General features: G+C 44.8%; 1 protein-coding gene and 1 long non-coding RNA gene across 7 annotated transcripts; one reads left to right on the top strand and one right to left on the bottom strand.

Moving 5' to 3' along the window:
* Positions 1–31,914: 31,914 nt before the first annotated feature.
* On the bottom strand, positions 31,915–101,307 carry KANK4 (KN motif and ankyrin repeat domains 4). Of its 6 annotated transcripts, none has more exons than XM_043877793.1 (11): positions 101,031–101,307; positions 70,022–70,258; positions 64,275–64,362; positions 55,855–57,792; positions 54,501–54,612; positions 51,396–51,614; positions 49,386–49,473; positions 47,078–47,297; positions 42,544–42,686; positions 38,944–39,144; positions 31,915–34,027 (listed from the first exon to the last, which is right to left on the bottom strand). In XM_043877793.1, the coding sequence occupies exons 3-11, from the start codon at positions 64,288–64,290 to the stop codon at positions 33,923–33,925; spliced, it is 3,042 nt and encodes a 1,013-aa protein (XP_043733728.1). In that variant the 5' UTR covers positions 64,291–64,362; positions 70,022–70,258; positions 101,031–101,307; the 3' UTR covers positions 31,915–33,922. The 6 variants fall into 6 exon arrangements, with proteins under 6 accessions (XP_043733728.1, XP_043733733.1, XP_043733731.1 ...); XM_043877798.1 differs by having other exon boundaries at positions 57,687–57,792; XM_043877796.1 differs by lacking the exon at positions 101,031–101,307 and adding an exon at positions 100,108–100,176.
* A 28,019-nt stretch (positions 101,308–129,326) lies between these two features.
* On the top strand, positions 129,327–136,002 carry LOC122676505. Its single transcript, XR_006335596.1, has 3 exons — positions 129,327–129,377; positions 132,191–132,493; positions 135,579–136,002. It is a non-coding gene; the product is annotated as an uncharacterized LOC122676505 (long non-coding RNA).
* Positions 136,003–144,179: the final 8,177 nt, after the last annotated feature.

Below are 144,179 nucleotides of genomic sequence, written 5' to 3'. Positions count from 1 at the left end.
AGCCTAATCTTAATGAAGAGGTTTAGTAATAGGAGAGTATAATGAGAAAAAGACATAATGTTCATTTTTAATAACTGAATATTATATAATATACCAAGTTAAGTTCAGTTTTATTGAGTGCTGACTTGACCAGGCACTGTGTTAGACTTCATGAGTATGAAGTGAGCAGTAATCTAATTCATGACCTAGAGAATGACATAGGTATAAAAATAATTACAAAGTGATGCATACACTAGTAAAGCAATGCAAAGGTACAGATGTAGTAATAATAGTTAATTTTACTATACACCAAGCACAGCTACTTTTACATCTATATCAACTCATTTAATTGTTCTCTGTTATGTTATTCTGTGTTGTGTGTGCAAAGTCATTTCAGTTGTGTCCAACTCTTTGCAACCATAGGAACCATAGCCCCTGCCCCCACCCCCACCCCCAGGCTCCTCTGTATATGGATGGAAATCTCTAGCCAAGAATAATGCAGTGAGTTGCCGTGCCCTTCTCCAGAGGATCTTCCCTACCCAGGGATCGCACCTACATCTCTTAGATCTCCTGCACTGGCAGGCGAGTTCTTTACCACTAATACCTATGTTATCCTATAAGGTAGTTATTATTATCATCATCATCTTCCCAAATATACAGATGGAAACACTAGGCAGAGGAATTTGCTCAAAGATGTAAGAGCCTGGATGTTAATCTAAGTGTTCCTGCTCCAGAGTCCCTGCACATAACAACTACACAGCAATGTCGCTCTATAATATCAAGGATGGTGTAATGAGGGAAGGGTAATTTTGAATTCATACCAGATCTGCTTCTGTGAATTTATCCTTTATCTTGCCCCTTTTGTTATTGTAGGCACATATAATGGCCTGCTTCAGGGAGAGAGCCTGACCTTGCCCACCTGTGAAGGATCATAAGGAAGTGAAACACATTCTCCTGCCTGCCTGAGACTTGCCACTTTAGGAGATATTTGGAAGAATGAGATGGTCTTTTTACTTTGTTTCCTCACCTCAGATAGCTCTGAGGAGCTTCTCCAAAGAAGAAGGGGTAGAGGCCAGTATAAATATGGACTTCCGTAGTGACTCAGTCGGTAAAGAATCCACCTGCAATGCAGGAGACCCAGGTTCGATCCCTGGTTGTAAAGATCCTTTGGAGAAGGAAATGGAAACCTACTCCAGTATTCTTGCCTGGAGAATTCCATGGACAGAGGAGCCTGGTGGGCTACAGCCCATGGGGTCGCAAGAATCAGACATGACTTAGCCACTAAGCCAAGCCCACCACACTTGCAATCTATTAGGGGAGCCATACAGTAAACAAACAAAAACACTAAATAATACACAACTGCCTAAGTGTACTGAAGACAAAAAGGAGCTTCCCGGATAGCTCAGTGGTAAGCCTGCAACACCAGAGACACAGGAGACACGGGTTTGATCCCTGGGTCAGGAAGATCTCCTAGAGGAGGGCATGGCAATCAGCCCCAGTATTCTTGCCTGGAAAATCTCACGGACAGAGGAGCCTAGCAGGCCACAGTCCATAGTCAGACATGACTGAAGCAACTGAGTATGCATGCACTCAGTAATGACAAAGAGCCAAGGATTAATATAAAAATAATAATACCAGGATAAGGATGTTATGCTGGTGCTATGAATGATCCCACTGAAGAGACATGACATCTAGAGTTGAGGGAAGAAGAGAAGTTAGTCAGGCACAAAAGTGGGAAGAAGACCTTGAGTTCAGGTCCTGAGTCAGGAATTCTGGACAAGAGGAACTGAAAGAGCGGTTGCAACAGCAAGAGAAATGCTGGTGAGAACAGATCATTCGAGGCCACATTGAAAGAAACTGAATTTATCCTAAGGTCAATGAAGGGTTTGAAGCAGGGATGGGGAAGAAGTTACAAGAGCCTATGAACATTTGAAAAAGTTATTCAATTCAATGGAATATGAATTGAAGGTTGAGAGACTGAAAACTGAAAGAGCAATTAGAAATAGCTCCGGGCGGGAAATGATGGTGCCTTGGACTAGGCTGGTGGTTCTGGAGACAGAGCATTCCTGGGCTGAAGCAGGAATGTGGAAGCTGGGCTGGGCAGGGCCCACTCTGCACTGACATATCTCTCACTCAGAAATTTGTTCTAAAACTTCTACAATCCCAGGGGCTCACATATGCATGACTTTACCTACGAATTTCTTAAACATCTATTCTCTTATATACAAAGGAAAGACATCAAAGTTGAGCGAACCTCACACTGGCAACTCAAAACCTTGGTTTCTCAACTGACTCAGATACCACTTTGCTTGATGCCCCTTGGGTGAGTCATGGAACCTCCCTGGGCCCCAGTTTTATCATCTCTAAAAATGGAAACCATTATACGACCTATCTCCTGGGGGTGTTAGGTAAAGAACAGTCAATGGAAGTCTTGGAATCCAATTCGCAATCCATGAATACTGTCTACACAAATGGCACAGCAAATGTCAGTACAACTCTATGATTCGTAAGAGAGGCTCAAAGTTCCAGAGCAGGATACTGATAGGTGACAGTGTTGCTCAGAAAGAATGGGGCAAAGAATGATCTAAAATGCTTTAAATGGGTTCATTTTGATCTCAAAGTGCATTTTAAGAGCAGAACCCCACATTTATAATGTGCTGGTCCAGTGCTTCTAAAACTTCGATGTGCATATGAATCACCTGAAGATCTTGTTAGAGCTCGGTCAATCTGAAAGTGAAGGGGGCTGGACAGTCTCTGTTTCTAACCATTTTTCAGGAGAAGTTGGCCCTGCTAGGCCACAGCACGCTTGGAGAGCAAGACTCTGGCCTAACCTGATGATTTATGTAATAAAATGCTGCCTCTCAATCTTTTCTGCAAAAGTTTCTTTGCATTTCTGTGCTCTTGGTTCTTGGGAATTTGCAAGGTGGGTCCTATTTTCTGTTGTGGTTCTGAAGAGAGCAGTAGGGGGTTGTGTCCCACGCTGCCAAATTAGATTCTGTTTCTGCATACAGTCAGCAAAAACAAGACCGGAAGCTGACTGTGGCTCAGATCATGAACTTCTTCTTGCCAAATTCAGACTGAAATTGAAGAAAGTAGGGAAAACCACTAGATCATTCAGGTATGACCTAAATCAAATCTCTTATGAATATACAGTGGAAGTGAGAAATAGATTCAAGGGATTAGATTTGATAAACAGAGTGCCTGATGAACAATGGATGGAGGTTTGGGACATTGTACAGGAGACAGGGATCAAGACCATCTCCATGGAAAAGAAATGCAAAAAAGCAAAATGGCTGTCTGAGGAGGTCTTACAAATAACTGTGGGAAAAAGAGACACTAAAGGCAAAGGAGAAAATGAAAGATGTCCATTTGAATGCAGAGTTCCAAAGAACAGCAAGGAGAGATAGGAAAGCCTTCTTCAGTGATCAATGAAAAGAAATAGAGGAAAGCAATAGAATGAGAAAGACTAGAGATCACTTCAAGAAAATTAGAGATACCAAGGGAACATTTCATGCAAAGATGGGCACAATAAAGGACAGAAATGATATGGAACTAACAGAAGCAGAAGATATTAAGAAGAGGTGGTAAGAATACACAGAAAAACTACACAGAAAAGATCTTCATGACCTAGATAACCATGATGGTGTGATCACTCACCCAGAGCCATACATCCTAGGAAGTCAAGTGGGCCTTAAGAAGCATCACTATGAACAAAGTTAGTGGAGGTGATGGAATTCCAGCTGAGCTATTTCAAATCCTGAAAGATGATGCTGTGAAAGTGCTATACAAATGTGTCAGCAAATCTGGAAAACTCAACAGTGGCCAAAGGACTGGAAAAGGTCAGTTTTCATTCCAATCCCAAAGAAAGGCAATGCCAAAGAATGTTCATACCACCACACAATTGCACTCATCTCACATGCTAGCAAAGTAATGCTCAAAATCCTCCAAGCCAGGCTTCAACAGTATGTGAACCATGAACTTCCAGCTGTTCAAACTGGACTTGGAAAAGATAAAGGAACCAGAGACAAAATTACCAATGTCCGTTGGATCACTGAAAAAGCAAGAGAGTTCTAGAAAAACACCTGCTTCTGTTTTATTGACAACACAAAAGTCTGACTGTGTGACTCACAACTAACTGTGGAAAATTCTTCAAGAGATGGGAATACCAGACCACTTGACCTGCCTCCTGAGAAATCTGTATGCAGGTCAAGAAGCAACAGTTAGGAGTGGACATGAAAAAACAGTCTGGTTCCAAATCAGGAAAGAAGTACATCAAGGCTGTATCTTGTCACCCTGCTTATTTAACTTATATGCAGAGTACATCATGCAAAATGCCAGGCTGGATGAAGCACAAACTGGAATCAAGATTGCCGGGAGAAATATCAATAACCTCAGGTATGCAAATAACACCACCCTTATGGCAGAAAGTGAAGAAGAACTAAAGAATCTCCTGATGAAAATGAAAGAGGAGCATGGAAAAGTTGGCTTAAAACTCAACATTCAGAAAGCTAAGATCATGGCATCTGGTCCCATCACTTCATGCCAACTAGATGGGGAAACAATGGAAACAGTGAGAGACTTTATTTGGGGAGGGGGGGCTCAGAAATCACTGCAGATGGTTAGTGTAGCCATGAAATTAAAAGACACTTGCTCCTTGGAACAGAAGGTATGACCAACCTAGACAGCATATTCAAAATCAGAGACATTACTTTACCAACAAAGGTCCCTCTAGTCAAGGTTATGGTTTTTCTAGTAGTCATGTATGGATGTGAGAGTTCAGCTATAAAAAAGCTGAGCACTGAAGAACTGATGCTTTTGAACTGTGGTGTTGAAGAAGACTCCTGAGAGTCCCTTGGACTGCAAGAAGATCAACCAGTCCATCCTAAAGGAAATCAGTCCTGAATATTCATTGGAAGGATTGATGCTGAAGCTGAAGCTCCAATACTTTGGCCACCTGATGTGAAAAGCTGACTCAATGGAAAATACCCTGATGCTAGGAAGGACTGAGGGCGGGAGAAGGGGATGAAAGAGGATGAGACGATTGGATCGCATTGCCAACTTAATGGACGTGAGTTTGAGTAATGGACTTGGTGTTGGTGATGGAAAGGCAAGCCTGGCGTGCTGCAGTCCATATAATCACAGAGTCAGACGCAACTGAGTGACTGAACTAGAACTACTCTGCATCTCATTGGATGGTAACTTGTTTTTGGTCACATTGTTTTTAATTATCTCATTCGAGTCCAGCTATTAAATATAGGTTATTTACCATAGAAGGGAACTATTTTCCTAGAATGTGAAGCCATTGAGGAAGTATCAACCCTTTCCGAGATTTTAAATAAGTTTTCTTTTCATCTTGACTCTGGAACATAAATATATGATCTCAGCCCTTATAACCATGCCATTCCATTGGAATGTCTGAGCCTAGAACAAGGTGAGATGAACAAGAACAGCCTGCCTCTCTACATTGTCACTGCTCTAGAACTCACTCCACAAATAATTGTTGAGACTGTCCAAGTGCCTGACACTGTTTCCAGTACTGGCCTTTAGAAAGGAGCTGTGGTCCGCTGTAGAAAACCAGCGTCTAAGGTTACCATGATCTGAATTCCAGGCTAACTAGGACACTGGGTCAAGGTTCCACTGATTAAGACATGTGTCAAGTGCCTGACAGCTTCCAAGCAGCATAAATCTGGCTGCCTGGAGACAGGTATTAGGCTCAGGCCTGGGAGAGACTCACAGGTATTTCAATATCCCTCACTGCCTTCATGGAGCATGCAATCTGCTTTAAGATGACAAAACACACTTGCTAATAGTAAAGAGTTAAGACCTGATAATTACAGTTCTTTTCACAAATATTTTTAGGGTGCCCACTGTGTGCAGTTGCTGGGCTCAAATTACAGACATCACAGTGAAACAGTTCAGACAGCCACTTCGTGTACTAGGGGAAACAGAACAGTTAGCGGGAAGTCCAGAATACAATAGGGATATCAACAAAGTGCACCAGAGCTCATCATAGTCAAGGGAGCATACTAGAGAAAAGGGGGTCTAACTGAAAATGCAAAGATTAGTGGATGTTAGCCAGAAAAGGAAGAGGAGTGAGAGGTGAAGAGAAAAGGGAGTGTGGCAGTTACAGAGACCAGTGTTGCCAAGGCTGAAAGATTTGAGAGCCAGCATTTTGAGATCTTTATTCAATTTGATAGAACTGCCATGTAGAGTTTGAGAGGGACCCTGAGATCAAAAGGTAGATTTGGAAGAGATGAGACTGAAAATACATGTGAACCAGATCATTAAGGACCCTAGATCTGTGATGTCTTTGTTCTAAAGGCAATGTGACTTAACAAGAGGGAGTCAGAGAAACCTCCAGAGGGAGTGGCTTTTGAGTTAGGCCATAAAGATGCATAAGGGGCTTCCCAGGTGGCACTTGGTAAAGAACCCATTTGTCAATGCAGGAGACACGGGTTTGATCCCTGGGTTGGCATGCTCCCTGGAGAAAGGCATGACAACCCACTCCAGTATTCTTGGCTGAGAATCTCATGGTCAGAGGAGCCTGGTGGGCTACAGTCCATGGGGTTGCAGAGTCAGACACAACTAAAGTGACTTAGCACACACACACATAAGGATGCAAGCGCCTTAGCTGGTGGCTCAGGGGTAAAGAATACCTTCCTGCAATGCAGGAGGCATGGGTTCAATCCCTGGGTTGGGAAGATCCCCTGGAGGAGGGCATGGCAACTCACTCCAGTATTCTTGCCTGGAGAAGTCCATGGACAGAGGATACGGGCAGGCTGTAGCCCATAGGGTCACAAAGAGTCAGACACAATGGAAGTGACTGAGCACACATACACACACACACACACACACACACACACACATGCATGAGGATGCATTGCAGTTTGCCCAGGTATTCCAGTTAGAACAGCAGGCTTAAAGATGTGGCGTGTGAAAGAGCATGGCCCACTCTTTCAGAGTCATTTCAGGAGGTCTTGGGTTTCGGTTGCACAGGGCAAGTGACTGGAGAGGAGATTTAGGAAGAAGGTTGGTAGACACATTCTCACTTGTACATTTATTAGGGATTTGGACTTGAGCCTATAACTTGAGGGAGAATCACCGACCCCTTGAAGAATCTGAAGCTATTTTTGGACAAATGCACATGTGTGCCGAATATGCATATAATTTCAGGGATTCAGAAATCTGCAGTTAAAATCTCACTGCTCTGGGCAAAGGAGCCTTTGAAGAATATCCAAAGAGTGGAGCCACATGATCAGGTTTGCACAATAGAATGGCCACTGGGGGAGGGTGGAAAGAGACTGGAGGCAAAAAGATCTGCTAAAAGGTTTTCATAAGACAAGAGGTATGAAGCTGTAAGGGCTGTTCCATCATGGTGTCAGCAGGTACAAAGAAAAGGAAAGACATCAGGAGTGGGCATGGGCCAGGATGTGATGGCAAATGGATATGGAGAAGGATAAAAAATGGTGGTGCTACCACTCCCAATATCTGCTCTTCCCATCATTCTTAGTAATAGAATCCCCATCTTTTACCTGGACACATCACCACGCAGAACAGAGATGACTCCATCTCTCAGCCTCCCTCACAGCTTGACATGGCCATGTAACTAAGCTCCTGCTAATAAAATATGAGTGAAGTGATATATATGCATGTTAACCCTAGCTCCTGCATTTAAAGGAGAAGGAAAATGCATTTCTCCCTACCCACTGGCTGGGATGTGGTAGTAATGAATCTTGATCATGAAGATTAGGTCAACAGTCTAGGGATCATAGAATGACAAGTCAGATAGAGCTTAGACCCTCAACATTGTAAAGCCATTGATTCTGCTTCTGACTGTTTATTCCCATTTGATATGTGAACAAGAAATAATTCTTAAGCTTGTTTACTCCACTGCATGTTTGAGATCTCTGTTGCAGGAGGAACTGGAAAAATGCACTCAGCATCCCATGGCAGTCTCAACAGTCTAAAGTTGAGGTTATACCAAGTGGGAGAAAATATTTGCAAATGATGTGACCAACAAGGGCTTCATTTCCAAAATATACAAACAGTTCATACAAGTCAGCAACAAAAATCCCCAAATCCCTTTTGAAAAATGGGCAGAAGACCTAAATAGACATTTCTCCACAGAAGACATACAAGTGGCCAATAGGTACATGAACAAATGCTCATCATCACTAATCACTGGAGAAATGCAAATCAAAACTACAATGAAGTACCACCTCACACCGGTCAGAATGATCATCTTCAAAAAAATCTACAGATAATAAATGATGAAATGAGTATGGAGAAAGGGGAACTCTCCTATACTGTTGGTGGGACTATAACTTGGTACAGCCTCTATGGAGAACAGTATAGAGCAAAAGGTTCCTCAAAAAACTAAACATAGTGTTGGCATGCATTCATGCTAAGTCACTTCAGTCATCTCCAACCCAGTACAACCCTGTGTACTGTAGTCCACCAGGCTCCTCTGTCCATGGGATTCTCCAGGCAAGAATACTGGTGTGGGTTACCAAGCCCTCCTCCAGAGGACTGTAATGACCCAGGGATTGAACCCACATCTTACATCTCCCACACTGGCAGACAGATTCTTTACTGCTAGCACCACCTGAGAGTTTGCATATTAAGCAACTCCACTCCTGGGAGTATATCCAGACAAAACTATAATTTGAAAAGATACATCCACCTCTCGTTCATAGCAGCATTATTTACAAAAGATATGGAAACAATGACAGATGAATGGATAAAGAAAATGTGGCATATATATATATATATAATGTTACATATATAACATATAATATATATATATATATATATATATATATATATATATATATAATGTAACACTGCTCAGCCATAAGAATGAAATAATGTCATTTGTAGCAACATGGATGGAACTCGAGATTACCATATTAAGCAAGGAAAGTCAGAAAGAGAAAGACAAATATCATATGCTGTCACTTATATGTGGAATCTAAAACATGACACAAATGATCTTATCTACAAAACAGAAACACAATGCCATATGATATCACTTACATGTAGAATCTAAAATATGACACAATGAACTTATCTACAAAACAGGCTCACAGATATAGAGAACAGATATGTGGTTGCAAGGGAGTAGGGGAGGAAAAGACTGGGAGTTTGGGATTAGCAGATGCAATTATTTGTAGGATGGATAAACAACAAGGTCCTATGTGTAGAACAGGGAACTGTAGATCCAGAACAGGGTGGAAACAAAAGCCAGGCCATCTTCTCCTGTGTCTTCATATCGCCTCCTCTGTGCATGTCTATCTCTGTGTCCAAATGTTTGTTTTTTAAGGACGCCAGTCAAAACTGGACTGGGGCCCACCCTAAGTACCTTACTTTAACTGGACTACCTCTGTAAAGAACCTATTTTCAAAAAGGTCACATGGTGATGTACTAGTTGTTAGGACTTCAATGTATCTGTTTTGGGGAGAAGAAGGGACACAATTCATCATATAACACATATTTTTGTTCCTCTCTTCTAAAGATGCTCTTCCGTCTAGCTCTCACTCTTCCTCAGTTAATGCCTACCATTTCTTAAAATTGCACCTCAGTGTAACCTCCTCTTGGAAGCCTCCGTGACCTCTGCCCCCAGGACCACCACAGATACGCACAAATCTGGAGGGATGACCAGCAGCTCTCATAAGCTCCACATCAGTGCCACTCAGAATGTGGCTAGAAACTTCACAGTGATTTGACATTGTGCAGTCAGAATGCTTCTATTATGTTTGTTTTTAATTTCAGTTTCCTACGTATTCATGTTTATGGATGGTGTGGGCTGAATTGTTGTTCAGTCACTCAGTCGTGTCAGACTCTTTACAACCCCATGGACCGCAACATGCCAGAGTTCCCTGTCCTTCATCATCTCTGGAGCTTGTTCAAACTCATGTCCATTGAGTCAGTGATGCCATGCAACCATCTCATCCTCTGCCATCCCCTTTTCCTCCTACCTTCAATCTTTCTAACCAACAGGGTCTTTAAAAAATTACATGTGCTGATGAGACAGCTAAAACAATTGTAAAACTTAAGACAACAGAGACTTTAAAAGAGACTTCTTGGCCTCTTTCTTTCTTCCCTGTCCTTCTCCATCCAACTTTTTGCAGAAGCAAACAAAGTGGGGTGTGAGAGGGTAGTCACATCCCAGATCTCAGGCACATCTCTGGACACATCCCAAGTGTGTGTTCCTAGTATCATGTAGGAAAGAATTCAAGAATAAGCCATAGTAAAGCAAAAGAAGGTTTATTCAGGGAGATACACACCCCATAGACAGAGTGTGGGTCATCTCAGATGTAAGAGGTACCAGGGGGCAAAGTTGTCAGTTTTTTATAGGGATGATAAATTCATAGGTTAATGAGTGAGAGGAGTATTCCAGTTATTTTAGGAAGGGGCAGAGATTGCCATGAATTGGGGCCAGTGTCCACTCTTTGACCCTCATGGTCACCCTTGGAACTGTCATGGTGCCTGTGGGTATGTCATTTACCAGATGATGTATTACAGTGAGTGTATACTGTGGCTCAAGGTCCAGTGGAAGTTGACTTGTCCACCATTTTGGACCCAGCTGGTTCTAGCCAGTTTGTGTTGTGTCTTCAATGTCTAAGTCATTTTTTAAAAAGTTGTTCCCTGCCCACTTTCTGTCTCACAGCTTCTCAGAACCAGCAATTCTTTGAATGTGCTGTATTCTCTTTTCCTCTGCCTGGTCCATACATTATTTCTACTCCTGAAAACCTGTTCTCATCACCTGGAAATTAGTTCTATAAAGCAGTCAGCTTCACCTCCTCCAGGAAGCTATACCTGATATCTGAGGCCTAAGATCATAGGGCCCTTCCATTCTCTTTAAGCCTCAGGCTGGAAGCAAGTACTCAGGGTTGGGGTTCAGGGTGGGCCATCCCCAAATTTGTCACAATGGCATATTGATCATTTCTAATTGGACTTGCTTGAGAAGCAGATAATGCAAGTAGGAAGTTCTGACTGCTGTCTCCCTGAAAAGCAAGAAATGAATCTCTCCTGGGAAAGGTGCACTCCCTCCATCTGGAGGTAGGAGGAAACCCTTATCATCAGAGACAGGGAATTCATAGCTGAGAAGCCTGTGTAGACAAATCTTGTTACTTATTTGAATTTACTACCCCAAGCCCAAACTCTGCTCAGGCTTCCCAGGTGGCTCAGTGGTAAAGAATCTGCCTGACAATTCAGGATATGCTGGAGATATAGGTTCAATCCCTGAGCTGGAAAGGTCCCCTGGAGAAAGAAATGATAACCCTTTCCAATATTCTTGCCTGGGAAATCCCATGGACAGAGGAGCCTGGTGGGCTTCAGTCCATGGGGTTGCAAAGAGTTGGACACAACTAAGCAACTAAACAACAACAAAACAGAACTGTCCAGATTCATCATTATTACTAATTAAGCACCCAAAGCCTAAATTTCTTTGTACTAACATTCCTCACAAATTTATAATTTCTTTGGCTAAATATTGTGAAAGTTGCCTAATTTGGCCACTTCTTAGTTCTTATTTCCATGAGATTCCATTCATGTGAATTAAAATTTATTTCCTTCTCTCCTGTGAATATATGTTCTGTCAATTTTATTATTAGCCTAGCTGTTAAAAACTCAAGAAAAGAGAAAAGGGAATTTTTCCCCTTCCCTGGCATCAGTAACTGAAGGGCCATGGTAAGAGACCCGAAAGATTGAAGGTCCCTTATAGACAGCAGGGTCCTCAGCTGGAATTTCTTACTACTGTCTGAGGTCAGGATAGGCCCCAATCAGGCAAGTTGCTGAGATGGCAGGTGAGAGTCAGTTGGCCCCATCAGAAGCCTGCCAGCCAAGTAGGGTCTGATTAGTGACAAGCTATCAATTTCCTAGAGAAGCACTTTAAAAAAGTACTTCCTGAAAACTGAAAGCCCACACTCTCATCTGCACTCCCAATCTGATTTCTCTAATTTCCACAAGAAACACACACACACACACAATCAGAGGTGTTTTGGGGAGTGCTTAATTTTCTTGAGCAACGACTTTGTGCTGAACTGTGAGACTATGTAATCCCTTTGCAGCTTCTGTGTCTTTGCCCCTCTCTCCACACCTCCTGGCTTAGTGTTAATTCCATCTCACAGAACCAAAGCTAGAAACTAAAATCAGACTAGCACCTAGTAAAGCGTCAAAGTAGAGTCTGTGTACCCTTTGTGTGCCTGAGGAGGCAGTTGTAGAGAGGACACTGGTAACCTTTTCCAAACCTGCCACTTGTCTGGGAAACCAGCAGGACTGGCTAGGGTGAGTGCTAATGAATGCTGGAAAAATCAAGCTGGCCCAGCAGAACACATACCAAATCAGAGGGCACTGGACATCTTGGGCTCAGATGAAACCAATGAGACAATTTTATATCAAAAAGGACTGGATTCAATAAAACTGAAGTGAGGTAGGCTTTGCCAGCCATGGTTCCCAGGGACTGGAAAGTGCTGGGTCACTATGGGTCTGGTCTCAGCTTGCAGAGCTGAATCCTCGTGCCAGTCCTGGGAACAGAACTGTGGCTTCCTCAAGTCAGCAGATAACACCACGCCATTCTTCTTGATTTTGTAAGGCAGACTCAGCTTTTAGGCAGTACATTTACTGTTATATGAGCTTCCCTGGTGGCTCAGACAGGTTCAATCCCTGAGTCGGAAAGGTTCCCTGAAGAAGGTAATGGTGAACCCACTCCAGTATTCCTGCCTGGAAAATTCCGTGGACAAAGGAGCCTGGTACCCAGTACCCAGGTATCTAACCCACGTCTCCTGCATTGGCAGGTGGACTCTTTACCACTGAGCCACCAGGGAAGGAGTTGGGACCAGGCTTGTGAGTCCATGGGGATCTGGTTTAGAAAACTGTCAGAGAAGATGGCGGAGGAATAGGACGGGGAGACCACTTTCACCCCCTCAAATTCATCGAAAGATCATTTGAACGCTGAGCAAACTCCACAAAACAACTTCTGATCACTAGCAGAGGACATCAGACACCCAGAAAAGCAGCCCATTGTCTTTGAAAGGAGGTTGGACAAAATATAATAGAAAACTCTCAGAGAGAAAAGATTCTGGCAGTGCAAGTGACTAAAGGTGGAAGCCTTATTGGCTTGAGTCATGCTGGTAATGAAGGAGGAAACAGACAGAACAGGCTCCATCTTGAAAGCAGGACTCCATCTTGGGCCAGACTGTGGACTTTGAGCTATATGCCCAGTATCTATGGCAATGACATACCAACTGGAAAACCAGGCCCCCTGGATGGAAGAGCCCCAGGGCTTGTACCTAGACTCTCTGTTGCCTAAAAGAATACCCTAATTATCTGTGTAACTGTATAGAATCATACGTTCTATTATGCTTATTGAGGTATGACCACAGGCCTATTGATAATTGTCCACTGTTAACTACCTAGGCTTAAGGCATATGAATCACAGGTTAACTCTGATTGTATCTTTCTTTTCCTTTGTTCAGACTAGTTTCAGGGAATTTGGAGAGGTGGGTTTCGGCAGGTATACTTAAGGTATATAAGCTTTTCAGAAAAACTGGTCAGGGTCCTTGGCTAAGAGGAGACTCTGCCTTGGGCCCGCTGGTGTAATAAACTGCATTCCACTATCTGCATTGTCCTTCTGAGTGAGTTTGTTTCCCAGAATGTGTGACTACAACAGTAGAATCATGCTTATTTGCTCATTCCTGTCTGACTCTTTGCAATGTCATGGACTGTAGTCCACCAGGTTCCTCTGTCCATAGGGATTCTCCAGGCCAGAATACTGGAGTGGGTTGCTTTGCCCTCCTCCAGGGGATCTTTCCAACCCAGGGATCAAACCAGGTCTCCCGCATAACAGGCAGATTCTTTACCATCTGAGCTACCAGGGAAGCCCATGAATACTGAAACAGGTAGCCTATCACTTCTCTAGGGGATCTTCCTGACCCAGGGATCAAACTTCAGTCTTCTGCAGTGCAGGCGGATTCTTTACTAGTTGAGCTACCAGAACGTAGAACATTGCCTCCTATTTATGCTTAATGATGCTATTCTTTCTTTATCCTCACATCTCCTTTGTATTTATTTTAATTTCTCTTTTAGATTGTTCTAGTAGATTTACTTCTTCAGGAGTGTATAGACTGTACTTAAATGGCATTGGGTTTCCTCACAGGTATAATTCTTGCTCAAGGGATTTCTACTCATGTGACTTGGCTTGTAGGGAGGGTCTCCATTTGGGGAAGCTCCATTTGGTTGCCTCTGCTGAGGTACTATTTTGAGTCCCCTGATTCAGATAGGACCATTTTTTATGTTTGTAGATTGGCTTGGATTTTGCTACTTTGAGAATGTAGGTCCCACATGTATGTGGTACAGACCCAAGATTCCTATTATATGATTCCAGTCTTGAAGAACTAACTCTCTCTTCTTACTGAGAACCTAAGAGGGTGTAAGGACACTCAGATTCCTGTTTGTGGATGGCAGCTTGGTCCTGGCTCCAGCTCCAGGTCCTTATTAAATGCCAGACCTGTGGGCTTTTAAACATCAGCCTCTACAGCCCATCTCTGGTCCTCTTGAGGGCTACATAACCTCAGCTACTGCTCTATATCCAACAGCTAGAAAATCCCCTCTTCTTGCCTTTTTAAAAATTATTATTATTTCCTTACTTTTGGTCTCAGTAGCAGCACTCAAGATCTTGCATTGTGGCCCTTGGGCTTCTCTCTATTTGAGGGGAGCAGGCTTAGGGAAGAATGTGGGATCCTAGTTTCCTGACCAGGAATTAAACCCAGGTCCTCTGCACTGGAAGGCGACTTTTTTTTTTTCCCCAAACTTTAAACTTTTTATTTTGTTATGGGGTATAGCCAATTAACAGTGTTGTGGTAGTTTCAGGTGAATAGTGAAGGGACTCAGCCATACATATACATGTATCCATTCTTCCTCAAATCCCCCTCCCAACCAGGTTCACACATAACATTGAGTTCTATGTGCTGTACAGTAGGTCCTTGTTGAATTTACTCTTTTATTAAAGTCCAAAGTTAAAATGCCTCTTCTTTATGTGGCACCATTATTTTACCTTAAATAATACTTAAACATTCTCTAGGTGCCAATAACTAAAAACATTGGTATTTATCTATTTTTTATTTGTTGCATGTTTGACTTACTGGCTTCAACCAGCTTTTTGGTGCAATGGGCTGATAAACTCTAGACATTTGCTCAGGTGGTAATCCAAGGTGCTCCCCACCTCAATTTCCAGTAATAGACTCCATAGTAGATCATCATTCCATCTTGGGAAATGTTGTCTTTTTCCTTATGGGTAAAATTAAAATGTTTCATTATTTAAAATTAAGCACCACAAAGCTTGGCGCTTTTGAATCTTATCTATTCCTGCACTTGCTTATTCTACTTTGTTTTGTCTGCTCATGTAGACTTATTTCACCTTGCAGTTTCTAGGACCAAATTTGGCCCTATGCCAGGACCTTCTTTGAACTATGATTTTACTGCTTCCTAGCTGGGTTATCAGGACCATCACACACAGATAGGCACACAAGTCTAGGATTGTCAAGTATTGCACAGTTGCTCCAAGGTACTTGATGTTGTGGTCCCAAATTGTGGTTATCTGGAGTTGGTTCTTTTGTTTTTTTTTTTTTTCTTTCACATATGGTAATATATATGTTTCAATGCTATTCTCTCAAACCATCCCACCCTCACCTTCTCCCACAGAGTCCAAAAGTCTGTTCTTTACCTCTGTGTCTCTTGCTGCCTTGCATATAGGGTCATTGTTACCATCTTCCTAAATTCCATATATATGTGTTAATATACTGTATTGGTGTTTTTCTTTCTGACTTACTTCACTCTGTATAATAGCTCTAGTTTCATCTACCTCATTAGAACTGACTCAAATGTGTTCTTTTTAATGGCTGGGTAATAGTCCATTGTGTATATGTACCACAACTTTCTTATCCATTTGTCTGCCGTTGGACATCTAGGTTGCTTCCCTGTCCTAGATATTGTAAACAGTGCTGCGATGAACATTGGGGTACACTTTTCTCTTTCAATTCTGGTTTCCTTGGTGTGTATGCCCAGTAGTGGGATTGCTGGGTCATATGGCAGTTCTAGTTTCAGTTTTTTAAGGAATCCCCACACTGTTCTCCATAGTGGCTGTACTAGTTTGCATTCCCACCAACAGTGTAAGAGGGTTCCCTTTTCTCCGCATCCTCTCCAGCATTTATTGTTTGTAGACTTTTTCATGGCAGCCATTCTGACCAGCATGAGATGGTATCTCATTGTGGTTTTGATTTGCATTTCTCTGATAATGAGTGATGTTGAGCATCTTTTCATGTGTTAGTTAGCCATCTGTATGTCTTCTTTGGAGAAATGTTTGTTTATTCTTTGGCCCATTTTTTGATTGGGTCATTTACTTTTCTGGTACTGAGCTGCATGAGTTGCTTGTATATTTTGGAGATTGATTCTTCATCAGCTGCTTTGTTTACTATTATTTCCTCCCATTCTGAAGGCTGTCTTTTCACCTTGCTTACAGTTTCCTTCGTTGTGCAAAAGCTTTTAAGTTTAATTAGGTCCCACTTCTTTAGTTTTGTTTTTATTTCCATTACTCTGGGAGGTGGGTCATAGAGAATTTTCTTAATTTCTTCTATGTCATTAACTTTTTTAGGTTTTCCATGTCTTTCTAACCTAATTTTGGTAAGGGATATTTTCACAGAAGAGCATCAGATTTATTTGCATTTTCAAATATACTAATTGTATTAGTACATAATAGTCTCACATCTATCTATCCTTCCTCTGCATGCGGGCAAGGTTCTCTTTGTCATTATTTTGTGTTGCTGTGCTTTTCCCCTCCTGTTTCTTCTTTACAGATAGTACCACCATCCATATTTTTCAGCTATTCAAATTTTAGAGTTACAAAGTTATAGCTTTTACAGTTACATTTTCTTGTTTGTTTTCTTAATCATTAGTTTCTGATTTTACTTTACTGTCTCCTTATTCTACTTTCTTTGGAATTTATTTTACTTTTTCTAACTTCTTGAAATAGTGAGTCCTTTTATACTTTATTTTATTTCTTTGTTTTGGTCACAAAATGGGGTGTGCAAGACCTTAGTTCTCCAACCAGGTGTCGAACCCATGCTCCCTGTATTGGGAGTGCAGGGTCTTAACCACTGGACTGCCAGGAGAGGTCCCTTCATGTATTTTTTCTCTTTAATGACAATTAATATAACTGAGCTTTCCAGTGAAGTAGTGGATATGCATCTTCAGTTTAACTTCCAGGATATTACACTCACTGGAGATAGCTTTTGGAATTTATTGTGCATGTCTACTATATTTATTATAAGTACTTTCCAAGAGACTTTAAACACAAAGGACTAGATAAGAATGCTGGGTGAGATCTGAGCATGCAGAAATAGGACATGAAAGATTGTAATAACTGAGGGAAAATTGTAAGAAATTCTCAGATATAGGGAAAGATTAGGGATATTTTCTAGCTGGAATGTATGGCAATAGGGTAGTGGTAGACCTTTGGAGGGGCTCCCCAGGTGGCTTAGTGGTAAAGAACCCATCTGCAATGCAAATGCTGATGGAGAGGCAGGTTCCATCCCTGGGCCAGGAAGATCCCCTGGAGTAGGGCATGGCAACCCACTCCAGTATTTTCACCTGGAGAATCCCACAGACAGAGGAGCCTGGTGAGCCACAGTCCACAGAGTTGCAAAGAACTACATAGAACTGAAGCAACTTAGCACGCATGTAGACATTTGGAAGACAGACCAGCTGGATCTTGAATACAAGGCTAAAGTTGACTACAAGGCTAAAGAATTTCTGTAGTCTGAGGGAAGTACTTGATGGTAGGCTTTTTTAGTGTAGTATGCCACAAGCTCAGAAGGGGTTCTGGAGATGCTAGGACTAGGATGCCAGATGCAGTGGATGGGGCAAGATGCCAGGGACACCTGCATGATCAGAACTCAAGTCAGGTGAGATGAATGGGTGAACAGAGCTCGGAGGGTCAGGACAGAGAAGCAGGACTGAGGTGGTTTGCATGGAAGTAATCACAGGAGTCCTGATGTTCTAAGGGAGAGAAGGGAAGAGAGGAGGAGTTGAGGATGAAACTGTATATAAAGGGATTTTAACAGAGGAGCCCAAGAAAAGGATCTGGAGGAGGAGACCGTGAGAGCAGTCACAGAAGCCAAGGGCCAGAGCTGCATTGAGCTACAAGGAAGCAAGCCTGAACACTGGTGGAGGAGGGTGGGGTGGAGGTGAAGACACCCCTTTCTAGAGGATGCCCTCACTGCTAATACTAAACTAGTGAGGGTTAGAGAGCCAAATGGAAGCACTGATGGGAAGCAAATTCTGAAGAGAATGGACTCTTCACCCTTCAGATCTTTTCATTTTATTCACAATTAGCAAACAAAATATTAGAGAATCGTTGTTGCTATTATTGAGACTAGGAGGTCAAACTTCACCTTACCTATCTGGGTAGCATGTGTTCAGTGGAAGATATTAACTGATGTCTTTTGTCAAAGAGAAGTCAACTAGAAAAAAAAAAAAAAAACAAGCAGATGTTCTAATTTTAGAAAAGATTTGCTACAAATTTCTTTTAAACAGAGGTCTCTCAGCATACTAAAATATTATTTGATTTCAAAGATTGTGGATATGCTGAGTTTTCCATGATGTGATGTGTATAAAAATGGCTTGCAGGCCCTCAATCAATGTTAGTTATCTACAACTACCACCCACCCCCCACCCGCCCCACGTCCCACTCCCAATACAAATCTAGATAAATCAGGCCTGGTGTTTCTTCAGAGAGAGCTATTTTCTTCCTGCTTACAAATCAGATTAGATCTTCTTGTCTGGGGCCAGACACAGCATTTACCCCTTCTAGGCCTGCTCATTTTGCCTGATGTCTGCAGCAGGATAATCACATTGGAAGCTTCTGGGAAGATCTCCTGACCCTGGAGAGAGATGGAAAAGGTCACCCATACAGTCTTTTGTGACTTACCTACCAGCAAATGTTCACACTGGCCATGGTGGGCTCTGGGATAAAAAGGGGAAGCCTAACCAGATTTTAGACACCTATCTAGCCCCATAATTGAGTCAAAGCTACACCATGTTCAGGAGAGGGAAGGTGGAGGAGAGAGAACAAAGCGGTTCCACTGGGGTCAGTGATGAAAAGTCAATGCCAAGAGAACAGTGAGCATACATTCAAATTACATTATTGTGTTACATGGCTACGAGGACAAAGGTTTCCCATTGCAAGATTTTTTTTTAGCATCCTGATAAGCGGTTGATCATATCTGGGCCCTCCAGCTCTGAGCATCCCCCACCGTCTCCTCTCTCAGGTGGGTCACCTGATTCAAGAGAACTGAAACCATCTACAACCACCCAGAGACTATCTACAGTAACAGAATTTTCCTATTCTACTTTCTGCATCAACAAGAGTTGATTATTTCAGAGAACTCATGCCCAGAAGATGAAAGTTGAAACTATTGCTTGTTCCTGCAAGTTAAAAAAAAAAATAGATTTAAATGAACATTCAGTTATTCAACTTTTCAACAGAAAACATCAACTGACAATTTACTTTCCAAAATTCTTTGAATCTTTGCTGCTTCTCCTGCTGAGGCCATCAATCTTAAACTCTTATTTTGTGATTTTTACCCAATCCTAACCAAGCCCTTCCTTGAAAGAGCTTCTGAAACAGACTCCAGAACACTATAGACATCCTGCTTTTGCCTTCTCCTCCCCAAGATACTACTAAGATTCTGTCTCACTGAGAAAAGAATGAACTCAGGCTTGTCTTAACAACAGGTTGTCCTGGTGCTATTTGGGGGAAAGGCGGCGTTTGACAATCTCATTTGTCATCTCCACCTCCCCACAAGTTCTGGAAGCCATCCAGAATTCACTCAAAGGGGATATGGGTTAGAGGTGCTCTGTTCAAGCAGTACAAAGACCTTCGTCTTATCTTCAACATACATAGCCCAGGGTGATATGCCTGGCCCTACATGTGTGTTCAGTGTATTGCTGCTGATGTTACCGCTCAGTCGCTCAGTTATGTCTGACTCTTTGCAACACCAAGGACTATAACTCGCCATGCTACTCTGTCCATGGAACTTTCCAGGCAGGAATACTGGAGGGGGTTGCCACTTCCTATTCAGGGGATCTTCCTAACCCAGGGATCAAACCTGGGTCTCTTGTGTCTCCTGCATTGGCTGGTGGGATTTTTTTTTTTTACCAGAACCACCTGCGAAGTCCTAGTCAATGTATTATTGTCTGCTATTTGTCAGGTCAGAGGCTAGGCAATGGGACTTAAAAGCTGAAGTTACATGGAGTTTCCCTGTCTGCCTTCAGTCCACATCTTCTTAGCGAGAAAAGAGAAATTAAAACAAAGTACATTGTATTATGTGCAATGATATTATGAGAATAATGCTTCTTAAACAATGCGTATTTAAGAAGAAATCCCTCTCCACCTCCAAATCCATTGTGGATCAGTGCTATTATAAAATGCCATTGTGTTCATTATCTATGGCTGCTATAACACATTAGCACAAACTGTGTGGCTTAAATCAACAGAAATGCATTCTCTGGCAGTTCTAGAGACCAGACGTCTGAAACCAAGATGTTGGAAGGGCTATACTCCTTTGGAAGTTTTACGGGAGGATCAGTTCTTGCTCCTTCCAGCTTCTTGTGGCTCCAAGTTCTCATTGGCTTGTGGTCGTTGTTGTTTTTCAATCACTAAGTCGTGTCTGACTCTTTGGGACCCCATGTGCTGCAGCACGCCAGGCTCCCCTGTCCTTCTCTATATCCCAAAGTTTGCTCAAACTCATGTCCATTGAGTCAGTGATGTCATCCAACTATTTCATCCTCTGTCACCCCCTTGTCCTACTGCCCTCCATTTTTCCCACCATGAGGGTCTTTTCCAATGAGCTGGCTCCTTGCATTAGGTGGCCAAAGTATTGGAACTTCAGTTTCAGCATCATCTTGGCTTGTGGTTGCATCACTTTAACCTCTGCCTCCAATATGTGTAACTCTCTTAAGAACTCTCAACATTGCATTTAGGGCTCACCTGGAAAATTCAGGATGATCTCATCTTGCCATGCTTAATTTAATCACAACAGCAAGATTTTTTTCCAAAAAGTTCACATTCACAGGTTAGAAGAAACAGGACAAGAACACCCCTTTGAGGACTACCATTCAATCTGCACTATCCATAAACATGAATACATAGGAAAATGAAATTAAAGACAAACTCAATAGGAGCCCACAGAATGCACAATGTTAAATTGTTGTAAAGTTTCTAGCCACATTTTGAATGGCACTGATGTGGAGCTCACGAGAGGTGCACATCATCCCTCCAGATTTGTGAGTATCTATGGGGATCCAGCAGCCACCAGGAGGTCACAGAAGTTATTGAAGTTTCCCAGAGGAGGTTACACTGAGGCATAGATTTAAGAAATGGTAGGCATTAGCTGTGAGGAAAAGTGAGAGCTAAAGGAAGAGCATCTTCAGAAGAGAGGGGGAAAAGTACATGTTATATTTTGAACTGTGTCATCCCTTCCCCGCTCAAAACACATATGGAAGTCTTAACCCCTAGTACCTCACAATGTGACCTTATTGGAAATAGGTTCTTTACAGAGGTCAGTTCATTTCACTTCAGTCACTTAGTCATGTCCAACATTTTGCAACCCCATGGAATGCAGCATGGCAGGGTTTCCTGTCCATCATCAACTACTGAAGCATGCTCAAACTCATGTCAGTTGAGTCAGCAATGCCATCCAACCATCTCATCCTCTGTCTTCCTGCCTTCAATCTTTCCCAGCATCAGGGTCTTTTCTAATGAGTCAGTTCTTCGCATCAGGTGGCCAAAGTACTGGAGTTTCAGCTTCAACATCTGTACTTCCAACAAATATTCAGGACTGATTTCCTTTAGGATGGACTGGTAGGATCTCCTTGCAGTCCAAGGGACTTTCAAGAGTCTTCTCCAACACCCCAGTTCAAAAGCATCAATTCTTTGGTGCTCAGCTTTCTTTATAGTCCAACTTTCACATCCATACATGACTACTGAAAAAAACATTGCTTTGACTGGACAGAACTTTGTTGGCAAAGTAATGTCTCTGCTTTTTTATATGCTGTCTAGTTTGGTCATAGCTTATCTTCTAAGGAGCAAGCATCTTTTAATTTCATGGCTCTAGTCACCATCTGAAGTGATTTTGGAGCCCCCAAAAAAGTCCTCTCACTGTTTCCATTATTTACCCATCTGTCAACCATGAAGTGTTGGGACCGGAAGTCATGATCTTAGTTTTCTGAATGTTGAGTTTTAAGCCAACATCTTCACTCTCATCAAGAGGCTGTTTAGTTCTTCTTCACTTTCTGCCATAAGTGTGGTGTCATTTGCATATCTGAGGTTAATGATATTTCTCCTGGCAGTCTTGATTCCAGCTTGTGCTACATCCAGTCCAGCATTTTACATGATATACTCTGCATATAAGTTAAAGAAGCAGGGTAACAATATACTACCTTGTCGTACTCCTTTCCCTATGTGGAGCCACTCTGTTGTTCCAAGCCCAGTTCTGTTTCTTCTTGACCTGCATACAGATTTTTCAGAAGGCAGGTCAGGTGGTCTGCCTGACCTTCCCATCTCATGAAGAATTTTCCCCAGTTTGTGGCAACCCACACAGTCAAAGGCTTTGAGGTATTAAAGTAGGAGTTGTTTTTCTGGGACTCCCTTGCCTTTTCGATGATCCAACAGATCACTAATTAGATCTAGTTGCCAATTAGATCTTTGGTTCCTCTGCCTTTTCTAAATCCAGCTTGAACATCTGGAAGTTCACGGTTCTCGTACTGTTGAAGCCTGGCTTAGAGAATTTTGAGCATTACTTTGCTAGAGTGTGAGATGAATGAAATTGTGTGGTAGGTTGAACATTCTTTGACATTGCCCCTTACCACATGTCCAATGTCAGGAGTGGTGACTGTGCTTCACTGAGTGGCTGTGAGGAGATTCCCCATGTCCAAGGTCAGGAGCTGTGGCAGCACTTCGCTGGAGCAGCATGACGAGATACTCCATGTCCACGGTCAGAGAAACCCCAGCAAGATGGTAGGCGCTGGAGCGGTGGCTGCTCGGTGCTGGAGCGGCTGTAAGGAGATACCCCACTCCTAAAGGCAAGGGAGAAGCCCCAGCAAGACAGTAGGAGGGGCAAATTTGCATTTAGAATCAAACTCCATACCCACCAGAGACTCTCAGAGGGCTCAAACAAACCTTGTTTGACAGACCCAGGGACCCCACAGAGACTGAGACAGAACTGTGTTTGAGCACCTCCTGTGGAGGTACAGGTCAGCAGTGGACTGCCGCAGGGACAGGGGCTCTGGGTGCGGCAGACTTGGGTATGGCATAAGCCCTCTTGGAGAAGGTCACCATTAACCCCACCATAGAGTTGTCAGAACTTACACAGGACTGGGAAATAGACTCTTGGGCACAAACACAACTTTGTGTGCACCAGGACCCAGGAGAAAGGAGCAGTGACCCCACAAGAGACTGACCCAGACTTGCCCAGGAGGGGCCAGGAGTCTCCAGTGGAGGCGTGGGTCAGTGGTGGCCTGCTGCAGGGTTGAGGGCAGTGAGTGTGGCAGGGCATGCATGGGATCTGTTGAAGGAGGTAACCATTACCTTCATTACCTCCACCATAGTTTGGCCCCAGGTAAATAACAGGGAGGGAACACAGCTCCACTCATCAACAGAAAATTGGATTAAAGATTTACTGACCATAGCCCCGCCCACCAGAACAAGACCCAGTTTCCCCCTCAGTCAGTCTCTCCCATCAGGAAGCTTCCATAAGCCTCTTATCCTTCTCCATCAAAGAGCAGACAGAATGAAAACCACAATCACAGAAAACTAACCAATCTGATCACATGGACCACAGCCTTGTCTAACTCAATCAATGAAATGATGAGCCATGCTGTATAGGGCCACCCAAGATGGACAGGTCACGGTGGAGAGTTCTGACAAAATGTGATCCAAAATGTAGAGAAGGGAATGGCAAACCACTTCAGTATTCTTGCCTTGAGAACCCCATGAACAGTATGAAAAGGCAAAAAGATAGGACACTGAAAGATGAACTCCCCAAGTTGGTAGGTGCCCAATATGCTACTAGAGATCAGTGGAGAAATAACTCCAGAAAGAATGATGAAATGGAGCCAAAGTAAACACAACACCCAGTTTTGGATGTGACTGGTGATGGAAGCAAAGTCCAGTGCTGTAAAGAGCAATACTGCATAGGAACCAGGAATGTTAGGTCCACGAATCAAGGCAAATTGAAAGTGGTCAAACAGGAGATGGCAAGAGTGAATATCAACATTTTAGGAATCAGTGAACTAAAATGGACTGGAACAAGTGAATTTAACTCAGATGACCATTATATTTATGACTGTGGGCAAGAATCCCTTAGAAGAAATGGAGTAGCCATTATAGTCAACAAAAGAGTCTGAAATGCATTACTTGGGTGCAGTCTCAAAAACAACACAATGATCTCTGTTCATTTCCAAGGCAAACCATTCAATATCACAGTAATCCAAGTCTATGCCCTGACCAGTAATGCTGAAGAAGCTGAAGTTGAACAGTTCTATGAAGATCTACAAGACCTTCTAGAACTAACACCCCAAAAAGATGTCCTTTTCATTATAGGGGACTGGAATGCAAAAGTAGGAAGAGATACATGGAATAACAGGCAAAATTGGCCTTGGAGTACAGAATGAAGCAGGGCAAAAGTTAATAGAGTTTTGCCAAGAGAAAGTACTGGTCATAGCAAACACCCTTTTCCAGCAAAACAAGAGAAGACTCTACACTTGGACATCACCAGATGGTCAACAGTGAAATCAGATTGATTATATTCTTTGCAACCAAAGATGTAGAAGCTCTATAAAGTCAGCAAAAACTGGACTGGGAGCTGACTGTACAATTACACAGTGGACCATCTTGGGAATGGTCTTGATCACTGCCTGCTGTACAATGTCACTAAGCTCCGTCCATAGTTCTTCAGGCACTCCGTCTATCAGATCTAATCACTTGAATTTATTTGTCACTTCCACTGTATAATCGTAAGGGATTTGATTTAGGTCATACCTGAATGGTCTTGTGGTTTTCCCTACTTTTTTCAATTTAAGCCTAAATTTGGCAGTAAGGAGTTTGTAACCTGAACCACAGTCAGGTCCCAGTCCAGTTTTTGCTGACTGTATAGAGCTTCTGTATCTTTGGTTGTAAAGAATATAATCAATCTGATTTTGGTATTGACCATCTAGTGATGTCTATGTGTAGAGTCTTCTCTTGTGTTGCTGGAAGAGGATGTTTGCTATGACCAGTGTGTTCTCTTGGCAAAACTCTGTTAGCCTTTGCCCTGCTTCATTTTGTACACCAAAGCCAAATTTGTCTGTTGCTCCAGGTATCTCTTGACTTCCTACTTTTGCATTCCAATCCTGTATAATGAAAAGGACATCTTTTGGGGGTGTTAGTTCTAGAAGGATTGTAGGTCTTCATATAACAGTTCATTAAAATAAGGTATTGCGGGTGGGCCCTAATCCAATATGATTGGCATCCTTATAAAAAACAAAACAAAACAGACATTTGGACGCAGCGATAGACATGCACAGAAGGAAGATAATGAGATGACAGAGAGAAGGCAGCCCCATAAAGGAGGAGGCAGAGATTGGAGACATGCTGTCAGATGCCAAGAAGTGCCTGGGGCCCTCAGAACCTGGGAGAGAAGCCCTGGCTGACCTGATCCCTTGGGTCACATGTCTCTTCCTTGCTGGGCTGTTACTGCTTTTAAATCTAGATTGTGTTGACTGGGGGGTCGCACTCAGGTGGCTTTATAATTGTGCCAGCCTGAATTGTCACCCTCCTTGCTCCCTAACTGAACCCCCTTAGACCACTGACTCCCGCTTCCTGGGTCCTGGATGGGCTCCTGGTGTGCAAACATTGCCCTTTGGTAGGATTTTAATTACTTGTATCTCAGTCTGCAACCTGCCTGACCAGACCTCTGAACCCTGAGACCCAGACACCCCAAATTACCCACGAGTGAGGCTCTGCTCTGCTTTTCCCTGACTGAAAGCACCGTGATCCAGCCATCCAGGAAAACATTGTGCCATCTGTGAATGGTAGCTCCTGGCACACAGGGGCAGAAGGTGTTGGTTACTAGGAAACTGAGATGACACCCCCTGGAGTTGTGCAAGAGAAGTGACTAGTGTCACTGTAGGCTCAAACATCCTTTGAGTGTGGCAGTGCCTCCTTCAGACAAGATTCCTTCTCTGCTCCTGGACCCCTGCCCTTCTTTTCCACCCCACTTCACCAGCTGGATGAGACTGAACCCTTCCACAAGACCACTGTGCTGACCAGTGAGTGTGGGGTACGTGGGGGCAGGAGTTAGGGAAATGACTTGGAGATGAGACAGCAGAGATGTCAACTTCATTACTGATCACAGCTATAAAGAAGGACATAACTTAAATGTACACAGTGAGTACCTCACCCTTGAACCCAGAATCCCATGTTCACTCTGGTCACAGGCAGAGACCTCAATGTCTAGTGTTCCCATGATATTGTCCTTTATAATAGAAATATATATAGGACTTTGTCCCATTTCTGGCACAGAGCTCCTAAAACCATTGGAATCTCTTAAGTGATGAGAGCCATAAAGGGGTCTTCTGTATGCTAATGAACAACTTCTGGATGGCAGCTGAGGATGGGGACTGACTGCCAGGATAACCCACATTGTGATTAAAGGGTTGGAACTTTTCAGTCATACTCCTCTGACCTCCTGACTTCCGAGGAGATGAGAGGGGCTGAAGATTGAGATCAATCACCACTGGCCAATGATTCAATCAGTCATGCCTATGTTGAAACCTCCATAACAATCCAAGGCTCAGAGTTGGTAGAGCTCCCGGGTTTGTGAATTCATGGAGATACAAAGAGTAGCATACTTTGAGAGGATAAAGAAGCTCTATGCCCTTTTCCCCCTCCTTACCCTATGCATCTCTACCATCTGGTTGTTCCTGAGTCATATCCTTTAATGATAAACCTGTGATCTAGGAAGTAAATGTTTCTCTGAGTTCTGTGAGATCCTGTAACAAATTAATTGAACCCAAGAGGAGGTCATGAGAGCCTCTAAGCTACAACCGCTCAATCAAAAGCACAGGTGACAACCTGGGTTTGTGATTGGCATCTGAAAGGCAGGGCAGTCTTGTGGGACTGAGCCCTTAAATTTTGATATGTGGTTCCATTTCCAGGTACATAGTATCAGATAAGTTGAAAGGTAGGACACCCAGCTGGTGCCCAAGAATGGTTTGGATGAGGGGAACATCCCACGCACTGGAACTGGTTATCAGAAACTTAGTCCCTTAGTGAGGCATGGCTGGGCCTGTCCTGCTGAGCCAGCAGTGGATGGAAAGCAGACCTGCATGCATCCTCTCTATGGGAAGGCAGAGCAGAGACAGGTCCTGGCCTTTGCTCCCACCCTCTTCTGGATCTACAGTCCCCTATGCTACACATAGGACCTTGTTGTTTATCCATCCTACAAATAATAGTTTGCATCTGCTAATCCCAAAGTCCCAATCCTTTCCTCCCTTACCCCTTTGCAACCACATATCTGTTCTCTATGTCTGTGAGTCTGTTTCATAGACAAGCTCATTTGTGTCATATTTTAGATTCCACATGTAAGTGATATCATATGTGTTGTGTTTCTGTTTCATAGATAAATTCAGTTGTGTCATATTTTAGATTCCACAAATGTGATATCATAGAGTGTTGTGTTTCTGTTTTGTAGATAAGTTCATTTGTGTCATAATTTATATTCCACATACAAGTGATAAATGATATTTGTCTTTCTCTTTCTGACCTACTTTGTTTAGTATGATAATTTCTAAGTCCATCCATGTTGCTTTAAATGGCATTATTTCATTCTTTTTTTAGGCTGAGTGAGAGTTATTCCATTTTGTATATGTGTGTATATATATATATGTATATATATATATACACACTCATATATATTCTTTATCTCTCATTTGTCTTTATCCATTCATCTGTCAATGCTCATTTAGGTTGATTTCATTTTTTGGTTAGTGTAAATAGTGTTGTTATGAACATAGAGGTTCAGTATTTTTTAATTATAGTTTGGTCTGGATAGTGGGATTGCTTTATAACATGGCAAATCTATTTTCAGTTTTTTGAGGAACTTCCATACTGTTCTTCACAGTGACTGTACCAATTTATATAATTACCAAAAGGGCATAAAAGTTTCCTTTTCTCCACACACTCCAGCATTTGTTATTCGTAGACTTTTTTATGATGGCCTTTCTGACCTGTGTAAGGTGGTACCTCATTGTAGTTTTGATTTGGATTTCTCTAACAGTTAGTGATGATGAACGTTTCTTCACTTGCCTATTGGCCATCTGCATGTCTTCTTTGGGGAAATGTCTGTTTAAGTCTTCTGCCCATTTTTTATTTTTTTGTTATTGAGTTGTATACATGTGTGCTTAATAGCTTAGTAGTGTCTGACTCTTTGAGTAGTATGAGCTGTTTGTTGGAAATTAAGCCCTGGTTGATAGTATCACTTGCAAATATTTCTTCCCAGCCTGTCTCATTTTAGACCGTTTAGACTGCCCTGGGATGCTGAGTGTACTTGTCCTATTTCTCCTGAAACAGATTAGAAATGTGCAATGGTGTAAACAAGTTAGAGAATTATTTGTTACTCACATAGCAGATGGGGAAAAAATAGTCAGGAGCACATCCAATGGCTTTACAGTGCTGGGGGCCTAAGTTTTTTCTGACTTGTTATTCTATGATCCCTAGATTGTTGGCCTCACCTTCATGGATCAAGATATGTCGCTACCACCTTCCAGCCAGTGAGAAGGGAGAAATGCATTTCCACTCTTCTTTAAAGGCAGGAGTCAAAAAAATAAATAAATAAATGCAGAAGCCAGGGTTTGCAGGGGCTCCCTGGTAGCTCAGATGGTAAAGATCTTCCTGCAATGGAGGAAACCCCAGTTTGATTCCTGGGTCAGGAAGAACCCCTGGAGAAGAAAATGGCTACCCACTCCAGTATTCTTGTCTGGAAAAATCCGTGGACAGAGAAACCTGGCAGGCTACGATCCATGGCGTTGGAAAGAGTTGGACACGACTGAACAACTAACTGTTATGTGGTCACATCAAGCTGTGAGGATTACTGGGAGATGGAGTCTGTTCTGGGTAGTGATGTGTCCAGCTAAAAGTTGGGGATTCTACTACTAAGAATGATGGGAAGAATAGATATTGGGGACAGAGACACCAACATTTCCCTGTAATTCATTTTTGACCTTTCTCCACAATCCATTTGTCATCACATCCTGGCCCATGACCACTCCTGATGCCTTTCCCTACTCTTTATCCCTGCTGATACCACAATGGAATGGCCCTTACAGCTTTATAACTTTTGTCTTAAGAGAATTTTTTAGCAGATCTTTTTGCCTCCAGTCTTGTTCCACCCTCCTCCAGTGATCTTTCTAAAGTGAAAATCTGATTGTGCGGCTCCACTGGTGATAAGGTCTTCAAAGGCTCCACTGCTCAGAGAAGTGAGATTTTAACTGCAGATTTCTGAACCCCTGAAATTATATACATATTTGGCACACATGTGTATTTTTCCAAAGAAAGCTTCAGATTCAAGGAGTCCGTGATTCCCCCTCAGGTTATAGGCTCAAGTTTAAATCCCTCATCAATGAAAAAGTGAGATGTGTCCACCAACCTTCTTCTCACATCTCCTCTCTGGACACTTGTCCTGTGCAACCTAAACCCAAGACCTCCTGAAATGACTCTGAAAGAACAGATCATGCTCTTTCACACTCCACATCTTTGTGCCTACTATTCTAACTGGAATGCCTGGGCAAACTCCTACACATCTTTATGGCTTAACTTAAAAGTTGACCCCTCTGGAGTCTTCTCCACTCCCTCTGGTCTGGTCAAGTCAGTCACCCCAGCTGTATTTAGACTTCCATTATATTCATCCTAGTTGCGGTCAGCCTATGTCTTTCTCCTCCACCAAACCATGAACTCTGGAGCCTAGGACCCAGCATAAATAGTCCACAAATGTTTGTTGAGACAATGTCACTCATGCCCTCAAGCCTGGAATATTCTTTCTAAAATGTAAATCTGAGCACTGTGTATTATGTCCCTATTTCCTTCACGTCTTGTTATAGTGGCTTTCTCTCTGGTCTCATCTTGCGATCCCTCCTTTTTTCTACTCCAGGAACACTGGAGTTCTTCTAATGCCCCAAATGTGTTCTCCCTTGTCTTGAGTCTTTAATGCACGCTTCCTCAGCTCTTCTTTGCCAGACTAATGCCTAGTCATTCTTCAGAGTGCTTACACAGTCCTCACGAAGCCTTCCTTGATCCCCTCCTCACCTGCGGACTAGGCTGAGGGTCCCACCTGTGCCCCCATCACACCTTGTACTTTCCAAGTGTCAGCATGCCTCATTCTGGGCCAAAATGACTTGTCTCTCTTGCCTACTAACCTATAAGTTCCTGTGCCTAACGTGCCTACCAGCATGTCCCTAACCCCAAACACAGGCTTGGAAGAGAGTAAGTACCTGAGAAATCTGTGTCAAATGAAAGTTAGACAAATTAATTTCTCCATCATAAATCAATAGCTTTTCATTGCCTTTAGTACAAAAAAATCACAGCTTTAGGATCCTTTATGATCTGGTTACCATGTATTTTCCGTTTCATCTCTTTCAAATCCACCCTTTGGTCTCAGGGTCTCTCTCAAACTCTACACAGCAGTTCGATCAAATTGAATGAAGGTCCTCGATGCTGGCTTTCAAATCTTTCAGCCCTGGCAACCCTAGTCTAACTGCCAGGCTCAGTTTTCTCCTCACCTCTCACTCACTCCTTTTCCTTTTCTGACTAATATTCACTAATTTATTTTCAATTAGACTCCTCTTTCTCTAGCAGCCTCCTTTGACTTCCTAAGACCAGCTCTGGTGGGCTTCATGGGTACCCTGTAGTGTTCTGGGCTTCCTTCTCACCACTGTTTCCCCAAGTAGATGCAATGACCATCTGAATTGTGTCCCCGGTGTCTCTAATTTGAGCCCAGCTCCTGTCCACAGTAGGCACTCCAGAATTATTTGTGAAACGAACTATTAGCAAGTATGTCTTGTCTTTCAAAAGTAGACTGCAAGAATTTCCTGCATTGCAGTGAGGGAAGCCGAAGTACCTGTGGGTCTCTCCCTAGGCCGGAGGTTAATATCTGTCTCCAGATAAATCAGGCAGCCTGATTTATGCTGCTTGGAGGTTGTGCCATCAGATACTTGATAATTGTATTAATCAGTGGATCCATGGCTTAAAGTCCTCCAAAACCTGAGACTGGGATCATGGTAACCTTAGACACTGGTTTTCAAGAGGGGACCACAGCTGCTTTCTAACAGCCCATACTGGGAACAGATCAGGCACCTGGTCAGTCTCTGCAGATATTTGAGGAATGAATTTTAGAGTAGTGACAATGTAAAGAGGCAAGCTGTGCTTGTTCATCTCACCATGTTCTGGGCTCAGACATTTCAACGGAATGGCATGGTTATAAGGGCTGAGGTCATGTATTCACATTCCAGACCCAAGAGGAAAAGAAACATTTAAAATCTCAGAAAGGGTGGACAAGATCTTTTCGATAATGTTTCAGTGGCTTCAAACTAAGAAAACCAGTTTGCCTTCTCTGGTAAATAAGCTATACTTAATATAATAGCTGGACTCAAATGAGATAATTTTTTAAAATGTGACCAAATGCAAGTTGCCACGCAACATGAGATGCAGAAACAGACTCTAAATTGGCAACATGAGACATGGACCCCTCACTGTTCTCTGTAGAACCACAACAGAAGATAAGACTCACACTGCAAGTTCCCAAAGGCTGAGAGCAAAGAAATGCAAAGAAATTTTGAGACAAAAGATTGAGAGGCAGCATTTTAATATATAAACAGTCAGGATAGGCCAGAGTCTTGCTGTCCCAGGTGTGGTGTGGCCCAGCAGTGTCAGTGTCCCCTGAGAACTGGTTAGAAATGTAGACTCTCCAGCCCCCTTCCCTCCCAGACTGACTGAGCTCTAATAAGATCTCCAGGTGATTTGTACGCATATCAAAGTTTGAGAAGAACTGGGCTAGCACATTATTAATGTAGGGTTCTGCTCTTAAAATGCGCTTTGAGGTCAAAACAAACCCATTTAAAGCATTTTAGATCATACTTTGCTTCATTCTCTCTGAGCAACACTGTCACATATCAGAGTCCTGCTCTAGGACTTCTGAGCCTCTCTTTTGAATCACAAGTTGTACTGACGTTTGCTGTGCCATTTGTGTAGACAGTCTTCATGGATTACAAATTGGACTCTAAGACTTCCATCGGCTGTTCCTTGCCCAGCACCCCCAGGAGTTAGGTTGTATGATGTTGTATGATAACTTCCGTTTTTAGAGATGATGAAAGCGGGACCATGACTCACTCAAGGGGCATTAAGCAAATTTGTATCTGAATCAGATGAGAACTCAAGCTTTTGAGTTGCCAGTGTGAGGCTCACCCAACTATGATGTCTTTCCTTTTTATACAAGAGGGGTTTTTTTGCATGAGAGATTTTTTTAAAAAGAACAAATTTATAGATAAAGCCATGCACACGGTGGCCCCTGGGATTGTGGAAGTCTAAGAAGGAGCTTTTCAGAAGAGATCTATGTCTGTGCAGAACAGGCCCTACTGGGCCCAGCCTCCACATTCCTGCTGCAGCCCACGCTGGCAGGTTCTGCATCCAGGAGCCTTGGAAACCTCAGAACCTCATGAGGGCTCATAGTCTGCTCATAAAGGTGGAGTGGAAATGATCCAGGATTACTGTGAGGGCCATGGGTACTGCTGCTTCCCAGGTGGCTCAGTGGGTGAAGAATCTGCCTGTAATGCAGGAGACCTCGGTTCAATCTCTGGGTAAGGAAGATCCTTGGAGAAAGAAATGGCTACCCACGCCAGTATTCTTGCCTAGGAAAACCCATGGACCAACGACAGAGGAGCCTGGTGGGCTACAGCCCATGGGGTCACGAGTTGGACAGGACTTAGCAACTAAACCACCAAGGATACTACTATGAAGAAAAAGGTGGCTTCTAGATGACATGAACCTACCCTGAGAAGGATGCTCACTCTGATTCATTTGTTTCTTTCACAGATTTAGAAGAGCTTATGTAACTGGGCTCTGCCTAAATACACGTGATGTGCTTCATTAGTTTGGATAATTTTCTATTTAATTTCAATTTCCCTGGAGCAAAGTGGAGCCACCTGATGACTTGGAAATGGTCAAGACTGTGTATCTGGCACTGACACCAATGTGCTTCTTCCTACCTCATCTGAATTTAAGATTTCTCTGTCAACCCCAACTAAACAGAGGCCCCAGTGGGATTTGTTCAGTTTCACCGGCCTGCACAGTGATTCTCCTTAGGTCCTCCAGAGAATGACTGCCAGGGCAGCTGCTTAAATCCCACCCCTTCCCCACCCCTCTTCTCTAGACATGCAAGTCCAATGGGACATCTTCACATATAATTGATTAAAAAACAAAAAGACGGTGCACTTTAAAATTCCATGTAAAAAGTATTGCTTTGCTACTGTGCTCCTGCCTGCCTGCTCACTACACGGTGTGGCAAAGGGTAGAGTCATGAGGAATTCGAGGCTGAAGATGTTTGGGAATTTTTTTAGCCGACACCAATGCACCCTGCACCTTGCACCCCTCTACAGCCCAGAGTTTTGGGGCTTGGCCTAAGGCAAAAACTACAAAGCATCCTAATGAGCAAAATTATACAACAGGAATGTATGTGCATATTTGGCATTGTTTCTTCTTTTCAGGCGCAGCCCTCTGGCTATGACCCATGCCCTCTCCACGAGGGAAGAGTCCAAACAATGCTTCTTCTGTTGATAGCTGCCAGCTCTTCCACAGCCCCTATGGCCCCAGGGGCCTGCCCTGCTTCGAGTGGGCCCGAAGCAGCCCTGCAATTTCCACATGGGCGGGCGATTTCAGAGCGATGGACAAAGCCGTTCGGCCAGCCTACAAGAGAGAAAGAAAAGGAAAAACAAATTTTTATCCCATCTGCTTCCCACCGCAGAAAGGAAGGGTGAGTTGGGAACCAGAGATATATACAGGGCATGGAAGTCTGTTTCAAGCATTCTCAGAGGAGAGGAGGAGACTCCAATGACATGAGGGTCAGAGAAACGGGCTCCCTTCAGTGGAAACAGCATTCACTCCTCGGAAATCTGTTCCGATGAAAATAAAGAAGTGTCACTTGGTTTTTAACACTTTTTCTTTTAAAATTGGAAAACAGAGGGATGAAAACAACTCTTCCATTATTTCATTACACAGACCTAAATGAGAGTTAGCCTTTTGGTGAATTTCCCTCCAATCTTTTCTTCTGTGCAAATGTGTTGTTGGTTTTTATGTAGAGGAATGATCATGTGTATCAATTTTGAATGTTGCTTTTATTTTTAACTCACCATGATATGCTATGAGACTTTCCCTGCTCTTACACAGTCATCAGAACATATCGTTTTTCTTATCCACTGAATAATATTCCATTATTTACTGAACTATTTTCCTTCTACTGGAGATTTAGGTTGTTTCCAAGTCTTCACCATCATAAACTTAGTGCAGAAAGCATGCTCCCATTCCTAATTATTTCCTAAGGATCAATTCTTCGAAATGGGCTTGCAACTAGGAAGGGCACATTCATTTTTACCTCTTCATATTTAATACCATGCTAACTTTTCTCGTGACAGTTGCAGTGCAAGGAGCTGCATCCTGCTATCTAAAGAAGCTGCAGGCAGAGCAACTCTCAGTAGGCAGCACCAGCCCTTCTCTGCACAGAGATGAGGGGAAGGGCTGCCATGATGCAGTAGACGCTCAGCTCCATGAGGGCTCCAACCCATACCCAGAATTATGAAACCAAAACAGCTCCAAAACCCACTTTTTTGGCAACTCATTTGGAGGCAAAATCCAACCTAAGGTTATCTCTGGTCCTTACTTAGCCCATTTAAATGTGTGAATATTTTTACATATTGCGACAAAACATTAATAGGTTGACACATGGGGGCCACCCAAGACTTACTAGGGTGCTCTCTACTGCAGATGGGGGAAACTACTTCCTAAAATGTGGAAATTCCACAGGAGCAGGTAGGAAGTGTTCACACTCAGCTAAAACCCCTTCAGTCTCTTTTCTGAGCTTCAGGACGGAGTCTAGCTGACACCAAGGCCCCCCCCCCACACACACGTAAATAACTATAATGTATGGCCAGAGGTCAAACAAGCAGCAGAGAAGCAGAGTGAGCTCCAGAGAGGATGACCACCCTGTGTGTATGGGGGAAGGGTGGGGGACAGGCAGAGGAAGCAGCGTTTCAGCAAACAGGCTTCCCCAAACAGACAAAGATGAAGTTTTCCCTGAAAAGGCCTCGTGACTCTTATCAGTCTTTGCAGCTTGGTATTTGTGGAGTTATTCGACAAATCTCAGTCCCCATGAGGTCAGCCACTGGATCTGGCCTGTTCTGCTGGCCCAGCCCCTGGCCCCACGCCCACAGTCTGGTCGGTCCTAAATGCACTGTTGAAAGAGGGAATGCCAGTGACATTATAACAGAGTATTCAAGTTGATCAATAACTTGAGCCACCTGAATCCTAACGAATATGCTCCTAGACTGGACAAGTCTGGAAGAAAGCAAAGATGTTTCTCAGAGGCATCTTGTGAAAGCCCCACAGAGGCACCCGGGGTTTATTTAGGCCTGTCCCCTGCCGCACTTCATCAACACGGAGGCTCCACATAACAGAAACACAGTGTGATTAACCGGGCAAGAGTCACAGAGCCAGTCTCAGGGGACACGTGCAACTTTGACAGGGCCCACCTGGAGATGACAGCCTACATCTAGGAGCTCTTCAACTGCAGACATAGAAAGTGGAGGGCCACATTCAGTTCAGAAAGGGTGGCCAGAGAGACCACCTGGGGAGGGTGTGTCCCTGAGATGCCTCTGCCCAAGCACTGGGAACAAGTCCATGGCACGCAGCTCTGGTGGGAGTCAGGAACAGCAGGTCCCTGTTCAGCATCACTGCAGGCCCAGAGAGATGGCAGGGGCTCGGGCAGCCAGCACACCTCTGTGTGTGTGTGTGTGTGTGTGTGTGTGTGTGTCTGGTGGGGGGTTATCTTTCAATATGACAAGAACTCAACAAGAAGCCACTGCATATCAGGAAAAGATGAGCAAGGCATAGTCTCTGCCTTCTAGAAGCTCTCAATTTAATAAGTGTTTTGGAGGCATTGCCCAAACAAGCCCTTCCAAGGGTGAGCCTCGGGGTTGGGGGCAGGCCTCCACCCTCACCACCACCTCCGCATCCTTATCACTCTGGCTGCCCCAAGAGGCTGGGTGATCAATTTCTCCAATTACCTTCCAAACTTGGGAAAGACACCTTGCTGGCTGTTCTGGGGGTTCTGCATTCACAGCAACCTTTAAATGTTGGCAGGATGAGAGAATCCAATTTCAAGACATGATTTCTCTCACAGTTTTCCAACGGCGTACCTAAGTCTCCATAGGAAACTGAACATTGGAAGGAGATGGTGATCATGATAAGGGCTGGACACCACCCCTCCATGCACAGCAGGAGGCACAGGGCTTGGTGCTTGCTGGGTCCCCAGTCAGCTGTCCCTATCTCCCACTGACATTTCTCACCCAAGTCAATTTGGGAAACTCCTGCTGGGAAACCTCAGCAGGCAGTCGGTGATTGATTGGCCTCTGTGAGCTGGGGTCTAGAATCTTCTGTGGGCCTGCTGACTGACTGCCTGGGCAACCCTGTGCTCGCTGGGCATCACCTAACCCTCTCCACCCTCCCCTAAGATGGGTTTCCGTCACCATCTCTGGTTTAGCTGCCCCGTTGTTCCTACTTCCCCAGCTTCCAGCCCTCCCCCAAACTGCAGCCAGCCTGGTCCTCAACCCTGGTAAGGCTCTTCCCGATCCAGCACTTGACTTGGATGGCTTCTCATCCGAGAAGTTCAGTACTTCATTATTCACCTATACCAGAGTTTCTCAGCCTTGGCACCACTGACATGTTGGGCCAGATAATTTGTAATTCTTCACTGCTGCCATACATTGTAGGATGTCCAGCAACATCCCTGGCCTCTACCCACTAGATGCCAGGACTGACCCCTGCACATACTTAAAACAGATGAAAATGTCTTCAGACACTGTGGGATCTTCCCCGGAGGGAAAAATCACTCCTGAATGAGAACCATGTCTCCCTTTGAGGACCAGTCTTCTCTGATTGGCCCCTCCTAACTCCAGACCTTCACCCTCCCTATTCCCTCCAGACACGGCCCGCAAATGCCCTGGTCCCTACTCATTCATGCAGTGGCTGCTTTGTATTTGCTATCACGGTTCACCTATTCACAACAATAACAGTTGCCATTAACTAAATATTTCTTAGCTATCTAATAGGGGCTTTACAAATGTTACCATATTAAGGTCTGGTCTGTTACTATCCTCATTTATAGACAAGCATACTGAGGCTCAGAGTGGTTAGGTGACCTGCCCAAAGGCACAGTTACACAGTCCAGTTTCAAACTCATGGGTGTTTAAAATTCCATGCTTCTAACCATCACTCAATTTGTTGGAAGAACCATGGAGTCTTCCTGCCACGGCTCTTCCTCCACCTCCTGAAAGCAGCCACTGAGCTCTCTAGTCTGCGGCAGACTCCGCGAGATAGCCTCAGTCTCACTGCCTGGTGATGCCCGCTAACCAGGGACTTGCAAAGCTTCTGTCCCCCGTCCTGCAGGCCTGCCCTCTCAGGCCTCCTCCACTGCCGTGGTTACCCCATGAAAGGGCCCTGGGCCTGTTCCAGATTAAGAGGCCACCTCCTTCAGCCCCAGGCCAACCCTGCAGGGAGCTCATTGACACACAGCCTTAGTCTGACTGTATCCCATCTGGAAAAAGAGGATCTTATTTTCAGAGCCCGCCACTGTTCCCACAGGCATTTCAAGAGGGTCTGTGCTCTCCACTGATCACAGAAATGACTTCGGACAGAGCTGGGGTTCAGGGGACCTGAAGACAAGGGGCGGGTCTGCCTGCTGCCTGAGTGTGGTGGGAGGGACCTGGCAGCTTGAGTCACTGATGGAACAGTGGTGGGGAGTTCAGAGCCCCTTTCTTACTAGGGGGCGCTCTTTCCCTCCCCAGGCCTTTGTCCCTTTTGAACTGTGAGGTAATGCACAGAAAGAGTTAGTTTCTATGAGTGTTCTTAGGAGTCTGATGGAGCTGGTTCTACTAGCTAACTATGTGACCTTGCATATGTTACTTCACCACCTGGTGCCTCGGTTTCCTCATAAATGAATGGGTGGCATCAACAGAGTCAACCTCATAACGTTGTTATGGGATTTAAACAAGATGGTCTGAGGTAACTGCTTGGTATGGGTTAACTCTTCACCACTGTTATCTCATTACGGTCACCACCACCGTCATCACCATCCTCATCACTGCCATCACCATCGCCTTACAAGAAGACTGTGTCTGCCGATGCAGCTTCAGGCAGGCTGTCTCCATGAAACGGGCCCCTCTGTAAGGTGGGCCACTTCCAAGAGGGGACATGATTTGCACATGGTTCCTTCCTCCTGCCTTTTGGGAGCCCCGTGGACAGCAGAGCTTCCCTGCTCAAGCTGCTGCCTCAAAGGACACACACTGTTATTGCCGTGATCAGATGTGCTTCAGGGCTGAGAGCAGGCCTGGACATAACCCCTCAGAATGGTGTAAAAGGCTAGAGTTTTGGGTTTCCCAGCCCCAAGTCTCTCAGCATTTACATGGGTCATCTCATTTAAACCCAAGAACAGCCTTATGAGGTTAATTCTGTTGCTATTGCCATATGTTTCCTTGAATCCTGCTAGCTGGCAAGGTACTTTTCAGGAAGGAAAGCGAAAGACCCACTTGTTAATTGCCTATAAGTCTCACCTTGTCAGTCAGGCTGCTGTCGCAGGCTGGATGTGCCAGGAGCAGCCGTACCATGTCAGTGTTGCCATGGCGACAGGCCAGCATGAGGGCTGACGATCCATCATGGTCCTGTAGGTTGACATCTGCCTGGCAGCTCAGCAGCGCCTGGACCATGTCCTCCCTGTCGTGGCTGACTCCCAGCATCAGCGCCGTCTGGCCCCCCTGCACACAAACAGCAGGGGTGTGGTCAGGTTGTGGCTGATGGGAAGGACCCCCTCTATAGCCTACGTGCAAGCAGGAAAGATTTCTCTGGAAAATGATAGTTGATCTGAATCTCCGTGGTATGGGACGTATCTTCCTTAGCCTGGCAAACTTCTACTCCTCTTCTAAGACACTAGTCAAATGTACATCGTCTCTAAAGCCCTTGACTTACACTCCAAGCGCAGCTTTCATAACACAGCACTTACCATTTGGTTCTGCAACATGTCAACCTCTGTCTTTCTCATGGGCTGTGACATCTTTGATGGCAGGGACTAAGTCTTTTTCATCTCTCTCTCCAGCACCTAGTACCAAGTACGTGCTGATAAACGTTGAATGATGGAATAAACGGAGGGCTTAAAAGTCAGGAGCATAGCTTCTGACTGCCTGCCCCAGCCTAACTTCCTCTAGGAAGCCTGGGATTGCTCTGAATGCCTCTGATATTTTCAGCTGAATGATACCCAGAACGCTCTTTTCTCACCAAGCTCTCTGCGTGGTACTATGGTCATCGCTAGCCCACAGCCATTGACAACAATCTTTCACTTGCTTGTAATAATCAGTGCACATAGCAAGGGATCAGAGTCAGAGAGTGAGACAAAGCTCTGGTTCTGCTGTTTCCCAAAGTGTGACCCTGGCCACGTCACTTGGTGTCCCAGAATCTTGGTCAGTCTTGGTGAGAGTATTTGTGAAAGTCAAATGAAATAAAGGGTATAAATATAAAAATGTGTGGTAGCTATTTTTTCTGATAATAAATTGATCATCATTTCCCTTGGATTTTCCTGTATATACACAGTACTCTTATACAACTTGATTATATATTTTGCACTCATGATTCTCTCCGGGGTTCCAGGCAGGTCAGGCGGGTCTCTCTGACTGAATGTCAGGCTTTGTAAGGTTGTAGGAATGAGGTAAGGGCTCTGTTTTCTCTCCCTTCAGATCCCCTGTGGCTCTGAGCACAGCGTCTTACAAGTAAAACATGTTGGCTGATGTGTTCACTGATTAAGGCTCCAAAGTGCAGTCACTGATAGATTATGTTTCCCTGCCCAGAAGGCCGGGGCTTAGAGAAAAGTAAGGGGGCTGCAATCAGAAAAAGGCTGGCCCTGTCACATACTGCTTATGTGAGTCTGGATAAGTTAACCTCTTGGTGATTTTTGCTGGTCTGGTAAAACAGGAATGCTTAAGGATATTACCTACCCCCTGGGGCTGTTGTGGGACCTGCATGAGGCCCAAATGTTATGTGTGTGAAAGTGTTAGTCACACAGTTGTGTCCCACTCTTTGTAACTGTAGCCCAGCAGGCTCCTCTGTCATGGGATTTCCCAAGCAAAAATACTGAAGTGGGCAGCCATTCCCTTCTCTAAGAGATCATCCCAATCCAGGGATCAAACTCAGGTCTCCTGCATTGGAGACAGATTCTTTACCATCTGAGCCAGTAGAGAAGCCCAAATGTTGTATACATTTTAGCTATTATTGTCTTTATGAGTGTTAGAGATAATGTCTGACCACCATGGGAATGTATCGTCAGGTGTCCTGGTTCCCCATTTCTCTGGAAGGCAGATCTCTCCAGAGAAGACTCTTTGCTCTTTGGTTTGCTTATACCTAGTCCTGAGGTAATACCTGTTGAGTGTACTAACCAGACCACAGTTTCCCTCCAGGGCCCTCTCTCCGAGTGTTATGAAAGCCAGCTGTCACATACAGATGTCTTCCTGTCTGCCCACTGCCTGACTTGGGACCCTTTCCTTCCTCACCTCCCTCCTGGTCTGGTTCCATACAATTTAATTCAACAAACATTTACAGAATACTGTTATCAGCGCGGTGCAGTGCCAACCCTGGAGATACAGAGAGAAATAGGTAGCTTAGCCCAGGAGACTCCTGGCCTCCCAGCTCACTCCTATCTACCCTGATGCCTGTGGCTCCCTTAATACCTAAAACCCCCAGGGGGCGCTGAAGAGCACGGCTACGCCGTGTAATCCCTTCCTTCCCTTGGCAACGTGGGATGGGTCCCTTATTCTCCTACATCATCGGTTTCTCCTCTACAAGAAGGGCATATATTTTGATCATTAGTGAGCATTCTGCCTTCAAGAGGGCCGATTGAGAAAAAAAGATTTACTATGTTTATGGAAAATATTTGAAGTGAAAACAGCTTTACTGAGTCCTATGGTGTAAGCTATAGGTGAGTGAAAACACTTCAAAAACCAGAAAGTAAGCTATAAATGTCTGATTCTTGCCACCAATAGGATTGCTATTATGTGAAGTGGGCAAAATGACTTTGCCATCAGGTTTAGCTGCAATCACTTTGGGCTGGGGTGGATAGCAGAGTTAAATGGATTGTTGGGAGACCGTTTTCTATGGTATCTTGGTTTGCTGCAATCCGGTGAGTGAGGCACTATCTGGCCTTTTGTTTCACTGTCTTTTTAAGGAAGAACGTACAGTGAACAGCATTGGAAGACAGAGGTAGTGTCTCCTTCAGAACAGAGGGCAGTCATGCTTACTAACCAGTATGGAAGATTTAGGTCCCCCTAAGCTCAGGGTTTCTCTCTAGTAACACAGCCCCCTCTGTGCACAGGGGTCTGCTCCTCCTCACACCGCCCTGTAGCTATCGGGACTCCAGGAACAGGTATAAATAGCGATGCTCTGACTACTGTTACCACTGTGAATACCACACTGGCCTTTGGCATAGGAGTCCTGTGTCTTCTGCCAGCATCCATGACACTGTGGCAGCTAACTTGTTAGCTTTAAGGGAGAGTACAATCTCAGACCCTTCATAGTTCTTGAGAGTGGGGCTACACCCATGATCACTCTAGGGGGAAAGGAGAGTGGAATGCACTCCACTTATTCTCCTCTTGGTCAAAGATGGGCAAGTGGCCTTTTGAAGAGTTCCCACTGTTCCATATGGAGCTCCCTCTGACTCAAAGCCCTACTGGCTAAGGGTTACACCTTCGTTCCATATTCTCAAGGAGAAGGGCCCTGCAGCTGAACAGAGACAACCCAACCCTCTGAGCTGCTCTGTGATTCATGATCCCTCTATGTATCACCTCCAGGGGCTTTCTAGATCACAAATAGCAAATGCCTTGTCCAGATGCTATCTGTGGGAACTTTCAGTTCAAGGAGTCTGGCCCAGAAGGAATCTGCCCAGTTTCAGCCCAGAACATAGATTACAAGTTCACAACCTCTGTCTCAGCCTGTCTGGGCCTCAAGAGGCTCCAAGGAAACCAGAAGTCCAATCTTTGGATAGATGCCACTTGGAAGGCCCAGACTTCTCAAGCTAAAAACTGGATCTGCATGGAGTTCCTCACCCCACTGGCAGAACAAAACTAGGAGGAGCCTGCATTCATCAAAGAGGAGATCATGTTCACTCCTCCTACCTGAGTAGCTTGGATGTTCACATTCCCTTCTCTTAAGAGCTTCCAGACGACAGCCATGTCTTCATCGGTCTCAGCAGAAGCCAGGGGAGTGATCATCACAGCAGTGTAGCCGGCTTTGTTCTGATAGTCCACGTTGCAGACACCTGCAAGAGAAACACTGACGCTAGAAGAGCTCTTAAAATGCCGGGAGCCAGGCTTTAGCCTGTTCAACAGGAGGCTTCCTGCTGGCTAAACGGCCACAGAATAGAGCAATTCTTTCCCAGTGGTAGAATCTGTATTCTACATTTTTAGCAGCCTTTAACAGTGGCTACTTTTCTTTACAAGTTTTCTGAGGATACCTAGCAAAAAAGGCGCAGAGGAGAGTCAGAGATGACCAAGGCCTATGATCTTACTTTATTTCCTAAAGTGGGGCACTGTTATTCATATTTTATAGATGAGGACACTGAAGGTGAGTGAAACTATATCAGTGCCCCCGTGAAGGAGAATCGAGGGCAGGACTCACTCAGAGTGTCAGGTCTATCTGACGCTAGAGCCCGTCACTCACACAGCCTCATGTCACCCTCAGGTGTGCATGTCAGGTCTTGCTCTGTGTCTACATATAACTCATAAACTACTGGCTGTGGTTGTAGGTCCTTTCAAAGAACTAGTGATATCTTGTGAAATGGATCAGAGGACATGAAAAATGCCCCAGGATAAACCCAGAAATCTTCTGGGAATAACCAACTCATTTGAGAAGCACAATAGAAAAACACTTCACAAATGTTTATATTAAAGCAAGTAAGAATATACATTTCACAAGAGAATGAAAAACTGGCACATTTTTAAGATGAAGTATTACATGAGAACTCAAGGGAAATTTCTGCTTCATAACCCTGGGGATATGCATTCACATCCTTCCCCACCAAAGGAGATGGAGGAGATCATCAGCCTGTTGTCTGAAGGCTCCCACCTTTTAAGGGCAGTTGTTGTTGATTAGTTGCTTAGTCGTGTCCAACTCTTTTGTGACCCCATGGGCTATAGCCCACCAGGCCCCTATCCATGGAACTTTCCGCCAAAGACTACTGGAGTGGGTTGCCATTTCCTTTTCCAGAGGATCTTCCTGACCCAGGGTTCGAACTCACGTCTCCTGCATTGGCAGGCAGACTCTTTACCACTGAGTCACCAGGGAAACCCTTTAAGGGGTATACAGCTTGGAGAAGGAAATGACAATTCACTCCAGTATTCTTGCCTGGAGAATCCCATGGACAGAGGAGCCTGGTGGGCTTCAGTCCATGGGGTCACAAAGAGTCGGACACGACTAAGTGACTAACACACACACACAGCATGAAAAAACTAAATCTTCCCTGTACTACTGCTCAGGAGAAAAAACTATGTGTCTCTTTAAGCCAGTAATAAAACTATCTCAGTAGAAAAAGTCTGAGCCTTTCTTAGCATTTCTTCTGTAAAAGGGAGATAATAAAAGGACCTGTAGGTTATTGTGAAATTTAATGAGTTAATATATTAAGAGCACTTAGAACGGCAGCTAGCACATAATAAACACTCAATGAGCATTAACTGTTACTGCTATTATTGTCCAGAATGGTATTCTTATCGTCACATCCTTGCTACTTGCTCTTGAAGACTCAAATATTCATTAAAACAAATCTGGTTTATGACAAAATGTCAGTGAGATTTACTCATAAGTTCTGTGTAAGGGGAAAAAAATAATATTTGGCTGACAGTCCCTCCACCCCAAACAACTCTTCAGAAATGTGTCATAATGGACCGGGATGCCAATGGATACAGTTGTACTCATGAATCAGCAGTTTTCCTCACTGAAGCTTCTCTGACCACTGTCGTAACCAGCTGAGCTGTGAAAGGCAAATATCAGCTCCATTCAATACCTTATAACCCTGTTCTGATAAAGAAGGGAATAGCTATCTGCATTGCCTGGTTAATGACTTTAAAATTTTTACCCCATGACTATTTTATGCTTGCTTTTAAGATGTGTAAATGAGCCTCAGGTTACGACTCTCTATGCTCTCTTCAGAAATGTGACCTGTAACTCAGCAGAATGACTAATTCTTCCCCAGGGGCTCTGAAAAAGGACTGAGGACATCCCACTTTCAAAGCAATGCTTCTGAGCAGCTCCAGTGAGCAAACCAACCCTCCCCAGAGGTGAGGGGCAGACTCTTGACTGAACATTCTCTGAGTCAGCCAGCTTCTCCTCTGCAGAGGGGTCGTGGTAAAACAGAGCACAGTTCACAAAGGAGGTACACCCATGACTCTATTCTCGATAACGATGAGTCACTTCGGTGCAGCCTTTTACAGTTTGTAACGTGCTTTTCAGATTCTGCACAAATGGCTGGGAGGGGAGCCCAGTTGGGAGTGGGACAGATCTGTCCTCCTCAACACCCCTTCTACAGTGAGGGAAAGGAATGGGACTTTCAGACCGTCTTCCCAACCAACCCACCCCATTCTTTATGCTTGTGGCTGTTTAGCTATTTCAGCATGTTAAAGGGAAAAGCTTCCAAACCACTTTATGGTTGATGAGTATTGATTGGATCTCAGAAAACATCAGCAGAAATTTATAACAACCAAATCAAAGGTGATCTGTTCTTTGTGACCCCATGGACTGTAACCCACCAGGCTTCTCTGTCCATGGGATTTCCCAGGCAAGAATATTGGGAGTGGGTTGCCATTCCCTTCTCCAGGTGATCTTCCTGACCCAGGGATTGAACACGCGTCTCTTGAGTCTCCTGCATTGGCAAGAGGATTCTTTACCACTAGCACCACCCAGGAAGCCTTTTAAGCAGTAGTGTTGCTGTTATACATGTTCCATAATGAAAGGCCCTAAGACTGAACACACTAGATGGAACCCAGAGGCATAGGTGGGTGTCTTTCTCAACTGAGCTACCATTTTGATGGTATCCATGAATCCATGAAGAATGTTAGAAATGTAAATTTATCTTCCTCTGATGACATGGGATGCAGAAAGAACTTTAGGTTATCACTATATACACCACCTTTCCATACACATAAAGAGCCTCAAGGCTACTTAAGAGAATTTTGAAGAATGGGAAACTTACTGGAATTTAATCTAATTCCCAGGGGTCATCCATCCACTCTTTTCATCTAGCAAATATTTTCACTCAACAGCTACCATGAGCCAGGAAGTGGACCAAGCGCTGCTGATACTGAAAGGGATGAGCCAGGCAGAGCCTCTCCTGGGTTAGCTCAGTTCTATTAGAACTCAGATAGAAGTGACAAGCAGAGATCACCTAAAGAAAGAAACAGGATGTTCCACTAGAGAGAGATGGGACAGCCACTTTAGATGGATCACCTTCTGAGGTGACATCTGAACTGTGACTTGAACAGTGAGAAGGAACCAGTCATGAGAAGAGTTTCAGGTGAAAGGATCCGGATGGAAAGAAAATGCAGAAGTCCCAAGGAGGGAATGAGCATGGTGACTCTGAGGCCATGTGGCTAGAATGGAACGAAGGAGGGTACATGGTGGCTGCAGAGAAAGGAAAGGCATCTGGGATACCTGAAGGCCAGGCTGAGGAAGCCACCTTCTGTTCCAAGAGCACGGGGAAGCCATGGGAGGGATGTAAGCTGGTGGAGGGGTGAGGAGAACAAGATCCACATTGCAGGAAAGTTGTTGGATCTTCCTGATGCCTGTTTAAACTTCCCCTGTGGCCTCTAAATTAGGATTACACATCTAGCATGTGCTCTGATTCCTGGATTCCACAGTATGGACTTCAAACCCCAGCAGTGCACTTAGTAATTGCGTGATCTGGAGCAAATCTGTTGACTTTTCTGAGCGTCACTTTCATTGTCTATAAAAAAGGGGATAATCATTCTACTAACAGGATAGTTATGAAGACTAAATGAGATCTCAGGTGCCAGATGCTTAGTAGAGGGAGGGCCTAATCCATGGAGATCATCTGGGGTTTTATATCTCTTGTAGGCACATCCTAAATATCCTTCATACAGCTTTCCTAAACACAGATGACATTTGACTGGGACCCGTACACCTTCAATGAGTCCTCTCACCCTGCACTCATACCACTACTCCTAGACTGCTTGATATTGTCACACAATCTGTTGAAACTCCACTACAAGCCTTGTGGTGTCGTATCAGCAGACACAAAGGTCTTTATTTGACTCTTAACCGCCTTTTCCAGCTCCTTAGAGGGTCAAGGCCATTTGCAATGATTCTCCACCAGAGGGAACAGTCTTCCCTTTCTCCAAACCCTGAACAATTAAGAACCTAATGCTCACTTCCCTTTTCTCCTCCTCAATATCTCTCTGGACCTTCACCCACCTCACCTCCCTTCCTTTCGCTTCCATCTCAGAAAAAATAAATATCTCAGCAGCTTGCTAGGCTGATCTCATGAATACATGATATAATAAAAGGCAAAATGGTCTGGCCCAGCTCCTAGAGTACAGGAGGAATTCAGAACAGTAAAAAAGCTCCTTGCTGCAAAGAAGTGGTAACAAGAACTGCCCTTCACAGAGGGACCCAGTCAGCAGAGGTGCAAGTGTTCCTGACCTGTCTCCAACAGCAGCTTCACGATGGAGAAGTTAGAGTGGGACACGCTGTAGTGAAGAGCTGTGTTCCCATTGCCATCAGCCAGATTGACAAGCAGCTTTAGCAAGTGTGGGGAGTGAGGCTGGACCCCGCGGAGGTAGGCGGCCACTGCCGCAGGGCTGGATGACTTCCGGCTGGAGATGCGGAACCACTCTTGACTGATGGTGTTCAAGCTTTGCTTCTGAAATACCAACACATTCCAATTCCAGAAGGTTACCTACCGAGGTGCTCCAGCTGGAGTGTCAGTTTCCACTGGGAAAGGTCAGCTTAGGTTCCTTCCACATATATCCCTTTAATTCCCTCCAACTCTCGCTGCGATTTACTCCTGGAGGGCTCAGAGCTAGCAGGGTGTGGGGTACACAGCACCACTCTTTGAACCTGTGGGATTGGCTCCCCCATCATGTGAGGTAGACAGGAGGACTGGGAGAGCAGCCCAACAGCCAGTAACCTGACACTTCACTTGGGGACAGCTTGAGTCCACTGTTCATTTAGATCACATTCCCCATAAGCACAGAATAACCACGATCCCCTCTTTCACACATTTACACCAGCCTGTGTTGACTCTAGCCGAGACTCCACTGGGTCACCTGCATGTTTTTAACAGGCATAGTTGGAGAGTCACATTAATGGGGAAAATGCACACTGAAGCTAAGACAAACAACATGCCCAACATGTGCACGAAGTAAAATCCAAGCAGACGTGCTTGAAATAGTTTTGGCTTTGAAGCTTTGCTGGGACATTCAGAGAAAATGGTTAAACAGCCCATGGCAGGATCCCACTATCTGCAGTATTCCAGGTAAGGAGAATCCCAGAGCAAACGACACCAACTCTGCACGTGACATGACCTAAGTGCTTTAAATGGAATGTGATTAGATTATTTTCCTAAAGGGGAGGAGAAACAATGGGCCTGTGATTGTAAGAGATGCGTTCATATTCATTCCAGGAAGGGCACTGGATTAGGAGACACTAAACTTATAGGGCCAGGCTTAAGTCCTGGCTCAGCTGCAGGACCTTGGAAGTCCTAATACATTTTGAATCCTTCTCGTACTATCTATAAAATTAGGGTGAAAAAAGGGCTTGGTTTCCAACCTCTCAGGCTCTGCCAAATGAGGTCCCTGCACATGCTGCTTTGTCTCTAAGGTGCGGAGGGGTGTTCTCTGCTTTGATCCTAACATGTGTGTGATGTCAAGTTTGCATGTCCTCTAATTGCTTTTCTATGCAGAAACAGTGGACTCTTTTGTGACTGAAACAGTTTTTATGTATCAGAATATCTCCTTTACCTATGGGATTTTCAGGAGAATCTGGAGAAAGACCCTAATATTAAGGAACATAGTGGAAGATTTTAACTGAAGATCTAGGAAATTAACTTAGCTCTGTAATTCATTGAAGAATAAGTAGCAGGAGTTTTAATCAATATCCACATCACATATTGGTTCTTTAACAGTCTGGGAACAAGTTATTTGCCAAATCAGCGAAGATAAAATACAAATGAAAATGGACTAATCGATCATTTTTACTCCTAAGGCTTTTCTGCAAAGGAGAACAAAATGGGCTTTAAAAATGCTTACACACTGTTACATATTGGGGCTTATCTGTGGCTCTCATGACATGGGAAAATGCATCTGTATCAGTACCTCTTGATTCAAGCAGAAATTAATTCTTAAATGTTTAAATCTCTGTGGGCCATGATGGTGTTAAGGAGCAAACAGATGTATTTGCTTGCTTTTGGCCTCTTGACCCACAGGTGAACTTCAAGAAAAACAGTCAAGACTACAGAACAAAATGCCAGGGCCTGAGAAAGTGGAGACATGCAGTTCACCACCTTCATTTTATTAATGAGGAAACCAGAGCCCTGAGCACTGAACTGACTCACTCAGCATCTCACAGGTGGCAGTCCGGGGAATAGAACCCCGGTTTCCATTCCACCTGCTCTTTTCCTCTCTACCCACAGTTGTATCAAACTGTGAGGCAATTTTGAGCCTAAGCCACAAATGATTCCATGACATACTCAGGGTGGGATGCCTGATAACGTTTGGTAAATGCCTCTGAGCCCCAGCCCTGGTTCCCGTGCACATGCACGGGTTCCACTTTCTCAACACAATCCATCACCTTGGGCAGCAGAGTTTGGGCAAGTGAGACAGAACACAGCAAAGAGGGATCCCAAGCACACCCACAAAGCTGCCTCAGTTGCAGGACCCAAGTCGCTCGGGTGGCACTAACAGCTTAAACAGTACGGAAAGCTTTACATGACGGTGACAAATCAGAGTACCAAGAGCTGGTCAGTGGTCGTCCCAGTTTCTGGCAGATGTTGGCTCAATGCCCGGCATGCATTAAGGAATTCTTCTGAGGGTTTATATCTAAAGAAAAAAATTAATTCATATATATATTTATCAGTCTCCATCTTGATTAAAAAAAAAGTCCCCTACCTTGACTTTCACTCTCATTTTTTAATTCTCAGCAACACAGACATCCAAACTAGGCAACTTCTCAGGGTCAGGGGCATTCCTCAGAAACACTGAGTGAACACAGCCTCCTGTTGGACAGGGCTGACTTCTGAACTCTTCTGAAGAATGAGCCAAGCATATTTCCCTTTGGATCCTGCTGCTTTCAGGGGACAAGGTCAGATCACCAAAGCATTTTAGGGGGCCACGGGCCCCACTGTCATTCCTGACATGCTGGGAAAGGGAGGGTTATCTTCCTGAATTTGGAGCAAACATTTTCTGCCTGAGTGACTTGAAAAATCTAAAGGACCCACTCCACAGCAGCAAATTTCTTCAGGTTATTCTTCCATGAAGGATATAGTAGGCACTAATAGAGTCAATCAAGTGAAAATTGATAGCACCAGGGCTCTCTCAATGATACCCCCTATTGCTGCACTGGCAAAAGGGCAGGCTTGGCACTGAGAGGCCTAGGCTGGGAGTCAATGGCACTGGTCACCATGAAGCTCCCCTTTCATCAAGTCCTCACAGCGCTGCTATGATGGAGCAGCCCTGTGGCCCTGCTGGACAGTCAGCTGCCGTTCACTCCTGTCTCTTCTCCAGCAACCAGGCTGGGGATGGTGATAATGACAATTAATGGTACTTCCTACTCTCATTTCTCCCATTTACACGGAGTCTACTATGTGGCAGGCACTGCACTAGGCATGTTACATACTTTTTCTCAACCAGTCCTCAGACCAAATCTATCAGGTCGCTACTATCCACATTTTACAGATGGGGAAACTGAGGCGACCACAGCTTAAGTACCTTGTCTAAAGTAATACTCTGGCAGATGTAGGATTTGAAGCAAGTATATCCAACTCCAAAGACAGTACTCTTGTCATCATGCCAAATGACCTCCCATCACTTTAAAAGTTCAGGTTATGTCAGCATGGCCAATAAGAGAGGCAGAAAAACACGTGGGAGAATTATGAAAGACCTAAACTGAGGGACTTCCCTGGTGACGCAATGGTTGAGAATCTGCCTTCCAATGCAAGGGACTCAGGTTTGATCCCCGGTTAGGGAACGAAGATCTCATAAGCCATGGAGCAACTTATCCCATGCCATGTAACTACTGTAGAGCCTGTGCTCCACAACAGAAGAAGCCATAGCTAACCACAATTAGAGAAAATCCACATGCTGCAATAAAGACCCAGAGCAGCCCAAAAGAAAGAACCAAAGCTGAAACACTCACTCTGCTAGTTGTGTCACCTAACTTCTCTAAGCCTCTCTTTCTACATCTATAAAGTGGGTCTTCTAATAATTACTACCTTACAGGCTGTTAAAAAGATTACATCAAGAAAATGCATGTCAAGTCCTTTACATTTTCAGTGCTAGAACCATGTTAGCTTTATAGGCAGAGCTCTGTCTATGACAGTATAATCCATGAAGGCAGGAGTTAGATCTGTTTCATTCAACCAGTGCATAGTACCTGGTATAGACTTGAAACTCAAATAAATACTGTTGAATAGATGGAGAAAGTGAAAGTGAAAGTGTTAGTCGCTCAGTAGTGTCTGACTCTTTGCGACCCCATGGACTGTGGCCTACCGGGCTCTTCCATCCGTGGGATTTTCTGGGCAAGAATACTGGAGTGGGTTGCCATCTCCTTCTCCAGGAGATCTTCCCCACCCAGGGATCGAACCCGGGTCTCCCGCATTGTAGACAGACGATTCACCGTCTGAGCCACCAGGGAGATGGATAAAGGAGTTAACGAATAAACAAATGAGTGGATACAAAGGTGAATAAATATGCTTGCTCTTTCTCAAAGGATCATGTGCCCCACCGGTCCCCACCTAACTTACCTCTCAGTCTTGGGATGGGGGAGCTCTTCGCCAGGCCCAGTTTCCTGGTCTGTGTCACGGGTGGCCTCAGGGGTGCCCTGGCCCACCCTACAGCTGAGGTGGGCATCCTTGCCCAGCCTGGGTTCTGGGCCATCACATTTCTTCTCAGCCTCGCTATCAGACAAGTCTTCTGGGGAGCTGTCCTCACCACTGGTCTCCTCACTTGAGGTGGTCTCATAGCTGCGGAAGGAGACAGGGTCACTCATTCTGTGCTTCCTGCCCAGTGTTCGTGTCAACACAGGTGAGAACTCGGTGGATTTTAGATAACACTGGCCTGCTCACTAACCTTGTCCTTTATTGTCTATACCTGCAGGCCTCAGCAAGGGGAGTCCCAGGAAATTCACTGTCAGTGGAACATGCTTTTAAGAGCTCTAACACTAGAGGCCATTTGGGGAGTAAAGGTAATTAAGCTTTTTGCAACAAACATACAAATAGCCCATGGCCTAATTGGCCACGCATTCAGATGCAATCAGATGATTCAGACAAGCAATCCAAGGTTCTCATGAAAGTATTTGATTCTGGAATCCTAATGTACTGTACAGAGAGGGAACCAGATCTACGCAAACAGCTCCCACCCCTACCCTGAATTCTCTGAATTGCCTGACAAATCCTCACATCTCTGGGTGATAGTGAAGCCTCCCTTTAGACCCCTGTTCTAGCCTAGCTTACCCCTGGCAAGGGAAGAACCATCTGCGTCTACTCTTGGGACACAGCTGGGAATCCTGAAACTGGCACCTGCCTATCTCAGTTGCTATTTCATCCACAGCTTGGAAGAGCAAAGGTGTGGGTGTAGGTCACTTGTGGCAATACTCCTTATGTTCAGTTATATGCAAATCTATTGAGGTGGTAGACCAGACACCATGGAGGAAAGTTCTGGAAGACTTATTGATCTCTCTGCTGATGGTCAACAAGAGACCTCTGATGGAGGATGCTCCAGATAAGATGAAGACTTCAGATTCTTGGCCCACTAGACACTTCCACAGAGACGAGATGAGACCAGTGCCATGCTTTCTACTGAACCCCCTAATGCTCTTTCTCTGAATAGTGGTCCCTATGTAAGGCCCCTATGCTGACTGGATTTGCAAACCCAACCTGCTTACTGGTATGCTCGCATTCTGTCTTGTTCAAACCCCAGATATTTCTTCCTCTACTGTGCTTGGAACAACCTTTTGTTTTTGTGATTAAGAAAGTGGGGGGACATATTAAATTTACCAAACAGTTCTTTATCTTAGAATTGCTTCCATGAAAACCCCAAAATCCCTGTCCTAACTGAGCTGAAACTCTAAGTAGGGGGTGGGACAAAATAAACACATGAACAGTGCATTCAGATAATCGTAAGAGCAATGAATAAACTAATAATGGGCCATAGGATACTGTGGTGGGAGGAGGAGCCACTTTATTTAGAGCAGAATTTTTTAACATTGGCTGCATGTTAGAGCCATCTGAGGGTACTTAAAATTTCCAATAGCTGTACTGCAGCTGAGACTAATTAAATCAGAGTCTTCCATCTGGGAGGGGCTCAGGCATTGATATTTTTCAAGGCTCCCCCAGGGTTTCCTAGATTCAGTCAAGGTTGAGAACCATCACACCAGAGTGACATGTACTGACAGTTATCTGCAAGAGGAGCACTTTTTTTTTTTAATATTCAATATCCTGGGATAAACCATAATGGAAAAGAATATTTTAAAAAGAATGCATAAAAAATAATTTAAATGTATGTGTACAAAAAAGAAAGGAGCACTTTAAATGGTGTATGTGCTCAGTTGCTCAGTCATGTCCACCTCTTTGCGACCCCATGGACTATAGCCCGCCAGGTATCTCTGTCCAGGGGATTTTTCAAGCAAGAATACTGGAGTGGGTTGCCACTTCCTCCTCTTTAAGTGGAGGGAAAGGTAAATGCAAAGTCCCCAAGCTCAGCCTGACCCGGCTTGTTTGAGTGAAGAAAGGCCAGAGCCTGTGGAGGTGGACAAGGCATGCTATAGTCACAAGACAGACTTCCAGGTTTTGGTACAAAGCTGGCACTTTTGCAAGTATTTAAGCAGGGGAGAGGCAGGACCTGCTTTAGGCTTTGAGATTAGGCTGATTCGCCGTTCTGGACACAAGCTGGTAAAAGAAAAAAGTGGTTTCTCCTGGGCCACAACATCTGACAGCTGCTGGAGTGGGAACAGCAACCCACCTATGACCCCATTTCATCTTTTCTGATGTTTCCCTCACTGAAGCACTGTTTCACAAACTGAAACAGTAGTGAGGACACCCTTGTCTGAATCTGGTGTCTTCCTTCTGGTCTGACCCAAATCAGCCAGGGTTCCAATCCCTTCTGGGCATTTCTCAGGCACATCCATGGCTGGGCCTGGTGCCCAGCTCTGGGCTTTCCTACCATCCTCTGCTTCTTTCTCAACTAGAGTTCAGCTCAGCCAGTCCAAATTTTCTCTTTACTTTTGTTTCAACTCTGCCCAGGTCCAAACTGTGAGTTACGGGCAAGGACCATGATTTATTTGAATTTTTTTATCCCTACCACCAAACACATCATTGGCATTTAATAAATGTTCGTTAAATGACTGACTGAGAAAGTATTCTAAATCCAGCGGTTTACTGTCTATCCTATATAAGGTCTGGTTCAAGTTCTGAGTCCACAGACATCGGTTGTTTTTCTTCATCCTAAAAAACGTCAGTTTGATTTGCCCTAAGTTAGTTAAAGGAAGGAAAAAATTAAAAGGATGAAATTCTAAATTCTACAAATTAAGGGTTTGTCGACACAGTGTTGTGGTTCCGATTAAATGTCTTCCTTCAAGGGCTCATGTGTCCCCCAACTCCCAGAAGGTACTGAATCCTGGCCCCGGGACACCAAAGCCAAGACACATTAAGAGCACAGAATCCAATAGAACTACCACGTCTGGCAGGCAGCCAAACATGTGCAAACCCGAGAGGGAGTTTTAAAGGGCCGTTGAGATTAATTCCCTTGAAGAAGAATGAAAACCAGATGCTTCCCCCTAGGAAAAGAGTGTTCAGGACAACAGTGGGAGAGGTGGTGTGCAGGGCAGTCTGGGCTTCACGAGTGATGCTTACCCACCGTTAACCCCAACAAACTGAAGGTTCTTTTTGGTCCCATTACCTCCTGCACGGAAGCCATAGTCTTTCTTTTTCATTATGGACTTAAGGCTGGTCGACGGGGAGATCTCTAGGCAGACACAACATCACAGGTTAGCACGATCTTGGGAATACCCCCGAGTGCAACACAACTGTTGACCCTTGCTTTGAGGGGACACAGGCTGGAGGTGTGTGAAGGGGTAGAACGGGAACTAGACAATATAAATCAAATATTCTGAGGGTCTTTGAGGGGCATTGGCCTTCTGGTCAATGCTAGTCAAATTATTCCTGTTTATAAACCCTCTACATGTAGATGACAGAGAAGGGTTATTGGAGAATTATTGAACCATGTGGTGTGGGTGCCACTGATGTCCCTATCTCAGTCTGGGGAAATCTGAGGCTCAGATGTGCTGAATGAATGACAGAACAGCAGCAGGACTTAGGCCTCCCGACCCCTGATCCAGCACCCACTTTTGCACCTCAGAGGCCCTTCCTGGCTCACAAGTCGGTTAATACTTGTGATGTGGGGCAGGCATGGAAAACACATGAGCAAGAGCACACATCTTATTTTGCTCTTCTCAAAGGTACAGGGGGCAATTCACAAAGGGCTAAGACTAGAACTAGCACCGAAATAATGAGAAAGCCAATTTGTGCTCTGCGGCAGGAAGCAGACTAACATGTTGCTGCCCGTTAAGCAAAGCAAAATATGGTTCCACTTAACAGGGAAGAGTGTGTGATCTGTTACAGGAAGAAGTGCTGCTCAGCCAAAGGGTCGACTTGCACGTGTGAGTATGGAAGCCTCCCTTCCTCTCTCTCACACACACACACTGAAATTCAGTTAAATATTTCAGATCTCAACAGAACGTTCTTCCAAAACAAGGCTACAAAAAACCTCTAATGTGCAAGAGCTAGGGAGGACCGCAGGAATGCAAGAGCCCAAGACACAGTTAAGGAAGGCAGAGGTTTAAAGCCAGGGCCAGGGCTGCCTGCACACAATGCAAATGAGAATGAGGCACCCCTCTGGGCAGACACAGTGCTGCAGGCTTGGCAAGTGTGGGCTGTTTCAGCTCCCATTTACCCTCTGGCATCTTTGTGCCCTGCATTATCTGAACAGCTGTACGTGGTGGCCCTGCAGTCAGTCCCAATGTTAGAACAAGGACAAGAGGAGGGGTACCAAGCCTCCACTGTTACAGAGATCAGTTTTTATTCCACTGGGCTCCCGGAGGTGTTTAAATCTTTTTAAAAAACATATGCATGCAATTAAAACCCTTTTTCCCCTTTGACTCCTCAAGTAAAGGAGAAATGGTTCCCAGTCTCAGGCACCAGTATTTACCCATCGGTGGGGAGGAGGAGGGGCCTGGGGGCTCCTTCTGGGGTGGAGCCTGGGCCGAGTAGGCAGACAGAAGCAGGTTGAGGGAGCTCTGTAGCTGGCTCTGGATGCTGCTGAGCTTGGAGGCAGGCTGCTTGATGGCACGGGCCAGCTCAGGGTACCCGTGTTCCAGGCAGCTCCACTGCTCCTGCAGGAGTTCTTGGATCTTCTTAACGTACTGCCCAATAGTGGCATCGGTGGGGGAGCTTGGTGGCCTTCCAGGGCGCTCCTTCCCCGACAGCTCTGGGCCAGCCTCCTCCCTCCCCGCTGGGGGAGCCTCTCTCTCGCCACTCCCTGGAGATCCTCCTGCTCCCTGGCCCAGACCCTTAATTCCCACCGAAGGACCTCCTGCCTGCTCAGAACCTCCCTCTTCGATCCTGAGCTCAGTAGAGACGCAGCTGTGTAAAGAAGGCATGAGGACTGTCTCAGATCCCTGTGGCAGTGATGGCTGGGGTGGTGACACAAGTCCTGCTGGGCTCCCATCCCCTCGTTTGTGACTTTCCCACCCCCACAGGAGGCCATTCCCCTCTCCCCTGGCTCCCCAGCTTTCAGAGCCCATGCTGCCCAGAAGGCTGACCCCAATGCTCTTGTCACACGACTGTCTGGTCAAGAGCTCCTGCAGAGGGTCAGTGTTGACCACAGCATCAGTCTGGCCCTGAGCATCTTTGGTGTTCCCACCGCTAAGCTTTTCTACCAGTTGAGCAACAGTGCACTCTAGCTCTTGAATCCTCTGCCCCCTCGCCTTGATTTCCTCTTCCTGCCGCTGGAGGGCAGCTCTGACCTGGGCCAGTTCCTCAGTTCTTCCAGACAGTTCGCCTTCAAGGTCCGAGATCTGCTGCTTCAGGCTGGAGACACTGCCAGGATCCAGGGAGTCAAGGCCCAGGCTTTCCTCTGTGACGCGGATCCCGATGCTTCTCACGTCCACCTCTACAGGTGGTGGTGGTGGGATTTCGCTGATGTTGAGCTCGATTTCTTCCAGGGGGAGCTCATTTCCAGGCATGGGTGACGGCAGAGGTGGGGGGCTTGGTGTTGGAGAGCTAGGGGTTGTGACCACCACCTGGGCTTCTCTGCTTTTCTGTTGGTCTTCTGCATCCTCTAGAACTACAAGTGCATTCTGAGACGAGAAAGGTGGACTCGGGAAAGAGAGGTGATTTGGAACCTCTTCGCCTTCTGGAGGCTCAGGCCCCTCCCGGATCAGCTCCGGAATCCCTGGCACTAGGTCTCCAGACTCTCTGACTTCCCGTTGGGTTGCTGCTCGCGGAGTGGATTTGGAAAACCCTGCAAATCCTTCCGCGGGCCCAAAGGCACCATCACAGACAACGCCTTCGCCCTGAAGTGGGGGGAGGGCGGGCGGGGTTGGGGGTCCTGAGTTTAGGCTTGGGTCCTCCGAGGCCCTGGTTTGCAGCAGCGTGGCCGGCATGCTGGATGCTCTCAGAAGCTGGGGCCGTCCACTCCCGGAGGTGAGCTCAGCCTCCCCGGGAGCAGCAGCAGCCTCCAGCTGTCTGGCCGTCTCCGTCAGCAGGGCCTTCCGGTGGTAGCTCACCTCACTGCCGCTGGCGGCTTGTGGGGCTTGGGGGTGATCCCCGAGGGACAGTGGCTGGGCTCGGGCCTCTGTCCCCAGCACTTTCCTCGACACCATGGGGGACCAGTTCGGATGGGAAAGAACAGCATGGGGGCGAGCCCCGCTGTCGGGAAGGCTGAAGTTTCGGGGCAAAGTGCTGAACTTGGCCTGCTTGGCCCTTCTGTGGATAGGAATCCTTTTGATGGTGTTTCCCTTTTCGATGTCATCCACATACTTGAGGAAGTCCAGGTCCAGGTGGAAGCCATATGGGGTCTCCACGGAGTAGGGGTGGCTCTTTGGAGGGTCTTTCTCTTCATCCCCCTGAGAGGACTGGTCTTTGGCTGGGAGGCAGAAGGTGTAAAAAAAGAAGCACAAAGTTAATAAGAAATGCAGGACGGTGAGACCTCATATGTGTGGTTTTGACTTAATGCTCTTGCATGAGTGTTCTCCTAAATGTTCCAGCCTCTGAATTATGCTGAGATGTTCACGGACCTTGGGCTGTGCTGAGAAACCCTGTTATTAAATCAGTGTGGACTTAGTCACTGTCTGCAACGAAATAGGTGAAGGGAATAGTTTCCAATCTGCACTCTGTCATCTCAGCTATGACTGTGGAATCGGCCTGCAAATCAGAAAAATAAAATAGTCTCATACCATTTTTTTGTGGTTTGAGTCATGTAATTGCTGAATTGAAGTAGCCAGGAATTTGCAAATCAGGGTACTAATTGGTAATCGTGAGTATGGATATTTTCGCAGGATGAGATACACAATTTTCTCAACATTAAAAAGAGAACCTTGCATTATTCAATAGGTACTAGTAAATCTTGCTAAAGCCAGAGATATCAAGGAGTCATGCCTCCTACATTATTTAAGCTTCCTCTGATGGCTGAGCCTCTAGGTATGTGAAGCTCAGAAGGAAAGGGAACATATAGTTACACTCAGCCTATACTCTCTTCACCAGAAAACTGCATGGTGCTTAACAAACAAGTTTTACTTTCAAAAGCTTATGCCAGGTAAGGAAATAACACGTTTTTCACAAACTGAAAAAAAAAAGTGGTGGTGGAATATGGGACAATTAATGTAAAAAGAGACATTGGCAAACATCCTCCAAGAGGTGTGGGACTCGTGATTTTTCAGGGCAGCCCAAAGTATCAGGGAATAGCACAATGAAAAAGTTCTCTATCATATCAAAACACCACTGATCTTGACTCCAACAGAGGATGCTGAGAACAAGTCAGTTCTTTGATTATCTGAATCCATAGGGATTTGTCTCCAAGTAGCCTCTTCCTCGGGTTAAACAGTCTTTGTTCTTTTGATGTTCCTTATGTGACACCCCTTATTATCTCTGTGACATTCTGCTAAACATCCTCTGGAAATGCTGAGCTCAGGAGAGAACATTATTGAAGAGCACAGAGGCCAAGAATATGGACCCTGGAGCCTGGTCTATATCTCAGCTTTGTGACTTTGGGGAAATTACTTAGCCTCCCTACATCTAATCATCTGTAAGATGGCAATAATAATAGGGAAGATGAGATTGTGTGGACTGATTGATTAATACATATAACATGCTTAGAACAATGCCTATCACATGATAAACATTCAATACACACTCAATATTTTAGTTACTCTCTTTGTGGAATCCCAAATCATAGAGAACTGAAGCCCTCTAATGGAAGCTGATTTGCTGGGTACATATGAGGGGATCCTCAAATTCTTTTGTATCTAATTGGTTGCTTGACTCTAAGAATGATAGGCCCTGGGGGCAAAATGACAAAATAGCAGTAATTCAGTTCACTTACCTCAACCACTAATTTATTGAGCACCTGTGTTGGTTGCTAAGATAGATCCTAAGGACACTAGAGATAAATCAGGTATAGCAATGCTCTCAAAAAAAGTATGGTCAAGTAGGAGAAACACCAACAAGTATGATGCAATGTGACAAGGATGGCAACAGATACATGCTCAAGGGTCAGTCTTCCTTCCTGACTTATTTTCCAAGTTTCTCCAAAACAACTTTCTTGGACTTAGAGGTTAATTCTGCCTTGGTTGGAGAGAGGTGACTTCACAAGAGTGAAGCCATGTAATTGGGTATTAAATGAATAAACAGCAATTTGCCAGGAGAATAAGAGAGTGAAGGACATTGTGGCTGTATATTTCCAAGAAGGCCATTATCAATTCCTACCTTCTCTAGACAGGCAAGGGAATCCCATATGAAGACATGGCATCTATTTCTTCACCCCTTTGAATATCAGCTGGCCTGTGAGTGCTTTGACCAAAAGAAAATGGCAGAAATGACACTGAGAGAATCCTAAGGCTAGCTCATAAGAAGCCTCTTAAGTGTCATGTGGGTCTCCTAGAATGCACACTCGGTGGGAAGCCAGATGCCACATAAGGATCCAGCATCCCTGAGACTGCCATGCTGTGAGGAAGCCCAAGTAGCCCCATAGAGATTTCATGTGGAGAGAGGGAGAGAGATGCCTAGCCAGCCTGAGCTGTTCCAGACATCCTAGCTCAGGTGCCAGTATAAGTAAAAGAACTTCCAGATGACTCCAGCCTCAGCCCTTATCTGACTTCATTGACAGGAGGGACTCCAAGTGAGAACCATTCAGTTGAGCTTGTGTTAATAATGCATGATTATTTTACTCCACTGAACTTTGGGATGGTTAGTTATGCAGCAATAGATAGCCAGGACAGATCAGATATATGTCAGAAAATCAGCAAATGCATTGAGGTGTAAAAAGTGAAAGAAAGTGAAGTCGCTCAGTTGTGTCCAATTCTTTGCAACCCCGTGGACTATAGCCTACCAGGCTCCTCCGTCCATGGGATTTTCCAGGCATACTGGAGTAGGTTGCCATTTCCTTCTCCAGGGGATCTTCCCAACCCAGGGATCAAACCCGGGTCTCCTGAATTGCAGGCAAATGCTTTATCTCCTGAGCCACAAGGGAAGCCCCTTGTGTGAAAATCCACAGTAATTCAGGGTTCTGTAACTGCAGTCATATGGCTGGGACTTAAAAGGTGGAAGAGAAGGGTGAAGAGTAGGAAAAGACAAAATTGGAAGGTCAGAAAGACCCAGATCAAGAAGCCATTTGTATGCTTGCCACCAAGCTTTGACTTTACTCTCTAGGCAGTGGGAGCCATCAAAGGGTTTTACACAAGGGAGTGACTTGATCAAATGTGACTTCACAATGATCATTCCCTCAGAGGATTAGAAGATGGACAAACCAGAAACCCAAGGACCAGTTGGGAGACTGCTGACATGATCCAGGTGAAACAAGCTAAGGGAATGGAGAGACAGGGTAGGTTCAAGAAGAGGTGCATGTGATGGCATTACCTGGGGCACATAGGACTGCTTTTTCCTTAAAGGTGATGACATATTAGGGCTGAGCTCTTCCCACTTGCCTGTGGGATCTATCCTTCTGGCCAGTGTCACATGCTTGGGGCACAGGAACTGTGCTTATGGAAGTACAATTATCTCCAAAGAACTAAAGAAGTCAAGTAGACACATGAAGTCTGAACCCTTGAACACTGACACAGTTGACCCTACCAGCCTCAGTGCTAAGTAAAATCTCAGGGCCTGTGGGCGATTAAGTCACAACAGGGAACAGAACAAGGCATTGGTGCTGATCTACAGGGTTGGGTCCAAGTTGGGCTCCAGAGCTTCTGTGCAAATACCTGGACTCCAGACAGAAAAGGAGTAAACACTCCTCCAATATCCAAAAAATTCCAACTAAGTTCCCATTCACCCACATAATTTTTTTTTTTTTTTTTTTTTTTACCAACCTGCTTTTCCTCAAAGGGCACACTGGTACCTCAATAAATGACAGCAATTGTTCTCTGTTAGTTCGCCAGCTGCACTCCACTATACTCTGAAGCCTACTGGTCAACTTAGCAGCCTCCTGGACTTCAGGGACAAGCCAAATCAGAGAGGAGGTTATTTGTCTAAAGTTAAACAGGGAGCAGATTTACGACCCAGAAGGCAAAGAACACTAAAAAGGAGAGACTGCATTATTTATCTGCTTATTGCCTCAATTCAGTAGAAATGCAGTGATTTGCCCATCAGCCTCTGGGAGCAGGGCCAGAGCACAAATACAAAAAAGGCATCAAATGAGAGACAGCAGATTCAAAGGGGAAGTATTCCACAAGCGAGATTGAGGTGAACCAAAGAAGTCTGTAAGAGTGTTACCCCGATGATGGCTTTAATAGGTGCTTCCCAAGGTAGGGGTATATTTCTCTCTCTGTCTCTTTCACACACACACACACACACAGAGTCACATTGCGCTGCTGTGCCTACCACCTACCACTCTGTGCTCCTTCTCTTTCTCCCAGTGCAAGGGGAATGTTGGACCTTGAATGAAGGATCTTGATCTGATATACTGGGAGATCTGTGTTCACCTTAAGTTCTGCCCCTTTTAATTCTACCTGGTGATAGGTATGCAGGAGCTTAGAATTCCAGGCATTGGGCCAGGGCAAGAATTAATTAGGAGGGCTGTCTTCTTGAAATGAACTTCAGATCAGACACACCAACACATAGCCACACTGGCTGGAGTTGAATCCTGCCTCTGTCATCTCCTACCTCTGTGATTCTGGGCAAATTACTTAAATTCCCTATGCTTCAATCTCTCCATTTGTAACACAGCAATAACGATACCTCACTCAAAGAGTTGTTGTGAGTGTAGGCACTGATGCAGCAGAGAACATAACACAGGGACTCAACAAAGGGGCCAAAAAACGAGGACGCGCTGGTTCCGAATGGGGCGGCGGGTATTCACTGAGCCTGAGCTCTCTCTTGGAGTATTTAACTCTGTGTTAGGATGACAGCCTCAGGAGGGAGTGAGAGTCCAAGAAACCAACTCTGAAGAAACTGGGAAAATGAGTCAGGGGAGAAGGAAAAAGTAGGATATACGAGGCTCCAGTATTCGTGCCTGGAGAATTCCATGGACAGAGGAGCAGGGCAGGCTCCGGTCCATGGGTTCGCAAAAGAGTCGGACACTACTGAGCACCTAAATGGCAACAAATATGAGGCTCAGAGCCACCTAGAATTCCCTAGAAGGTCTTGGTCTGAAAGCCCCCAGATCACCAGACCTTGAAAAGGAACCTGCAGACGCAGTCATGAGAGGAAGTTAAACACAGACACGAGAAAGGAGATTAGAAACAGACAAGGAAAGGAGGGAGGTGCCACAGTCATTGCCCTGAGGGACAAAGTGAAGCGCAGCGCAGGTCAGTGAATCCATTAGAGGCTTTTAAAATGATGCAGACAAGTCCAAAAGCCTATACTCAGTTTCTGAAGGCAAGGGGAAAAACAGAAATGAGAGAGATAATGGCCAAAACTACAACCGGAAAGAAGAGGAATTAAATGAGCCTCCTCAAAAGGCCAAGACAGCGAAAACTCTTTTCCCTCTTCTGCCTTTATTTTGTGAGATGTGTGGGCCTGAAGGGAGGGCTGCCTTTCTTAGCTGGTTGTGGGTGATCACGTGGCAAGCAGCTGTGCCGAGGATGCTGAGCAGGGACAAATGAGGCAAGCAGAAATGACAGGCCCCCGGGGCATTAAGGGAATTAGCTGGTGTTCTGTGGGACCACTTCCAGGGATGCACTGAAAAGGCAGCTCTCTGGGGAGAAAGGCAGACTTTTGAAATAGATGGTAACTGCATTTGGAAAGGAGGGTAGGGAGGGGCTGGAGCTGCTGTCCAGAATTTAAGCCCTGCACCAGTGAAGGGCCATCTAGGCTCTCCTGTTTCCTGTCATTCAGTGATTTGGGAAAAAACATTTCATTAGAAGTCAGAGGATCGGGGTCTAGTCCATGACATTTGGCAAATTTCCTAGAGAGGGGAAAGGAGAAACACTCCTTGAGACATTTGTTGGGCTAGATAGTGATTACTCAACAACCTTACATGCATTATCTCATTCAGTCCTTTACCATCCCTGTGAAGTAGGTATAGGATCTGCTTATAGATGAGGTGTAGCAGACTATTAACAAAAATAGCCAGAATTATAACCCATCTGTGTACTTCCCTCCCACACTGATCCTAGCTTGGCTCTGGGACTTGCTTTGGCCAGTGGGTCAACAGCAAATGTGACACATGCAGAGACTTGAAAGTTGCTTGCACACAGGAGTTTGTCTATTCTTACTGTGCTTGGAAACCCTTCTGTCAACAGGTGAACATAACTCAGCCAGCCTGCCGGACAACAAAAGAGACATGGCCAAATCATCACCAATGCCCCAGGTAATGTGGAGTCAACCACCAGACATGTGAGTGTGGCCATCCTAAACCGTCAGGACAAGTCGCCCAGAAGACCACAGACACATAAACAAGTCCAACAGCGATCAGTCACGTTGGCCCAGCTCAGAACAAAGGCTTGGCCAACCCATAGAATCTTTTGAGAAATAATAAATACCTTTAAGTCGATATTTTTTTTTTGAGTGGTTTGTTATGCGTCAAAGCTAACTGATACATGAAGGAAGTGAGGCTCAGAGAAGTGAAATGCCTTGGAGGATCACTCAGGTAGGAATGTTGGCTCTTTTAACATATCATGCCTCATCTCTAAAATGAGGTTAATGAGGGAGGTCATCCTGCTCCCTTCTTGGTGCCAAGAAAGGATGAGAAACACTCCAAAAAGTACACAAGTCCAATATAAACATAAGGCTTCATTTTCATTCCCTACCACCTTCTCTTGTTCATGCCTGAAATACATGGTTTGGGTTTCCCAGCACCGCCTATATGGGGAAGGTCTCCCATGTTTCCCCTAAGCTGTCCAGGATTTATGGTAATAATCTCTTTCCAACCCAAATGCTCACTGTAGACCAGGGACTACAAAGGAGTCTGCCTACCATCCGTCTTCTCCATCTTAGGGACTGTTGACCACCAGTCTCTCAGGTACTCTTCATCCAATAAGTCTGTAAAATTCGTTGGAGAATTCTGAAAGGAAGAAGGAAGGAAAAGTGGAGAATCTCATTACAGTTAGAGTAAGTATAGAGGACCCCTCCTCACCTTTGTCCCAGGGTGCCCGTGAGCTCTTAGCCCTCCAAGGAGGGAGATTAAAAGCCTTTACACAATACCTAGAGTCCAATCTTGGGTGTGTCTTCATGGGATGTTAGCAGTGGTTGCCACCAAAGGAAGTCTCTGGTTCGACTCCCTCACTGGGCAGATGAGGGAACTGAGGCTTAGAAGTTAATTGTTCTGTGCAACACCTCTCAGCATATTAGTGAAGAAACTGGGCCCGGGGCTCCAACAAACATCTAGGTGTGCTTTCCATAATATCAGGAGCTGATATCTACTCACTTCCATCACAGAGAACGAATTCTAAACCATTTTGTGGAAAAGTTGGAACCAGAGACGCTTCAAATGATCTGTGACATCCCAATCAGACTCAAGACAAAGATGAACTAACTGGAAGGACTGATAAGGAGCTGATAGTTCAGCGTGATTTCTAACCATGGGCAGAACAAGGAGGCGTTCATTCGACCTAGGTGGCCAGAAGACATCGGTGACTATGAAAGCAGAATACTCTCCTGACTCTGAATTAGAGTCCCTTGAGGTTTGATCATAAATTCTCCCCAAAGTTTCAATCCTTTTCCAGAACTATTTCTTCAAATGGTAAACAACCTGGCTCCTGCCCCCAATACAATAAATCACCCAGGAAACTGACTTTTTATGATTCTAACTCCACACACATCAGAATAATAAATAATCTGTGACACCTCAGCAGTGGAAGCAGGATTGTTTTAGGAATTCCAATGTGCTTGACCACAACCTCTGGATCAGAAAAACATACCAGGGATGAGGGGAAGGCTGGGGGGAATTGGAAGTGAGAGAAGGATGACGGGAAGCCCCCAGCAACCTGGGATAAAAAATGGAGAACAAACAAGCAAACTGGAGAAGGCGGCTGGGAAATATGAGACCTGCCAAATTAAAGGAAGTCTGAAGTCTGCCTGATGGAAAGTTTGGTGTACACTCTCTCTGTAAGCGAGGCTACTGTCTCCAAAGCCATCACCCGCTCCTGTCTTGGTTCTCCCATAACCACAGTCCACTCAGCAGCCAGAGGGCCTCTGCCACTGCAGAGTGATGGAGCCTGGAAGGGCAGGCAGGGATTCTGTAGGCAGAGACACTCCTTACAGAACGATCACAGAAACCAAGCCACTTACCTTGTGGCAACAAGTACTTGAATTGGGGGGCAGCATGGAGCTGGAGTAGAGAAATTAGGGAGAAGAAAGATAAATGTGGATGGTCCTGGAGGCTAAGAGTGGCCACTAAGGAGGCAGACAATGGAAAGTCATGGAAGGTCCTAAGCAGGGGTGAGGGAGGATCAGCCTTGCTAGAAAGAGGAAGTTCTGAAACAACCTATGTGTCCGTTAACAGATGAAGGAGTAAAGAAGATGTGGTGTGTGTGTGTGTGTACAGGTATATACACACAGAGTGGAATATTATTTAGCCATAAATAGAAGGAAATCTTACCATTTGTGATAACACAAACATGTACTGTATTTGTCTTTGACTTAGTCCACTGACCATAATGCCCTCAGGTACATCTGAGGACAAATACTGTATGGTATCATTTACACGTGAAACTTCATTTAAAAAAAAAAAGAGAAATTCATAGACACAGAGAATAGATTAGTGGTTGTCAGAGGCAGGGGTTGGGTGGGTGAGGGGTAGGCAAAATGGGTGAAGGGGCTCCAAAGATACAAACTTCCAGTTCTAAGGTAAATAAGACCTGGGGATATAATGTATAGCATAGTGACTATAGTCAACAACACTGTATTATATTTTTTGAAAGTTGAGGGGTCCGGGTGGGGAAAAAAAAAGGAAAGTTGCTAAGAGAGTAGATCTTAAAAGTTCTTATCACACACACACAAAAAAACTAGGTGACATAATGATGTTAACTAAACTTACTGTGGTGGTCATTTCACGACATATACAAATACCAAATCATTATGCTAGACACCGTATTAGCTGTCAATTATACAACTACACAGTGTTAGATGTCAATTATAATTCAATTGAAAAAAGAAAGAGAAGGTTCCTGGGCAGAGGACACTGCTGCCCACCTCAGTGCCCCAGCTCTGCAGTCCACAGCCAGTGAGGGGGACTCCCAGATGCAGTGAGGGGGGTTGGGGCAGGAGAGGCCCAGCAGCTTCAAGGTGAAAAGTGTGGAGGAAAAGGGTGGGGACAAAACCCTATACCTGGCCCCTTCATCATTACGGCCTCTTCTCTCCCTCTGTATCCCTCTTCCTCCCACCTCATAACATTACTGAGTAACAGGCAGAGCTCGGAGCACTTGGCATACTCGAATTACCTCATGCAAGCCTCACCATAACCCCAAGAGTGTTATTATTGTCCCCATTTTCCAGATAAGGAGACTGAAGCTATCTACAGCCATACCACCCTGAATGCGCCCGATCTCGTCTGATCCCAGAAGCTAAGCAGGGTCGGTCCCGGTTAGTACTTGGATGGGAGACTGAGGCTGAGAGAGTTTAAAGGGCTGCCCCAAGTTACATAACAAGCCAGTGCTGGTGTAGGATTTGCTTTTAAGTCAAGTCGACTCCAAGTCTGTGCTGGGAACGAAAGTGATTTGTAAACATTTGTCCACTAATGTAAGCAAGCCTGACGACTGATCCCTAGCTCTTTTTTGTGAGGGAAAAAGTTCCTGACTCTGCTTCTTTGCTTCTCCCTCCACTGCAGATGATGCATCTTCTGGGCAGGCACAAGGAGGACGGCTCCCTTTGTAAGTCCTTCTGGCCAAGTGCGATCTGCTTCTCTGAGGCTGGACACCAAGTAACAAAGCTCCTCCTAAGAAAGAGGGTGCAGGTGAACCTCCAGCTGCCGAAACTCACCGTCACCTCAAGGAGTTCAGTCACACCCACTGCCCTTGGTTAGAGTTACAATTCAGTCCTTCATATACCAGATCATAGAGCTTCAAATAACTTTGCAGCACGGTTGGGGTCAAATTTCATTTAAAAAAAGAACTCTATAGAGACCTCTAATCATTCCCTTAGACTTAAATTTCGCTAAAATTAATCATTCCAAGGCAAGAGAAATTAAATGGAGTTGATACCCCAACTCTCTGAAGAAAAGGGCCAAGCAAGCTTTCATTCTAAAGCTCTAAAGAAAAGGGGGGACGGTCATGTCCACATCGTGCCACTTCCAGCCCCTCCCACCCCAGCCTTCTCCCCTTTGGCCCAGGGTCCTTACGGTGAACATCTCAAAATTTAGCTAAGGGAGTTTTCTTCGATTGAGTGGATGTTTGATGTGGTTAGGGGAGTGGAATCAAAGACTAAATGCTATATCAACACACGCTACTTTGTTTGCAATACAACAGAATATGAAAAATAGCTTTGTTGGACAGAATTCCCCTTTAAAATGAAATTTTGCAACCTCCTGGAGCATTTAATATTTTGACATAGAAGCAATTTATTACATGTTCTATTAAACTGCCTGCCCAGTGTTCGAACCTTGTAATACCTAGTGGTGCTATGTAATTTTTCATTTGTTTATGGCCTATGCCAGGATCAAGTATGCCCAGTTAGCTCCCAACCTCTCTCACAAGCTCATCATATTCTAGATGTTTTAAGTATATACAACTTTATCTTTTTCTAGTTTTTCTCCCCTATTAGGTTTGTGAAGGTCAGAACTCCTACACAATTCATTTCTGTAGACACTCCCCACCCCCTCCATCCACCTCCATCCTAACATGTGGCAGATCATCTCCAAGTTACAGATAAGGAACAAAGACACAGAAAAGCTATGCGGCCAATCCAAATTTATCCAGTTAATTAGGGGCAGGACTCCATTAGTCCACCCTGCCTCTCAAAGTCGATGTGCAGTGAAGAGATGAGGACTGAAGCTTTCGGCTCAAAATCGACCAAAGAGGCAGTCACTGGCAGACAGCAGTGATGGCCCACGTGTAACTACCAGGCCACGCTAGAAACGGTTCCAGCACAGCCCATGCCCAGGAGCATGGATTTCCTTGGGTCAGCCCAACTCCCTCAGTATATCCAACTCCTCAGTATATCCCCACACCCTCTCCCTCCACATTGATTCTTTCTAATGATACCATTTTTAACCCCAAATCCAAATACAAAGAAACCTTCCTCTATTTAGTCTGAAACTGAAACCTAGCTCTGTACTTGTGTTCCTTTCAAACGTCTCTTTATTCTGCAATAATAAAAATGCCATATTTCATCCCAGAACAGGCTGCATGCCAAAATAAATAGCACCTTGGATTTCCTTAAAAAGAAAACTTGGCTCAAAGCACAGTCTTATTGCCATGAGAATTCTTGGAGAATTCAGCCTAACAAAGTCAAATATTTAGCAAGGTAGTACACCAACAGCGATCTGTCAATCCCTGCACGACCTCTTGCAGAGACAAAAACGCTCTTTCCAAAAGAGGAAAAAATATTACTTATACCTGGTACCAATCTCCCCAAATGATTAGAGCTTCCCGCTTCCCCGCTCCAGGGCCCCACGCCCCCAAGTGGAAATGTCCCCTGTGCTAAGAATCCGGAGGCTTTTGATAGAGCTGCTTAAGAGGGCTGAAGCACAGGCACCCAGAGAGTGAGACGCACTCCTGGAAAAGCTTCACCAACCGAGTTCTCCAGCGGGCTCGCTTCCCACCGACTCAGGAAACAAAGAGATAACTCACGCTCAATAAATAACACATTAACACAATCTCATTAACACAATCCCATTAACTCCATTCCCACATTTTTCTGCACGTGTCTGTCATTTTTGCCTGCATTGCAGCAGCTGAATCTGGGGCTTCATGAAGAAGAGAAAACTGTCAGGAGGGAAGCAGTGACCACAGTACCTTCCTTTGGCATCCTCCCCTCACCCCAGCCTGGAGCCAGAGAAGTCACTTCCTCCCCGGGGCTCTGCTGCTGGACCGGAGCTGATCGCTCCTGAGTTCAGCATGGCAGCACTGGCTCCCCAGCTGTTAAAGATTTGGTCAGGTGATCTGTGACCTTGCTGGAAAAGCAAACACTGACTTCATTTTGGCTCTCAGGAAGAGGGGACTGGGGTCAGAAAGGAATTTGATGCTCAATAAACTGATACTAGATCTTGCAGAAAGAGGAAAAAGCACAGATCATTCGATTAGAAAGTTCGTTCTCAGAGCTGCTAGCAGTTTAGAGGGATGCATCTAAAGATGCTGAAATGGTACACACCTTTCTCCCTGGACTCTCCCAGAGCTAGGCGCTCCACTGGGACAGGGGTCATAATTAATTATACTTTTCCTCCTCCCTTCCTCCAGCTGAGGGGCTCATTAATAAAACTGTTCCTAATGAGAACACAGCATCCTAAAGAGCTGAAACCCTCCAGTGGTGCATCTCTTTCTTCCAGGCTCTGTCTTAGAAACTTCCTCCCCCGCCCACCCACCTCCTAGATCCCACAGCGGAGCAAGGCTTCTGTGAGCAATCCCCAGACTGCTCACTGCCCCCATCAATCAGCGACTGGAAGAAACAATGACCAGTGAACTCCTGGGGCCAGACAGGCAGCCCCCGCTCCCTACCGCTCTAAGAATCTGATGCCCCAGCACCGATAGGCACACAATTCTGGCAGAAAGAGAAAGGCAAGGAAGTACCTTCTGTAAGGATCCAGCTCCAGGCAGGGCTTCCAACTGTAGCGCGGACCAGTGACTTCAGAGGGGCGGGTGCAGCAGCCAGGGAGAAGGCAGCTGTGCAACAGCAAGGTCTCAGGGTGTCCCAGGCAGGCGCCGTGGAGAGGCTCGGCCAGCCCACTGCAGCCGCAGCTCTCTGGAGCTGAGGCAGGTGTGAGGCGCAGGCACAGACGCTCTGCAAATCTAGCACCACCACTGGACCTGAAAGAGATACAGGGGGTGGGTGCAGTCCAAACGGGGCCAGGAAAGTGTCTGGGCTCCCGTATACAGTCTGAGCAAAAGGATTAGAGGACCTTATCCCCTTGACCTTCCGTGGCTCTAGCCAAAGGAGGCTGTCCTTGGAAATAAAGCCCCGTCAGGAAGACATGTCAAAGCAGCTCTGACCTTTGCAGACACTGCCTGTCAAGATGTTTTCTCAGAGGCCAGGGCAGATTCCTGTCTAACTGACACTGAAATTGATGCGAGAGCTGAGTGTCACCCTGAAGTGCTAACTGCATCCAGCCCAGGACAGTGGGAAAGCATTTCACCTCCAGCTTAAGGCAGCCGGGCAGGGCTGAGCGACCCACTGGACAGGTAAAGAAAGTGAGAGACAGTGACTTCCCTTGGCTCACCCACGAGTGAATCTGGATTAAAATGAAGATTCCTGGGATAGAATTCTGTGTTTTTCCCACTTCACTGGATCACACTTCTTACTTTCCTTGGAAGACGTTAGAGCATCTTGCTCAAGGCAGAGGTTAACAAACTTACTGTAGGGCATGGGATGATGTGATGCAAGAGGCTAGGAAATGCCAACATTCACTTGTTTCAACTGTTAAAAGTATTTAACTAGCATGCAGACCAAACCATCAAAACTTAAAAATAAATCAGAAATACACTTTGCCGTTATACGAAAAAATATACAGAGGTGCAAACTGTCTCTCTGATAGCTTTTAAATGACCATCAACCATCCCCTCAGAACTGGCTAGAGAAAAGCTAGAAGCATAAGACATTTCACCAGGAAGCTGAGTTAAAAAGAGCTCTCCATTCCCCAGGTCCCATGACTTTCTAGCCACCCACTCTGCCTCTCTGCTTTCTCTATGTGACATAGGTAAGCCCTCCCATTTCCTCTCCCAAGATAAATTTTTCCTTATTCAAGACAAAATGGTGAGAGGCTTACTCGCAGAACTGAGCCTTTCTTGAAGCAACCAACATTCTTCAGGGAACACTGGCCAGTTCCCATCTGTCCCCTCCAGCTCTCTTCAGCATCCCCCCTGCCCCCCCCAAGTGCTGTAGCCAGCCTTCCTGTTCCCACTGCTCCTGTCGGCCCTCGAGGGCAGCAGCTATCACCTGAATTCTACTTGCTGCCTCTGTGTCTGTCTCCCAGACCAGCATCATGAGCTCAACATTCCATAAAGGTTGTCAAACTGAACTTATCCACGATACCAACGGCTATAAACACAGGTGACCTCTTCAGATACTCCCTGAGGTACCAAAAAAGTGCCTCTCCTTTCCAACAGGTGCCAGGCCTCTCATCAGACTGGAAAAAAAAGAAAACTCAGCAGAATGAGGGAAGGAAATAGTAGTCCCTAGCAGTGCCACAAATCAGCTTGGCTCAGGTGCCAGGACAGCAGAGTCACAGGAAAATACATACACGCACGCACGTACACCTCGAACCAAGTCTCCCTTCCTCCTTCAGATCTCTTCCTGAAGACAGGTAGCACTTTCAGTTCTCTGAGCTCCACACAAGGTACTGGTTCAGGCAAGGTGCTGACTGCCTATGTCTCTAAGAGGAGAGGAGATACTTCTGTCTTTTCTGTCTTTTGCCCTTACCTAGTACACACAATTTACTCCACGGCCAAGCGTAGAGGTGCGCAGAAACAGGAATCTTATCCCCATCTTCCAGATGAGAAAACAAAGTTGGTTCCCATGGTTACAAAGCTAAGAAAAGGTAAAGCCTCAATTCAAACCCAGATGTTCTGTCTTCCACTCTAATACTCTTTCCTCTAAACCACACAGCCTGAACTGGGCATGCAGGTGAATTCAGGAGACACAGGACTCCAGGCTGTAAGCTTCAATGCTAGTGCTCTCAAGGCAGAAGGTGATCTCACATTTAGGGAAGATCTTCACCGGAAAAGCCAGCAACTTTGGAGAGGAAATCTGAGCTTCCTCCCCATAGCCTCTGGCCTTTACCATGTTGGGATACTGGCACGTCTCTACCCCTACACCTCATTCAGACACATATCTTAAGACTAGTAGCCAATTTCATGTTACCACCAAGCTACCCAGAAAATTCCCCTGGACCAGACACAGTTATCCAAGAAAACCTTTCCATCAGGAATCATTTGTCTGGGGGGAGGTTTAACTCCTTTTGCAACTTGGAAAGCTCCAAATTCTATGGCCCAGGTCCCTTTCGCTCCATGATGAAGAAAAGGTAGGCATCTAAGTCAGACAAGATGGCACCAGGCAAGCAGGAAAAGAGGTGGAACTATCTGAAGAATGTGCCTTTTATCTAAGCGGTTCCTTAGGCTTTTGCACTTTGCCCAGAGAGGTCAGCTATTTGGCAGTCTGTGCGATTACAAGGGGCTGGGGAGCAGCGCACTGCTTAGGGACACGTGCTCCTGAAACAGCCTCAGAGCAGACTGGTTACAGCCACTCTGACGGAACACAATTTCACTGGACGCAGAAAGAAATCACCCGTGAGAGATCGGTGGGTGTAGCAGTCCAGTGGGAATGAGCTGTTCAAATGACTGACCTTAAGGCGGATGAAAATTTCTCAGGGAGGAAACAGGGCCAGTTGCAGGGAGTGAGGAGGCTGCAGTAAACAATGCTCCCTGGAGAAAAAGAAAGGCATCAGGGTCCCAGGGAAAAGACTTCTACTCCTCATCCCTCCCCTCACTGAGACCCTTCCAGAATGCTCTTCAGTCTCTGACTCAAACACACTGTAAAATCGAGACGCCAGTAGACAAATGAGGAAGGGGCACAAGCAACCAATTCAGAAAAGAAGAAATACCAGTGTTTACTATTAGAAAAATGTTTAACCACATAAATTAATCATCAAAAAGACGCCAGAGAAACATCAGAACGGCATACTATTTATCTACCCTACACTGTGCCGGGCACCCTAGGTCCATCTCGAAACCGGCCAGTTTAACTCCCACAATGACCCCATACAGTAACTGGTTATTTCCATTATTTGAAGACAAAGCTGAGGCTTTGAGCAGTTGCCCAGATACTGAGACCATCAGCGCCGAGATTCGAATCCAGGTATCGTTTTGCTTTTAACCACAGTATGACGCAGACTCTCTCACAAGTTAGAAAAACAAGGTTTTTTTAAAGAGAGGTCCTCAGTGTTGAGAAGAGTGTGATCCTCCCCTCCCCAGAAGATGGCAGCGGCAGCCCACGTAGGCGCAGCCTCTCCCAGCCCCTGCGTGTCTTCGCAACTGCGCAGGCTTAGTCTGCGCATGCGCACAGGCAACAGCACTGTCAAAGGCAACAAAATGAAACCGTAAAGTAAGAAGATGAAAACGGTCCCAGTGACCTGCGATTTCTTTTGTTGGTCTAAAAAAGTCATCACTATTATGACGTATTCTTGGAAAACAATAAATGACTGGGCTGGCGGGGCGGGGGGGGGGGGGGGGGGAGAGGGGGAGTGGGAAATTACCAACATCCCCTCATCCTGGTACAACTCGTTTCATGTCCATCTATTTTGCATATCTTAACATAATTGAAGAGCAATTTCTGTGGTGGCTAAAAGTCTGGACTCTAAGTCAAGAAGTCATGGCTAGAATCCCAGCTCTGCTAATGACTGTGCAACCTTGGACAAATTACTTAAACTCTCTGTGTCTTCCCTAGAGAAGGAAATGGCAACCCACTCCAGTATTCTTGCCTGGAGAATCCCATGGACACAGGAGCCTGGCGGGCTACTGTCCATGGGGTCACAAGAGTCGGACATGACTTAGCGACTAAACTACTAACTACTACTCTGTGCCTTAGCTTGTAAAATAGGAATAGTAACACACTGTACACATCATGGATCTGTCAGGAGGATTAAATAAGATGGTCAACAACTTGGAGGCTGGTATATAGTCTGTGTTTAATAAATAATAAATATATTATCTATTAACATAATGATACAAATTTAATTATGAATTTGATTTTGTATTTAAAATTTTATCATGTAACATTTAGAAAATACAGTGATACCTGATTTATTGTGATTACTGTAAATGGCTGTGCAAGATTCCATGGACTTAGGCCTTATTTTCCAAACCCACTTCCTCCTAGAGATCATTTCATCTCTAAGTTTAACCCTCCCTGCAATGCTACCCAGATCAGCAGCCTGTCAGACAGGCCTATGGGCAGGTCTCCAGGGAATACCCCAATTTCAGGTGCTGGAACCCAGCTGCCACATGTGGTGATGAATGGTTAAGAGCAAGGATTTCAAGGTAAGATAGACCAGGTTCAAATTCTGACTGTGTGATCTTGAGCAAATTTCCTTATTCAAGAAGAGCCCAGTTCAGTACACAGCTGGGAGAACCGCATGAGATAAGGTATATTTAAGTGCTTTTGTCAATGCTCAAGATTTAGTGAACACTCAATAAATGTTAGCTATGATTACTTTTTAAAACCCACAGTGTTTTAAGCAAGGAAAGGCCAGGAATTGCATTTATTTTATTTATCTCCCTACTCCTAACAGCTGGCACGGCAGGAATGCAACAAAAATGTGTTGAATTAATGAATAAATAAACAGATTAATGGATACATCATAGAGACTGCCAGAGCTGGAAAGCATTTTTTAATAGACTTATTTAGATATAATCTACATACCATACAATTTACTGATAAAAACTATACAATAGCCATAGCATACTCAGAGTTGTGGAAACATTGCCACAACCTAATTTTTTTAATTGTGATAAAATACTGTTAAGTCGTTAAGTCATGTCTGACTTGTTTGGAACCCCATGGACTGTATGTAGCCCACCAGGCTCCTCTGTTCATGGAATTCTCCAGGCAAGACTACTGGAGTGGGTTGCCATTTCCTTCTCCAGGGGATCTTTTTGACCCCGGGTTCAAACCCGCATCTCCTGCGTTGACAAGTGGATTCTTTACCACTTTTGCCACTAGGGCAGCCCATGGTAAAATATGTTGTGTGTGTGTGCTTAGTCACTCAGTTGTGTCTGACTCTTTGTGACTCCACGGGCATACAGTCCATGAATTCTCTAGGCCAGAAAACTGGAGTGGGTAGCCTTTCTCTTCTCCAGGGGATCTTCTCAACCCAGGGATCGAACCCAGGTCTCCCACATTACAGACGGAGTCTTTACCAGCTGACCTACAAGGGAAGCCCAAGAATACTGGAGTGGGTAGCCTATCCCTTCTCCAGCGGATCTTTCCGACCCAGGAATTGAACTGGGGTCTCCTGCATTGCAGACAGATTCTTTACCAACTGAGCTATCAGGGAAGCCCAAAATATGTTAATACATACCAGAAAATTTACTGTTTTAACCATCTGTAAATGTAGAATTCAGTGGCATTCACAATGCTCTGTAATCATCACTACTATCTATAACCCAAACTTTTTCATCATCTCCAACATGAAATCTATAACCTATTAAACAATAACTCCCCATTCCCTCTTGCTCCCAGCCCTGAGAAGACCCATTCTATTTTCTGCCTCTATAAACTTGCCTATTCTAGGTACCTTCTGTAAGTGGAATTATGTAGTATTTGTCCTTCTATGTCTGGCTTATTTCATTTAGCATGTTTTCAAGGCCCATCCAAGTTGCAGCATACATCAAAATTTCATTTCTTTTGATGATCGAGTAATATTCCATCACATGTACATACCACACCTTGTTTATCCATTTATCTATCAGTTGACACTTGCGTTGTTTCCATCTTTTGGCTATTGTGAGTAATGCTGCTGTGAATACTGGTATACAGGTATTTGTTCAAGTTCCTGCTTTCATTTATTTTGGATATATACCTAGGAATGAAATTACTGGGTTATATGTTAATTCTATGTTTAAATTTTGAGTAACTGCCAAAGTGTTTCCAAAACAGCTACACCATTTTACATTCCCACCAGCAACATACGAAGGTTCCAGTTTCTCCCTATCTTCACCAACATGTTTTTTTTTCAACTAAAAAAAATCATTATAGGAATCCTAGTAAGTATAGTAGGTGTGTAGTGTTAACTCATTGTGGTTTTGATTTGTATTTCCCTAATGACTTATGATTATTGAGCATCTTTTCATGTGCTTATTGACCATTGGTATATCTTCATTGGAGAAATGTCTATTCAAGTCCTTTGTCCATTTTTTAATTGGGTTGTTTGTTTTTGTTGTCAGAGTTCTTTATCACATATCTGGTAATGGGTTAGTATCACTAAATCATTAACCCATTATCAGATATGTGATTTGCAAATAATTTCTCCCATTCTATAGGATGTCTTTTTGCTTTCTTGACAGTGTTCTTTGATGCACAAAGGTTATAAAGTACAATTTATCTATACTGTCTTTTGTTGCCTGTGCTTTGGTATCATGTCCAGGAAATTATTGCCAAATTCACTGCCATAGAAATTTTCCTCAATGTTTTCTTCTAAGAGCTATACAGTTTTAGCTCTTAAGTTTAGGATTTTGAACCATTCTGAGGTCATTTTGAACCATTTTGAGGCTTAAGATAAAGGTTTCAATCTGAGGAATTTGAATATTCAAATATTCCCAGGACTCATTATTGAAAAGTCCACAATCAAATTTTAGAACATTTTCATTACCCTCAAAGGAAATTTCATACATGGGATTCAATCTTTATAAGGAATTAGGAACATAATGAATTATTGAGAATTAATAAACCTTGGCATTCATACATAAAAATTAGTTTCTTAAAAGAGTTTACTGAGAATATTAATTCTCTGTTCTACAAAAGAGTATGACCTCCATCCATCAGTAAACAATACTGCAGAACTAGGGTGTACACGTGCAGGCAAAGAGCTGGAAATCCTGCAATTTTCAGGAAGGGTGCTTTGTTATTACTGCAAAAGATATTTGCCGTGTTTTTTTGGGCTACCCCGCACCATGTGAACACCCTTCCTATGTCTGGGTTATTTCCTTCCTTAGGAGTTCCACGTCTTCAAGGTAGAACACAGAATTTACAGTGCCAGCCTCTTTTACAGCTAGGACCCCATTGTGAGACCTGCGCTCAACATGCAGAGGCACCCAGGCCAGGCCTCAGCTTAGAAGAAAGTGCCCTGGAAAATCAAGGGCTGAAGATAAGCAGTTCTGGGGAGGGTGGCGGAGTGACGTGACATCCTCTAATAAATTCCTCTTTGACATAAACTTGCTAGAATCAGTTCTGTTGTTTGCAACTGTGACCCTTGACTGCTACAATGAGGCATCAGCATTGGCTGGGTTTTTAATTGTTCTATTCCATTAATTTACATTACTTGGAGAATTACTCTTCAGAGTTCCTGCTGATTGTTTTGTCCTGAGGATTTACTGCATGACCACGTCGATGATTTTTCTCTTCCCCCTTGTCCTTTATTACCAAGTTCTTTCTCACCCAAAAGTGAGAATCAGTGGGCTCAGTGGGCCACCAGGTTTTTTGCTTGGCCAAACTGGGCCACAATCCAAAGAGCTTGGAACCACAACTGGGAGTAAATCAAGGAATTCAGCCTCATCTCCTCCTTCCTTCAGTGAAAGGTCACTTCAGTGAAAGCATCATAAGAGTAAGCACATGTACACCGTCTGCAGTGGGGTGCCCCTGAACTACCCTCTTTGGGCAGCCCCCACTCCCAGCATCACGGTCTTGATCAGGGTCCAGCGGAAGACTTCACAGGCATCAGGCTGGCTTCAGAACACGGCTGCAGGTGCAGACACTTTAGGGCTCGTGTGGGCTGCGGCATCTGCCTTCTGGGTTGGGAGGAAGATTTTTCTTGGCACAAGGAAGTCCGTTAAACAAAACTGAACCTGATAAGTCATCTCCAGATACCCAGGTGAAGCCAGAGATGTTTCCAAACTTTTCAGGCAAGTTGGAAGACTTTTATTATTATTTCACAAGGTCCCGCCTGGCCCTCTAGCTAACACAGTCACAAAAGGAGCAGGCACCTGTGATGTGGATCAGACAAGGGTGATGAGGATTCAACCTCAGGAGCATGTGGCTGAAGACAGGCTGGGCATCATTAAAGAGGAACCAGAGAGAGGCGGTGAGAGAAGAAAGGCTCAAGAAACTTCTATCGACCTCAACTTTCCTTGGTGATTGGTTCATTGCCAGTGTGCCACACGGCGATACAAAGGAAGGTTTTACGCTATTCTGGTTTAGGTTTTGTTTTAAAGTCACTAAGGAAAGGTGTTTCCAGAACTGACATCCCATGTTTGTATCACCCCATAGCAGCTCAAAGGTGTCACAAAATGGTTACACATTGGGAGCATATGACAGGTAGACTTTCATTGAAAGTGAAAGTGTTAGTCGCTCAGTTGTGTCGGACTCTTTGAGACCCTATGGACTGCAGTCCACCAGGCTCCTCTGTCCAAGGAATGCTCTAGGCAAGAATACTGGAGTGGGTTGCCATTCCCTTCTCCAGGGGATCCTCCCAGCCCAGGGATTGAGTGTGGGTCTCCTGCACTGCAGGTGAATTCTTTACCATCTGAGCCACCAGGGAAGCCCAGACTTCCATTCAGTTCAGGTCAGTCAGTTCAGTCGCTCAGTCATGTCCGACTCTTTGCATGGACTGCAGCATGCCAGGCCTCCCTGTCCATCACCAACTCCCTGTCCATCACCAACTCCCTCCCTGAACATTGAGTCAGTGATGCCACCCAACCATCTCATCCTCTGTCGTCCCCTTCTCCTCCCACCTTCAATCTTTCCCAGCATCAGGGTCTTTTCAAATGAGTCAGTTCTTCACATCAGATGGCCAAAGTTTTGGAGTTTCACCTTCAGTATCAGTCCTTCCAACAAATATTCAAGACTGATTTCCTTTAGGATGGACTGGTTGGACTTTGATTAGGTAACTCCAATTTAAAAAAAAAAAAAAAAACACAAAGATGTTCACATTTTTTCTTCCAGTCAGATTTTAGGTTTGTTTTTTTTTTTTCCCCAATTGAGGCCCCTCTTTTATACTTTTGGGTCTCCTTTAGGGCACTAGCTCAGAGCAATGCAGGTGGTGGAGTGTGCAATTAGTCCTTCTGATGATCTACCGTTGTCTGCACCTGAAGCTGAGAAACAACACAGGACCTTGGACCTATCTGCATTTACTAATGGGGAAACTGCAGCTCAAGGAGTTGCCCATACCATACAGTAAGGCCAAGGTCAGATTCTGCCTCCTAGCCTCCTGCTTTCCTTTATAAACCTCGTGCTGATAGCCCTGGTCTGCAGTGTAGCATTGTAGGACACCACATTGGTGATTTCTTTGAAAACAAACAATGTGGCTGGTGTCCCCAGTTTAAACAGAGGATAATGCACCGATGTGGATAAATTGAGCAGGTGAACTGCTCTTACTCCTATTGGTGACCTTTGCTTACAGCCTCTGGGCACAGGCAAAGTGTGATGCACAGCAATGGAAATAGTTGCCACTGGCAATTAGGCACATCTTGTGTGCTGGGTCCTCGAACCATCCTCATTCAGCCCTGGAATGGTACTAGCTCAACTCCCCTGTAAATGAAGCAAAGATGGCCACCTCATGGCCCGGCCTCAGCTCGGGATGTATTCAAAGAAACAGCAGTTAAGTAGAAAAGAATGAATTGGAGGCAGTCCAAAGCTTCACTGCAGTCTCTAGAGAAAACACGAAAGGGGAAGTGCATTCTTAGCACAAAGCCAAAGTCTTAAAGTTTTTCTTTCCTGTCTCTGCTGTTCTCAGTATCTATTTCCAGCGAAGCAACTGCTCTAGCAGCCGTGTGCTCTGTTCCCCAGCATCCCTTAGCAAACTCTCCACCTGGCTCTTCCCTCCCTCCCCTCCCTCACCTTTGGCATCCACTCTCCCATCCTCTGCCATCTCTCTCTCTCCTTGTCACAGTCCTAATATTGGCTCCATTTGTCCAGAGATTTCTCATCACTGGATGACCCCAGTTGGCATAATAATGGAGGGGCAAGAGCCAAGCAAGCTATGCCAGAAGTTTTCTTAGAAGGGAATTACTTGAAGGCTCTATGGGCAAAGAAGTTTTGAATACTCATGCATTTACATTTTTAATTCCCTGTCACATCCATTTTACAGATTCAAAAACTGAGGCATCATCATCATAATAGTCACTACTCCTATTGTTATAATAATAAAATTATTGTTAGCCAGACACTGTCCAATGTTGTACAATGATAATGTTCAATTTCACAATGACCATATTTGGTAGGTACTATTATATCCTTTTCACAAATGATAGGCTCAGAACATAAAGCTAGTAAGCTGCAGGTTGGAATTCAAATTGGAGGTATGTCTCACTTTAGAGACCAAGCTCTTAACCACAGCGTTCTCTGCCTTTCACGTTTTAGTTCTACAGCTGTCTGTGAAGTGAGTTGCCAGTGGAGTCAGAATAGAAAGAGAAGGAACAAGACAGGATTTAGCAAAGGAACGAATTTACTGTTTAATTCCATCACCACTCATGCTCATTAAATATTGGATGATTATTAACATATAAACATTTGGGGGGCATGCAATAGATCTATAAATAAGATGCATTTATTTGCAAAGGAATAGACTAAGAAATGCAGTGACTTTCTGCTTAACTTAAAATTATTTAATCAATACAATACAATTACTTTTCAAATAATCTTTGAAAGTTCCAAGGAGTCTTGAAACATTTAATTGCCATTTAATCAGATAGCAGCAGTCAAGTTACACAGATGTCAATTTTAGAGAAAATGCTGTTTGCATATCTATTGCTCTGTCAAAATTTCCATTACAAACATGTATTTTCAGAGTTTTAGGTTACAAATTAATTTCCTTTCTTTTTTGTTCACAGGGGTGGGGGTGATGTGGCTGCTGCAGGGCTCCACAGCTCCTGCCTCATATAACTCAGGAGAGAAATGCCCTTCCTGAGAGTGGAACAGTTCCCCCCAAAACAGTGGGATGCTGCTGCCAAAGACTCAGTGCAGGACCCAAGTCCAGCCCGATTCCCCTTAATGGCTCCATATACATAAACCAGGAGCAGCCTTGGGCCAAGACGTGAGCCAGAAATTTGCCTGAATCCTACTCACATCCACTACACCTATTCTGAGGAACCCACAAAGTGAAGGCAATAGATAAGAATGGAATGAATACCCAGAGAAACCCATAAGTCAAAAAGACTCATGCACTTTGCACCCCAATCTTCACTGCAGCACTATTTACCATAGTCAGGACATGGAAGCAATTGAAATGTTCACCCAGAGAGGAACAGATAAAGATGTGGAACATATATACAATGGAATATTACTCCACCTTAAAAAGGGATGAAATTGAGTCATTTGTAGAGACACGGATGGATCTAGTGTCTGTCATACAGAGTGAAATAAGTCAGAAAGAGAAAAACAAGTATCATATATTAATACACATGTATGTGGAATATAGAAAAATGGTATAGATAGTTTTATTTCCAAAGAAAAAGAGACACAGACATAGAGAACAAACATATGGATTCCAAGGGAGAAGGTTGGGGGGGGGGGTGGTGAGATGAATTGGCATATTGGGACTGGTGTATATACACTATCAATATTATGTATAAAATAGATAACCAGCAAGAATCTACTGTATAGCACGGTGAACTCTACTCAATGTTCTATGACCTAACTGGGAAGGAAATCCGAAAGGGAAGCAATTTGTGTGTACATGTGGCTGATTCACTGTGCTCTACAGTAGAAACTGGCATAGCATTGCCAAGCAACTATATTCCAATAAAAAAAATTTTTTTTAAAGACTAGAACAAACAATGAATACAAAAATCAGGATCTCTGGGACAGGAATCAATGTTTTACAAGCCCTCCAGGTGATCGTTAGGCACTCTATAGTTTGAGAAGTCCTGCTCTAACTTACTTTAAAAAAAAAAACACTTTGGGACTCAGTTCAGAGATTCTCAAACTGCATGACGCACATCCAACACCGATAGATCTTGATAAAATGCAGATGCTGAGTCAGTGCGGGTGGGGTAGGGCCTGAGAGTCTGCATTTCCAACACGCTCTCCAAAAGATGCTGATGCTGCAGATCCCAGCACCAAGAAGCCAGCCTGTGATGGGTGTCTGTCTGGTTGGGAAGGGATGGGAAGGGATCCAGCAGACCTCGGCACCATTCTTCGCTTCATGCTTGCAAGTTGTGTGACCTTGGCCATGTCACTCTATCTCAGAGCCGGTTTCCTCGGCTGTGAAAGGCTACAGAAAGTAGCACACATCTTAGAGGCTGATGGTCTGATGGCGACATGCCTGGACTTAACACAGCATTAGCAGGCAGAAAACACTCCAACATAAGCCGTGGTTGCTGTGGCATCCGAGGGAAGGAAGGGACTAGTAAGTGCTCAGTAGTTGTTCCCAGTTTGGTTATTATTCACCGAGAGCTGCCATGTGGCAGGACAGGCCCTGTGCCAGCAGCACCATACCACTTCCTCCTCCCCGATGGCTCTGTGTACAAGGTCAGGTGTCGTTTGTCCTGTTCTGCAGATTAGGAAGCTGAGGTCCAGAGAGCTTGAGGAACTTGGTCCAACTCACAAAGACAGTGAGAGGCAGCGCTAAGGCTGAATCGGGTCTTCCTGCTAAGTTTCTATGCCCAGACTGAGGCCTGGTTCTGCCCACACCTGCCTGCGAGGCCTAAGTGGAGGGAAGAGTGGTGAGCTGAAATCACGTACCTCTGGGGGGTGATACTATGCAGGACTAGGTGGCAGAGCGGGCGGACAGGCGGGCAGACAGAATCCTCAAGATGGGGGTGATGAGCTGCAGAGGGACATCGGGCCCCAGAGAAGGAGCTGGGCCAGGCTTCACAAGGGTGTGGACACCCAGCAATCAGGAACTTGCTTCCCGGGTGGCTGAGACAGTCAAGAATCTGCCTGCATTACAGGAGACCCAGGTTCAATCTCTGGGTCGGGAAGATCCCCTGGAGAAGGAAATGGCAACGCACTCCAGTATTCTTGCCTGGGAAATCCCACAGAGGAGCCTGAGGGCTACAGTCCATGGGGTTACAAGGAGTTAGACACGACTGAGCAACTAACACTTCACTTTAATCAGGAATAGAGCCTCAAAGGGATGAGGGCTGTGTCCCTCATGCCCAGGATGCTGATGACCCATCGCCGTGCTCCCTAAAGATGTCACAGTGACATGAATCAATCAATGGACAAATTAATATTTCAAAGGCAGCAACTGATTTGGAATTGGTAGACAGGATGTGTTAGAGTGGAGAGAGATTTTCACTTCTGGACTTTTCCCCTTTAAAAGGGGAGCAGTTCAAAATAGAAGAACAACAGGAATATTTCCCTTGGAGGGCAGCCAGCGCACACAATGCCTCCTTTTCTTCCCAGGGCAGGAGGCGTTAGAGGCCCAGGCCCTGGGCGGGCGTGTGCAGCCTGGAGCCTGCCCGACATACTTACCCACTTGTGCTCTGGAGCACAAAGCCCCCAGCCTGCCAAGCCCAACACAAATGCCTCCTTCACCGCAGCCCTCTGCTGGGTGCGGTGTCAGCAGCTGCTGCCTTTGAAAGTCCCCCTCCAGGGCTATAGTGAGGCTCTTGTGGTGGGGTGTCCCCACTACTGTGTGGAGACAGGAAGTCGTGATGCTTTCTCAACCATCCAGTCTGCTTCGCAGGCCACGAGGCATGGAGTTAAACAGCCCAGCAGCTTGAGAGAAGGAAAGGGAAGCTTCCTGTTCACACACTAGCCTCTATGGATGATGTTCAATTAGCCACTGATCAGAAACTATTCTTCAGGCCCAGGGCTAGGTTCTGTGGAGTCACAGATGAAGAAGACAGGGGATAAAGACCCTTTAAGGAACTCATGGTTCGAAACAAGAGATGAAGACCTAAACAAAGACACACGGTGTCACAGCAGTGGGCAAAGGCATGATGGAGGACCACGAAAGCACCAGAGTGTGATATCTCAGCTGGGTTTTGAAGGATGAATAGAAGTTCACCAGGCAGGCTGGGAGAGCAGCCCTCTATCCCAGAGATGAAAACAGGTACAGTAGGCTTGAGGAATGACCAGTGCCCCGGGCCTAACATGCAGGTGTGAGGGGCCCAGAAGGAAGAAGGCAGAGCTTGGGGTCAGCTCATTTAATTCTGTTAGAGAGTTGGAAACCTGCAAAGGGTCTTCTGCGGGGAAGAAACCAGATGAAGGCTGGGTTTCAGATACAACTCCAGCTACAGTGAGGGAGAGTGTGTGTCCCCGGAGCCTGGCCCATGAGTAGACAGTAAATATTTATAGAATGACTTCAAGAGGGAAGAGAGAGGAGCAAATGTGACAAGCAGGCTGGCCAGACTTCATGCTTTCCACTAACTGCTCCTTTTATGTATGTATTCTTTTTTCTTTTAAGAGAACAGCCGCTTTTCTTCTCCTTTATTGAACCATCACAAATGTATATAATCTGAGATTGCAGGCATAATTACATAATGTCTTATACTGCTGGCAGCTTCCTGAATGTTGGCTTGTCTTCCAGAACAGTTTTGTCGACTCCTTGACAGCTGGGGCGATGTCTCTGGGCTCTCTCTGCACAGCCCACAGCACCCATCGTGTGCTGAGCACACAGTCAGCCCCTGGGAAGCAGAACCATGAAACAGACTCGTGGAGCGTAAGAGCGGGACAAGCTCTTGCAATTAACCGAAGCAACTCTCTCATTTTACAGCTGAGGAGCCTAAGACCTCAGGAAGGGAAACAGATAACCTCTTGGAAGATGTTTTCACATTCCTACTTCTAGGCTCTGACACTTCACAGCAGGGGACTTGGTCTCAGTGATGGTTTTCAAGTGCTAACACTAAAGGTTAAGGCGCAGACTCGGAAATAAACCAGCGATGAGCCTGGATAACAGCAGGTAGAACAACAACACGCAAACAACATAGGCACAGAGGATGTGTTCTTCTAAGGATGAGTATCTACATACACAGGACATACTCAATTCTGAAAACAGCATAACCCAGTGCTGGAACTGCTAGAGGCAGGAGAGTATGAAGATCAGGAATGTGGGCTTTAGAATAAGGCAGGCTTGAGTTCGATTCCCAGCTCAGCCACTTACCAGCACACGTTCAGCAAATTCCCTAAGCTCCGCTAGCCCCAGTGTCCACAAACAGAAAACAGAAAAACAAAAACAAAAGCAAATACCCACAACTTCCTCCTTACAGGGTTGTACAGATGAGTTGGGATGAAGTATAGCAAATGCCTGGGCTTCCCAGGTGGCGTGAGTGGTAAAGAACCTGCCTGTCAATGCAGAAGACGCTGGTTCAATCCCTGGGTCAGGAAGATCCACCTGAGAAGGGAATGGCTACCCGACTCCACTATTCTTGCCTGGAGAATCCCACGGACAGAGGAGCCTGGCAGGCTACAGTCCATGGGGTTGCAAAGAGTCAACACGACTGAAGCTACTTAACCATTTGTTAATGGTCCATTTGTTAACTTCCAAATGGTCCATTTGGAGGCTGGACCATTTGTCCTCAGGAACGAATGTGTCTGCCTAGTGTGTTCACCCAAAGAGAAGGGTTTATCCTGCAAGGATGACCCAGCAGACAGTAGAAAAGGTGGGTCTGGAGCAGGGGAGAAGCTTGAAGACGAGAGTTTAGATTCTAGAGTCATCCGTATTGGTTTGATTGGTGTGATGGTTACAGAGGCGGTGGGAGTGAAGAGCAAAACTGTGCAGGAGAGGAATATGGGAAAAGTCCAGTGAGGGGCAGGGGAGAAAGAAGATCCAGTGTGGCTTGCATCCTAAAAACCCAAAGGTGTTGAGTCTTGAGAAAAGCCATGAGCTCAGTGTCAGCAAAGCAGGGGGAAGATGCCCGGAGTTGACAAGAGGGTAGAAGCAGTAGGTGGGGCTACTCTTCACTACTTCAGTGGAATGCAGGAGAGATAGGGCAGTGCCCAGAAGCACCCCACTACCCATCACAAAATAAGCCTTCTTGGTTTAATAGTGAATGAAGCCTCATAACTACGCCTGCCAAAACCATAGCCACAAACTACATGTGGCTACTGAGCATTTGAAATGTGGCTAGTCTGAATTAAAAAACTTTCCTATAGCTCAAACAGTAAAGAATCTGCCTGCAATGAAGGAGACCCGTGTTCGATCCCTGGATTGGGAAGATCCTCTGGAGAAGGGAATGGCAATCCACTCCAGTATTCTTGCTTAGAGAATCCCATAGAGAGAGAAGCCTGGAGGGCTACAGTTCATGGGGTCACAAAGAGTTGGACATGACTGAGCGACTAACACTTAACAGACTGAATTAAAATGTGATGTGAATGTAAAATGCACTTAAGATGAGAAAACAAATGTAAATATCTCATTAATTTTTTGCTATTGATTACACATTAAAGTAAGTGAGGGTAAAATGTGCACTTAAGATGAGAAAACAAATGTAAAATATCTCATTAAATTTTTGCTATTGATTACATATTAAAGTAATTATATTTTGGATGTATTAGGTTAAATAAAAATATATTATTAAAATTAATGTCACCTGTTTCCTTTTTATTTTATTTAATATGCTACTAGCATATTTTAAATGTGACTTGCATTATATTTCTATTGGGAAGAGCTGGTCTATAAGGCTACTCTGATACTAAACACAGCTATATAGATGGAACCAGTCAGTACTCTCATTGAAGCAAATGAGGTTATCTGAAGCTCTCTCTCAGCTATTCTCTGAGAGAATGGGAAACAGAACTGATAAGTTTTGATCTGTTGGATATGGGAATAGAGGGCCCTGGAGATGTGAGCTAAATTAGGAAAGGGATCCTCTGTGGGATGTGCAAGAGGATTTTATGGTGTGCTACTGACTGAGGCAAAAAAAAGGGTCAAATACCCAAAATGAGACTGCATCAGGTTGGAAAAGCCCACAGACCTGCAAGTGACCACAACGGCCAGCCTCCCTTTCCGCATCCAGGCTCTGCACCAGGCTATTCTCAACCCGCCAGCTCCCGGCCTCCACTGACCTTGGGGTAACCTCCAAACCTGTCCCCTTCATCTGCTCTCACCAGTCCCTCCCAGTACACTAAGGCCCACGACTGCATGCATTCCAAAGAGTCTTCCCCACTGGCCCGGATGAGAGCCCCTCCTGCAGCCCCCACCTTTCAGGAGCTTCCTGCCAACAATTAGACAAGCAGGCAACATGATACTGCACAACTAGCTTGGATTGCAAGCCAAGAAACCCCGATCTGTCCGATTTCTACTGTGTGAGCTTGAGTCATATCACAGCTCCTCTGGGCCTCTGCTGCTTCATTTGTCACATCATACGGACCTAAATTTATTACTTGCCAGAGGGTTCATGAGATATCAGGAGTAAGAAGTCTTTGTTAATGATGTGTTACACAAAGGAAAGAGAATATGGTAATCTAATGCTGGAAGGGGAAGGAGAGAAGTGGGAGAGAGAACTGATTAGCAGGAGGGTATGCCATTTGCAAAGACAAGGTATGAATCCTCCTCGTACCAAGAGGGGCAGACTTTCCCCACTAGCAAGGACGCCCCCATGAAGGGCAGGCACAGGTCACAGCCTTCGTGTGACTGTCACATACCCTCCCACCAACATACCTGGCTGCAGGAATTTTCCTGCAGCTGAATAAATAAACATGAGTCCAGAGAAAACTTCCTAAACAAAACTGGAATGCATCTGCTAATGAACTGTTTGAGATTTTAATGTTACCCAGCACTGAAAAGAGGATTTTAAACTCCATTGAGAAAAGCTGTAATTTGCCCCAGATTTACCCTCATCTCTCCCACCCCCCCACCACTTCCCTCCCAAGGGGGTGAAGGGTGGAGAATGAGGAATCCAAGGAATGAAAGACATTTTCTCAATGGTGTAATGGGCTCTGGTGACCCAATATCCAATAAACTGTGCTGAGTACATTAGCATTCTATTTAACCCTCATTCGATTCTTGGAAGGAAGGAATTACTACCCCATTTTATAGAGGAGAGTAGTGAGGTTCAGAGGAACACAGCAGGGGACTCAAAACTAGCGCATTCTATCCAGTGGTCTTTTCCATTGCAGAGCTCTCCTTACACAGGCCTGGAGATGATGTAATGACCTATAACATGCTCAAGAGAGAGATTTAAGAGAAACACATAGCAGGACAGTATGTAAAAACCTTTTTATTAAAAATTTCTATCCAAATATCTGTGTGAGCATTTACCTAAATATATACAAGGACATACCTATAGCTCAAATATAACCACATCCAAGTCTAGAACAATAGATCCCATGGACTGCAGCCTGCCAGGCTCCTCGGTCTGTGGAATTCTCCAGGCAAAAATACTGGAATGGATAGCCATTCTCTTCTCCAGGGGATCTTCCCAACCCAGGGATTGAACCTGGGTCTCCTGAATTGCAGGCAGATTCTTTCCCGTCTAAGCCACCAGGGAAGCTTATACCTCATATATAGCCACATCCAAGTCTAGAACAATACACTCCAAATTCTCCCATATGTCCTAACCATCATTCTTTGACAGTTTATGGAGTTTTTTCCTTCATATGGTTTTACGTTATTTCAAAGGTTTACTACTAACTGGTATAATATTTTAAATAATTAATTAAAAAGCAAAGTCAGATATGACTGAGCAACTGAAAAATAACAACAGTAACAGTAAAGTTTATTGAGCCTTTCAAATTATAAAAACCACCCACTCACATACACACACACATACACTCCAAAAATTATTCAAAAAATAGGAGAAATTTTTTCTTTTCCACTTTTTTTCTTTACCAATTGAAAAAACCACACAAATTTTACCTTGTCCTTCAAGAGTCTAATTTTTTTAAGATTAAAAGTGAATAAAATAAGGTAGCAAATGTTTTAAAATGCAATAAATATTTGACAAGGACAAGCGTTTTGGTGTCCTTCCCCAGCAAAGACAGAATTCGCCATGACTGACACCAGGGCCCCACCATCTCCATCTTTCCAGGTGTCCACTTCCACCCTTCACTTCCGAGAGCTTCCTTCTCAGGCTATCATGCATCAAGCATCGCATTTTCCCCACCTAACTGCTATTCCACAATCAAAATTTACCCAAGGAGGAGTAAAATTCATTCCCTAATCTAGTAAGGAACTACAATGGTTTAGCTTCTTTCTCTTTCCTTGTAATGCATTTTATTAGGAGCTTTCTGAACATACTGTTTGAAGATTGGAATGATGGAGATTTCAAGCTAACTGGCCAGCAGGAGATGCCACCTGTGACTGAAGGCTGCCATTCTGAATGTCCACCACTCACCCTCCAGCCAGGTGTTGTCATGTGGGGCCAGTGTTGCCAGATCTGATTTTTTTTTTTTTTCCAGAAGAAGTCAGGAATGTGGATTTATGTAAAATCTGATCTTTTAAAGAAAAGGAATAATATTGTGCAGATCCAACAAAACTCACATGCAAACCAGATATCATCTATGTACCCACCGGTTAGACATCAAAGTGGCCTCAGCCCACTTTTCCAGCCTCACCCTCAACTGCTCTGGCCCTGAAAAGTGCACCCACACCTCACCTTGTGCCTGAACACCTCCATGTTTTGGCTCACCTTGTACCAACCCATTAACACGCCCTTCTCTGCCTTCTCTACCAGCATCCTTCCCATTCTTCAAGGATCTGCCTAGATTGTGCCAACTGTTGCCAATCTTAAATATCAATCTCAATTAATAATGCTAATCCTCCAAAATGCTACATCCTGCCATCGTATTTCCATTGACTGCAGTACTTAGTATGTTTTGCCTCTCATTGCCATTTTCCCCACATGGTAAAATCTTTCTGGTAAAAAAATAAATTGGAAGAAAGGAAGGACTTTTTTGGTGTGTGCCAGCTATGACTTTGATACTATTCTCATTTTACAGGAGAGAGAACCAAAACTCAGTGAATCAGTGACTGTCTTGAGCTCTCTGTACATCCTCTAGCTGTGCATCTTCTAGACTTCCTTCTGCTCCCTCTACACAAAATCTTACTCCTTCCTTCTCTATTTGGTAACTCCTACTCAGCCCTCAAGATGCTTTACCTACCAGCATCTTCCCTTCTCCACCCACCAGTCAGAAGGGGTTCCCGTCCCCCAGATTCTATGTACCAAGATCATCCTGTAAGAACATCCATCAGGGCACTCTTCAAACTGTTCTGCCATTAGCTAATTCTCTGTCTCTATTGAACTGGCAACTTCTTATCCAGCCTAGTACCTAGCCCAGGTACTTAGGGCTTCCCTAATAACTCAGCTGGTAAAGAATTCGCCTGCAATGCAGAAGACCCCGGTTCAATTCCTGGGTTGGGGAGATCCACTGGAGAAGGATAGGCTACCCACTCCAGTATTCTTGGGCTTCCCTGGTGGCTCAGCTGGTGAAGAATCTGCCTGCAATGCAGGAGACCTAGGTTCAATCCCTGGGTTGGGAAGATTCCCCTGGAGAAGGGAAAGGCTATCCACTCCAGTATTCTGGCCTGGAGAATCCTATGGACTCTATAGCCCAAGGGGTCACAAAGAGTCAGACACGACTGAGCACCTTTCATTTCACTTCACTTCACCTAGCCCAGAGCAAGTGATCAGTATTTATTGGATGGCTGGAAGGAAGGGAAGGAAGGAATGATGGAGGGAAGGAGAAAAAAGGGAAAGAGAATAAAAAGGATAGTAACAGCCCATAGACCACCAACACATGGGAGCCGTAATGGAACTTCACAACTGCAAGCCCCATTTCTGGGCTAGAACTGACGCTGGCTCTTTTGTGCTCTGCCTCAAAGCGGAAGACTCCCATTGCAGCCCCTTCTTTCCCACTGCCACAGTGGGGCACGCAGGTGGCAAGGTGGCAGGTTGCTGCTTGGCTTCGGAGTCCCAAGAACCAGCATTCACCTCCACTTCTCAATCCCGTCCTCCAGCTCGAGGGAAAGCGATTTTCTGCATCAGCCAGGCTCTGCTTTGGAAGGATAATGGATTTGATGGATTGAGAGTGGGGATGAGTTTGATGGATTGAGACTGGGGATGAGCCTTCCCCAGAAGCTGGCAGGAAAGCACACTGGAGAAGGCCAGCGCACGGGGAAGGGCTGACAATCCTCACTGCCCAGGGCAGACAAGGGGGAGAGGGCCATCTTTGTTCCCAGAACCCTGGAAGTGTGGCGCCCTGCTCTGGGAGTTGCTGGGAAACTCCTGTGCCCCCCACCCATTCACCCCTCCCCATTCACAGGCCAGGAGGCTGGGCCAAAGCTGCTTCTGCTCCTGGATCCTCTCCCTGCCCCAGCCCGAAGAGAACTATCCTGCTCTCCAGAGACACTGCAGAGAATCTCACCTGGGTTGATGTTTTCAGAAGCCCACCTGCCCACCTCAAAGCCCACCAGAAGCCCACCTCAAAGAAGCAGTTTATACCTCCCAGTGACACCCACTCAAGTTTATAGCACTCAGTGAGATGAGAGGGGTAAGGAAAAAAACTCTGGTCTCCTCACCACCACTCCACCAAAGTCAAGTCACAGAGGGAGGCCAAGGATGCCACTCCTCCTGCGAATGCATGACCTCAGAGAAATTGCCTAGAAGGCAAAGGATCTTCTGATCCAGGGAGGGGAAGGGTCACAGGGTCCACCCTCTCCCAGGGGCCCTCCCATCCAGACTCCACATCCAGGCAGCTGGGGCAGAGGAAGCAGAGTCCCCCTGTTTCCCCTTTCTCCTCCATCTCCTCCCTAGTGACCCACCCAGATGTTCCCCAAGCCCTCAGGGGCTTTCAACCCCACCTCCGGTTTAAGTGAGAGCCTTGAGCAGGCCTGGCATCCACAGGCAGCACTTTATCTCAGTAAATCCTCAATAAACCAATAAGGTAGCATCTTTTACCCTGTTTTACAAAGTAAGAAAATAAAGGTCAAAACCATTCTTATAATTAGAAAGGGGAAAAATATCTTAAAATGAAAGGAGACTACATTAAAACAAAATACTTTAAAAACCAAACAAATAAGAGCTGAAACTTTAGCTAGAGAACTAAACAGATAATCCTCAAAACAAAACAACCCCCCCCCCAAATTTTATTGATTATGTGTCCAGTGCTTTAGGTGTACTATCTCATTTCATTCTTGGGGTAACCCCACAAGCAGTCTCTTATTGTCTCCATTTTACAGATAAGAAACTGAGGGCCAAGGAGAGTGTGACTTAACCGAAGCCCTGGGACATTCTGCTCCTCCAAGGCGCCACAGTAGTGGGGTAACTGGTTACCCTTCAGGGTAACATATTTGCATTCTAACAATAGCTCTCTGGAGAAGACAAAGTAATCCAAAGGAATGAAATGACTCTAATGCCAGGAATTTCAGGCCTCAGCTCTGCCAGTGGGCAGAGTTCTTAGAGCAAAAGCCTTTTGGCACCACAAGGCATCACCCGAAGGCGGCCACCTACAGGCCCGGCTAACACGGGGCTCCATTCAGCAGCTGGCAAAGCCCAGGGCAAGGGTGTAGAATGGGAGAGAAGATGAGGTCAGAAGGCCAGGCCTGAGGCAGGGACTAGTGTGGGGCAAGTAAGCAACTGCAGAAGCAAATGATTCCAGGTGCTCCACAAATGTCCCCTTATCCCCAAAATATGAGCCTGCTTACCAGTGTGCAAGGGCTTTCCTGGTGGCAATAGTGGTAAAGAATCTGTCTGCCAATGCAGGATACTTGAGACGTGGGTTCGATCCCTGGGTCGGGAAGATCCCCTGAAGAAGGGAATGGCAACCCACTCCAGTATTCTTGCCTGGAGAATCCCACTGACAGAGGAGCCTGGCAGGCTACAGTCCATAGGGTCACAAAGAGTCAGACACGACTGAAGCGACTTAGCACGCATGCCCACACACCACCATGGAAGAGACACTTCCAGCATTAGTGTCAGGACCAGGCAGTGTGCTGGTGTAAAAGGTCTGTGTTCTCATTCCAGCTCAGGCCTACACTCCCGGGCCTGCAACCTGCCCACACCAGTCATCAGTATAAAAGCAGAGGGGCGTGGGCCAGGTAACCACTGAGGTTTCCTAGAGACCAGCTCTGGGTGATGGGACCCAGAACCAGTGTGAAGGATGGGAAATGGGATGCTGAAAAGGGGACTGAAGGACAAAGTTCACTAGCTTTCATCAAGGCTCTACTGAAAAGGACTCTGCACCAGATGCTGCGCCAAGGATGAGGAAGGGAACGTATACCCAAGTAACACTCAAGAATTCTCCACTAAGAGAAGCGATGCCTGCTGCCCACAGACCAGGTTTGGGGGTTTCAGGGAAGCCCTTCTAGAACAGCCCATATGTGAAGAAGATGGGGACGACGTCCCACTGTAAGCAGAGAGAGGAGGCACTTAGCCAAAAAGAAGCACTAGAGAGAAGACATGCAAATTTAGGAAGGGTGCACCATTACCCCCATTACCCCATTACCCCATTACCCCCATTTCACAGACAGGAAAACCAAGAGTCGGCACAGTCAGAGCCAGGTGACAGAGCCAGAGTTAGAACACAGTTCTGCCTGACCCACAGCTTTCCTCTTAATTTTTATTCTGTCCTCACTCCTGGAGCATGTGTGCATGTGAGTGGATTCAGAGTGGAAAGTGGAAGGAAGGAGGTGTGAGACAGGCAAGAGGCCAGAGGGAAGGGTGGGGAAGTCAGGAAGGGATAGTAAGCACTTTCTTACCAAAACAAATTGGCAGCCATAGTTTTCCCAAACAGACTCTCCTATGGTTGCCTAGAGCGGTTTTTAAGGGCACAGGATTCTAGAATCAGGCGGATAAGTGCTAATCTCCAGGCTCCGTCAGTTAATACCCCTGTGACCTAAAGCAAGTATTCAACTTCTTGGAGCCTCACTTTACTCATCAATACAATGGGAATGATAACAATTATCCCTTACCGAGTAGTTGGTAAAGATTAAATCACTGCTCTGTTTAAAGGGCTTGGCATCGTGTCTGGCACATGGTAAGCATTCAATGAAAGATAGCAAAAAAACCAACCACTATTCTAATGTTGCTCCTGGTGACCCTCCTTCCTCCAGGCTTCCTCCTCAAAATCAACATCTGGTCAGTCCTCCCACATCCTCACAGACTCCCTCCCTCCTCCATTCAGCCTTCTTCTATTCCCACCATTTCAGAACCCACTTCAAAGCCCTCTTTCCCACTGCTTCTCTTTCTTCCTACGATCCTAGCTTGCATTTGATTGAGTGATTCATCACTTAATCTACACAAGCTCCTTAACTTCTCAAGAATATAACTGTCCATTCTGTGACTGCTTCAATGGACAGGTTTGCATGGGATTGGTGATCAAAGCTCAAGTTGGTGGGTCTGCTAATAGGAATTACTGAACTACTTGCCCATGTGTGCCTGCAATTTGTAAATTTATCTTTGTATATATATTAAAACCTCCTACCCAAACCACAAATTATGTGCTTTTGCAAATTTGCCAAACTATTAAACGAAATTTACTGCTGCTCAAGAATGTCTTGTACTAATTAGACAGAGATAGATGGGTATATGAAAGATTAAGGCAAGGGAGGGTGGGAAATTGGGAACTAAAGCTTACTGACTTTCCATGAGGGAGTGGTCTTAACCCTATTTTGTGCCATGGACTTCATTAGCATACTGAGTAACCCTACTGGATCCTTTCTCAGAACGTTTTAAAATATATAAAATAAAATACATAGCTTGACCACAAAGAAACCAATTAAAATGAAATATAACTATTAATTTTTACAAAATGAGTGTGCAATACAGTAGTATATGTTCTTTATTAATGCATTAAATAACAAGCTCTAGCAGCAGGTGTAATAACTGCTATAATTTCAAAGCTGCAATGAACATAAATCATAGTTTCAGATATCTGCAGCAGCTGAAATGCGATATGAAAATATCTGTGATTTCTCCTGGTGACAATGTCACAGGTACTATAAATACTCTGCTTTGTTGCCTACATTCATCATCGAAGAAAATGCTAAAAAAAGATGCCATATTTTTTCCCCATCCAAGTTCACAGACTCTTTTGAATTCCACAGATGGGCCCTTGAGGCTCTTAACCCCAAGTTAAGAATCTCTATTAGAGCCTTCATAACTCAATAGGTATCTGTACTGGGTATATCCCTGAGTTCCTGCTTGTTTTCATCTCCTTCTCAAAGGATCTTTACCCACACAACCCTTCCTGCCTCAAAAGGTCAAGTTATGCAAATATGACCCTCCTCTGGCCTCCCCTCCCAGCTGATTGGCCAAAGTTGACCAGAGACTTGCCTGGAGAGAAAGCCTCAGCTTTCAGAGAATCAAGCTCAGACAATAGGGTTCTCCCTGAAACTTGAACTCAGAGACAAAGGAGAGGATTGGGTGATAGAGAGGGGAGGGTGGGGGAGACGGATGCGGTGCAGGGGCTGAGTTGAGCCAATGGCACTCAGAGTGAAGGCCAGTGACCAACAGCACCAGGGGAATAACCTCAAACTCAGAACCTCGCCCCCCGCGCCCCACCCCCCGCAACACCTCCTTCCAGGCCTCTGCTTAGACATCATACTGCATTTCATGGTTCCTCACTCTTTTCATTAGAACCAGCTTAAGGGAGTCTCTTTTCTGTATCAGAATAGCCCTGAGTCAGTATCATCAACAGCAAATACAGATGAGGAAGCTGAAATTCAGTCAACAGGAGTCACTTGCTTGGGCCCACAGGGCTAGTAATCCTTTTCTGAGGAAGAGAGAGGTGATAGCCTTTATTATTTATCTATTTAAAATCTCACAAATGATTAATGAAAACAATCTCTTAAAAAACATAGCCATTACTGCTGAAATGTCCTTCTGCTACACATCTGTACTGCCTTAAGAAGTACAGACCCCAGTAGGCTCTACTCAGCCACCACCCAGCTTGAAGTTCCTTGTCTTTTAAACCTTTCCCCAGTTGTAGGATGGCTATATTTTCCAAGGCGGATGACAGTGGGGTGTTAAGGACCAGCCAATCAAGACAGCGCCTGGAAACACTCAGCCCTGCTGTCTGGTGCCCTGCTATGAAAATCCAAATCGATTTCACTGAGAGCCGGCATCTCTGGCTTCTGGGCAGAAACCAAGCTGTGAAGGAGAACGGGCACCAAAGGCTGCTCTTTTATCTTTGCATGGAGCAAATGCTCCCCAGTGTCATAATTCTCTCCCCCTTGTCCCTTGACGTCAAAGCAATAAGCTAGAAATACATAAACATACCAAAAGAGACACCAAAGATCCTTCCACACAATGGAGGGAAAGCCACAGTAACATAAAAGAAGACATATATATATATATATATACATAATCCCCAGCCAATAAGTTTTATTTACTTTGGGGGAAACATGGGGTGGGGAAAGAGAATCAGGAAATCAGGATTTATGTCTTTTCCCACAGTGCCTCTATCCCCAGAAAGCTAAGTAAGGGGCAAGCCCCAGCCCCAGAGGCCCAGCAAGGTAGTGAGGCATTCCTTTTGAAAACAGACTTCTTTCCTTTGGAGAAGGAACCTTCAGCCAGCTTCTTCAGACACCACCAGTCTGTAACTGCATGCGCATCACATTAAGCATCTACTTGAAATCTTAGGAAACTGTGACAATCCTACTTTCATTGGGAAGGCACTTCTTTCCTTTAATCGTACTTTGAAATATTATCCATGTAGACTGGAAACTTCACAGAAAGGCTTATTATTATTTATCTAAAGCTAGTCTAAACAGTCTAAACTCTGGGTCTGGATGATTAGCATTCCGAAGCACAGAGAGGTTATCAGTCCAGTTGAAAATCACAGAGCTGGTGAGCAGTAGGTCGAGGCTCCAGTCCTGGAGCTTCCCACATACTCTGCTACAGAAAGCTTGTATCTTCCCACATACTCTACTACAGAATAGCACCAAGTGACCTCCAGAAACAGAGAACTCTGTCAATCCCAAGTCATTTAAGAGCTCTCATTTTCATCATCTATGTATCTGAGATTATGACTGCAACTATCTCTAGGATTACTGCATGCAAGAAATGTGTCAAGGCTTGACACACATGGACCCTATTATTAGATTGTACTGCTCCCGTCTCACATACAGAAGTGAGTGTATCTGCCATTCAACATGTGATAACTGTATCCACACAGCTGCCCAGAGATTAGCAAGAAAAGATTGTTATCAAACCCATCTCACAGTTAAGAAAACTTAGTAGCCCCAGAGACGACCTAACTTGCGTGAGACCAGAGTTTTAAAAGTGAACACATTCTTAGCTGCCCTGACTGTCCTCCTTACCACATTCCCTGAGAAAAGGGTTGAACTAGAAGGGTTACCTCTTTCCCCAGCACCATCTATTACTGGCTCACCCTCCACAACCGTTCCTTATAAACTGCAGTCTACACAGTGCCTGGCACAATGCAGAGACTCGATGCAGTTTTGAAGAATGCATGAATTAGTCAATCATTGAAGATCCTGATCTGCAGATAAGAAGGCATTGCATGGGCACAGTTGCTAGAAGCACGTGTCTTGCTGCAGAAAGCAGGAGGCAGGCAGGCCAGAGCTCCAGTTGCAGCAAGAGAACCCCACTCCCTCCATGCCTTCCCCCAGTCAGCTGTACGGAGAAGAAGCCTTTGAAAAGATGGAGAGCTGGGCCCCTGATCGCAAGAGTCCTGTCCAAAGTGTTTCCAAACCTGGCCTACATGGCTCAATCCAGAGCCCAGAAGACAACTGTGGTGTACACGTGACCCTCCTCCAGCTAAAATAGATGTAATAACATTGCAGGCAGGGCAGTGAACAGGCCGGGGAGATGGCCCATCTGTCTTCCTAATTGTCAACTCTGCCCATAACAAGATTTGTCTCCCTGTCACACCTTAGGCTGCTACTGAACTGAAGCAAAACCAAGATATCCATCTTCCAGCTATGAGCAGCAGCCTTCACAAGGGGCCAGGGACAAAAAGAGGCTATTTGACTACAAGAAGCAGAGACAGCTGGAAGGGGCGCTGGCCTGAGAGTCAGGAGGTGGAGGGATGGAGGGATGACGGGGTGTGTGTGAAGACTGGATGGAGGTGTGTGTCCATACTTCTGACCAGCTATAGGTACTCAGGATGTTACTGGCTCTCGTTGGGCCTCCATTTCCTATAAAATCGAAGTTCAAAGTTCTGGAAAGTGGGGTCAATGAGGGGGGGAGGAGGGCTGTGAATCACATGATGTTGTATGCAAGACATTTTAGGTTATATGCATTTGGAAGAGCAGATCCATAATTCACATCAGAATCTCAAAGGTGTATGCAACACTCAACACCCACCTTCCATAAAAAAGAAATACTAGGCTAGATGATGGTTTTCATCCAATAAGCAGTTACTTGGCACCTTCTATGTGCCCTTCTCTGTGTTCAGTATTTGAGACACAAATATGACAGGAAAGTGCTGACTTTACGAAGCTCAGAGCATTTACTGCTCAATGTGACAGAAGCTTAAACAAATAAGAGGGAGCATTTGACTCTGGACTGGAAAAGGCCTTCAGAGTCCTGGGGGAATCCTAGGTTAAATGTTGATATTGAAAGTTGAGTGTGCGTTCACTGGGTAAACAAGTAGGAAGAGTATTTTATCAAAAGGGCAGCAACTGTTTCGGAAACTGAAGTATAATTGTGAGTAGGACAAAGAAGATGCTCGCTGAGGGAAGGGGTGGGTGGAAGGAAAGATAGAAGCCAGAAATGAGGCTAGAGAGGCAAGGAGGGTCCAGATTAGGAAATGCCATATAAATCAACCTAAAAAACTTTACATTGTAGCCAATGAGTTCATTCTAGTTTTAAAAGTCTAGGATGAACTACCATGATCAGAATGAATCTTCATGAATTTTGGCAGAAGCCTTAGTCCTTTGTGGGCACAGTGGGTAACAGGGAACAGCTAGAGGAAAGAACGGCTGCCTCTTGGCAATCTGAGTGAGCATGGGCTGTCCGCAAAGGTGCCGGTTGTCAGTGCATGCATGACTCCCCCTCCATGACCCTTCTTTACAAATGGCAATCAGCACAGTGCCTGGCACAATGCAGAGACTCAATGCAGTTTTGATGAATGCATGAGTTAGTGAATCATTGACGATCCTGATCTGCAGACAAGAAGGCACTGCGCGGGCCCAGCTGCCTGAAGCACGTGTCTTGCTGCAGAAAGCAGGAGGCAGGCTGGCCAGAGCTCCAGTGGCAGCAAGAGAGAACCCCACTCCCTCCATGCCTTTTCTGCACCGGCATGTCAGTCTCTTCTTCTCTCCCAGACTGGGCAACTCCAACTGCTGGTGATTATAGCTGAGAAAGGAAGGTAGTGACTGGCCCAGGTGATGGGGTTCAGAAGTAAAGCACATGCCCATTTGGGCCCCAGGTCATCACTTGGCTAACAGTCTTTCAGCCTGCTACTTGCCTCAGGGCTCTCTCACATGCTGCTCCTTCTGCCGAGAAGGCTCTTTCCACCCTCTTCAAGTAGTTACTTCTTCTTTTTCATGGGAATATAGTTGCTTTATAGTGTTATGTTACTTTCTGGGCTACAACCAAGTGAATCAGCTATATGTATACATACATTGTATCAGCCTTCCGAGTGAGTGACTACAGTGTGTATCACAGATTCTCATAGCACCTTATCCTTTCCTTTCAACCAATTCAGCATAGTTTCTAATTCTATATTTATTTGAGTGATTTTATTCTTGGCTCTGGACCGCAAGCTCCATGAGACCAGACATTTCTGTATCTTACTCCCTTGCCAGTGCCTGGCACAGAGCAAGTATATGTTGATTGAATTATAGACTGGTGTGGACCATGAGCCATTCCCCATTCTCACTGCCTTTAACATATCCCATAACTCATACTTTGGTCCAGTGAAGAGGAGGTTTGGAGAGGGGCAGGAAGGTTGGACTTGAAAAGGCAATATCAGAGTGAACGTTGCCTCTGTTCCAAATGTAGTTCTGTGTCCTCCTGTGTCCTGTCTTGAAAGACTCTAAAAGAGCCCACATTTGGTTTATCAAGGAGGATCCCTGGGAACCCTGTTTAAGATGCTTTCTCTCCAAGCCTCAATCGGTCACTGGCTGCATGCATCCGATCCTCCTCGAACCTACCTGGTCAACAAGATCTTGCCCTGCTTCATCTGATCATCCTCCGAAAGGAGGACCGGTCTCCTTCCTCTGCCTCTCCTCCTCCTGACCCTCCAAGCCGGAACCCTAGGGCGTCTGACAGCCAAAATCTCTGGTTCGCGTAGCCCTGGCAGACTCTCAGGGCAAGTGCAAATTCAGACCTGGTGTAGGGGCCATGGGACTCGACTTTCCAAGTCCCATGCTAAGCAACTGGCCACTCGGCAGGTTCAAAGTACTTGGGGTCAAAAGTTTGACCTTAAGGGAGAGGTGAGAGGGAGGGAATCTCACCAAGCGGCGTGCAGGCTCGGTTAAAGCGACCTCAGCGGGGCGGCGGCCAGCACATCCGGCTCCCCAAGAGGCCCCCTTGCCTCCACCCAAGGTCGCGGTCCTACAGGAGCGCTGGAAAGTTCAGCCAAGGGCCGAGGGGTACCGGGGCAGGAGGCGGGGGCCAGCTTTTGCGGAAGAAGGGAGGCTAAGAGCTCGATTCCAGGTACAAGAAGGAGCCGGCGGCAGGGCGCCCCAGTCCGGCACGCTGCATCCCTGACCGCAGGACCGGGCTCGAAGGCGCTGGGCGGGGGCTGCACCATCCGAGCCGCAAGGGCACCGCGGCCTCCCCCATCCCCATCGATCTCCGCGGTCCCCGACACAGGGGCGCGAGGAGCGGATGGGGCGGAAGGCGAGTGGCGCCTGCCCTTGGACAGCCCCCTCCCCGCGCGGTCTCGGACCTCGGGCGGGGGCGCCTGGTTGGCCCAGGCTGCCGCAGCCTCTGCTTTAGGGGAGCGGGGGCTGCGGCGCGTGCAGGGGACGAGGCGGGTGACAGAGACAGAGAGGGGCGGCCGAGCTCCAGGGCCAAGACTCGGGTCGCGCCGGGCCGGCACCGGCAGAGCCAGGGTGGCCGAGCGCCTTACCTTGAGCCGCGAGGAGCCCTGCGGGGGGCGCCGACTGTGCCTGGGGCTTCGGGGCGCACGCAGCCTCAGGGTGCACAGTGCCCGTCCCGGGCGCGCTCCCCTAGGCTGGCGCACCCTCGTCGTCCGGGGCGCTCACCACTTCGGACGCCCTCTCGCCGGCGGGCTTGGCCTGAGCCGGGGGCGCACACCCCGCGGGGCACACCCACCCGGGCCGCTGCGGGACTGGCCAGGCGCGGGCCGCCCAAGCTGCGCCCGGCGTCTCCGGCTGCCAGCACCACCCGAGTCCCCGCCTTCGCCAGGGGGAAAAAAAAGACTCCTGACGCGGCGCGGGCTTTGGTGTGTAGGAAGGGGCGGCATTGCGAAACCGAGGGGAGGGTCTTAGCCTTGGGAAACTCAAAAAGCTTTTGGATGGAGTTTGGAAGAAAAACTTTTTGAAAAAAGACCCAAAAACCCCTAACCTGTGTATAACGCTTTGCAGATTTCCAAAGTGCTTTTATGTGTATTTATCTTAGTTCATCTAAACTACAACAGTAACTAACTGTTGGGGCACTTCTATCCTCTTAGGTTTGGGAAGACACCATCACACAGGGTAATCATTTGACCAAACCAGGACTAGAACCCAATCTGGGTAATGGAGTACAGCGAGGGGATATACATCGCTCTGGGGTTTTCTCATGGCAGAAGTGGAAGCAAGGTGGGAGTGAGCCTATCCCAACTTTTCTCTCTCCTAAGTCGTTTCCTTTTCCTTTTGCTTTTCTGCTTTCCAGCCGTTGCTTTGGCCCCACTCTCTCACTTCACACTTGCACTGCCCACAACACCTTTTATCAGTTTGAAATATTTGCATTTCAGCCACTAACCTTGAATGACCTGCTCACTGAGTACAATACTGTGCACAACAAACAGGAGAAAGCAGCTGTCACCGCCCCATTTTGCGGGTGGGGACAAACAAGTATGGTAGGGGTAGAATGTATGAGTCTGTGGGACTTTAGACCCCAGCACTGACCCACTGTGCGCACCTTTCGAAGGCCCCATTGGTGCCAGGTAAAACCTAACCAAAGGTGTTTCATTTTTGAGATTGAAATTGTGAAGGGGGGTAGATAATCTAGGGCAAGGGACACTTCTGGGACTTTCTTTTTCACATTTTGATGGATGCACGGTTATAATGATGCTTTGCTTCCTCTAGGGTGCCCTTATAAACAAATCCATGGCCCTGGAGTCACAGTAAATGGTGCAGTCTTGGCCTCAGTACTGGGTATGATAGGGGGTGGTGAACTTGAGGGCAGTTCCAAGCTCCTTTCCAAGTGAAGGAGCTGCTGCTAACCAGCTCTTGCCAGTTTTTGCCACTCAGGGCAACAAGGTAATATGACCAGATGGACACAGAGAAGATGTAAATCCAGATATCTAAGTCAAGTTTCCCAATTTATTGATAACTCAGGAAATCAACCCTGAATATTCATTGGAAGGACTAATGCTGAAGCTGAAGCTGCAATACTTTGGCCATGTGATACAAAGAGCTGACTCATTGCAAAAGATCCTGATTCTGGGAAAGACTGAGGGCAGGAGAAGGGGGCGACAGAAGATGAGATGGTTGTATGGTATCATGGACTCAATGGACATGAGTTTGAGCAAACTCCAGGAGATAATGAAAGACAGGGAAGCCTGGCAGTGCTGCAGTCCATGGGGTCGCAGAGTAGGACACAACCAAACAACTGAACAACAACATTTTGAAAATGCTAAGCACTTGATTTATAGGTCAACATGTGCTGTGCTATACTAAGTCTGTTCAGTCATGTCCATCTCTTTGCGACCCCATGGACTGTATGCAGCCCATGTAGGACAGAGACAGGCCCCTCTGTCCATGGAATTCTCTAGGCAAGAAAATTGGAGTGGGTTCCCATCTCCTTCTCCAGGGGAATCTTCCTGACCCAGGGTTTGAACTCGCCTCACTTAAGTCTCCTGCACTGGCAGGCCAGTTCTTTACCACTAGCGCCACCTCAGAAGCCCATAGGTCAACATGGTTCAAGTCAAATGAAATTAATTTATGGAACAGATCCAGCCCGTGGAGCAGGGGTTGGTGCCCCTTGGGCACCTCACTGGATTTCATTTAGGCTTCCCATGGCCCCTATAGGATGGACCCAGCACAGATTACTATTTCCATTTTATGCAAGAGGAAACCCCAGTTCAGGAGGTTTCCCTAAGTAGCTCAAGGTTGCACAAGCTAATTGCTAGATTTGAAAGTGAAAGCTAGGCAGTCTGAGTCCTGATCTTGGAGCCTTTTCTTTCTGCATCCTCTGATCTCAAGATTTTCACCACCACCCCTTCCCCCACCCCCAGGCTTCCCCCAGCCACCTGCCTGATTTCTAGGCATTGTGAGCCAAGTTCAGCATGGGGCTGGCACTAGGATGTGGAGACATAGCACCTTTCCTGGGAAGATGAAGCTGGAGTGCCAGACTGCTGTCCTCGAAAGCTCAGCCTGATGACTCAGAGATGAAGCTGTGTCTTGAGGGTAAAGCTGAGTCAGAGAAAACAAGGCCTGAACTGGGACGGCCGCAGCTTCTAAATCCCAGAGTAGATTGAGAAACAGGATTAGAAACAAACTAAGCAAATACATCCACCCCCGGCCCCCAGCCCCTCACAAAATCAGAAGCCATAGACACAGAGACGCTGGCTAGAGCGCAGCCTATTTTTCCTGTCATGACTAGGAAAGCAACAGGGGTTACATTAAAAAGTGGACCCTTGGCAGTCCTGGGGAGAGAGGATCCCTTGAAGACAGCAGGTTTTCTAGAATCTCAGGTTTGGGCATCTCCACTGCAAGACCCAACCTGGGCCTTTCATATAGTGAGTCTGAAAATCTGATTTGGAATGAAAACACCACCCTGCTGGATTCTGGAGCTCCATAATCAAGGAACTGAGCAACAGGCAGATAATGAAGTGCCTCCTTGCCCCCACCTTTTGCTTGAATTTGAAGAGGTGTGGCTCCAAGCATAAAGAATCTTCCTGCAATGTGGGAGACATGGGTTCAATCCCTGGGTCGGGAAGAACCCCTGGAGAAGGAAATGGCAACCCACTTCAGTATTCTTGCCTGGAAAATTCCATGGACAGAGGAGCTTGTCGGGCTACAGTCCATGGGGTCACAAAGAGTCAGACATGAATGAGGGACTAACACACAGACACACAGTAGGAGAATTACCAAGTATTCATCATCTACCTTGAATTTGCAAGGCTCTGGGTCGAAGATCTTACATACATGATCTCACTGGGACAATATAAGCTGTGAAATGGCTATTAATATTATTATTATTAATATTATTCTCCTCTCAAGGATGCTGAAGCACAGTATCACTTGCCTAAGGACACAGCTAGTATGATGGGGAGATGGGGTTTAAACATGGGTCTTGATGACTCCAAAGACTAAATCCTCTCCAAGTGGGGGACGGGAAATTACAGCCAACCTGGAGATGGGTCACTCAGATCCTTCTTTGAGAAAGGACATCCCAGTCAATGGTGTGTTGATAATGTTTAGTAACTGGCTCCCAGGGGGAAAATGTGTGCATAGATACAGTCAATTCTCATTATTTGAGGTAGTTCTGTAAAGTGGCAGCAAACACTGAAATTGCTAGTATTGAACAATTGATACCAGGGGAAATACAAGGTTAGGGCACATTTTCATCAACTGATCAATATACAGCCTTGTTTTATGCTTTTTAAATAATATATATATAGGAGGAGCCAAGATGGTGGAGGAATAGGACGGGGAGACCACTTTCTCTCCTACAAATTCATCAAAAGAATAACTGAACGCAGAGCAAACTTCACAAAACAACTTCTGATTGCTAGCTGAGGTCATCAGGCACCCAGAAAAGCAACCCATTGTCTTCAAAAGGAGGTAGGACAAAATATAAAAGATAAAAAGAGAGACAAAACAGCTAAGGACGGAGCTCTGTCCCGGGGAGTCTTAACAGAGGAAGTTTCCAAACACCAGGAAACCCTCGCACTGGCTGGTCTGGGGGAAGTTTTTGAATCTCAGAGGGCAACCTGACTGAGAGGGGAACAATAAATAAAACCCACAGATTATGTGCCTAAAAGCAACTGCCAGCAGAAAAGTACCCCAGACACCCACATCCGCCACCAGCAAGTGGGGGCAGAACGGAGAGGAGTGGGCGGCATTGCTTAGGGTAAGGACCAGGCCAGAGTGCACTGAGGACAATCGGAGGGAGCTTTTGTGAGTTACCAACTTAAACTGTGGGACAGCAAAAGAGAGAGAGAAAATTAACAGGCCCGAACACACTGCTGCCCGCTCACAGAACAAAGGGACCGAAAAAGTCCAGAGAAGAGCTCGCAGGCTGCGGACTGACCCAGCCCCACCAGAGGCTGGAGGCAGAGGGAGGGGAAAGGGGCAGGCTCGGCCCCAAGGACCGCATCCCCTACCGCACTGCAAACAGGCCTCCAGTTTCTAATCAAAGACCTCCTGAGATTCTGGATGGTTGACATCCACCAGGAGGGTCGCGGCAAGACACAGGGCGCAGGCACCCGACCTGCACGGTCGGGGACTGGGGCTGAGGACGCAGAGGGCAGAAGGCGCACGCACCCGACTGGCGCGGGTGGAAACTGAGGCTAGGACTGCGAAGGGGAGAAGGCGCGCCGCACCCCGGGAGAGTGCGCCCGTCAAGCTCCTGGCTGCCTGAGCCGCTCAGACAGGGAAGGCACAAAAAGCAGGCGCAGCTTTTTGTTCCGCGCTTTTGTGGAACACCCGAGGGCTGGAACCGAGCGCAGCGCAGGGCACGCTCCATATAGAACAGCAGGGAGCCTGAGCAGCCTAGGCAGGGAAAGCAGAGCCAGCCCCTCCCCGCAGCGCGACGGAACTAGCAACCTGAATAAGAGACCACCTCCGCCCGCCTGTGTCAGGGCAGAAATTAGGCACTGAAGAGACGGGCAAACAGAAGCCAAGTAAACAAAGGGAACCACTTCAGAAGGGACCGGTGCAACAGATTAAAATCCCTATAGGTAACACTGACTACACCGGAAGCGGCCTGTAGATATCGAGAAGTGTAAGCTGGAACAAGGAGCTATCTGAAACTGAGCCGAACCCACACTGACCGCAACAGCTCCAGAGAAACTCCTAGATATAATTTTACTTTTTTCTCTTTTTTTTCTTTTTTTTATTTTTTCTTTTTTATTTTTTCTCTCTTATTTTCTTTTAAAATTCCCTATTACTTCCCCATTACTCCTTAACTTTCATTTTCATTGATTTTTATGATTTTTTTAATTAGGAAAAAATTTTTTTTCTTGTGTTTTTTCTTTTTTTTCCTTTTTCTCTTCTATTTTCTATTTTTCTTTTTCTCTTATTTCCTTTTAAAGTCCTCTATTACTCCTCTACTACTCCTTAATTTTCATTTTCATTACACTATAACCTTACAAAAAAAAAAAAGCCCTATTTTTAAACCGAACTTCATATATATTTCTAAAATTTTTTTGTGTGTTTTGGTTTTTGTTTTTAATACAGTATTTTTAAGAGTCTAACCTCTACTCTAGATTTTTAATCTTTGTTTTTCAGTATATGATATAAATTGTGGACATTTAAGAAGCCAATATTCAGTTCCCATTTTTATTCAGGAGTGTGTTGATTATTCTCTCCCAATCTTGACTCTCTGTTTTCTACCTCAGAACACCTCTATTTCCTCCTTTCCCCTTCTCTTCCCAATCCAATTCTGTGAATCTTTGTGGGTGTCTGGGCTACAGAGAACACTCTGGGAACAGACAACTGGTAGATCTGTCTCTCTCCTCTTGAGTCCCCCTTTTTCTCCTCCTGCTCATCTCTATCTCCCTCCTCCCTCTCCTCTTCTTCATGTAACTCTGTGAACCTCTCTGGGTGTCCCTCACGGGGGAGAATCTTTTCGCCATTAACCTAGAAGTTTTATTATCAGTGCTGTATAGTTGGAGAAGTCTTAAGACTACTGGAAGAATAAAACTGAAATCCAGAGGCAGGAGACTTAAGCCCAAAACCTGAGAACACCAGAAAACTCCTGACTACATGGAACTTTAAGTAATAAGAGACCGTCCAAAAGCCTCCATACCTACACTGAAACCAACCACCACCCAACAGCCAATAAGTTTTAGAGCAGGACAGACCACGCAAATTCTCCAGCAACACAGGAACATAGCCCTGGACGTCAACATACAGGCTGCCCAAGGTGACACCTAACACATAGACCCATCTCAAAACTCATTACTGGGCACTCCAGAGAGAAGAAATCTAGTTCCACGCACCAGAACACCAACGCAAGCTTCCCTAACCAGGAAACCTTGACAAGCCAATCGTCCAACCCCATCCACTGGGTAAAACCTCCACAATAAAAAGGAACCACAAACCTCCAGAATACAGAAAGCCCAGTCCAGACACAGCAATCTAAACAAGATGAAAAGGCAGAGAAATACCCAACAGGTAAAGGAACATGAAAAATGCCTACCAAGTCAAACAAAAGAGGAGGAGATAGGGAATCTACCTGAAAAAGAATTTAGAATAATGATAATAAAAATGATCCAAAATCTTGGGGAAAAAAATGGAGTTACAGATAAATAGCCTGGAGACAAGATTGAAAAGATGCAAAAAATGTTTAATAAAGACCTAGAAAAAATAAAAGAGAGTCAATTAAAAATAAATAATGCAATAAATGAGATCAAAAACACTCTGGAGGGAACTAAGAGTAGAATAATGGAGACAGAAGATAGGATAAGTGAGGTAGAAGATAAAATGGTGGAAATAAATGAAGCAGAGAGGAAAAAAGAAAAAAGAATCAAAAGAAATGAGGACAACCTCAGGGACCTCTGGGACACTGTGAAACGCCCCAACATTCGAATCATAGGAGTCCCAGAAGAAGAAGACAAAAAGAAAGGCCATGAGAAAATACTCGAGGAGATAATAGCTGAAAACTTCCCTAAAATGGGGAAGGAAATAGCCACCCAAGTCCAAGAAACCCAGAGAGTCCCAAACAGGATAAACCCAAGGTGAAACACCCCAAGACACATATTAATCAAATTAACAAAGATCAAACACAAAGAACAAATATTAAAAGCAGCAAGGGAGAAACAACAAATAACACACAAAGTGATTCCCATAAGGATAACAGCTCATCTATCAATAGAAACCCTCCAGGCCAGAAGGGAATGGCAGGACGTCCTGAAAGTAATGAAAGAGAATAACCTACAACCTAGATTACTGTACCCAGCAAGGATCTCATTCAGATATGAAGGAGAATTCAAAAGCTTTACAGACAAGCAAAAGCTAAGAGAATTCAGCACCACTAAACCAGCTCTTCAACAAATGCTAAAGGATCTTCTCTAGACAGGAAAAGCAGAAAGGTTGTATAAACGTGAACCCAAAACAACAAAGTAAATGGCAACGGGACCACACCTATCAATAATTACCTTAAATGTAAATGGGTTGAATGCCCCAACCAAAAGACAAAGATTGGCTGAATGGATACAAAAACAAGACCCCTATATATGCTGTCTACAAGAGACCCACCTCAAAGCAAGAGACACATACAGACTAAAAGTGAAGGGCTGGGAAAAAATATTTCATGCAAACGGAGACCAAAAGAAAGCAGGAGTCGCAATACTCATATCAGATAAAATAGACTTTCAAATAAAGGATGTGAAAAGAGACAAAGAAGGACACTACATAATGATCAAAGGATCAATCCAAGAAGAGGATATAACAATTATAAATATATATGCACCCAACATAGGAGCACCGCAATATGTACGGCAAACGCTAACGAGTATGAAAGAGGAAATTAATAGTAACACAATAATAGTGGGAGACTTTAATACCCCACTCACAACTATGGATAGATCAACTAAACAGAAAATTAACAAGGAAACACAAACCTTAAATGACACAATGGACCAGCTAGACCTAATTGATATGTATAGGACATTTCACCCCAAAACAATCAACTTCACCTTTTTCTCAAGTGCACATGGAACCTTCTCCAGAATAGATCACATCCTGGGCCATAAATCTGGTCTTGGAAAATTCAAAAAAATCAAAATCATTCCAGTCATCTTTTCTGACCACAGTGCAGTAAGATTAGATCTCAATTACAGGAAAAAAAATTGTTAAAAATTCAAACATATGGAGGCTAAATAACACGCTTCTGAATAACCAACAAATCATAGAAGAAATCAAAAAAGAAATCAAAATATGCATAGAAATGAATGAAAATGAAAACACAACAACCCAAGAACCTATGGGACACTGTAAAAGCAGTGCTAAGGGGAAGGTTCATAACATTACAGGCTTACATCAAGAAACAAGAAAAAAGCCAAATAAATAACCTAACTCTACACCTAAAGCAATTAGAGAAGGAAGAAATGAAGAACCCCAGGGTTAGTAGAAGGAAAGAAATCTTAAAAATTAGGGCAGAAATAAATGCAAAAGAAACTAAAGAGACCATAGCAAAAATCAACAAAGCTAAAAGCTGGTTTTTTGAAAAAATAAACAAAATTGACAAACCATTAGCAAGACTCATTAAGAAACAAAGAGAGAAGATCCAAATTAACAAAATTTGAAATGAAAATGGAGAGATCACAACAGACAACACTGAAATACAAAGGATCATAAGAGACTACTACCAGCAGCTCTATGCCAATAAAATGGACAACTTGGATGAAATGGACAAATTCTTAGAAAAGTATAACTTTCCAAAACTGAACCAGGAAGAAATAGAAGATCTTAACAGAGCCATCACAGGCAAGGAAATCGAAACTGTAATCAGAAATCTTCCAGCAAACAAAAGCCCAGGACCAGATGGCTTCACAGCTGAATTCTACCAAAAATTTAGAGAAGAGCTAACACCTATCTTACTCAAACTCTTCCAGAAAATTTCAGAAGAAGCAAAACTTCCAAACTCATTCTATGAGGCCACCATCACCCTAATTCCAAAACCTGACAAAGATGCCACAAAAAAAGAAAACTACAGGCCAATATCACTGATGAACATAGATGCAAAAATCCTTAACAAAATTCTAGCAAACAGAATCCAACAACATATTAAAAAAATCATACACCATGACCAAGTGGGCTTTATCCCAGGAATGCAAGGATTCTTTAATATCCGCAAATCAATCAATGTAATACACCACATTAACAAATTGCAAGATAAAAACCATATGATTATCTCAATAGATGCAGAGAAAGCCTTTGACAAAATTCAACACTCATTTATGATTAAAACTCTCCAGAAAGCAGGAATAGAAGGAACATACCTCAACATAATAAAAGCTATGTATGACAAACCCACAGCAAGCATCACCCTCAATGGTGAAAAATTGAAAGCATTTCCCCTGAAATCAGGAACAAGACAAGGGTGCCCACTCTCACCACTACTATTCAACATAGTGTTGGAAGTTCTGGCCACAGCAATCAGAGCAGAAAAAGAAGTAAAAGGAATCCAGATAGGAAAAGAAGAAGTGAAACTCTCGCTGCTTGCAGATGACATGATCCTCTACAGAGAAAACCCTAAAGACTCTACCAGAAAATTACTAGAGCTAATCAATGAATATAGTAAAGTTGCAGGATATAAAATTAACACACAGAAATCCCTTGCATTCCTATACACTAACAATGAAAAAGCAGAAAGAGAAATTAAGGAAACAATACCATTCACCATTGCAACAAAAAGAATAAAATACTTAGGAGTATATCTACCTAAAGAAACAAAAGACCTATACATAGAAAACTATAAAACACTGATGAAAGAAATCAAAGAGGACACAAACAGATGGAGAAATATGCTGTGTTCATGGATTGGAAGAATCAATATTGTCAAAATGGCTATTCTACCCAAATCAATCTATAGATTCAATGCAATCCCTATCAAGCTACCAACAGTATTTTTCACAGAACTAGAACAAATAATTTCACAATTTGTATGGAAATACAAAAAACCTCAAATAGCCAAAGTAATCTTGAGAAAGAAGAATGGAACTGGAGGGATCAACCTGCCTGACTTCAGACTCTACTACAAAACCACAGTCATCAAGACAGTATGGTACTGGCACAAAGACAGAAATATAGATCAATGGAACAGAATAGAAAGCCCAGAGATAAATCCACGAACCTATGGACACCTTATCTTTGACAAAGGAGGCAAGGATATACAATGGAAAAAAGACAACCTCTTTAACAAGTGGTGCTGGGAAAACTGGTCAACCACTTGTAAAAGAATGAAACTAGAACACTTTCTAACACCATACACAAAAATAAACTCAAAATGGATTAAAGATCTAAATGTAAGACAAGAAACTATAAAACTCCTAGAGGAGAACATAGGCAAGACACTCTCCGACATAAATCACAGCAGGATCCTCTATGACCCACCTCCCAGAATATTGGAAATAAAAGCAAAACTAAACAAATGGGACCTAATGAAACTTAAAAGCTTTTGCACAACAAAGGAAACTATAAGTAAGGTGAAAAGACAGCCCTCAGATTGGGAGAAAATAATAGCAAATGAAGAAACAGACAAAGGATTAATCTCAAAAATATACAAGCAACTCCTGAAGCTCAATTCCAGAAAAATAAATGACCCAATCAAAACATGGGCCAAAGAACTAAACAGACATTTCTCCAAAGAAGACATACAGATGGCTAGCAAACAGATGAAAAGATGCTCAACATCACTCATTATCAGAGAAATGCAAATCTAAACCACAATGAGGTACCATTACACGCCAGTCAGGATGGCTGCTATCCAAAAGTCTACAAGCAATAAATGCTGGAGAGGGTGTGGAGAAAAGGGAACCCTCTTACACTGTTGGTGGGAATGCAAACTAGTACAGCCACTAGGGAGAACAGTGTGGAGATTTCTTAAAAAACTGGAAATAGAACTGCCATATGACCCAGCAATCCCACTTCTGGGCATACACACTGAGGATCCAGATCTGAAAGAGACACGTGCACCCCAATGTTCGTCGCAGCACTGTTTATAATAGCCAAGACATGGAAGCAACCTAGATGCCCATCAGCAGACAAATGGATAAGGAAGCTGTGGTACATATACACCATGGAATATTACTCAGCCGTCAAAAAGAATTCATTTGAATCAGTTCTAATGAGATGGATGAAACTGGAGCCCATCATACAGAGTGAAGTAAGCCAGAAAGATAAAGAACATTACAGCATACTAACACATATATATGGAATTTAGAAAGATGGTAATGATAACCCTATATGCAAAACAGAAAAAGAGACACAGAAATACAGAACAGACTTTTGGACTCTGTGGGAGAAGGTGAGGGTGGGATGTTTCAAAAGAACAGCATGTATATTATCTATAGTGAAACAGATCACCAGCCCAGGTGGGATGCATGAGACACGTGCTTGGACCTGGTGCACTGTGGAGACCCAGAGGAATTGGGTGGAGAGGGAGGTGGGAGGGGGGATCGGGATGGAGAATACATGTAACTCCATGGCTGATTCATGTCAATGTATGACAAAACTCACTGCAATGTTGTGAAGTGATTAGCCTCCAACTAATAAAAATAAATGAAAAATAAATAAATAATATATATATACACACATTATATTTTGAATATGTATCACTGATTCATTAACATTAAACTAATGGCCAGCAGCGCTATAACTCACACCTGAACAAAGGTTACCAACACACATATCTTCTCCAAGAAACAGTCTTCTTATGCTTAGGAATACAGGTAGCACTTTAGCACTCTGCTGTGGTTCTATCTTAAACATTGAAATCACCTGCAAATGGCGTGAAAATGCCCAAAAGTACCACCAAATAGATCACAAATAGGATGCTTGCTTATAGCATGAGACTAAAATATGAAAGCAGAGGGTCAACTTGCAACCTCTGCTGGGAACGTGACTCAAGATTTTGGTAAAAAATTTGCACATAACTGCAAATGTGCTGCAAGCATTGATTTGGGGTTACAAATAAATATTAGCAAGTAAGTGAATTCACAAATACAGAATCCACACATTATGAGGAATGGTTATACACATATATATCCGTGTGTGCCCTCCAACCTTAATATTTGCTAGCTATCCCTCCAGGTTTATACTCCATTATCCTCCAGTCAAACTGGACAGTTAACCATTCTCCAAACATGTCTCACACTTATCTAGCTTGTAACTGAGTGAGGGCCAATCCCCATACCTGGACTCTTTATTATCTGCCTACCAACACATACACACACACTGTCTTCCTGTGTCTGAATAATTCAGCCGTGCAACTGTACCATCTCCATAAAGGGCTTCCTGATGCCCCAATAATGGGATTTCTCCATCCTTAGGACCACAGTGGCATACATCAGACCCCACTCATGTTCTACTGTGTGGTCAGGCCACCCAAGATGGCTATTGTCTTGCTCTTTGTACATCCCCTGCTGTCCAGTCCCTACTTCACCTACACCCTACTCACATGACCATTCAATCCTTTTAATCATAGGGCTTAATGTAATGACCTGAGGTGCTTACCCCTACCCCAGTTGCTGGTGTCCCTGGCAACTGATGAGCTTCTGGTAACTGGTAGGTTCCCTCCCCAAACCAGAAGACAGCTGTTTTGTCCTGCCTGTGTCTGCTGTACATGGTGGGGTGCCACACCAGGACTTCACTTTGGACTTGTACAATTTCCTCTAATACAGCATCCCTGGTGGCTCAGTGGTAAAGAATTTGCCTGCCAATGCAGGAGATGCAGGTTTGATCACTGGGTCAGGAAGATCCCCTGGAGTAGGAAATGGCAATTTGCTCCAGTGTTCTTGCTCGAAAAATCCCATGGACAGAGGAGCCTGGCAGTCTTCTGTCCATGGGATCAAAAGAGTCAGACACAACAACCCACAGGAACACATGCTATCCAGTGTATCATTAATGTCTCTGTCATTGTCTCTAGGTTCTTTTTTTGACCTTGAAGCTGGGCTATTACAAGGTTTGCAGGTTTGAGAGGTACAGCCTAACATCTACCTTGTATTACAAGGCAGCCTTAGTGATCTTCAAAGAACACAACTCTGAACATGCCACTCTCCTGCTTAAATCCCTCAATGGCATCCCATGGCTCTTGGGGTGAAGTCTAGATTCCTTTAAGAAGGCTTACAAGTCTAGCCCCTTCCTGCCTCTCCATGCTCATCTTGTGTCACACTCATCCTGTCTCCTCTCGCCATGTGAGACTCCTTCTATTATCTCAAACACCCCAGGTTCTTCCTTGCCCAGAGTTTTCTGTGTGTATTGTGTTTTCTTCTGCCTGGAATTTTCCTTCCTCCAAATTCTTTGTCTGGATAATTAATACTCATACCATGAGTCTCAGCTTAAACATCACTTTTATAGGGAATCTCTCCGATGAACCCCAACCTCCCGCTAGATTAAGTTAAGAGTTCCTGGTCTCCAGTATCATCTCTACTTTTCTCATAACAGTCAGCACAGTTTAAATTACATGTTATTGCCCATTTCTCCCACAAGACTGTAATTACATGAAGAGAGGTCTATATCTCCTTTGATGTATTTCATCATCTAGTTCAGAATATGGCACATATAAAAGTAAATCTCTCAATAAATATTTTATGAATGAATAAGTAACTAAATCTCCATTGTCTTGAGACCCATTGGGGAGTGATAGGATAGCAGATAGGTTTTGAACAATCAAAATAATTATGGGGATTTCAGATTTTCTTTTACTTACTTGTGATGTTAAGTTACTAGTATGTTGGGATTTTCTACCACACACTTATTAATAATTATAAATTCATAAAAGTTATCATTATTATTAAATCCAAAAGGAACATGTCCCTACTACATTATAGCAGTCATAAAAATCATTTAGATAATGTAGATTAAAATGTGAAGGATAACCAATAAGCTTCTAGCATATAACATAGGAGACGACTCCTAGAAGGAGGCCAATATTTCTTAAACAAAGCACTAACCCTTAAGAAAAGTATTGATAAACTTGGAATACATTAAATTTAAGAACTTCTACTCATCAGAGCTTATTGACACAAATAGCAACCATTTTGTTCCCTCTTAGGGAATGGGTTGAGTGGGTTCAGATGGGCAAATCTGCTGCTCCATGTGATGCTGGTTGAGGCTGAGGTGTCTAAAGGTCATCTGAGCTAGAACATCCAAGATGGCTCTTTTACATGACTGGTCAATCCATGGTGGTTACTGATTGGGAGCTTCGATAGGGTGATTGACTTTGGAATACCTCCACATGGCCTCTCCACATGGCTCAGACTTCTCAGAGACTGGAGTCTCAAGAGTAAGTCTTCCAAGAGAGAAGAAGTAGAAACTGCCCAACTTCTCAAAGGCTAGGACCAGAACTGGTGCAGCATTGCTTGCAACATGTCTTATCAGTTAAGCAGTCACAGGGCAAGCCTAGATTCAGAGGAAGGGAGTAATAAACACCAATTCTCAATGGGAGAATGAAAAAGAATTTATAATCATCTTTAATCTACCACAATACCATTAAGAATGTAACAGCAAGTCACAGATGATGAGAAATAATGTTCAGAAATGTTATCAGTTGGGATGGACATAGACACTGTCATACAGAGTGAAGTAAGTCAGAAAGAGAAAAACAAATATCATACATTAATGCACATAGGTAGAATCTAGAAAAATGGTATAAATGATCTTATTTGCAAAGCAGAAATAGGGACACAGAGAACAAATGTATGGACACCAAGGGGGAAAAGAGAGGGTGGGATGAATTGGGAGATTGGGATAGACATATATACACTATTGATACTATGTATGAAATAGATAACTAATGAGAACCTACTGTATAGTTCAGGGAAGCCCACTACCTCGGGCTCTGTGGTGACCTAAGTGGGAAGGAAATCCAAAAAAGAGGGGACTACATATAGCTGATTCACTTTGCTCTTCAGTAGAAACTGCACAACATGGTAAAGCCACTGCTGCTTCTGCTGCTGCTAAGTCGCTTCAGTCGTGTCCGACTCTGTGCGACCCCATAGACGGCAGCCCACCAGGCTCCTCTGTCCCTGGGATTCTCCAGGCAAGAACACTGGAGTGGGTTGCCATTTCCTTCTCCAATGCATGCTAAGTCGCTTCAGTCGTGTCTGACTCTGTGAGACCCCAGAGATGGCAGCCCACCAGGCTCCTCGGTCCACAGGATTCTCTAGGCAAGAATACTGGAGTGGGTTGGTAAAGCAACTATGCTCCAATAAAAATGAAAACAACAACAACAACAACATTATCAGTTGAATTGTGTTCCTTTCCCTCAACTTCATATGTTGAAGTCTTAACCCCTAGTACCTTAGAATGTGACTTTATTTGGAAATAAGGTCATTGCAAATGTAATCAGTTAAGATAAAATCATATCAGAGTGGGGTGGGTCACTAATCCAATATGACTGGTGTCCTTATAAAAGGAGAAATTTGGATATGGAGACATGTACACTGGGAGAACACCATGTGAAGATGAAATCAGAGCTTAACAAGCCAAGGAATTACTGAAGATTGCCAGTAAACCACCAGAAACTGGGAGAAAATTGTGAAATAGATTTTTTCCTCCTAGCCTTCAGCAGGAACCAACTCTGCCAACACCTTGATCTCAGACTGCTAGCCTCCAGAACTGTGAGACAATACTTTTCTGTTGTTTAAGCCACCCAGTTTGTAGTACTTTGCTATGGCTCCCCAAGGAAATTAGTATAATATATAAAGAATGTCTACAAAGCAATAAGAAAAAAAAAAATCCAGTAGAGAAATGAGCAAAAGTTTAAACTAACACTTCAAGAAAAAAGATATTCAAAGGTCAACCATATGAAAAAATGCTCAACATGACTAATTATAGAGAAATGTAAGACCTCCATGAGGTCTCACTGCATACTCTTCATTCACTGCGCACTCTTCAGACTAACTTTTATTTAAAATGTTAATAATAAAAAGCATTGGCCAGGATATAGAGCAAATAGAATTCATAAACATTGCTCCTGGAATGTAAGTTGCTAAAAACTGCTCAGAAAACTATCAGGGGACTTCCCTGGTGGTCTAGTGGCTATGACTCCAAGCTCCCAATGTCACTGGCCTGGGTTTGATCCCTGGTCTTGGAACTAGATCCCACATGCCACAACCAGGAGTTTACATGACACACCTAAAGATCCTGAGTGCTGCAACTAAGACCTGGTGCAGTTAAATATATAAATAATAATTTTTTTTTAAAGAAAGAAAACTGTCAGAATCTAATGGTCCAGTAAGTCAGTCCACCCACAGGCATAGACCCAATAAAAAATGTGTACGTATACACAATATAGTGCACAATCATGCATGGTCTTAATATCCCCAAACTGGAAACAGTTTAAATTTACATCCAGTACAGAATGGATAAACAAACTGTGGTTTAGTCATGCAATGGAATACTATGCAGCAGTGAGAATGAACCAAACTTTGCTACCTTGAAACAACATGAATGAGTTTCACAGACATGAACAATGAGCACCAGCTACAAAAAGTATAGACTGTTTCCATTTAATAAATTTCAAATGCAGGAAAAATTGCTCTGATGAAGTAAATCAGTGTACTGGGTATCTCTGGGAAAGAGAGAGCAACTAGGAGGTAGCGCAAGGGAGATTTGAGAAAGGTGATTTGTCCTTATTCATTTTCCAATCTGGGTATTTATAAGACTGTGTTACTTTGTGAAAATTCATTGAACTGTACTTTGTGCACTTTCCTCTGTGTGTTATATTTAAATGTAAATTTTTATTTAAAAATTAAATAAAAACATTCCAGAGTGTCAAGTCATCTTTACCCGCCGATAACTGGAAATACTAGTCATGCTTTTCACATTTGTAATGATTTATAAATGTGTTCTACTGGAAAGTTGTTCTGACCATTTTTGAGGTTTTGTGAAGAAGAGATTACAAGGTCAATCCTTTTTTTAACATAATGAAGCGTTGTTTTGTATGTGAAATGTTCAATGTTGATTATTTAAAACTTGATTAAATCAGAGTAGACAATAGCACATTAAGCAAGGAATTTGTCATGAAGTTGGGAAGCACCAATGGTTGGTTAGATGGCAGAATTAGCTGTCAAACACATCTCAACAGCATTAGCTTGAATTCTAATCTCCATATAGATAGCGGCCTCCACTCCAACCTTCTTGAATATGTAATTCCTCCAACCCCAGGATCTCTCTCTCTGACCTCCAGGTTATTTCATTTATACCATTCTCTGCCTGGGACTGCCTTACATAGCTCTTTGTCAAGCTGACTCCTGAGTGTAGTCAGGTATCACCTGACCCTGTGATAGACAGCCTCTGAAATGGTCCCCGTGAGCCTCTTCTCCTGGCCTTCACGCCCTGTGCAATCCCTACACCTAGTGATTCACTCCTAACAAGTGAAATATGACAAAAGTGATGGGATGTCACTTTTAAGACTAGGTTACAAGAAGACTGTGGCTTCCATCACGGCTCCCTCTCTTCTTGCCTCACTGTCACTCTCCTCTCAGAACCCTTGCTCAATGAAGTCAAGTGCCTTGTGGTAAGTAACCCACATGGCAAAAACTGACATGTCTGGCCAACAGGCAGTGAGAACCTGAGGCCTGCCAACAGCCTGGTGAGGTGGGTATGGATTCAAGATGAATCCTCCCCAAGTTGAGCATTGAGCTGACTGCAGTCCCAGATGACATCTTGACTGCAGCCTGTGAGACCTTGAGTCAGCTAAGCAGTACCTAGATTTCTGACCCACAGAAATGGTGACCTAATACATGTTTGCTGTTTTAAGCAGCTAAGTGAAAGTGAAAGTTGGTCAGTTGTGTCCGACTCTTTGCAGCCCCATGGACTGACTATACAGTCCATGGAATTCTCTAAGCCAGAATACTGGAGTAGTAGCCTTTCCCTTCTCCAGGGGATCTTCCCAACCCAGGGATCGAACCCAGGTCTCCCGAACTGCTGGTGGATTCTTTACCAGCTGAGCCACCAGGGAAGCCCAAGAAAACTGGAGTGGGTAGCCTACCCCTTCTCCAGCGGATCTTCCCACCCCAGGGAGCAAACCGGGATCTCCTGCATTGCAGGTGGATTCTTTACCAACTGAGCTATCAGGGAAGCCCTTAAGCAGCTAAAGTTTGGTGTGATTTGTTACACAGCAATAGATAACTAATCAGCCCCCACTTTCACTTCTCCCACTCCAGGCTGGATTCGTTGTCCCTATTGTACCAGACACTTCCCAGAATCACAGCATTTGTCACACATTACAGTAATCTACTGCTTACTTGCCAATCTCTCCAGTTCCTATAACTTAGCTGTACTCAATAAATGTTTGATTAACACATGGAAGAATAAATAGATAATAGCTGTTTAACCTTGGGAAATAACCTGTCTTATTCTTAATGTTTTCATTTGTAAAGTGATAAATAAAATTTGTAGAATGATTTAAGAGATAAAAAGAGTATGATCTGGTAAATAATTAGATGTGAGAGGTTAGGGAAAAGGAAGAGTCAAAGTTTGGATAACTGAATATTCCTAAGAGATAAAAAAATAAAGAGGACCAGAGGAGGAGCCCATTTACAGTGGAATATGGTGGGTTCAACTTTGAACATGCCAAAATTGAGGTATTTTTGAACATGTCAAGCAGACTGATGTGTTATAGCCTGCGGCTTAGAGGTCTGTGGTGGGATAGATTTGTGAGTTAATGACATGTAGATGGTGACTGAAGCCATGAGACAGAGAACAAAGAATGAGATCAGCTTTTGGGTTGAGAATAGACCCTTAGGGAACATTCTCATGAAAAGGAGGAAGTGCGCAGAGGTCTGTCTAGAATAGGAAGAGTGTAGTAACCCAGAAGCATGGATGTTGATGGTTTCACAAAACAAGTAATGATCAATAATAATAAAAAGAACAGAGATCAAGATATTAACATCCCTTGGAATTGAAGATTGTATCTTTCAAAGATAACTGTAACCACATTTCCCATTTCACATGCTCTTTTACCTTTGTCCCATTTAGAGAGCAGGTAAATATTATCTTCCTTTGATTCTGAGAGGTCTTGTGACCGCTTTGACTAACAATCATGGCGGAAATTATGCTATGGGACTTCTGAAGCTATAAAACTCACAATTTCTGAGTCATAACAAGCAATGCCTCTTCCATTTCATCTCCTAAAACCCTAGAGCATGCCCTGTATGAAGACAGACTACCCTAAGGCCGCCATGCTGCAAGGAAGCCAAACCACATAGAAAGGTTATATACAGGTCTCTGGTCACCATCATGCAGCAGAGACAAGCTATACTGTGTGATCAGTCTGACTTCCTAACCCTCCAAACACAAAAGCATAATAAAATGGCTGTTTTATGCCACTGAGCTTTGGAGTAATTTGTAATTTATTACACAGTGACAGTACCTAGAGAGCTTTCCAGGTGGTTCAGTGGTAAAGAATCCATCTGCCAAGCAGGAGATCCATGTTTGATTCCTGAATTGGGAAGTTCCTCTGGAGAAGGAAATGGCAACCCACTCCAGTATTCTTGCCTGCAAAATCCCATGGATCAAGGAGCCTGGCAAGCTACAGTCCATCGGGTCTCAAAGAATCAGACACCACTTTGCACACTACTAATAGTACCTAGAACAACACAATAGTACCTAGAACAATCACTTTTAGAGGAAGTCATTTCCACAGAGTAGTTAGGGCAGACACCAGAGTGCAGTGGGTTGGGGAATGTGTAAGAGGGGAGGAAAGGGGGGGGACACGTGAATAAGTATAGTAAGGGGAGCTCAAACTGGCAGATAGAAGAGGGCTTAGGAGAGCGCTTATCAGCTGGAGTAGACTGGACAAAGGAAAATATTAGAGGAGTGTAAGAGTCAAAGCAGAGAAGAGAGGTTATAACAGAGGAGATGGCAGGGGAGGTCTAGGGCACACTTGAAGAGCTGGACTTAAATGGTCTCTACGGAGACTGGAAGAAAATAACTGGAATTTGTTGGGGCAGGAAAGCATAGCAGGATAGCATGCAAGGGAAATGGTGTTACTGGTGTGGGCAGTTCACAGGATCCTCTATCAGGTCTGGACTTTCAGCCCAGGGGATGATTGACTGAAGGAAATGGAAGAATCAAAGGGTCAGCATTTCTTGGAGGTCAGAGTACAGGTATCATGGGTATGAGATCATGAAATCATCAAAAGATTGGGAGAATGCAACCATAAAGGAGGTTACTAGAGTCTGAATGACCCAGCCCTGGGTCTTGACAAGATCCAAGATGGGGTCTGGGAATGATGGCTGAAGAACAGTGGAGGTGAAGTCCCTTGGTATTAAAGATATCTAAGAAATAACAGTCCAGTCAGTTGTCTGCCTGGGCACTGAAGTCTCTTAGGATGCTGGAGGGCCTGAACAGGAGAGGAACACTGAGAGTCACGCCAAGAATGATTGCGAGCGAGCACTGGACAGTTTTCAGGGTTGGGAAGGAGAGATGTTGGTTGGCATGAGGCTCTAAGAAAGATACGAATCTGACAAGCAGGGGTGTGGATGTGACAACGGAGAGCCAGGACGATGCAACCACCATGTCTGCCTCAGAAGCATAGAGTATGGGCCTGAGAGGGTGAGCTTTGTCCCAAAGGCCTACATAGAAATGAAGACTTCTGTTAAAACAGAAGGTGATGAGAGCCTTCTGAAGGATCTGGGGATAGAGGGAGCATGTGTTCACAGTGGATGGAAGGTTCCTGAGGGTACAATGTCTAAGTAGGGTTTGAGAGTAGAGTGAGTCAGAAATATTAGGGCAAGAAATGGTGGGAGTGAGGGGGGCATGGAATTTGAGGTCAGGGAAGAGACTTACAAGGCCCTTGTTCCAGGCAGAGACTCTCTTAAAGTACTTAGGACAGAGGCAAGCGCCTGTGTTAGGTAGGCAATGAGGGCCTTGTTCTAGATCAAGGTTCTTGCCCTCCAAGTTCAGTGTCCCTCCCTCAGGCAGGCCTCTCCCATTGGAGCCAGGAAGCCCCCAGGCCTGGCAAATGACTGTTTTCCAAGAACTCTGTAAAGGGCGGTGGGCGGTGGTGGGGGCCGCGCCTGGCTGTGAACCCCTCAGACAGCCTGGGCATCTCTGACTCAGGAAGTCACACATAGCAATGGATCTTCCTGTTATTACTGTTCTGCTATAAATAAACCAGAAAAATGTGAGAGTTCTTGAACTCTCCCGAGAGGAAGACAATAAAACGCAATCTGATCAACCACCAGGAAGCTCATTTTAAATAACTTTCTATGCCTATTTTAAGACAGAAATGGACACACTCCTATTAATAAGCCTGGCTAACTAAGTAAGGCCTGCCTGCGGCCAGAGTGACTCTGAAAGCCTCTTTCCCCACAGAGGCCCTGTGAGTGACAAGAAGGGTGTGCTCTTGTCACCAGACAAGCCCCTGCTGGTCATTACAGGTAGAAAATTCTACAAGGAAAGAGATTCCTTGACTTCTAATCCAGGTCTGGCCCTTCATGAAGGAGTTTATGCACATAATTACAGCAGCTAAAGGATAGAGTTCACCTGAGACCAAGCGTGTTTCTTTCTGGACACCCCCCTGTGAGACTACCAACACCCTGAGGGAGCAGGTTCTGTTCTATGCCCATTTTACAGATGTGGAAACTGAGTCTTAGAAGAGTGCATTCCACCCCCCCTACCCCCCCAACCCCCCCATCCCCCCATCCCCACATTCTCACAGTTAGAGAAGCTGGGAATTAAGGCAGTCTAGCTGCCAAACCTGGGGAAATAAACTCTCTGCCATCTGCCTGCCTTCCTGAGGCACAATTGTGGGCATCCCAGGTGGCCCAGTTGTAAAGATTCCACCTGTCAATGCAGAAGACACAAGAGACATGAGTTCAATCCCTGGGTCAGGACTATCCCCTGGAGTAGGAAATGGCTACCTGCTCTAGTATTCTTGCCTGGAAAATTCCACTAACAGAGAAGACTGGCAGACTGCAGTCTATGAGGTCGCAAAGAGACAAGGCTGAGCACGCATGCATGCACTCTGAGGCACAATTTAGTTGTGTGAAAGCTTTCAAAGTCACCTTCCTTTTGCTTCAGCTCGGATGTAGTCAGGAGGCAGCTGATCATCATGGCCACACTGTGCCTTGCTCACGCCATCCTTCAGTGCCCTGGCTGTACTCCGCAAAGCCACTGTGGACAGAAAATCGGGTCTCCTTCAACCCAGATGCCCCCACCATCCTGCAGGGAGGTCACCCCTCGTCCATCGGACACTCTGGCTTCCTGGTTTCAAGGGAAAAAAGAGCCTCTCAGGAGAAAGGGAGTATGGTGGAGTCAGGGCTGGAGCTGAGACTCAAGGGCTCCAGGGGCTTCTCTGTGGTTTCCACCTGTCACTGCCTTTCTCGCCGTCCTCTCTAGAGTCTCAGTTCTCACTGCATACCTTCTCCTGCCCAGGTCTCCTCCTGGTCTCTCCTCACATGGCAGCTCAGACTCTACCATGTAGAACCTTCCAATGCGTTCCTGTTCTCCAGCCCACTGCTAACTGCCTGAACGTCTCAGCATTCTTGGTTCAGATTCCTGAGGTGGGAATCTGATTGGCCCGGCTCCCTTTATGGGCTGGACACCAGGAGTGGGACAAATAGATCTGGGGAATGTCCCTCGGCTCTTTCAGCTGGGGCCATTTGTTGAATTGTTCCTTTTAGAAGACACAATGGCTAAGATTTGTACTCGGCTGCTAAAACCTCCATGGGCCCTGAGGCAGGAATGTAGGCTTCTGGAGCCACTTATCAGTTCAGTTAAGTTCAGTTCAGTTGCTCAGTCATGTCCAACTCTTTGTGACCCCATGGACTGCAGCACACCAGGCCTCTCTGTCCATCACCAACTAACTCGTGGAGTTTATTCAAACTCATGTCCATTGAGTCAGTGATGCCATCCAGTCATCTCATCCTCTTTCATCCCCTTCTCCTCCCGCCTTCAATCCTTCCCAGCATCAGGGTCTTTTCAAATGAGTCAGTTCTTCACATTAGATGGACAAAGTATTGGAGTTTCAGCTTCAGCATCAGTCCTTCCAATGAATATTCAGGACTGATTTCCTTTAAGATGGATTGGTTGGATCTCCTTGCAGTCCAAGGGACTCTCAAGAGTCTTCTCCAACACCACAGTTCAAAAGCATCAATTCTTCCGTGCTCAACTTTCTTTATAGTCCAACTCTCACATCCATTTATAAATAAGGGCTTTAACTGCTAGAAATGATGACATTGGGTAAACAGGCTCTCGCTCCAATGGTCCTGTTCTCTTTCAAACTGCTCCCTCACCAAAATGTCTCTCTGCCTCTAATAGCTCTCAGATGGCGACCTCTGCCTTCTGTCCTCTCGTCACACACACCCTGGCCCTGCCACCTCTGGCACTGGCGCTTTTGCAGCTGTCACTGCCTCCCCGGGCTGCCTCTGCTGATCCCCTCAGCACACCTAAGCCTTGCAGTGATTTGAGGAACAACCACAGGGGGCGTTCTTCATCCTAATTATGTCAGCTGTTACTTAAGGGCATCACCATGCTCTGACTTCTGATGGATTGGGGACCCTTGATTGCATCTGCTCTTCCGGTCTGTCCTCTTCGGCTACTTTGCTCAGGACCCAGGCACAACGGTGTTGGGGAGAAGTGAGGCTGACAGCCTGGGGCACAGCTGAGGAGAGATAGCAGGTCTTTCTCTGCATCAGTCTCCATTTGGTCACCTGGGGTTGAGTTATTTCCCAGGAAGTCCTGGTCTCTCAGGCTAGTAGACTTGGGACAGGGTCTGACCTGGCTTAGAATCCACTTGACAGGTGGCTGTCATGGGCGCTGCCTCCCAGGATCAACAGGACAGAGGACTTTGGGGTGAAAAATACAACAGGACAAGTACTCTGCACCAGCACTCATGGGGAAGCTGGCAGGCAGTGGGCAGATCGGCTCTCAAGTTTACACTGGTCTCCTCTCTATACACCTCTGTCTGCCTAGGCTTGAGGTGATACATCGAAAAGGATAGGGCTGTAGGGAGAGGAAGTGGGGAAGAGATCAGGCCCAGACAACAGTGGACCTCGGGCAATGAGTTAAGCATTCACAGATGCTAGAGCACAAATTATCTTAAGGGTGATTTCTCTCTGGAAGCCAGTCCTTTACAAGGGACATAGCCTAGCCCTGTAGGTCAGCTGCGAGCAGATGGTAAGATCTGATGTGACACTTAAAGCACATTCTCAGGAGCCAAACTGAATGCATGGGAATCCTAGCCACACTCACCAGCTGTGTGACCTTGGACTGGTTAGTACAAGCCTTGGTTTCCTTATCTGTGAGACAGAAGTCACCAAAGGACATATCATGTCGGGGCACTGTGAGCAGGCCATCAGATAATGCACACAGAGTGTTCAGAACAGCATCTTGCATGGAGCGCTGTGTTCACTGTCCTTGCGGAACTCATTGCCTCTTACCCTCTCCAACAAGAGTGTAAGTTCCTCGGGCATTTCAATATATTTTTTCTCATGGTACATCAGTGTTGATAATTGGAAAATAAGTGAGTGAATGCTTGGAAAATAAACTTATTTACAAAGCTCCAGTGAAGAAGATCTTATTAACTGTGGTAAGACCTGTATGATTTTATGTATTTGCTGAGGCTCATTCCTTCAGTGTGGTGGGCCAGGCCACACCCAAAACCACCTCCATCCCCATAAATCCACCCACAACTACAAACTCCATGCCCACTCCCCTCCCCACACTCTCCCCACCCCTGTAAACCTACCCACATCTGCACTCCCCATGGCCACTGCCCTCCCCACACCCTAACCCACCCCCATCACCCGCCTCTGCACACCCCTGTATTCGACCTTCTCCCCCCACCCTCCCACACATCCACACCCCACAAGCACACACACAGCCTCTCACTCACAGCCACACCCACTCCCCCCACAGATTTCCCTCTCTTCACACCCTTCCTCACACACACACACACACACACACACACACACACTCCCATCCTGATACTACCTAAGGAATGCATTTTCCTTCTATATGCTTCTTTAGGGTAAGTCAGGAAAAGAAAATGAGCTTCCTGGCTGCTTTAGGTCTCCAACCCTCATCCCTTTCCATCCCACCTCCACTTCCCTCTACTTGTTCTTCTCTCAGTGAAAAGAACAGAGCCCTGGGAGGTCTGGACCTGAGTTTCTCAGGTGCCACTGAAATGAAGCCATAGTTCAGAGGCTCTCAGAGTTGGAATCACCTTCAAGTTCCTCCTAAAAGGGGGGGGGGGTAAGCTCATTTCCTCTTTGGCTCCCTGAACAGAAATGATTCCTTTCTCAGTCCCAGAGGAACATAACTAGGCCTGCTATGGAGCAGCTCAGGTCTGTCTGGGATCCCCTCAGGGGAGCATCTACCCACTTTTAGCTCATCTCTGCAGTGGTTCTCACATTGTCTCCACAACCGAGAGGAGAAAGCTCACTTATAGTTAACACAAATATTTGTTTAAGATATTTTGATTAATTTTTATTGATTTATTTATGTGGCTGTGCCAGGTCTTAGCTGCAGCGTATGGGATCTAGTTCCTTGTCCAGGGATTGAAACGGGGCCCCCTGCATTGGGAACTTGCAGTCTTAGCCCCTGGACCACCAGGGAAGTCCCTGTTTAAAACATTTAACAAATATTTATATTCGAGGAATATAATTTAAACCTCACAGCACTGTTAGGATGGGTGACTCTCCATTTTACAAATGAGAAAACTGAGCATAGCAATGTTCACTGACTTGTCAGGGGTCACACACGATGGACATTGCAGAGCCCAAACTCAGATTTTTCTGACTCCAAAACTGCAAGTAAAAATTGAAAGAGCCTCCCTGTAACCATAGATTCAGGGAACAGCTTTGCCATCACATGGCCTTATCTTCTACTGGTCTAGTGACACGTATAGCCTTTTCCTGTGATAAGCTTTGATGTGAAACCACATGTGACTTGGCAGCTCTGACTTTCTGGGGGAGATGCAAGCACTTTCTCTTGTCTCTGGCAAAAAGCCTCTCCATCCAGCCACCCACCCACCCATCCATTTACCTGTCTACCCATCCAACCATCTATCCATCCTCCTACCCATCTAACTAAAACCTCTCTGATCACCAGTTTATTCATCTATAAAACGAGGATAGTTAATATAAGGTTTAAGTGTTACAAACATGGTAAGTACCTGACGTATAGTGATGCATTAACATTTATTCCATGATATCTTTGCCTAGTTAAGGAGTCAGCTTCAGGGGGATGTTAATTCTTTGAAATGTCCCACTCCTGCAGCCGGATAATGTTCAAAGAGCTCTGTCCTTTGATTCGCGGCTTTGGGGATCTGGGGTTATTTGGATGCCTGTGTCCTTTTTATTAAATGTGTCTCTCTGACCTCCACAGAGAACAGCAAGAAAGTCCTTTAAAGGAAAACTGTGGGCAGGGGGATCACGAATGATGTAAACCAAAGTCAGCAGCAGCCTATAGGCTTCATCTTAAAAGAGTCAGGCAGGGGGTTGGGGGGTGGGGGTAGGGACTGGAGAGCAGGAAGTTTTGATTAGCTTCCCCTCCTTTCCTCCAGACTCCTTATCTCTCAAGAAGGAAACTTGTGCAACATTGAACTATAAAAATCCTCGGTTGTGGCTTTGATGTGTCTTCTCTGTAAAAAGCTCAGCCTGGCCCTGGGGAAGAAGATGATGGAAAACTTAAGGTCTGGACTGTGGTGAACAAAGTCAGCAAGGCCGCAGCCCAGACAGCGTTCTGGGGATGATGACCGTGGAACTGGTTATGCCTGATATCTCTACAGTACTTTACAGCTTTCCCAGTTTCCATATGTGCCATCACCTCACAACCCTTTACGTCAGGAAGGACAGGCACGTCTAGACTGTAGGGGTCAAAATACGCCACCTCAAAATACGCCACTTTGGCAGAAGGATGATTTTGAGCTGAAGACAATTGAGAAACAGCAGACACCAAAAAAATCTCTCTGTCCTCAGACTCCGGGCTTCCCTAGTGGCTCAGAGGTGAAGAAAACACCTGCAATGCTGTAGCCATAGGAGACACGGGTTCGATCCTTGGGTCAGGAAGACTCCCTGGAGGTAGAAATATAGCAACCCTCTCCAGTATTCTTGCCTGGAAAATTCCATGGACAGAGGGGCCTAGCAGGCTATAGTTCATAGGGTCGCAAAGAGTAAAACACAACTGAGGCAACTTAGCAAGCATGCATGCCCTCACCCTCTATTTGCTTAAAAGCAGAACATAAATTTCTATTTGCAAAGATGTCTCCCTCTCCTCTGCTAGGAAGATGAGGACCCCGGAGGACAACTTCTTAGCCTCTTAATTGCAGGAGACAACTCTATGCTCTTATCAGCTCCGAGATGGCACAATGAGGACTCTCCATTACACATCTTACTAAAATAATCCTTATCTTCCATCAGTTTCCCATGTATTTGCCTATGCAGGCTTTCCTTTGTCTTATTACTGCTCTACAAATTTATTGTTTTCATTAAGACGCTATATGAGCCCCTTTGAGGCTCATCATTGAGTTTCTCCCACATGCACGCATATGCTGCAGTCATTCATAAGCTGTGCTAATTTTTTTCTTGTTTATCTGTCTTTCATCAGTTTCTGGGCCCCAGCTGCAGAACCTAGGAGGACAGAGGAAAAAGCTTTTTTCCTCCCCTTAGTTGTTGCTTTTCAGTCGCTAAGTCGTGTCCAACTCTGTGGTCCCATGAACTGGAGCTCACCAGATTCTTCTGTCCATGAGATTTCCCAGGCAAGAACACTGGAGTGGGTTGCCCTTTCCCTCTCCAGGGGATCTTCCTGACCCAGCGATCAAACCCACATTTCCTGCATTGGCAGGTGGATTCTTTCTCTCTGAGCCACCAGGGAAGCCCCTTTCCTCCCCTACAATACCTATTATACAGATGAAGACACTAACCAACAATAACTAGCTGTTCTCCAGATCACTGAGGCTTCAAACCTGATCTCCTGGCTCATAAGAGCCTCCTACCCCATTTGAGACTTCCTCTTTTCACAAGGCCCCTAGATACTGGGGAAGAGTTATTCCACCGTGTCTTAGGCAGTTATGACTTCCAAAACAGTTTGGAGAGACTGCTCTTAGTTTTTCCTCGTCTTTAAGTTTTTAACTAATTCATTCAAACTTGACTTTACAGAGTACCTGCCCTGTGCAGGGTGCTGCCCTCCTGAGCAAATGCAGGCCTTTGCCAGTCAGTAGGTGAGGGGCGTGGTTGGGAACTGGCTGCCCTGGGAGCATCAGGTTACCCTGCCAATAACCTCCTGGAGGGAGTGACTCAGCAGCCCAGACCTAAAAGATAAGTCAGAGGGACTCAGGCAAAGCAAGAGAGGTTCTGGGTAGAGGAATCCCTGCCTGCAAACACCAGGATGCAAAGAGCTTGGTGAGTTTGGGGAAGTGAAGAGGTTCAGTAGCTGGGAGGGTGGAGTGGAAGCAGGAGGAAGGGGAACTGGGAGATGCAAGGCTGTTGAGTGGCAGGGGACAGAGGTCAGGGGACTATGTAACAGTGCTGAGGAGTTAGTCTTCATCCTAAGAGCAATGGAAGCCTTCGGAAGGATTTAGCTGGGACCTCGGATGGTTACGACTGCATCTGACCAATGTGAGAAGAATGGGTTGGAAAAGGCAGGAGGTAAAGAGTTAAACCTGGGGGATTTTGATTTTCAATATTTTTTCAACATATTTTCACTGCTAGATTGAGAACTCCTGGAAAGCAGAAAAATGAGTCAGAAACACAGTCCTGGAGTTGCCAGCACTCCCACAGAAGCACATTTCTGGAAGAAACAAGCCTTTATTAGTATTGGCAAGCAGAGTTTATGTAGACCCAGGCCTGCCTTCAAAGAGCCCACAGTCTAGTGAGGCATATAGACATGTAAACTCTACCTTGGTGTCTGTACCAAGTCCTGCAGGAACACCATGGGGGCATGGCTAGCTTTGCAGAGATCATGAAGGCTTCTCGGAGGAAGTGACATCTGAGGTGGGTCTTGAAGGATGGAAAGGAGTTTGTTGGGTGGCTAAGTTTTGACCAAAGAATAAAGATCTTAACTTTATTAAAGATGATAAAGTGAGACATTAAAGTCACTGCTTGGGAGACATTTGTCAGGATGGCCCCATACCTGCATCCTTGCTTTATAGGTGATGCCTGAATCCCCCACCTCACCTCATCCCCAGATGCCAACCCAACAGTGGGCTTCAAGACTTTTATCCTCTGACATTTTCTTCACATAAAAATGTGAAGGAAACTTGGTATAAAATTGCCATTAAGAGCAGATGGACCTGACTTCAAATCAGGGTGCTGTCACACTGACTTATTAGACAAGTCCCCTTGACCTCTCTAGACCCTCATTTCTCATCTGTATAATGGCAGTAACAGCAGTTCCTGCATCACAACATTAATGGGTAGACTTCTGTACCAGGTATGATGCTGTGGTGTCTCAGCTCCAAAACTCTCTGTATTCTGATTTATGATGATGGGGTTGGGTCACTGCAAATTGTATTTTTGCCAGACAGCTGACTTCTATTTGCGTTCTGCCAATGGGCTACACAGCTGGAAGGGAATGACAAGATTTACTCCTTATTGTCTGCTTCCTGTGGGTTTCCTGTCTGAAGGAAGAGATCAGGAAGGCTTCTTAGTGGAGGTGATATCTGAACTGGATAAGGATGGAAAGGAGTTTATTGGATGGTTATGACCATCACCACAGCCATGCTTTTTCACCCTGGCATCAGTGAAACCTCCCCATAGCAGTAGCTGAAGCCAGTTTGCAATTTTTTTTAACACAGAATAGGCTGCCCTACATCCAATCAGAGATGTCAGCACGAACCCAGCAATGCTCCCTCCTCAGTGGTCTGAGTTTCAACTCACAGCATCCTTCTACTGAGCCTCTAAATTTTAATAATTCTGACCTTTTTCCCCTCTGGTCCCCCATCCCTAAGGTGATTGCTGTTTTCTGCAGTTGCTATCTTTGTTACACTTTATAACTCTAAATTTACCTGTTCAGTTATCTAGTTAACAATGTTATTCCAAGCTAACAGTCATTTATCTTGAATTCACTGTGTTCAAGTAACTAATGTGGTTTTTCTCTCCTGGTTTCACCCTGACTGCTAATAATTAATTAAAAGATACGTTGCTTTTTGAGTTAGTCCCCAACAAGGCTTCTCCTGCCCTGTGTTGCTTGCCCCAATAGAATTAGAGTTCAGTTCAGAAGCAAAGGAAATGTAAAATAGATACTAGAGGGAAGCAGCTTGTTTAGCACAAGGAACTCGGCTTGGTCCTCTGTGAAGATCTAGAGGGGTGGAGGGGAGGGAGGCTCAGGAGGGAGAGGGTATATGTACAGTTATATCTGATCCATATTGCTGAACAGAAGAAACCAACAGAACATTTAAAAACATTTGTCCTCCAATTAAAAATAAAATAAAAATTAAAATGAAGCAAAGATTACTTTTATTCTTTGATCAAAAATTGGAGAGATGTGAGCCTGTACATTAGAGTACATGCTCCCCACAACAGGCTGTCGATGGGGCTGCTTCATAAGGTTCTTGTCAGTGGGGAGGACAGGGTTCTTATGGATCAGGCATAGCTGTGCTGCTTGCTGCTCCTGACTGAAGTGCTGGGTGCAGCATCTCTGAAGTGTGGTGTTGCGGGCAGCACTTCTGGACACAACCTGCCAAGCTGAAGTGTTGAGTGCAGTCCTTTTGTACAAGAAACTGAAGTGCCTGGTATAAGGCCCCTCTGTGAGTGGGTGCCCTTTGAGTGGGTGAAACTAGACTAAGCACAAAGGAAAAGGGGAAAAAATTAGACTTTATTGCCCAGATTCTACTTATGTTTCCCGGGAATTGTTCAATGATATATATGTGTGTGTATATATATATATATACACAGACTTCCCCGGTGGCTCAGACGGTAAAGCGTCTGCCTACAATGCAGGAGACCCGGGTTTGATCCCTGGGTCAGGAAGATCCCCTGGAGAAGGCAATGGCAACCTACTCAAGTACTCTTGCCTGGAAAATTCCATGGACGGAGGAGCCTGGTAGGCTACAGTCCATGGGGTCGCAAAGAGTTGGACACGACTGAGCGACGTCAATGTCAATGTCACATATATACACACAGACCGTGTGTATGTGTTTATATGCATATCTAATGCTTCTTCTTATGATTCCTTATGGGTTCCTAATGTTCACTTATTCATTCATTTTTTTCAGCATATGTTGTTTCTTACTATGTGTCAGGCCCCATGTGAAGTATTGGAGTACAGAGTTGAATAAGCTACAGTCCAGCCCGCAGGGAGCATACAATCAAAGTGAAGGGGACCACCAAGGACAGGAGCCCATCCCAGGAATGGTTCTTGGCACCTCCTCCAGGACTCTCCCATTGCTGATCTCACTGCCCAGCTACTCCATCTCCCAGACCACCCAGAATCCTCATGCCCAACTACATCAGCATTATTCATCTGGCCCATTTTCAAATGCTTGTTTTTTGACAGACCTCCAGAATTAATACTTATGGTAAGGTTGATGTGATACTAGCTTGTTATTATTATTTATTTGCACAACTTACCATCCTGTAAATTACTTGAGATTGATTTCTCCAAGTGGCTTGTTTCTGTGTCAATGTATAGGCCTAGTACAGTGCCTGAGGGGCTTCCTAGGTAGCTCAGTGGTAAAGACTCTGCCTGCCAATGCAGGAGAAGCAGGAGACATGGGTTTGATCCCTGGGTGGGGAAGATCTCCTGGAGCAGGAAATGGCAATCCACTCCAGTTTTCTTGCCTGGGAAATCCCATGGACAGAAGAGCCTGGCCAGCTGCAGTCCATGGGGTCACAGAAGAGTCAGACATGACTTAGCAAGTAAATACCAACAGTGCCTAGGACATGATAGGATAGCCAAAAAAGAGACAATAAATGAATTAATTCATCTAGTCAACAAATATCCCTTGAGCTCTTACTGTGAAGCAGGCATTGGACTAGGTACTGGGAAGACAAGGACAAAGGAATGAACAGTGTCCCAGCTCCTAGTGAATGGTTGTCTGATTCGGTGACTGAAACCAGACAACCTCTGAGGACCCAGACCTCCACGGGGCTGGAAGTGGTTCCATCAGCCTGGTACCACGTGGACTTTCCAGCATCTCCGCTGCTTCTTTCCTGCTGAGCCCTCAGTGGGCAGTGGCAGCCGGCTGTGGCTTACCTTACATCCCGAATGCTGGTGGCCAAAGGCTATATTTAAGTAGCAAACATTTGCATTTTTAATGTTGACTGGAATTGGAAGGCTGTGATAACCTTTCCAAATTGATATTGGTTTTTACATGATTGAACTAGGCCTCAGGCATTTCTTAAATGCAAAATTTAAGGTATTTCCATTACCAGTGAGAGGGCAAAATCTTCTCAGAACCTTGCCCTGTTTGTATCCTCAGAAAACATCGCCTCTCTCCCCTGAGCACAGTCAGCACCTTTGCCTTGTCAGCATTTCAGGATCCGCTTAACCTTCACTCGGTCCCCTTCACCTTTATGAAGGGTGGACAGGGTGAAAATTGCTAGTCCTATGTCCTTAGGGAGGAAATGGATTCTCAGACATGCAAATGGCTTACCTCTCTAATCTTACCCTCTAAAGGTGAAGAGGACCAAGTGAAGGTTAAGAGGATCCCTTTCCTTATCTGCAAGATAAGAATAAAAACCTGCTTCACAGGTTTGCAAATGTGGTCATCTGTAAAGAAGTTTACCATCCCATGCCTGATACTTGACTAATGCTCACTGGACATTAGTTCTTTTTTTTATTGGTGTATAATTGCTTTACTTAGTTTTGTCCAACTCTTTGCGACCCCATGGACTATACAGTCCATGGAATTCTCCAGGACAGAATACTGAAGTGGGTAGCCTTTCCCTTTTCCAGGGGATCTTCCCAACCCAGGGATCAAACCCAGGTCTCCCATATTGCAGGCAGATTCTTTACCAGCTGAGCCACAAGGGAAGCCCAATTGCTTTACAATGTTGCATTAGTTTCTGTTGTACAACAATGTGAACCAGCTATATGTATACCTGTATCTCCTTCCTCTTGAGTCTCCCTGCTACTCTCCCACCATCCCACCCTTGTAGGTCATCACAGAGCCCTGAGATGAGCTCCTTGTATTATATAGCAGCTTCCCACTAACCATATATTTTACACATGATAGTGTATATTGGACATTAGTTCTTATCCATCCCCTAGCAGTTACTTGTCTAAGGTAACCCATCAAAATAAGTTGAGAACCCTAAGCTCCTGGCTCCCACTGTCTTTCCAAGAGACCCATTTGACACAAATAGGTTAAAGCACACATTTTTGGCTGAAAAGCAGAAGGTCTTGTTTCCATCTTCACTCTATTCTGACTCCTCTCATTAACAATATATGCCGTAACAGCCTATCTGAAAACTTCTTGGCATCCATATTTCCCTTCTCTGTTTTCATCGTAGTCAAAGTTGCTGCGTAGTCCAATATGGTAGCCAAAAGCCACATGTGGCTATTTAAATTTAAATTAATTAAATACAATTTAAGATTCAATTCCTCAACCATAGTAGCCATATTTCAAGGGCTCAGTGACTCCATGTGGCTAGTGGGTACAAGCACAGAGACAGGCCATTTCCATGATCATGCAAAGCACAATTGGAAAGTTCTAAGTGAGAGAGAGAGAGGAAAGAGAGAAAAGAGAAAGAAAAGAAGGAGAAGGAGAGGTGAGGGGAAAAAAAAAAAGAAGTGAGGCGAGAAGAGGCAAATTGGTTTTCCAGAGCATTCCTCATTAGTGCACACCCCTGCCCGTGTTCATCCAGGCATGGAAATCAAAGTCTGTATATTTGCACATTCTAATGGAAGAGGGAAATTTTCTTCTTTGAGAGAGTCAGTGCCTGAGAACTTTTTTGTTTGTAAATTTTGTAAATTTAGTTTGGCTCAATAAATGTTATCATTTAAAACTTGGATGTGATCCTTTCATTCCCTGCTCTGAATAAGTCTGTGGCCCTTCGGGGCCTGCCAAGAAAGCCCCATATCTTCCGCATGTCTCCAAGGTCATCATGATTTACTCTCCCTACATCCTGTACCCACTCACTGTAGACACACACAGGCGTTTGCCCTGTCTTGCCTGACCACCACCTTCTCCGGTGCACCTTATACTCTATACTCCTTGCCTCAGCTCTTACTGAGCCCACTGCCTGCAACGCCCCAAAAAGCATCATCTCCACGTATAGATATTGGTCAAAACACAGTTCAAATGCTTCCTCCACGTTATGCTTTCCCTACTTCTGCTGATCTGATGTCCTTCTATGTCCAGCATTTTATGCATGTCCTTCCACGCATTTGCCCATGCCCTTGTAACCATGTCTCTTCACCATATCGCCCCACAATGGTGATGCTCAAACTTTGTATGGAGGAAAAACCAATATTTCTTTGTTTAGTTTTTGTAAATATCCCATCTATTGCAGATGGATCATTTTGTAAAGTAAAATGAAATTTTAAAAAGAGACATATAAAATATGAATCTTAATTACTGTATTGTTAGGTTCAAATTGCTATGCAAATGTTTCTAAACTCTGACTCTCAATTTCCGTCTTTCTCTCATCTTTGGCCAGTAACAGTTTTCAGGCCACACTTGGAAAAGCAGTGCCCTCCGGCCTCAGCTTGAAGTCCCTGCATGTGGCCCTCTCTTGATATGCTTTATGGAATTCACTGGAAACTTTCTGTCAGTGTTCCTCCAGTTGTCTAGGGATGCACAGAGGAGTATTTTTGTGGAGATGACGTTAGAATGAAGAGGCCCCTCTGTGTGATGATGCCTGCAGGATGATTTGGGTGAGGACACCAGCTCTATTGTCTAAGTAGCTTCATGACCCTGAACTTCTTACCTGAATGTGGCCTTCACATGAAGCTAGAGCAAGGTTCTTAAACTCCATTGTGCTGCAGCCCGCGCCAATAGTTCAGGGAAGCCTATAGATCTCTTCTCAGAATGTTTTAATGTTTGATGTTTTAAGTGCAGAAAATAAAGCCCCACAGAATTTCAAAGGAAATCAATTGTTCTCAAATACAATTGTTAAAATGTATGGTGTACAGTGTTTCTTTGTTAACACATTAAAATAATATCTGTTTGTATTTCGTTGTTTAGTAACATGTAGCTTCCACATGCAGGCTCAATCCTAATCAATCAATGGATCACTGAAGAAATTGAAGAAGAAATCAGAAAATACCTGGAGACAAATAAAAATAAAAACACAACAACTCAAAATCTATGGGAGGCAGCAAAGTTGTTCTAAGAAGGAAGTGTATAGTGATACAAGCCTTTCTCTGGAATCCAAAAAAAAATCTCAAACAACCTAATTTTATACCTAAAGGAGGTAAAAGAAGAACAAGCAAAACCCAAAGTTAGTAGAAGGAAAGAAATCATAAAGATCAGAGCAGAAATAAATGAAATAGAGACTTAAAAAGCAATAGAGGGCTTCCCTGCTGGCTGGACTCATTAGAAAAGACCCTGATGCTGGGAAAGATTGAAGGCAGGAGAAGGGGACAACAGAGGACAAGATGCTTGCATGACATCACTAACTCAATGAACATGAATTTCAGCAAGCTCTGGGAGATAGTGAAGGACAGGGAAACCAGGCATGCTACAGTCCATGAGGTTGCAACAAGTCGAACATGACTGAGCGACTGAATGACAACTGGTGGTTCAGTGGTAAAGAATCTGCCTGCCAATACAGGAGACACAGGTTCAGTCCCTGGTCCAGAAAGATACCACATGCTGTGGGACAGTTAAGCCCGTGCCCCATAACTATTGAGACTGTGCTCCAGAGCCCAGAAGCCACAACAACTGAGCCCATGTACCACAGCTACTGAAGCCTGCATGCCCTAGAGCCCATGCTCTGCAACAAAAGAAGCCGCTGTAATGAGAAGCGCTCACAGGGCAACTAGAGATTAGCCCCTGCTCTCCACAACTAGAGAAAGCCTACATGTAGCAATGAAGACTCAGCACAGCCAAAAGATAAATAAATAAAATTATTTTTTAAAAAACAATAGATAAGACCAATGAAACTAATAGTCGGTTCTTTGACAAGATCAACAAAATTGATAAACCTTTAACCAGACTCACCAAGAAAAAAGAAAGACTAAATCAATAAAATCATAAATGAAAAAGAAGTTACAACCAGAACTAAAGAAATACTGATACAACCTGGGATAAATGGACACACTTATCAGAATGACTATGTCAAATATATCACAAAGAACAAATGTTGGTAAGGATGTGGCAAATAAAGAACACTTATACACTGTTGGTGGAAATATAAATTGGTACAGCCCCTAAGGAGGTTTCTCAAAAAACTAAAAATAGAACTATCATATGACCCAACAATGTCACTGCTGGGTATTTATCAGCAACAATAGAAGCATTAATTCAAAAGATACATGCACCCCAATGTTTGTAACATCACTATTTATACTTTCCAAGATATGGAATCAACATAAGTGTTCATCAACAGATGAGTGAATAAAGGTGTCAGACACACACATATACGCACAATGAAATACTATTTATCCATGAGAAAATATGAATACTTGCCATTTTCAATAATGTAGATGAATGAGGGTATTATGCTAAGTGAAATAAGTTAAACAGAGAAAGACAGACACTGCACAATATGACTTATATGTGGAATTTAAAAAATAAACTTTTGTGCATATAACAAAAAAGAAACAGACTTACAGATATAGAGAACAAACTAGTAGATACCAGAGAGAGGAGGAGCAAGATAGAAGTAGCGGATTGAGGGGTACAAACTACTATGTACAAAATAAATATGCTATAAGGATAAATAGTACAACATAAATATTTTATGATAATATAGTGGAATATAGCCTTTAAAAGTTATAAATTACTATGTAGTGAGCCTGAAATTTATATAATATTATATATCAACTATATCTCAATTAAAAGAAATAATAATAATGGTATCTACTGATGGGCAAAACACTTACTCTAATTCGGTATATCTATGAGTATAAAACTATATTTCAGGTTATCTACAACAGCTGTACTGTGATTTGAAAATACCCGTGATTTCTATTGTTACTGTCACAGATATTGCTATTTCCACTCTGATTTGTTTCTATATTCATGATTGAAGAAACTATTCAGGTTCATTTTGAGAGTAATGAAAATAAAGATGGTATCAGCTAATATTCAGACAAAATGTTTCCTAACTTGTTCATTCATTCATTCAATAAATATTTATTGAAAAATTACTGTGTGCTATGCATTATTCTAATTATAGACAAAGTTTCTGCCGTCATTGAGTTTTCATTGTTGCTGTGAATCAGGTAACAAGCAAATAATAGAGTTGATTCTCATTATTTTTAGTAGTTATGTTGTAGAAAGCCACCATGAACACTGATTAGTGAATATGTAATCATTGCTCCTAGTATTAATAAAAATACAGGTTGGGTTCCTGTGAGCCTCTGGTAACAAAATTTTCATCAGTAGATCAATGGATCAACCTTGTTTCATGTGTGTTTCTATTTTAAGACAACTTGCGTGCCTGCTCAGTCATGTCTGACTCTTTGCGACTCCATGAACCATAGCCAGCAGGCTCCTCTGTCCATAGAATTCTCCAGGCAAGACTACTGGAATGGGTTCCCATTCCCTTCTCCAAGGTAACTCCCTGACCCAGGGATTGAACCCATGTCTCCTGCATTGTACTCAGATTCTTTACCGTCTGAGCAGCCAGGGAACCCCTTAAAGACATCTCATGTACGATATATTGTTGATTCATTAACATTACTCTCATAGCCAACAGTACTGTAACCTTTAACTGTAACTATCAGTGTGAACTTTGACTTCCCCGGTGGCTCAGATGGTAAAGTGGCTGCCTACAATGCAGGAGACCTGGGTTCGATCCCTGGGTTGGGAAGATCCCCTGGAGAAGGAAATGGCATCCCACTCCAGTACTCTTGCCTGGAAAATCCCATGGATGGAGGAGCCTGGTAGGCTACAGTACATGGGGTCACAAAGAGTCCAACATGACTTCACTTTCACTTTTTATCAGTGTGAACAGAGCCTATCTAACATAGGTGTTTTCTCTGTAAGGCCTGTGACAGCCTTCTTTACTTAGGACACTAGACAGCACTTGTTTGTGGGCTATTTTAAACAAGAATCACCAACAAAAAGCATAAAAACACAGAAAAAGTGACACTAAATATATTGTGAATAAAGATACCTGTTTATAGAATGAAATAAAACGAGAAGGCAGAGACAGAGGGAGTGAGGAAAAGGGATTGATTTGACAGCCATTTTTGATAGGCAATTGACAAGACTTGGGATAAGCTTTCTCTCACCTTCCCGTTCAGATTATTCTCTTGGAGGGTTGGAGGGGGCCTACAGGGTGCAGAGCTTAGGGGACTGAAGTTTCAAGTTTGGATGACTAAATAGGTGCTGATGCCATTCATTGAGAGAGGCAATACGAAAAGTAGAATAAGTTAAAGGCAAAAAGGATGTTTTGGAGGTTCCCAGGAGACAACTAAGAAGATACCCAATTTCAGCAGCAAATATGTCTGAAGCTCAGGAAAGTGGGTTTGAGTTATCAGGGTGTAGGTGGTAGAGGAAGCCATGTGAATGGAAATCAACCAGCAGGCTGGTTGAGAAAGTGAGGGTGGCCCACACCAAGCAATTGGAAACCAGCAACTGATAAACTGGATGTGAAAAATGTCCATATAAATGACAGAAATAGTAATGTCAGGAAGAAGAGATGAGTAACAGCTGGAATTGCTAAAAGAAAAAACAAAATTCTTCCTGGAGAAGGTGGCTTGAATAGAGAGCAGGATGTGCAGGATTAGGGGACCAGAAGGAGGGTGTTGATGGTGGGAGAGAACAGTGGGTTCAGCTACAGGGCAGGAAGGATGCTAGTCTCAGAAGTACATTCCCCACAGTGGTGCAGCCAGAGAAAGAAACAAAAAAATCACTGTAAGACCATTTTGAGGAAACTGGTCACCTTGTTTGCCCCCGGGGAGGGGAACTGGAAGTCTAGAAAGAAGGGTGCAAGAGGTATTTCTTTATACACATTTGCATCTTTGGGATATTTTTATCTTGTACACAAATTTTTATTTTAATTAATTATGTCAGTGGTCTAAATAAATCATCTGGGGAACTTCCCTAGTGGTCCAGTGGTTTGAAATCTGCCTCCAATGCAAGGAACTCAGATTTGACCCCTGATTGGTTTCCCTGATAGCTCAGTTGGTAAAGAATCTGCCTGTAATGCAGACCTCAGTTTGATTTCTGGGTTGGGAAGTTCCCCTGGAGAAGGGAGAGGCTGCCCACTCCAGGATTCTGGCCTGGAGAATTCCATAGACTAGTCCATGGGGTTGCAAAGAGTCAGACATGACTGAGCGACCTTCACTTTCACTTTTGGGGAACTATTGAAGGCAGGAGGAAAAGGGGACACAGAGGATGAGATGGTTGGATGGCATCATGGACTGGATGGACATGAGTTTGAGCAAGTTCCAGGAGCTGATGGATAGAGAAGCCTGGTGTACTGCAGTCCACCGGGGTCACAAAGAGTCGGACACAACTGAGTGATTAAACTGAACTGAACTGGGGAATTAAGATCCCACACATCATGGTGCAACTAAGGCCACTCACCACAACTAGAGAGCCCATGCACCACAATGAAGAGCCATCATGCTGCAACAAAGACCCAGCGCAGCCAAAAATAATAACAAAAATCAATCAATCATTTGGCTTTGGCAGAGTAAGAGATGAGTCTGGTGCAGAAGGGAAGCTGCTGGGTAACACAGGGAGCCCAGCCTGGTGTTTTGTGACGACTTGGAGAGGTGGGAGGGAGAAGGGAAGCTCAAGAGGGAGGAGGGAGGGGATATATATATATATAATTATGGCTGATTCACGTTGTTGTATGGCAGAAACCCACACACTATTGTAAAGCAATTATCCTCCAGTTTAAAAAAATAAAAATAAGGGAATCAAACAGATCCTATGTCTAAGGGTTTGATTCCCAGCTTGCCTTATAGGCAGGAGAGCAGGACAACCTAAGAAAATAGGACTGGCTGTAGCTCTGAGCCTCTGTCCTGGGGCAGAGGAGCCAGGGGGCGTCTTTTACATGGATTTGGTCACTGGGGAAGTTGAGTAAGTGAATATGTCCTCTAGAAAACAAATGAGGACAGGATGAGAAGTAGTTGCACAGCAGATCTGGACAGCTTCCAGCGACATAGACCCCCAAAGGTGGGTTGATGGATCAATGCTCAATTCTAATCTCAAAACTTTCTCTTCTTATTTGTGTCCAGGGCTAGGTTATGCTGCAGTAGCTGTGCCAACACCTCAATGGCTTGGCACAGCAAGAAATCGTATATAGAGTTTTTATGAGAATTAAGTGAGATGATCAGCAGCAGCAGCATCATTCAGCATTTTTGAGGACTTTTTTGGGCTATATCGCTCATATAATATAGTCACCATAAAAACTGTATAATGTGGTTTCCATTATTCTCCATGTTTTCTATATGTGGGAAAATAGGCACAGAGGAGTTAGTTGATTTGTTCAAGATCACACAGCAAGAAGGGGAAACTGGCTAGCTCTAGAGTTTAAGCTCTATGTTAAAATCCTCATTTATTCCAGGGAGAGACACATAGCATCAGTCAGGTTAGGCTAGGAGATGCTGCAGTAACAAACAGTGCCAAATCTCAGTGACAAAGCACAGAAAAGTATATTTCTCCCTCATGCTACATGTCTAGTGCAGAGTGGCCAGTGTGGCTCATTGTAGTCATAGACACAAGTGATGGAGGTTTCATTTTCTGTGTGCTTCTGCAGTCACTGAGCCTGGAAAAGGGAAGGGGAATCTTTTCATCCAATGTGACACACATCGTTTCTGTTCATCTTTCTTTTGCCAAAGCAAAGGCAGTGGGGGAATGAAATCTGACCTCATGTTCTGAAGCAAGAACCGTATGTATCAGTAGCCATAATGATTGTACATAGGTGTTCCTTTCGTGTTGATTGAATTGAGGTTAAATGACCAGATCTGACCACACTGAGTGAACTCTGTCTCACTCAGCTCAATTTATAAAGTTTTTGAGAGTTTGCAAACATAAGCACTATTAATTCTGCACAGAAGGCCACTGGAGAACCACTGCATCACTAATTTGGCATGTCATGCATTTCTCTGTGCAGTCTGCATGATGCCAAGAGACCACAGAGGGTTCCGGTTACAAAAATCAAATATTCCTGGAAAATGTAATTACTGTCTTCCAACCACTGTCATTCAACCCCTTGCTCCATCCCATACCACCCTTTTTTCACTCTTGCTCTCTAAGTGTTCCTCTTGTCTAAGTCCTCTGTGAACTCACATGAGGCACACACAGAAGTATGGTAAGCTTGCAAGGTAAGCTGTAAAGTGAGCCATTTAATGTGTGCACTTCAGGGCCAGCAACTCCACTCACAATGTTGTGCGATCATCATCACTATCTATTTCCAAACTTAGCATTCAGTTCAGTTCAGTCACTCAGTCGTGTCCGACTCTTTGTGACCCCATGAATCGCAGCACGCCAGGCCTCCCTGTCCATCACCAACTCCCGGAGTTTACTCAAACTCATGCCCATTGAGTCAGTGATGCCATCCAGCCATCTCATCCTCTGTCGTCCCCTTCTCCTCCTGCCCTCAATCCTTCCCAGCATCAGGGTCTTTTCCAGTGATTCAGCTCTTCACATGAGGTGGCCAAAGTATTGAAGTTTCAGCTTTAGCATCAGTCCTTCCAATGAACACCCAGGGCTGATCTCCTTTAGGATGGACTGGTTGGATCTCTTTGCAGTCCAAGGGACTCTCAAGAGTCTTCTCCAACACCACAGTTCAAAAGCATCAATTTTTTTGGTGCTCAGCTTTCCTCACAGTCCAACTCTCACATCCATACATAACCACTGGAAAAACCATAGCCTTGACTAGATGGACCTTTGTTGTCAAAGTAATGCTCTGCTTTTTAATATGCTATCTAGGTTGGTCATAACTTTCCTTCCAAGGAGTAAGTGTCTTTTAATTTCATGGCTGCAATCACCATCTGCAGTGATTTTGGAGCCCCAAAAAATAAAGTCTGCCACTGTTTCCACTGTCTCCCCATCTATTTCCCATGAAGTGATGGGACCGGATGCCATAATCTTAGTTTTCTGAATGTTGAGCTTTAAGCCAACTTTTTCACTCTCCTGTTTCACTTTCATCAAGAGGTTTCTTAGTTCCTCTTCACTTACCCCCAAATAAAAACCCTGTACCTATTAAACAATCACTTCCCATTAAGGTAGAAATTTTTATTTTCACTTTAAAGGCAAGGATACTTAAAATTAGATCCTATGCCCGAGGTCATCCAGCAAACAAGTAACAGAGACAGGATTCCTGACTTTAAGGCTCATTATTTTCTTGCTACATTCTGAAGCCTCTCTATCATCTAATCACTCATAGTAGGATGATGCCAACCATCTCCTGAAGGTGAGGTGCAATTCCTAAACTTGCCAGTTCCCTCAGCAGTCTGGAGAAGAAACCACCCTTAATTCCCTCAGCAACATTCTACAGATGTCACTGAACACCTGTTAGGTGCTGGAAATTTAAAGATGAGTGCGGCAGTAGTTCGCAGCAAAGTGAAGTTAGGCAGAAGCTGTTCATTTTCCCCACAATTTTGTTTCTTTTCTTCTCCAGTTTAAAAAAAAAAAATCAGATTTTTAGCTGAGCTAATGGCTCCCAGAAATAAGACTACACTTCCAAGCTCTCTAGCATCTGGCTGCAGCCATGTGACTAAGTCAATGAGATGCAAGCATAAATGCTATGTGAAACTTCTGGGGAGTGTTTGCACAAAGAAGGGGCATATTTTTCATCCATCACACCGCCTTCACTGCTTCCTGCTGGCTATAGGTCACGCTGCACCGCTGGAGCTTAGGCAACCATCTTGGATCACGATGTGCAAGTTATCGACTGAAGATGGGAAAAGCTTTAGTCCTTGACACAAAGGAGTGCTCTATCACCCCTCGACTTCATGTCTCTCCTTTATAAGAGAAAGAAAGAAAGTTTCTATATTAAATATATCTGTATCTCTTGCTGCATAACAAACTACCTCAAACTTAGTGGCTTAAGACAACAATTACCAAATGTAGCTCCTGGTTCTACGTGTCAGCTGGGAAGCTGGAATATTGGCTGGAGCTGGGTAGTCTA

This window comes from Cervus elaphus, chromosome 20, assembly GCF_910594005.1.
Source record: "Cervus elaphus chromosome 20, mCerEla1.1, whole genome shotgun sequence".
NCBI lineage: Eukaryota > Metazoa > Chordata > Mammalia > Artiodactyla > Cervidae > Cervus > Cervus elaphus.
The sequence above is the reverse complement of the archived record's forward strand: the minus strand, read 5'-3'. Positions and strand labels throughout refer to the sequence as shown.

Coding starts and splice junctions, on each gene's coding strand:
- KANK4 (XM_043877793.1), bottom strand. Junction 54,613..55,854: donor CTCCTCCTCCCCACCGATGG/GTAAATACTGGT, acceptor GTGTCTGCCTAG/AGATCTCCCCGTCGACCAGC. Junction 49,474..51,395: donor CCCCATCCCAAGACTGAGAG/GTAAGTTAGGTG, acceptor TTTTTTCTTTAG/ATATAAACCCTCAGAAGAAT.